We start from the raw sequence: 140696 nt of genomic DNA, 5'->3' as shown, positions 1-140696 counted from the left end.
CAATTAATAAAGAATTCATTTGCCCGCACCCGGGCGCCCAAAGCTCAATTTTCAATGCTGTAAAAGCCTGGAAAGCTGGTAGGGTGATTTGCTGGAAAAAAGTGTTCGCTTTCTCTGTCCAGGTAATCTGGCAGCTGGCTATGAAGAAGGAAGCTTTAGCGAGGGGGTGAAAAGTAAGGAAGATGGGACGGGACTAATTAGTCAGACGTTTGTACTATCCCGTATAGTTAATAATGTTAATCCTGCATGCACTCGAAGCTGCAAGGAAGAATGGAGTGAGGGCGCTCGAGTTTACGAGCGCGGCCGATATGCTTTCCGCTTTTTCGCTCGCTCAGCGCAGTTGTGATAGCTCGTGTTTTTTCACTCCTGAGTGAACTACCCCCGGCCTTCTTGCTGCGAGCGCAGGGGGTAGTTTTATCCGCGAGAGCGAAGAGTGGGGTTAGAGAAGGGGCAGATGAACGAATCCGCGTTTGGCCCCCTGTCAGCTCTTGTGCCCCGACGACCAGTCGACCAACAACCGATTGACACGAGCGATCGCACACCAACGCAGAGAGGAGTCCGCGCATACATGCGGGGACGACTAAACTCTTTCAGCATATTTCGCTTTGCATCGAATAATCGCGTCAATACACATAGATTCGAGCAGAGCAGATGAGATGTGAGAATCGCGTAGCGATTCCCGGACACAACGAAACGAGCAAGACCGAACGATCGTCGCTTCGCCTCCCCCTCTCGCACGGCCCTCAACCCCTTCGCCCGGCTAATCCATCCTGAATAGAGAGATTTTAATGTTTTTATATACGCCCATAGCACAATTGCTTCGGTATATATCCACTTGATGTCCCGAGCTCTTTTTATCACCCCCTCTCACCCCCTCCCGGCCATTCTGCCACCCTCTTCCCTCTTCCCACTCCCGCTTCATTTCTTTTTATTAAATCTACGAGTACCTGTGCTAACAAACACTTAACTCGGCTTAATACGAGATATATGAGAATACTTTGGTTTGACCGCTCGTTCTCGTGGTCAGTGTACATTACGTCGATGTGGAGAAAACCGAGTTTTTATAATCGACGGGACTTTTATCCATTTTGGATTATTTTTAAGGGCTTGCGTCTAATAATTATGAATGAAGGAACGAAAATTATGATCTTTTCTGTTTACTATTAAAATTGTATGAAATTGATGCGAAAATTGGTTTATGGAAATTTATTTCTCGTGGATGAATCACGATAAGGACGGTCCTGATAATTGGAAAATAAACATTCCAGGTATAAAGAATTTTCTCGGCAAGAATATTCGAATCTACGAAAATAGTTTATTTGGAAATACACTAAATTTGAAAATGCTCGGCTCCACTATAGTCGATCAAAGTGCTGGCCCATTTTTGAGTTTATTTGAGCGAAATTCATTGGGAACTACTCGCGATAGCAAAGCGCAGTTTCACACGTTCGAAAACTCGATCCTTTCAAAAGAAAAGAATTTTTGAAAGAAGTGAAATTGGTACCGTTATGGGACTTCGAATTTCGGTTATTGTAATGCGAAGAAAATATTCTTTTACTTATTCCAATGTCACGATTACTGATAGTATGAATTGGAGTTGTGGCTCGAAATGACTCGTGTAATCAAATTCAATCTTGTCCGGGAATAAACCGCACTGCAAACACGTACCTGTCGGTACGTACATGAACCACAAAATGGTGAAACAAACATTCACGTACGCGCGGAGCTATACCCTTAACAAAAGTTAATTATGAGTCAAATATTGGTCGAGAGAAGACCCTGAAAAATGTTCGTTACCACGTTCGATTTTAAATGAAAAATAGTTAAAAGAAAACTTTGACACAAATTTGGACACTGGACGATTTTTTTTTCATAAAAAACTGACGCGAGTAAACGTTACGATCCGTGATTCAATTTTTTTTCAATTTTCCTCACTTTTAGAGAAAATAAGAAATGAAATATGCCCAAAACTGTGATTAATTAAATCGAATACTGAAAACCACTGTTTTTCGTGTTGCTCGAGTTTCGCAATACCGATGACTCTTGAGCCACGCGTTTTGCTAGTCACGGAGGTTTCGGAGCAGCGGTTCAAAGTTTGAACGAAAAGATGGGCTGCGGGTGCGTTCGCGGTCGATTGAAAGACAATTCAAACTACTATAGAAACTCACCATCGTCTTTGGCGTGACCCAATATCTGATCGATGCTGTACACGTTCTTTTTTTGATTGCACGTCTTAGCCATCATGATCCAGGAGCAAGTCTCCGGTAGCGGTGGCGAAAAACGCCGCCAACAAAGTCGTGGCAATTCACTCAGTAATAATAAAGATGATAAATAAACAATGATGTTATTATTGTTGGATCACCGCAAGTGTCACGCGAACGTAGAACAGTTTGATGTCACGTGGAATAAAAAAGAGCTTCCACTCGAGAGTCCTGCCCGTGTGCATTAAAACGGGCTTTTAAAAAATAAGTTATAAATAAACAATCAAAGTTGCATCCAAGTGCTCGTCGTTTTCGTTCTCGTGGTGATCGTTGTCGTCGTTCGAATGCGTGAATCGACGGCGCAACACGAACTACCCGCCGTTTGACTCGGTACAGCCCTTAATATCGCGTGTACTTCAACCCCCACCCTCGAATCGGAGCCCCCACCGGTTCGAAAGACCGCCATATTAGCCGATCGGCCAATCCAGACGAGGCGGCTTTACGCAAGCCTCCCCCACTTGTCACGAGTTGAATGATGCCTGGGCGGGGAATATTTTACTCTTCCGCGTAAATCTCCTTTTTTTCATCCCTCCTCGGCTCTCCCTCCGCCACCTCGAATCATCCCTTTCTCCTTCTCTCTTTCGGTTGTGCTCTCCTTTCGTGCATTCCTCCCCGTCAAGCCCTGCTCCGGATATCACTTACTCTCTCCACCACCGAGATACGACATCCCTTATAATACGCGGTACACCCTCGGGTGCAACATCTTTCTTTTCTCTCTGTTTATCTCCCTTTTTCTCCGGCGTCTCTCGCCCTCATTCTGTCTCTCCCTTCGTCTCGCATGCTCGGTGTAACTCACTCGGCAACGCTCCACGTCCGGTGCTCTCTTTTTCTTCGTTCTTTCTTCCTCACCCTCTGCCCCTCGTTTTAACGTTTAAGCGGTCTCTATTACCACAGCGCACCTCGGAGGTGGAAAAGAGGACAATCCTCTCTTCCCTCGCGCTATCCCTTCGCCTGGCGCGTAAATATATCCGCGAATATGTAAATGATACGCTTATGTACACTGCGGCTAGAAATTTTCTATGCTGCTTCTTATTGCGTTAGTTTGGCAAACATTTTTTTAAACGTCAAGCTTCCACTGGTGGAGCTTTCATCGTCGCTTGTCTTCTCGCACTGCTCAAATTAAATGCTTCCAATTTTCGCTAAATAAAAAGTAATAGAAGGTTTGCGAAACGAGCAGTTTTTTCTTATCGAGCTTACTGCATCGTGGGAGGATTTGTGACGGGAAATTTTTGACGGTCGTGAGACGATTGCGGCGGATGAAGCATGCGTTTTCAGTGACGAAACGGTTGCGCAGCGCCGTTTTCACGAATTTGTGAAAACGAATTTCACGAATTTCTTTTAGATTGATTTAGCGAGGCTGACGCGAAGAACGTTTGAGCGAGAAGGGATTTTAAGGTGAAGAAAATTCGAACAGGTAGACAGCCTCGGAACTGAAACGTTCGAAATAATTATGAAAAACGAGACTCTCGAAGGGGGCAGAAAGCAACAATGGAAAAAGGAGAATAGCAACGTAACTTAAAACACAACCGAAATACGTTTTACGACAAATCCGTTAAAAGAGATCTGGAGCAAGACACTTTTGGCATTGAGAGAAAATAAAATCAGCTGGCGATTATCCGACCGAACTTATTCTAAGACAACGCCTTTCCAGCTCTCTATTTTTCTCGTCAAAATCTTCCGCGTGTACTTACATTTCTATTATACTCTCGTGAGCGCACGCATGACAAATTTGTAATCCGTTCACAGACGCCCAGCAGGAAACGCCGCCTCGCGTCTCCCCGACCCCCGTAGGACAAATAAAATAATCTCCGAGCGAGGACAATACGCAACGAGGATACGTCAGCTTAAAATTACAATTTGTCAGAAAACTTAACGCAAGTGGGAAAACCGGCAGCCATTTTTCCTCCGCGATCGACTCGGACCGGTCTCCTGCAAGTTCAGTCCCTCCGTTTCCGTCAGATATTCACGACAAAATCGATGAAATTAAGGTAGCTCATGCACGAAACGATTTTCTTATTGGTTATTGAGACAAACGTGTTTAAATATGAAGAAAAATACACAAAATACTTTCCATACAACGAATGAACGCTTCTTACGAAGTTTACGAAAAAGTACACAATAACGATGAGGTATGTGATGAAGGTTTGGGACAAAATTCGGGACGATTGCCTTGCTAGTAACAAAGACATATTAAAGATTGAACGAAATTGTTAATGAGCACTCGTATGACCTCACATTTGCTTATTTCGTCATTTTACGAATATGCTGTCTTTTTATGAATACTCTTTTCTCGCTCTAACGCGATTTTTCACATAAAAAACTATAGTGTTTTAGTCAGGGACGAATGAAATTTTGGGCTCAGTCAGTAATGGATCCCCGATAAACGAATGGCTTGTAATGTCATTCGCCAAAAGATAAGTTGAAAAAATGTATTTACGAATTAATAATTCTGACATTAATTTAAAGTGATCATATCCTTAATTAGGGAGTAAAAATCGATCGAATTTAGACACCAACAAAAAAATACGATTCTTCGGACATGGTGTAACTTGAAAAATATACGAAAATCTACCCTTTCAACAATGCAGATACAGAAATCGTTCTAATTCGTAAAAAAAAACGATGTTTCACTTTTAATGTCATTCTCGCCATGGGAAGTTGCGACAAAACCGGGGATTCGAATGCTCCACCGTTAACTTTTCCATCAGCACGTCGCTTAATGATAATCCACTTAACGCCACAGCAGAGAATCCGGAGTCCGTGTCAAAACCCCTCGAGGTCGTTATGCTCATAGATGCGAAAATCCGACGATAATTTACGACGCGCTCTTTCTCGCTCGGACGTTATCTCCCTCTCGTATTCTTTCCATCTTCCTCTTTGTCAACCTCGCGTTATTGGAGTCCGGTGTGCGTCACAAATTCGGCAATTGCCCGAATGTTCACATCCCGGCGCGTCACTCATTTCGCAGGAGCACTTTTCGGCTGGTACGTGTGCAGCCTCCTCGCTCACACTTTGTTCAACTACAACGGATTCGGTAATGGCCAATTTTACTTCGGATACGTATGTCGAGGACCGAAAGCCTCCCAACGATCAGCCGCTCTCGTGCACGGGAGCAATCATCATTTTTCCCTCGATTAACGCCCTCAACAAGTTTCTATCATCACCAAAATTTCTCCAACATTCGAATCCATGTTCCAAAACAAAGGATCGTCGATCATTTCCTCTGGCTGCATTCTTCGTGAATAATTATGAAGAGAGACGAATTCGCCGAGGGCGAGTGTGCGACGATAAATGGCCGAAATTAATCCTGGAAAAACTCTCGAGTTTTCCGCACACCCGGACGAGCTCGTCAAAAAAGAATATTCAAAGCGCACGTGTGCCCGGAAATTTATCCATATTAAAATATGAAATAGCACATATCGGGGTAATCGGCTTAACGATTCTCGTCGATCATTATCACATCGAACCGGAAACGATGAAACGCTATAAGCCGTTTTTCCCTCGATGAATTTATACTTTGTGCAAATTTGCATGTACGGGAGGCTCTGTACCGCCCACAATCACAAATCCATTCGGGGCTTTTCAACGAACACTCAATTGATGAATACCTGGGAAAAGGCGTGAGCGATGGAAATTATAATAGACTTCATACGCGCAGCAATCTCTGCTACCGACGAGCTGAATCATCCGTTGTACGAGTATTATTCGGCGTGATGGACTGCATGCAACGTATTTGTATAATAATAATCTTCATTATTATTCGATGTTCGATGATCCCATGACGATATGCGTTCTCCAAAATGGACATTATTTTACAGAAATTATATTCGCCGATTCGTTGATTCTTTTAACGGCAAAGAGCCCCTCTGTTGTTCGTTGAACAGCAAAATTCGCGCACTCATCGTTTTTGGGTAGAAAATAGGGTGAAACGAATTTGGCCAATTGAATTTTCATCCCGTGAATACATCCCGCAAAAACATAAGCGTGTTGATGCTGGACGCGTGGAAATGTGTTTCGGGTACCTTCGTAATATTTACAAACAAGAAAGGCACGGAGGAGCGGACATTTTTTCCGGTGCGGTCCTTAAGTAAGGTTAAGTAACTCCCAACAAATATCGAAACATTTGATTTTCGTCTTATTCGAAATGAGCTTAATTAAAGAGATTTCAACGGTCGAGGAGTGCCCCTGCTGAAATAAAATTGTCGAGGTGAACTGTCCGGGTGCGTGCCCGAGCGTAATTCCGATTTTTCATCGCGTTTACTTATCCGGATAGTGGCCAGTTTAATGTCGTCTGCGCAGAGGAATTTGTGTTTGAATATTCGAGGTGGCCAGTTAATTCCCCACTCGCCCGGCCTAATGCTGATTAGTCTGATCTCCCCCTGCTGGACATATCGTTTTTCGAGTTTGTAAAAGCGGAGGATTTGCCGTCTGTATAGAATCGGGGAAATCCCAACAGCAGATTCCCGGACGTTTTCGATTCTTCGATCATCGAGCCACGAACCTTCGATATAAACACTTCGTCAGCATCAAACACGATTGAATCAAGTTCGAAATATGTTTGCAGTGTACAACTTACAGAATTGAACGAGTTGTCAGGTGAGTGCGTGACAAAGCGGGCTCTTCGTTCCCAAGAAACCAAAATCAGCCCATCAAAATCCTCCGACAAAAAACCCGGAAGTTTTGGACAAAAAGTCGTGCTCAAAATCCCCAAGAATACGATTTAATCAAAGGAGAAAATAGACGGAAAAAGGGAAAAGAAAAGCGTTGTGAGGGGGTGACGGACCACGCGTGAATCGGTTCTCTCGTAGCTGCTTCGTTGACGTTATACCGATAAAATGGGTGACTATTAAATCTGATGAAAAGAGGAAAGAAAGAAAAGATTGGGGAAGCTTGGGTGAAAAAGCTGCCAAAAGCGAGGGAGAGCGAGGGCCGCGGGCAGAGGGAACGCGAGGGTTGATAGAACGGTGGTATCCCAAAGCCAGCCTCGGATAAGTGGGAAAGGATCTTTCGTTGTGGATGAAAAAGGAGAACGGAGAGTAAATGCTTCAAGTATGGGAGCGATGAGGATGAAAATAAAGTGAGTTGTCGCTGAGGGGTTGAAGAGGCGTAAGGGAAGTAGATACAATTCACAATGGGCTCGGCGAACCGATTTCAAGATCAAACGACCTTTTCGCTAGTGTGCGCTTCTGGATTGCTGATGCTATAGCTCATCGTATTGTATGTACCTGCTATGTAAAATAAGTTGCATGTACATGGGCATAAAACACCTCACATGGCACGTATTTTATGGAGACTTTTCTCGGTTTGTTATACCGAGTCGAGAGGCGGCATTCGATTCGAGCCGTGCGCCTGACCTTAAAAAATGCCTCAATTTGTGCGTTAACTCGTCAAAATAGTTCCATTCACCTCTGATGTTACGATTTTATGGTCGTCCTCATGGTTCAATCCACATTTACGATGAAAATTTCATTGATCTAGCAATTTTTTTGTGAATGTCAAGTGAATGAATTCCTTCGAGTAAACCATGATAAATGGAAAATGAAAAACCGTAGGAAATTTATTCAAAAAGCCATGAAAAATGATAAATCTATTATTTCGCGAATGTTTTTAGGATAGACGCGAATAACTCAGCATATCGAATTTTTCGGTTTTAGTTTCAAGGATATTTCAAGAGTACAAAAACATTCTTTTTATCTGAGAATTACTCATTCGTACATGCGCTTCATGCGCAAAATCTGATCGTCGAAATTTCTCATCTGCGTACAATGTGGGGATCGTAATTATTGTCTGCAACAGAACTACCGATTTTTTTTTTCATTTTCATGTATTTTTTTCCACACGAACTTATAAAAATCCAAAAAATTGCGAAATTCTATATTTTTAACAAGTTTGGGTTAAAAAAATGCTTCTGAAGAGGAAGAATATCATTTCAACGTGCTGTAAAAGTTGCTTAACGAATATTTATTTGAATCACAATTATCCAATTGACTGAACCGCAATCGGTCGAATGAACAGCTAAATCAGTTCATTTCAACGATATTTCGGTGCATGAACATGAACTCATGGAGCTGCGCTAATTCTTACTGCTCCGACCAATACCGTGGCCCAGCATCTACAATCTACTTCGTTTTATCGCAATAATATTTTGTCCTCTGGAGCAAGCTTGTATATTTTGGTTGAAATATACGAAATTAATTGCAGTCAAGAACGTTTTTTCTCTCCAGCCTACAAAACAGCACTCCTCCGAGTGCTGCAACAAAGTTTTTGGAATAAAACTGTTTTTTCTACCCTCGGAGCGTATGCTAAGGGACGCGACCACAAAAATGGTGTCAACTAATGTAATAGTTGTGTGCACGTCGAAAGAGTTAGGGAAAGATTGTAAAAACGATGAAAACCATTTAGAATGCCTTCGAAACGTCGACTAAGGAAGAAAATGAGAAATCAGTTTTCGCTCTGCTGCATGAGAGATTTGCATTTTCAGTGTCAACATTGATTCTGTTATCCGGATGAAAATATTCTTCGTACGAGATAAATTGTTAACGCGAGCTGCTCCGGGAATGCCCGGCCGAAAAATACAGCGGGCGGAGTATTCTAAAAACTGAAAAATGAAGATAATCGAGGTGCCGAAAAGAAAATGGAAAACAATCGAGGGGATATGAAGAGAGAGAGAAAGAGAGGGAGAAAAAAAGGAAGAGCGCGAATCCGAGATTGCGGAAAGTATCCGGAACACGAGCGCGAATTCGACATCACCGACAACGCGAACACCGGATGAGAAGAGAAAAAGAGAGCGAGAGAGCAGGGGATGAGAAAGTGGCACGCGAGGGTGGTGCAGGGTTAAAACGAACGCGCTCGTGGACGGCGTCGTCGACGTTATTGGGCCCCGAGGCCACGCCATTGTTGTGTCTGCGTGCTATCTCTAGCTTTGGATAGAACGATTGGATAGAGAAACTACGCATGAGGGATAAAATTTTTTTTTCCAAAATACGAGGGAGAAAAGTAATCGTAACAATTCATTTATTTATTACTTGAAAAGAAGCATGGGTCTTCCCCTCTCGACGCTTCGCACAGGTTCAAAGGCCTTTATTTAACTTTCACCGCCAGTGAGCAGGACCCAGTCTCACCATAAATATTTTGCAATTGGAATGCAATTGAAAAACGCTATTATTTCTACTGCGTACGAAATTCACGAGTTTTTCAATCTGAAAATAGAACCGAATGTTTGGCTCGTAAAAAAACACGATTTCATCGATAAAATTCAGCTTGCAGCGGTTCAAAAGAGAGACGATCTCTTTCGCGGCTGTCAGAGTTATATGAAAGTCTATGAAACATTCAGTCATCGGTTTAAATACCTGGCACATCCCTCCGCTATTTCATGAACGTTTGACGCAGTCACAACAAGTAAACTAGCTCGATGCGAATTCATCGAGAAAAAATAGTAATATTCCGAGTTTTTTGACTGAATTACACCGAAAAAAGGTACTTCAATGAAGATTCGATATTTTGATGGTTGACCCCTCCTCGATCGATATTCCACACTTGAAAAAAGAACAATTTCAATTCCAAATGCGACGAAGCTCGGATCAGAAGAGAAAAGAATAAAAATTTATCACTGTTTTTTCAAATATGCTGTGCTACGAATTGAAATTTTTCACTATTTTTGTTCGTTTAATAAAGTTAAATTTTGTAATTAAATGAAATAATAAAGTCAAGGTTTGAGAAAAAGCCTTTAAAAGGCACAAAAAAAGCCAATTTATTTAAACCAGTTTAAATACAACGAGAATGAACAAATTGAAAATAATTGGTCTGTATTATTATGTGATTCGACTCTTATGGACTTTTGAAGTCTCTTTTATCGAAGTCAGACCTCGAGCTCCGGATCGGCTGGCCAGACCGATCGCTGCCATGTCTGAATATAATTTCTTTGAAATCGTTGTTTAATTTGTAACAACGATTTATAATTGACGTGTTGATTATATTCTAAACGAATATTAACAAGAATTTTTTAACTTTTCGTTTCAACTAGAGAATGTTGGGTGTGCAATGAATCATATCTCGATGCGAACTAAACTCATGTATTTTCTTATTATCACTAAAACAAGAGTTTCTATTGTTATTCTCCCATTTCTTTATATACGTTTGATCGTGTTATTTTGGCAACGCTTCCTACGGAAAAAACTTCCAATGAATAGGTCGCTTCGTGTTTTTTCATGTGCAATGGAAATTTTGTTATCGGAAAGCATCGATGGAGCTGTTTTCAGCATCTGGAAACGCAGAATCGTAGACATTGAAAAATTCGTGGGGGAATGCTGACGGAGATAGCGAGGAAAGTCGAACAAGAACGAGGCGGATGAACGAAACGAAATGAGCGTGGTTGCTACGCCTATGCTAAATAAACTAACCCTCTCGGGCGGGGGTGGAAGAGGTCAGGGGGCGAGGGACGGAGGCGAAGAGAGAAAGAGATAAAGCGGTGTGTGCGATGCTGCTGGGATTTTATTAACTTCTGTACAACCGAAGCAGCAAAGGGGTCGGCAGGAGGAGGAGGAAGAGGGAGAGGAGTTGGGGTTGGAAACACCCGCGGGACCCCGTAGATAAATCCGTGCTGATGTGCGTGGTGTTTCATCCTCTTTTCGCCTCGTCGCTGGCTCTTTGTATACGTTGAGACGTGGCTCTCGGTGCTGTTTCGGGTGGTGGCGCGTTCCCGGGAAGCCGGTCGTCGTCCGCGATGTTGCTTGTGCGACCGCAATCCTTTCGACCCCGAAACGGAGTATTTTCTCCTCCCGCGGCTTTGCCACCCTCGGAGTCGAGGGTGCAAAGACGAAAGACGAAAGTCTGAGTTCCCGCAGTGTGTCCTGCCCTCCCGGCCGCTTTCTTTCCTCGGGCGGAAGGACGCTCTCCGCGTATCGTCGGGATCAACCGCCTCGCGCACCTCGTCCCGCGGACTGGCCCGGGCAGACTGCGAAGGAGGAGGAAGCGAGTCGCGTGTGTATACGTCGGAATACTCCTGCAGGCTTCGTCCGGCAAACAGGCCAAATAAAAGTATCGTAATCGTTGCCTTTGTCGCTCCGTTCATTTATTTTCTGTAAACGAGAGCGCGCTCGCGCATCCTCCGGAGAGTATGCGGATCGCTCGGTCAACGTAGCAGCACCGGCCCCGAACAAACTGCATTCCGCAATTCCTTTCCTCCCCGTACCAACCTCGCCTCCCCGCCGGTCGCTATACCTTAAGATGATGGATCAGTCGGTAATCACACCTCGAATTTTTGAAATTGAAACTCTTTGACATCGTTCGTCCGATTAAAATAATAAAAATGTCAGCGTACGCAGCACGATCGCAAAAATCCGATGACATTTTTATTTTTTCGATCAGACGAACGATGTGGAAAAATTTTCTTTTCAAAATTTGCAGCTATCTCTCTCACACTCACGGTTGTGATTACCAACTGATCCATCATCTTAAGGCATCCTCGCCGAGCGAGCGAAAAATCAACTAAAATATCGCCCCGCTCGTTGTGTCGAAAAAACAACGCGATCGAACGGACCCGAGGAAACGTCACAGGATCGGGCCGATCTGCCTCACACCCCGCGACCACTCGCTCTGCCCCTTTTGCACTCGCGGGAACGATCGCGAAATAACCACTCGCTCGCAACACGTACAGATAGAACGGGAGGCGACATGCCGCTCTTTATATGAGGGCGCATTCACGCGTGCCACTGTCAAGATCTCCCCCGAGCATTTTCTGCCACACACACGCGAGACTCGCCTCACTGTAAATCCCGGCGAACAAAAACCGTCTCAACATCGACGTGGATACGCTTACGTATGTATTTTTAAGGGAACGGAGTCAGAGTTGAAGAAGCACGCGGGGGACTGATTGCTCTCTCGCCTTCGCAGCATCCATGCAGGGTGTGCTTCTCCCCTGCTCTCTGAATAAAGGCTCGCTCGTAACGTTGTATCCTCTTGCCTCGCTGTGCACCAACCATCCGACCGGATTCGCGGTATCGTCCCTCCCATATTCCTGGCCAATTAATCCAGCGACGCTGCTTTAACGTTTCTCCACTTTTCGCATCCTTTTCTCAAATTCATCCAGCGTTTTTGCGAATTTAGCTCTTTTCATTTTCAAGTACCATCATAATCGCTCGTTCCAAGACCAAACGATGGAGCGCAGTTATCAACTTTGTTTGTGGGCTCGATAGCGTTCTGCTCAGAGTGGCTTGCGAACGCTCGCTCGATGAAAATTCTTCGCTCGTTCACGGCGCGCTAAATTTTGACAGACGTTTATCAATTATTTGGCTCCTTAATTCGGTTTTTCGTTATTACTTAGGTCAATTTATTTGTGCTAGAAATCGTCGATCACAGTGTTTAAGGAAGTTTATCTGCGGTGATCGAATTAACAAAGGGATTGCGATTTCAAAATTTCAATACGGGAACGAATTATTCAAAAATGTCCTGTCCAAATTTTCGGGCCCGAGGATTCCTTTGTTCGTAAGAAAACAATTGAATGACACATTGACAGCCATCGCACAAACTTCCAAAAATGATAGAAAAATATCTGAAAAATATGTTTACAGCTTCGTAAAATCCATTCAATACTTATAAAGTTCGCAATTAATGATTTTTTATCTCGAAAAATGGTGATTATTGGGAGGTTAACCCACACGTTACTTTCACGATGGCAACGTTGCAACCGCGCGCTTTTTGAAACCGGAAACTACGTTTTCCGATCCACGCAACTCACATTCGGGACTTTCAGTAAAATATGAAGGACGGGTGAGAAAATATTGATGTAATTGAGAAAAAATGGTTTTTTTTGACATTTCTGGCATGTTTTAATAATGCAAAACGTTGGAAAACTGATTATGACACGAACTCGCGTGAAAAATTCTGCCAATAACAAGGTCGCGGCGTTGCCTAACTCACCGGACCGACTACGCTAGTCGCAATAATTTTTCTTTTGACTAATTCGGTACCGGATGAACCGCTTGCTTGAGTAAATTCACAAAAATGTGTTTTTAAAAAAATAACAAATTGAATAATTTCGAAATCGTTTGTAATACGATTCCGTTTTGTTCGCATGAACTTTCGTTTTATGTTTCGCAGAAAATTGAGCCCACGTTCGTACCTACAAACGTTTAAATGGCGGGCCGTATAAATACGTGTGAGGAAACTACGAAAATCTCTCAATTTTCCATTTCCATCTGGTCGACGTTGGAGAAGCGAATACGAGAGAAGCAAAGCTGACACTAATTTCGCGCGTCTGCTCATTTCCCGCTTAAACTGCATACGAATTTGCGTCTGTGTATGTTTGAAGTTGGATCGCAGCGTTTCATTAATGCCGGTGATATATGGTAGTTATAATAGAATGTGATGAATCCAACATGCGTTCATACCCGAGTATTATAAACGCTCGTCGCACGACGAGAAGTTAATAAACTTGACTCAATACATAACTCGATGTGTCTTCATACGTTTCTATGCATGTACATTTAAGGGTTTAAATCCACATGGATAAAATTGAATGCACGAGTGTCATGTGAGCTGCTGAGAAATTGGAGTAGCGAAAAATGGAGGATTTTCATGGCGGATGTGTGCATTTCGACAGGATTTACCAGCAGGCGATTTCGTTATTTCGATTCAACTGCAGCGCTTTGAAAGAGCTCGGAATTCCAATTCCCAGAGGATCCGAGCCGAGTCCTTTTCCGCGACGAATATTCAAAGGAGCTAAAACAAAGAAGTCGAAAAGAGCAGCCAACGGGGGGAGAAGCCAAGAAAAAAAGTGGCGAATTCAAGTGACCAGCGCTCCCCCCGATTCCTGTGCCAATAGCCATCGTAAGCAAAAAATTTAGCTCGATGATAAAATTAGCCAGACATTAGGACGAGTGGGTGAAGGCGAGGGATGAAAAGTGGCGAGGTTATAGAATGGGAGACGGCCAATGGGGGATTAAGACCGCGGGACGATTATGGACTGTGAAAGGATGCGGAGCGCTCCGACGAGAGAGGCATCGAACAGTTATAAATCTACGTTCGTATATATGCGTTTATATTAAGAAGGATAGCAGCAAAAGTGGGAGGAGGAACGTGTCGGCGGGAAGGAAGAAGAAAGCTGTACGAGCCGGAGGGGGGAATCGCGTAAGCCTGGAAACGGACCGGGAGACAATGTGCTCGAATATATACATATATATAGAGATAAACAGAAGCATATGGAGTCAGGAGAAAAGTTACGAAAGGAGAAGATATAATTGAGCGATTTGCGAATCGATCAAGTGCGAGGGAGATGAAGAAAGATAAGAGAGAAGCGGATCGAGGGAAGGGCGAGAAGCCTATCTCTACCGCGATAAAGTATAATTATTTTCCGATAGAGTGGAAATTATTCGTGAATGAGAAGGGGGCTGGGGAACGACGAGTTATTGGCGATATTCCTACTTTTATTAAACGTCCTCCTCCCACGACTCTCGTACACCGCACTGTCGCGAGCGTCGAATCTTTTTGCTTTCTCTAATACCGTTCCTCGGTACGATTCCATTGGCTCGAACACTTCTCACGACGAGACACTTTTCGTCCATTCGTTTTAGTGTGTTGGTGATGACAGATTTGTAAGCTCTTTTACTATTACTGAAAAAATCGATGTTCGTTTGGAGGAAATTTATGAATTCGCAGTTACGTGGATTTGGACAAGCTGAGGAATGTTTTTCGGCGTGGTTTCAAGGATATTTCAAGAGTACGAAAACACTCTTTTGATGTGAGAAATACTAAGTTGTACGTGTGGTTTATGCCCGAAGTCCGATTGCCAAAGTTTCTCAGCTGCCTACAATGTGGAGACCGTGATTATTGTCTGCAACAAAAATTCTCATTCTTTTCCCATTTTCATATATTTTCCTTTCGTATGAACCTAGAAAAAGCCGAGAAAATTTCGAAATTCTATATTTTTAGTGAGTTTGAAAAAAAAACGCTTCTAAAGAAGAAGAATATCACTTCGACGTGCTGTAAATATAGAATTTCGCATTTCTTTCGGGTTTTTATACGTTCATATGGAAGGAAAATGTATGAAAATGGAAAAAAGATTTGGAATTATTGTTGCACACAATAATTACGATCTCCCCACTGTACGCAGCTGAGAAACTTTGACAATCGGACTTTGCGCATAAACCGCACGTACAGATTATCATTTCTCACATCAAAAGACTGTTTTTGCACTCTTGAAATATCCTTGAAACTATACCGAAAAGTTCGCTATACACGGAGAGACTTTTATAGCAAAAATTACTATGTTTTTATAGTAACGTCGGACCACATCGATATTATAATAATAATCGCTACAGAGTGTGTCAAATAATGCAAAAGTTTGGGAAACCATTACCACAGTTCATAGTAAATAACGCGCTGTACTATATCAAAAATAAACATCGAGCGAGTTTTGATCAAAAACATAGCAAATAATGAAATGATTTGATAAAAATTTATGAGATAACATAGTTTCGTATTTTCCCTTTTACCGCACTGAATTTTGCTCAACAACATAGCAAAATTCATGCGCCCGCCAATTATACGAGGCGTTGCTCCGTATAAACATGAAAATTAACCAGTGGCACATAGTAAAATATCAAGCAATTTGTCCAGTCCGATTCACCAATTTTTAACATTTCGCCAAAGACAACGATGCTGAAGTTTCCAACGTTGGAGCTCAACGAAATGATCTAAAAAACTGTCCAATAATTCCAGCAATTCTCCAAATTATTTCCAGTCGAATTTGTACTTTGTATTTTTTCAATCTACACAATTATGATTCGTGAAATAAAAAACTGATGGATAAATCATTTTATTTTCATTCATTTCGTTGGACTCCAACGTTGGAAACTTCAGCGTCGTCCAAAGACACGAGTGACATTCGGATATCGATACATCGTTGGATGTAAAAATGTCGCAGACCTAAATTTTGCCTGTCGTACATAGTAAAATTTGAGACACCTGCTTTCGGCATCAAAATTACTATATGCACTTTGGTGAAATGTAATGAAATGGCGATATAGAACAGGGCTGCTACAAAACATAGCAAATTTTTCTATCTATTCATCCGAAATATTCATATAAAAGTCTCTCCGTGTAGTGCGTATAGAAAAAAATCGATTTTTTTTGCCTTTCTAAAGCAGGACCCCCCTTCACCGCCCTGGAAAGCCAGGTGCATTCCATCGCGTGATAATCAACTCCGTTTGTAACAACAATTAATATCCGCTTTACACCCGGAAGAAGAAGCACTAAACAAACGAGCTCGCACAAACTATACACTCTCTCGTGCATTTTGTGTCCTCGTCCTCGATATGTTTCGCGTGAACTTCATTATTCCCGCCCTTAGACGCAAGTACTTCGCGTCACAAACATCCTTCCGCACGAGTCCCCGCCGTCTGCAGCGAGAATTCTCATTTTATCACTTCCTAGGGGATGAAGACTTTCATTGATTTCATGGCGACGTGTCGCAACGATATTTCTCATGGAAAAAAATGTTCACTCTTAATACAACGTCGACACAGATTTTATATTTAGATTTTCATATCGATATAAAAAAATAACTCGCTGCTGGCAACGACGCATTGATAATGATACTGCGATGCTATTCACAGACGAGGGGCACACGGTAACATCGTTAACTTCTCGATGAAACGCGACGTGACTTACGAATCACGAGCGCGTGGGACGATCGGTGAAGAGGGATAAAAGGACGCTCGTAGGAAACGCGCCGGCGGAGGGAGATGAAATGGAAAGGGGCGCAAAAGGTTATGAGATGGAGATACCGGAAATTTCCTATCCATTCTATGTAGATATGCTTTTACACGTTCTTTCGTATATACGTGTACATTCGTTGAGGAGATACAGTACGGACGTATTGTGTGTTGCATTGTCGAGGATCTGACAGCAGGGATGATAATAGCTTGGCATCTGCACGAAACTCGCTCCCTTCGACGAGAGTCTTTACCTTCGCACAAAATTAATATCACTAATTAAACCATCCACTGCTGCACCCAATTCGCTAAATACTACAAGATTTAAGGACAGATTTTGTGTGCTGAAAGAGATTTTCTCCTCGTGAATTAGCCTCTCGTCTGACTTGATCTTAAACTACGATAAACAATTCACGGGACCGTGAATTGCTAAGCTTTCAAAAACAATCCGTTCGATTCAAACTATTTCCAGCAGCAAACTCGATATGCTCTAATTTTTATTTTTTATCACACACTATTTTCAACCTCTTTTTTACCATCCGTTGCCGAGCTTGTAATTTTATAACGCGAAACTTCAACTTTATTCACTACCAACTGCTTTATCGGGTTTTATTATTTTATGGGGGAAGTTCGAAACTTCCTTCTGTTACAATGTCCGCAGACATGCAGTTCATTAGCCAATACCAAATGAAATTTCTGAAGTTATATTTTAATTTTGAAATTTTTCATTAGACACAATAATTCTCAATTTTACGTAGTCCTTCAGAGTGAAATCAAAATTATTATCGAATGTACGATATTTATTACGTAAGGTCATGCGCGAAACGATTTTCGGTAATTATGTAGTTTGGTTACTTTTCCGAAAATCAATGGAATTTTTTTTTCTTCTTCTCGAAGTTATCGATTGGACTATAGTAAGTGATATTTCGTCGGGGGAGGCTAACATTTTCCATAAAAACCATGAGTTATGGAGTTTTGAAGTTGTTGGAAAAATGCGGGGATTTGGCGTATATCAGGCTATTTAGGAGTTCACATTAGGACAGGTGGACACACACACACGCACACACACACACACACACACACACACACACACACACACACACACATACACATACACACACACACACACACACACACACACACACCAAAGTTGCTCTAAACCCGCCCAGCGAAACCACACCCACACATCGAAAGTTTTCTAAACCCACCCAACGATTCCACACACCCATCGAAAGTGTTCTGAACCAATACGACGATTTCGCACACACATCAAAAGTTGTTCCGGATACACATATGCGATGTTTATGCGAAATCGGTAGGTGTATTCAGAGCATTTTTGATGCTTGTGTGGTATTGCTGGGTGGGTTTAGAATACCTTTGATGTGTGTGTGTGTGCGTGCGTGCGTGCGTGCGTGCGTGCGTGCGTGCGTGCGTGCGTGCGTGCGTGCGTGCGTGCGTGCGTGCGTGCGTGCGTGCGTGCGCGTGTGTGTGTGTGTGTGTGTGTGTGTGTGCGCGTGCGTGCGCGTGTGTGTGTGTGTGTGTGTGTGCGTGCGTGCGTGCGCGCGCGTGTGTGTGTGCGCGCGCGCGCGCGCGCGCGCGCGTGTGTGTGTGTGTGTGTGTGTGTGTGTGTGTGTGTGTGTGTGTGTGTGTGTGTGTGTGTGCGTGCGTGCGTGCGTGCGTGTGTGCGTGTGTGTGTGTGTGTGTGTGTGTGTGTGTGTGTGTGTGTGTGTGTGTGTGTGTGTGTGTGTGTGTGTGTGTGTGTGTGTGTGCCCGCGCGCTCTGTCGTGTTGTGAACTCAAAAATATTCAAATATACCATATTTCATCATATTTTTCCAATAACTTCAAAACCTCAAACACATGGTTTTTATGGAAAATGTTAGCCTCCCCCGACGAAATATCATCAATGGTAACTAATCGAAGCCGTCCATGCTAAAAAAAAATTTCTTTCGTTGATTTTCGGAAAAGTAATCAAACTACATAATTACCCGATTTTCTAAAAAAGTCTTGAAATTCACACAGAATTTAAATGGGCAGTCGACTGACACGCATGTAAAAATTTAAGGGGTTCCTCTTGTTGTTTATTGAGATAAACGTGAAGAAAAATACGAAGTTTATGAAAAAGTACAAGATAACAATTGAGTACGTAATGAAATTTTGGGAAAAAATTCGAGACGATTGTCTAACTAGTAATAAAAACATATTACTACCTTAATTATTGAACAAAATTGGTAATGAGCACTCGTATAACCTCACATTTGCTTATTTCGGCATTTTGTTTCTTCTTGGCTAAAGTACAAGTTGAAAAAATGTATTTACAATTTCGAATTAATAACTCTGACATTAATTCAAAGTGATTATAACCTTAATTAGGGAGTAAAAATCGATCCAATTTAGACACCGATAAAATACGATCCTTTGGGCATGATCTCGCTTAAGGAGGGTGGCTACCGACGATACAATATTGCCATGCTAAACCATGTTAAATACATTAAAAATTTCAAAATGATAAGAATTTAATAAAATTTGGTGAACATATTCTTTAGGGCCAAATTTGACAATACAAATTTTTTAAGATTTTTCTTCTGTACAGTTATCGAGTAATTGATCACTAAAGTTCAAGTGTATGAGCATAGCGTTTCCATATATAGGGATGGTGCAGATTCGATAGAGGGCAGGTCGAAAGTACTCGTGGCGCCTCTAATGTCATAAATTATAAGCTTTTGGGGGTAGCACTTTCAATACTTTGATGGAAATATAATCATAATAATGTAATATATATATAATAATACAATAATGATAAAAGACCCCCAAAAGCTTTCACTTTTCATCACTAGTGGCGCGGTAGTCTACTTGCATCATCCCTATATAGGTATACATTCCGGACATAAGAAATCTGCTTTAATCCGTAATTACTCGATAACTAAGCAGAAGAAAATTTTGAAAAAAATTGTGTCTTCGCACTTGATGTTGAAGAACATTATCACCAAATTTGATCCATTTCTTATTAATTTGACGAACGTAGCCACCCTCCTTAAACAATTTTTTATAAAGATGAAACAATAAATTTTGAAAAGTATCGAATAATAAAATTCGGAGGTTCGGCGATGAATTCAAGGAATACACTGATTCAGAGGAAGCCTTGGTTTTATTTATCCATCAATAACGTCAAATAATCTCGATTTTCGTATTTCTCCAGCGTAAAATCCGTTACAACGACATTAACGGGGATTTTTCATTCACTGCGAATTTTCCACTCGCGTTTTTATCTTATTTCGATCATTGCGAAATATCATATCATAAAAATGGTAACTCGACGCGTAAAAAAGGTGAAGGAATAAGAACTCGTGGGCAGGGCAGCAGCAGCAGCAGCAGCAGAGGGTAGCAAACATAATAAGCGATATAACAAGAGTAAAATTTATTTGTGGCTTTGAGGTAACCCGCGGGATTCGTTTTACGAGAGAGAGAGAGAGAGAGAGAAGGGCTGGGAAGAGCGAAAGCCCCGTGGGGAGACCCCACTAAAAACTGTCAGGCTCAGGTCAACCTCGCCCAAGAATACCGCCCGCCGTGTGCCCTAATAGCACCCGCGGAAAACAAGTATCGATAACAGCTGTTAAACACCCTAAGTTTTACGAGCAATACAATGAACGAACCTCGTCAAAGGGGGAAAAAAAAACAGCAACGAAATCGCACGTTTTTTCATTTGTCTTTGTACATACGAGGAAAATGAGAGTGTCTGTGGATTTAACGGATTCATTAAAGCGTTCCGACCGCACCTTATTTCGTTCGTCCTCCACTCTCGGCATTGGCCCTTTATTTTTAATGGCATTTTGTAAAAAAAATCGACCCGAATCCTCGATCGGATATATGTTTTATTGGAAAGTACAAAGGAAATGAATCTGCTCCAAGGTTTTTCTGGCGTCGAGTCCAGTATCACTGGGAAAGCTCATATTTCATAACCGCGCAGCTCGAGAAGGAGATTAAGCGTAAAAATGCAAACGCTCATAATAAATTGTCCAATTTCAGTGTTTAAACTGCTGGTAGGACAATGAATATTCGTAAAAATAGTGATGATAAATATGAGAAGGCGAAAGGTCGAGGCGAATGAATTTTGCCGAGTCTCGCGCAGAGGCTAGCGCCTTAAAAAATGGCGAGACGCGCGAGCGAGTCGATGCGGCTGCTTTTCACAAGCATTTGCATACATTAGAACCGCCCAGATACACACAAATTTGTGCATATGGATGAGAGAAGAGTGTACATGAGAAGCGAGCGATAAAAGGCGCGGGATGAGATGGATACCGCGAGGGAGGAAGAGAGAGGCTGCGAGAGATTCGAGCTGATATTATCGGTAATGGCGCAATTAAGATAATAGCGGGTAATTCTGGGCGGAAAATTCAAGGGAGAAACGAGAGAGTGTGCACTGCGAACTGAGACTGCTAATGAAGGAAACAGTTAGTTTCAAACGGCCTCCAATAATTATGCTGTCGCGCAGCGGGGCTTTGCGGGAGGGGAAGAGGCAGAAGCCGAAGGGATGAAGTTGCACATAACCGTGCCGATATTACGGGCCCCTCTCCCCGACACAATGCGCGAAATTGTTCGCACTTCCCTTGACATTACTGTATGCATGCGACGCTCCGTAGTTCCTGGTGCTTCTCTTTTTCATTCCGCGCTTTCGCCATCGACCAAGAGTGTTCAAGGAGCTGCATACGATTCCCCGCGATTCGCGGCTTTCCCATTGGAAGATCTGGTGCGCGTTGGCTACCGACGAGTCTTTTATTTTACCTGAAAAACGTTCGCTCCAACGCTTTCGTAAATACTTGCAATATATCTCGGGGTCGTGCTGGGTGTCTTTCAAAGTCTGTTGAAACACGTTCAAACGATTTCCGGGTACTTCGCCCAGGAGTGTGCAACATTGCAAAGCGCGCCTCGAACCGAATTTTCGCAACGAATACTGATTTGAATAGAGCGAAAGCTCGATCGGTTTGAAACCGTCCAATCGTTCATTCGATTCCGGCCTTGCGAATTCGACACGAGAAATGGGTGCAGCATTTAAATTGTAATGGCGATATTATTCGCTTTTCGGAATGCCATTCATCTCGTAATGATTGGCGAGCCCGCCAGCAGGATTGCCAAGCTTTCCGCCTCGGCCGCGGTAATGGCAAAACTGTTAGAAACAAACTTGTAACGAGGTAGAAAGAGAGAGAAAGAGAACGAGCGAGAAACGAGCCTTTAGCGAATAATCAAAATGCTGAACGCTCCTGTCGAAACTGGAGAACGACGAGCAAGAGGAACTCGAAACCCGAGCGACAGACAGCCAAAGTTGGAGGAGGGAATGACGAGCATACGTGTAACCCACGTACACACACTCCTCCTCGTGTATCAATGTAAATACTCGCTAAAAGGAAGAGAGAGAGAGAGAGAGAGAGAGAGAGGCGTGGATACGCACACCAGAATCCACCGTAACCATGGATCTGGCATGACGGTTATTCGGCAGCTTGGAAGCTCCATTAACAGGTACGAGAGACGCGAACCGATCCAGCCAGCCACAGGCGTTCCCACCGACATCAATGTGTTAATATTGGTAGAGCTAATTTGATAGTTTAATCAATTTCCGTAAGTTCCTACGGCAGTTTAATAATCATGTCATCATTTTCAACGAGTACCACAATGGGGTTAATCTCGCTCGACGAGCTAATATTCCCTGGAATTAACAGAGTTTCAAATGCAGCCAGTCAACGTGTCACCATTTACTCCTTTGTCCACATCATCCACCCGCACGTTTTACTTTATACCTCAATAATGTACCTGCCTTTTACGTATATTTATTTATTCCCATATGCTTTACGTGTTTTATGTGTAATACGAAGCGTTTGCGTAGCTTTGGATTATTTTTTAATAAATTTAGGTCCGGCTGCTCTCAGCGCGGGTCTCGGCGATCCATTTTGACGGTGCGCCAATCTTATTGCGTGATTGAAAATGAGGGGGAACTTTTGTTGAGAATAACACGGTCCTCGTACCCGATAATGAGGTTCAACGGGATACTTTATTTTCGTTTTTTTATGCGGAATAGAATGGTACGAGCTTGAGTCGATTCCGGCGAATATTTGACGACGGAGAGCCTACGAATGAGGGGAAAAAAGATTTTTTTATATGGGAAGGAACGACTTCGAGAGAGCTTCGAAACATGGGAATGATTTTTGAGGTTTTTGGAGGAGTCCGGGGCACAGGAAGTGAGATAAAAATAGAAATTTATATCTCAACTTTTTGACATTTTCCACGAATGGGGATGTTTCCGTTATATGCTCAAACTACTCATTTTTTTATTCGGTTCTCTTATATTTTTGCTCTGAAGGAATAAACAAAGGAATTTTCCAATGACGAGCAGTGGGAATTTATTGAAAAATGTCTTTCTAGAATTCCATACTTTTTCGAAAGTTCCGTAATTTCATCATAATTTTTTGCAAGTTTGAGGAAAAATTTTAAAAAATTCTTGAGACACGAAATAGAAGACTTGAAAAATAGGTAAAATTTTCATTTCCACTAAAGCTTTGATGCATCGTACTCTGCTTCTTTAGAAAAACAGTCGAAAAGAAGTGAAAATTCCTACAAAATTTCTCCTCTTTTTCAAAATTCCTTCTCTTTCTTCACCCTTGAAATTTGTCAAGTGTTCATTTCGTTCCTGACATAAAAATGATACCAAACGACAAAAGTGTATAATAATAATAATTGCCTCAATTTTTTTTAAGTACCCCGCCTTTGCTAGGCCGCCCCCCACCACCAAGCGCTCCACTTGCTGAAACTGAGAGCCTCGTTTGTGCCAATGAGACGAACAGTGTCCACTAAAATAGGCGATAATGGCCGAAATAGTCGCTCCAAACGAATGCGAATTAAGGAAGTTATCGCGAATCTAATGGAAATCGAAAATTCCAACTTTTAAGACTTGACATTTTGAAATATGCTAGAAATATCGAGTTATCGAGAAATCAATGAACAAAAATCACATTTTTTAAGGGTTATACACAGGCCCTTATGACAGGTACCTACGTGATGATTTGAATTTAATGTAATAGGGCCCTCCCAACTTTGAAGAGCCAAAAACGAAAATAAGAAAGTAGAATGTTTTTAGAGACCAATGATGTCCCAAAAAAGCCTTGTTAACGTTGAAAATAACTTGGGAATGGAAAAAGAAAAAACACTTTTTGAAGTTAACGAGTAATAACGGCATAAACAGCGCAAGTTTCGACAATCCCATGAGCCAATCGGTTTAAGGAAGTTGAGGCATTAGAATGAAAATGATGTCACCGCTTTTAAGGAGGGTGGCTACCGACGATACAATATTGCCATGCTAAACCATGTTAAATACATTAAAAATTTAAAAATGATAAGAATTTAATAAAATTTGGTGAACATATTCTTTAGGGCCAAATTTGACAGTACAATTTTTTAAGATTTCTCTTCTGTACAGTTATCGAGTAATTGATCACTAAAGTTCAAGTGTATAAGCATAGCGTTTCCGGGCATAAGAAATCTGCTTTAATCCGTAATTACTCGATAACTAAGCATAAGAAAATTTTGAAAAAAATTGTGTCTTCGCACTTGATGTTGAAGAACATTATCACCAAATTTCATCAATTTCTTATCAATTTGACGAACGTAGCCACCCTCCTTAAACCGATTGCATCTTATAAAGTGAAGTGTAAAAAAAAATCAGTTAAATTTTCAGACAGTTTAGGAGCGTCGTTGCTGAAAAAAATCAATAACAATTTCGGCCAAATAACATGTAATCTTATGGAAGTCAAGACACATTCAGTGATATCTCCGTTAAAAATGATGCTAAAAATATGAAATTTTTTGGGCAACATGAGCAAGGCTTGCCGAATAATGTCAATTTTTTTCAGATTTATTAGGAGATTTGCTGAGATTATATTAACCCTACACCTCATGTGCCTTTTTTCATACCCTCAACCTCATGACCGGGGTTTGAACGCACCCCACTCTTTTTCTGCTTATAAATCCGGTCCTACGATGCTAAACTGACTTTATCCTACACCATTTTCTTCGTTTTTTTATAACGAAAAGAATGATGTACGATAAAACTAATTTCAATTGAATTTATATATTTAAAAATCCGTCGATAATCAGTCGATAATGTCGCTTGTTAGGACGGGAGCGTAGTTTGAAGTTCGCGTGGGGTGTGCTCACACCCCAGTCATGCGTTCTAGGGTTAATAATAATCTGCTTTCCGTGCAGTTTTTTGAGGCTGGGATCGTCACTGTTCGTGACTGAGCTTTCACCAGTTTTTCGTCTTTTTTTCCCCAACTTTTCTTTAAAGTGTATGCAACATTATCAAACTGTAAACTGGCCTAACTTTTGAAAGGTACAGGTCATCACTTTTGGGTTAAAAAAATGACTGTACAGCCTCAACTCCCTTAAAACATAGATATATGCATACGCATGTAAACAGAAGATGGCTGTTGTCACACTCTGCTTGACGATTTTACTACGAAAGTATTTAAACCGCTACCATAATATTAAAAATCGATCGATATTAAAAAATAAGTTTGACAAAATTTGAATAATTGGGAGAATAAATTTAAATAGTTTTTTTGATCATCAAGAGAGCAAAAACGTTCAGTTGCCTTCTTGAATCACAACAAGTATCGAAAGATCTTCCTCATTAAAAGTCACGAGTATCCGTTCCCGGAGCGCATATTCGTCACGCGTCCAAGTATCGCCGCGTCCTAGCCGAGTCCGGGGGGACGAGAGCGAGAAAAGAGCGCGACCGTATACGGGAAAAGGTCCACATAAAAGGAGACAAAGAGAAATAGAATCGTGGAAAGAATTTAGGAGAGTCATTATACGAGAGTATAAATGTGTGCGACTCGGTATAGCAGAGAGCGGAAGTGCCACGGTGCTGGCTGTTGCCGCGGTAGAGGTTCGAAGGATTGGCCAAAAAAGGGCTGCGGATTGGGAAAAGGGGGGGGGTGAAGAGCTGTGTGTGCCGAGAGGCAGCGCTTCGAGCCTCGCGTTCGCCACCGTGAATTAGAGATTTCGAGCGACCGTGTTCGCAGTTTTCGTTCGGGAGGCTGCCGCTGGCTTCTATCTCACTCACGAAAGCCCTCTCTACTCACCCTGTATGCAGATCCCCGGACGAGGCAGGCATATTAGGTTGAGGTACGCAGTTAGGCAATAACCGCTGTCAATAGAACCCTGCGCCTCGGCCTCCCTCTCTCTCGCTCTCTCTCCTCCTCCTCCTCCTCCCTTTCTCTTCCTCCTATACATCGAGACACCGGGACGATCTCTGTCTCGCTCTCGCTTGGGCTCTTGGAGTGGTAACCACTCGAAAATGCTACTCGCCAAATTAGGTAGGTTATATGGGCTTCGTTTCATTTGCGAGCAAACTTTAATAAACGCTAAAATTGCGTAAAAGAGCAAGGATTTCAGACGGACCGGGGGAGTCGGGGACGCGCCCGGGGAACACGGCCAAAGCCAATGGGAGAGGGAGCAAAATCCCAAGTGGTGCCAGAGTCCCGGCCGGTTAAAAACTAAAATAGAAGGGGCGCGCGATTCCCAGCGATCCGCATCGTATACATCGTACCTTCCGATTATATTGCCACTACAAGTCGCCAATTTCATTGAACTTTTCCTTTTATTCTACTGTTTCTACTGTTATGTACGGCTTTTTCTTCCCCTCTACCTCTATCACGGGGTTTTTTATTTTTTTACTTTTTTTCACTCGTTTCTCCTGATTCAATGTGTACCGGATTCTCTCCGAACGAATTTGAGCCTCTAGTTTTCACTCGCCGTATTAATCGTGACTTCTCCTTGTTCTTGCGTCAACCGTACACGCGATAAATTTATTTCGGCTTAACTCTTTTCTGGGCACCGAACTGTCACGGGCTTTTCTCAACAAAAAAATCACTGATTTAGAGTCACGAAATTTTTCTGGATTTTTGACATTTTTTTCTGGTTCTTTCTTCGATAACGGTTTTTTAATGTTTTTTTCACAAGTTCCGCAGTGAAAGTTGAAACGATTTTTTGGAACAAAATTTCTGGGTCGGCGATCATTGATCATTTTGTAATAAAAGTATTCAGAAAATAATCAAATTTTTCTCCAGTTTAAACGATCGTGAATACTCGAACTTTTAGAATAATTTAGTTTGCATTTTTCCGCGAGAAAGATTATATTTTTTGCAGGCAAAAATGAATACGTACTGGATAAATTTGCAGTCGTACGCACATGAAAAGTTATTGAATTTTTTCATTAGTTATGTCCAAGATTTCGCAAAAAAAATCGATCGTTATATTTCGTGGATATTCAAGAATACATACGTATTTCAGGCTTGTGAATCTTACCGTTGAAAATCGGCTGAAATATTTGAAAATATCCGATGAGAAATCATTCGGATTACACGACAAATGGATGAGTTACGTTCGTTTGGCTACGCTGCATTCAATGTATGTTCACATGTGACATCAGTTCGAGCTTTATTTGGTCATATTTTGTCGTTCGTTTGCTTCGCCACGTTTTTTCGTCAGCTTTTACAAAACGACCATTTTTATCTCGGTAAACTTTTTTGTCGTTCATTTTTTTTACATTTTTCTACACTGCAATATTACTTTGGACAGTAAACTCACTTTATAACCTATAAAATTTTTAAAGAAAACTGACAGGGTGACATCAACACTCAACAGCAGCGACAGTTGTTGCACCACGCTAGTCGAAATGAAATCTTCAAACGTTTTTTTATAATAAAATTGTATAAAAACGTTGGTTCTCTCTAACGATTATTATATATTTCTAAAATAATAAAATTTACAATTTTAAAGTTAGTTTCGTTTTTTGAAATTTTCGAAAAATATAGTTGGTGCAGTTGATTTTTCAAAATTGAGCTATTTTTATCGCACGTTTGAACAAACGAGAGCGATATAAGATTGTAATTTTGATGAATTCGCGTTACAAAATGCGATTGTCGAAGGGGGTAAAATAATCATAATTTGTGGCATAGACGAGGATTATTGGTAAACGAAGTACATTGTCAATGGGAAAATTTCGAAATGTGCAAATGACTCTCCGTAGTACGAATAATTTATGAATAATTAAGATAATTTTGATGAAATTATGTAAATTTTTACGTTTGATTTTCCTGCTTTGCGTTCAGCGCATCACGATTACCCTGTGAAATAGAATAATTCAACTTTGTCGGTAATGAAGAAAACGTAATTAAAAAAGGGCCCTACTTTATTGTCTGAGACGAATGAGATTTTTACACGTGAGTAGTTCTCAAAATAGACGCATTCGAGTCGTGCACTACGGTACGTACACAAAAAATAATTTCTCTCACAAGTATGGAAACGGATTTGACATCGAACACAAACGTCTCAAATACGATAATTTTTGTTAATTTTTTAGAATAAAAAGATTTAGCTGAAAAAGCTTTAGCTGCTTCTCAACTCTAGGTTCGTTTGTTTGATTCAACGATGAGTCTTGTGGCGTACGGAAGTAGTGACGAAAGTAGTGACGACGAGGTTAATCCTGAAGCGAAAGGTTCACAAAAGAATGTTGAAGATGAACTACAAAACAAATCTTCAAACGTAACTGTAGACTTTAGCAAAAGTTTCAACACTCTTATGAACTTGCCGGCACCGAAGAATCCACAAATTCCATCAGAAAACCATTCGAATGGTAACGCCGAAGTTACCAGTGGTACATTAGGTTTTGGTGCTTTACCGAAACCTAAAAATTTTCAAAATGAATACCAAAACGTTCCTGAAGATGATGACATCCCTCTGTTCAAGCCCAAACAAACCGTCGTTGAAGTACCAATGAAAAAAGACAGAACTCCTGCAAGGATTTCTATTCCTTCATTGTCAGAGGTAACAGAAAATTCTTTTGCTTACTCCCTCGCACATTGAATTAAAATTTCGTTGGAAACCAGTCAAATCATATTCATTCACCCCTTTTTAAATTTAATTGCTTAATTTATGAAAGAAATGCATTCTGACAAAAAAATTCATGATAATCGTCAAAAGTCAAAACCATATTACAAAATAAGCTTTATTCTTTGAATCCACTCCAACGAAAGAACAGCGTGTAAATTTCATTTTTCTTTGGGTTCACAGTTCAAAGACGTCGACGAGGATCTAGAGAACAGTAAACATCGACCTATAGCCTCAAAAGTATGTAAAAAGAATGACAAACCAATGAAAAAACAAAAACAACATTTCTATCTTTGTTTTAACTCATTTTGTTTTTATAGAAGGGTACTGGACTGTTTTCAATTCTTCCTCCACCAAAGAGTGAAGTAACAATAAAGAAGAACAATCTTATTCCACACGTGCTCACAAAAGCTGGAATCAATGCAGGGCCCAAAACAACAGTATCAAAAGTTCCTGTCTCAAAACCAGAAAAGCCCAGGGAGATCAAAATAGCTGAAAAACAAGTTCCTAGGCTATTGACAACGATGGATTACGACTCGAATTCCGAGGACGAGGAAGAAACTCATCAAGACTTCTTTTCACTCTCAAAACCGGTTAATTCACCAGAGATTCCAGTTCTGCCAAAAACGACCATTTTGATGAGCACTGTAAAAAACAATCTGAAAAATCCATCGACAGTCAATAACCACGAAACAGGGTTTCAAAGCACAGTCGAAAATTTGGACACAAGTAAATCTGTTACTACGCCGGAGAGCGATCAAGGACAAAATTCTACTCTGATTAGTACTGTCATGAATTTACCACGAGAGGAAATTTTACTAAAAAACAAAGCAGAAGTTGGCCCCAAATTACCAGTTCCAGAGCAGGAATTCAACGTCGATGCGGAGGGCAACGTTGCCTTTGACGAGAAGGCGATTGAATATCTTTGTGGCAAGCGCGGAGTGAAAAGAAAGAACAAGATGATAGAGGAGGCTAACATCATTGAGATCAACGGTGAAGACATAAAACCAGATGAAAGAGAATGGTTGGTTAAAGCAATGACAGAGGAACCTGTTCAGAGGCCTGTGTCGATGCAGGGAGCTGGACCCAGCAGTCAATCCAAGAAAAAACATCAAATCACTTACCTCGCGCATCAAGCCAAAGCCATGGAAGTCGAGCTCAAAAATACATGGTCCCAGAACCGTATGGCCAGAAAACAAACACAATCCAAATATGGATTTTAATTGGATCTTTCCTTAAGGCCCAAAAAGCATTGGATTTTTGCTTATTACTAAATTCTTCATATACAAAACTGTTGTAAATATTATTTGTTTTTTTGCAGAAAAAATATTTTCTTTATTATGAACGAAATATTTCGTTTTGTACTCCCAGGATTAATTTTTTTTGACAAGAACTCGTACTGAAACTCATCATGCCAACTGCATAGGAGAATAATGCAATTATATGAACGATGTGAAGAAATTTCCTGCCGATGTGTAGAAGAAAATTTTTTTATCATTTTGTCGTTTGCCACTGCACAGTAGCCCACAAATGTACAAAAATACATTTATTTCTTCAATTAAGATTGTACATAGTGAAAAATATATATTTTATGGAAACCCTAAGCAAAGACTACGAATTCATTTTTTCGAAAATTGTATGTTCAAGGTCTTTTAAATACAACTCTTTCTCCTCAAGTTTCATTCTCGCCTCCAACAAATTAGGAGGTAAATCACCATATTTTTCTAAAGTTTTATCTAGAGCTTTGGATTCTTCTAAAAGCTCTAGATAGGTCTCATATTTTTCCAAAAGTTTTTGTGGATACAAATCTGCAGGAACCTGCTGGTCCAAACTTTCCTGGAGTTTTTCAGCCGTCTGTCTGAAGTCATTCAATTTAGTGGCCAGAAAAATACGATTTGCATACTCTTCCTCGTTGTTGGCCCATTCGGTTTCTACAAATTTTTGCAAAGATTCTGTGCTCTCTCGGACCACAGCTTGTTTCTCCAGAACAACTCTGTGTCGTTCGCACAAATTGTCATAGCGGCTTTTGAGTTTTCTTTCCTCACACGCTCTTTTAGCAGTTTCCCTTTTTTTCTCTTCCATTTTCAGCTGCAACAAATTTTCATCCACTTCTGACAAACCCTCTGCTCGTAAAATCAGAGCAACTTTGTTCCATGCCTCCTGAATATTTTTTGACAAGGAATTGGGCATGATATCGAGAGTGCCTAATAATTCTGTAATTTCTTTGCTATAAACATCTTGCTCAGCTATCGTCTCGTTTAACGCTTTTTCAATCAGTGACAATTTCGCTGTGTTGTCATCCGGAATGACTGATCTGTCCCTTTTTTGATCGGACGATTGAGCAGAATACGTTGACGAACTGTCGATTGACCGGATCTCCGAACTTGCTATCGATGTAGCGTCGAACTTGGAACGTGAAATGTCATTTTTTTTGTTTACTTGTTGTTGAAAATGCGATGGTAATAAAAAGATTTGACGAAAATTGGATTTTAAACCAAAAATTTTTCGTAATTAATATTAATTGTGGAATCTTGGTTTTTGTTTCGTATGGGAAAAACAAAGCAATTAACAAGTTGTTTCTACGGTATTTTTATCTTTCTCCTCGGTGACTAGAAAAACAATGATTGTTTTACATTGGAAAGATGACTGATTTCGTAATAAAGTCAAAATAATACTTACATCTTGGGAAAAATCCATTCTTTTGGACTGAATTCTCCGAAAATTCAAATACAAAAAAAAATGTCAAATAATAACGGATAGAATGAAGCGAAAAGGGAATGAAGTATTGAGATGAAGGGATTGCGCGCGCACAATGCGCGCTCTTTTTTCTGTAGACTCTACCAGAAACTAGGTAGAGAATAAGAGGTTGGTTTCTTAGGTTGAACTTTTATTTCCCGTATTAAACGCTACGAGAAAGCGCCCTTACTACGAACTTCTCAAAATTATCACCCGCCTTCGAATGGATGGATGATTTCTCCCTACTCTTCTGACTCTGGTTTGTTTGTGGATACTGCGTTCTACGCGGTTCTCGTCCCTAGGTGCCTAAGGTGCTAATTTCTACTGCCATCTTCACACTCAAGTTTTGTTTTGAGAGCTTCGCGTCATCGTCGTTCGAAATCTTTTTTTTTTTCGTTGTCCAGTCGAATTTCAATTACGTGATAAACGAAGTCACGAGAGCGTTAGGAAATAGTTCTCATGTAGAGAAAAAAAGGGCCACTAGTTTAAAATACTTTCTATGATAATTAATCGATTTGAAATTTGTTCGATACGTTATGTCGATGTCAATAACGAATTTTTAAATTCATCCCAAGTTGATCTCTGTTCAGAGACTCGACTCCACACCGGCAATACACATTTTCGCGTATATTAAATTCGGCTGTATTCTTCTCGCACCTGGTCGCAAAGAGGGGGACAACATTCGAGCAGCTGCATTTCAGTTGAGAATTTGAAAGACGTGTTATAACGTGCAAACATGAGCGACCAACAAACAATTGATCTTGCTCAACCTGCAGAGGTAATTCAGATCTTATATTTATTTAATATTTAATTTTATTCAACACCTGTCATGATTCCGTTCCAAATTCTATTTACAATTCTCCAGAGACTCCATTTTACCGGTATGAAACAATTTCATGCAAACTTTCTGGTTATGTTTGTCATCATGATAATACAGTTCGACGTTACTGCGTTCCAAATCCCATTTTCCGATTTTTTTCCATGGTGCAAGCATTTTAAAAACGTATACATTCGTTTGTCATTTATTTTAGTTATCTCATAATGACGTTGAGAAACTCGAAGAAGCTAAGCTGAGAGCTAAATTCCCCAATACTGGTGGAAGACCGATTAGTGGACATTCTGCTTTTTTGCAAAAGAGGCTAGCCAAAGGGGTGAGTAATATAATTACAATTCTACTCACTTCCTTGTGATGAAGTATTTCCAATTGAAATTTTTGATAATCTTATGAGATTCTACAAAAGTTCAACTCGTCATCTATAACTTTGGATATTTGATCATTTACTCTGACAAAAAAATGCAAAATTTTTCCAACCATTTTATTACCAATAAATACTCAAATTATTTAATATCATATAATTTTATAGCAAAAATACTTTGATTCTGGTGATTATCAAATGGCCAAACAAAAGTCGGCAGCAAAACCAAAACCAACGGGAGTATTGCCAACAGGAGATGCGATACCAACTCCAGAGTCGGTGCCGCAGCGCAAAACGTCGATAATCCAACAGAAATTCAACACATCAAGTAGTTCGTAAGCGTAGTAGAGTGTTCTATGGCGTGCGATGTTCGGTGCAGAAGAAAAGGTTCGATGGATTATCTTTTTTCAAACCAGTTGAGCGAGTGTACTAGTGTTTGAGAAAAAAGGAGAGTCAAAAGTGACGTCAAGTTGTAGGAGTTTTTTTTAGATATTAAGTCTTTCATGCATAATGGGGGAGAAAAAAAAATATTACAATTCGGATTTGCCATTGATGAAATTCAACGAAAAATGGAAAGAAAAAAACAACCTCAATCTTTTGAATCTTTCATTCGCGGATGAGGGAAAATAATTTTTGTTACATACTGATGACGTAATATTGAGTACCATAAAAAAAATCGCATCGTCTTGAGCTTCGATTGTAGGCATTATTTCGTTCTTCGTTCAACTCTGTCAAAGTGTTCCGAAGAGCCATACCTTTTAGTGACCTTCGAGATCATTTGCTAATCGGTGCAAAGCACATGCTTATAACGACCTTGTCGTGATAATTGATTGAAACGAAGAACGGTGGAACAAACTCTAATATAAATAGATATAAAACAGTGAAGTATATTTTAATTCTATTGAAAAATGTGGTTCACACAGTGTCCAGATAATCTTATTTTTTATGTCAACCGTGAGAACTAACAAACCAATGAACTTTCAATTTCTATTATTTCCTCAAAGATGTAGAATAAATAATTTGGAAAAAACTGAACTCGAGAATCTTTTTCACTGTAGTTTTACAAACGGTGTGAACCAACAATGTTTATCCGTCTTGGACGTCGAGAATGCATGTGTACTCGAGAGTCTTCAATCGAATTTGAATAACCTTCAATTATTATTAATATACATAAATATATTTACGAACTCATCCAACTAATATATTTTTTAGTTCTAATTCAAAAACTCTAAATTAAAGATTACAAAAAAATAGAGCCTTTTTCTCTGTTTCATCATTCTCACCGATAGCCTTGCTAATGGAAATTCGATCTTATTTTTGTATTCGTTTTTGAATAATGAAAGACGGAGATAATGTAATTAGAAAATAAAGAGTACAATTATTGAACAAAAGTTACTTCAAGTTTATTGACTTTTGGTTGCTTTTTTATAAATTTTTTTTTCTACTCATTCTTTGGAAAGCATAAATTGCAGTTTTTGTTTATGGAGTCTTACGAAAATGTTGTTTATTCGTATATTTCTAGTACACAATAATTGGCATTCATTTCTACAGATAAATCAAAACAATTAATTCTTCCTTGGTACAGAATTCCAAAAAATGAACATTCAACAGAATCCCTCCCGAGATTGAAATCATCAGTTGTATATTACAAATGAAATAGTGAAAAGAAACTTGATCCGATTTGAATTATTCGTACATCTCGTCAATGAGATCCGCGTATTTGTTGACGATTATATTCCTCCGTACTTTTAACGTTGGTCCCAACTCGCCAGTTGGAAGCGAAAAATCGTGAGGCAATATCCGAAACTTTTGGACCTTTTGAGCATTGCTCGTTGCACGTGCATTCGTCCTATTTAAAGCTTCTTGAATTTCTGCATGAACCTGAAAAAAAAAAAGTAAAAAACATTTTTTTCCCCGAGGTTCCTCAAATGTGGTCATTTTTCTATCACATTCATGAAAATAATAATTTTATTCATAGGTTTAATCATTTGAACTAAAAATATGAGTTTTGCTTTTCGAAACGAGCCACTTTATGAATATCGTCGAAGATTTTCGGCTCTCAACTTGAACGTCAATTTGATGCAAAATTCTACTCACTGCCGGATCCCGGTTGTCTAAGATTTGCTTAACAGTCGTAGCACCAGATCCGATCGACGTGGCCCACGATCGTGTCGGTTCTGTTAAAGTGTCGAGGGGAGCTCCAGTATCCGGATCCATATCCGTCTGCAAGAAAAATTTTAAAAGCAAATTTTCGGAACTCCATCGAAAAACAAAACATTGTTCAAAAGATTTTCTTACTTTCAGCGTGACTAGAATTGTCAGGAATTTTCTCTTATCGCCGATCAACATCGCATTGCTCAACGTTGGTAATTCGCCCAGTAAAGTTTGTTCGATCGGTACCGGAGGAACGTTTTCACCTCCGGCTGTTATAATGAGCTCCTTTATGCGGCCTTTGGGTAAATATACACAATAAGCAATTGGAGACAAATATTTTTCCGTCAATTATTGTTGTTTCCGATTTTTTTTTAATTCACTATTTTTCTGAATTTACCAAATTTCTAATCAAATGTTTATGATTAACCTGTTATATGTAGGTAACCGCGATCATCGAGTCTTCCGAGATCTCCACTGTGCAGCCATCCAGCATCGTCCTTCGATTCCTTGGTTTTCTCGTGCTCGTTCAAATAGCCCATGAAAATGTGCCGTCCCGACATGCAGACTTCTCCCTCACCTGTGTCATCGGGATTATCCAGTTTCGTCGTAAAACCAGGCAAACTTGTTCCCACGCTGCCAAGTCTGTTGAAAAACGAACGACCATAAAAGGATGGGAGAAGAAAAAACAATCCTGGAAACGACCTCAATCATTTCGGTCAAAAAAGTCTCGCAGTCTCTGGAAGATTTTTCTGTTTCATAGAGATTTGATGGGTAAAGCTCTGTCGAATGAATCTTCTCGTGCACCATTTTTTTCTCCGTTATGCAAAAACAAAGAGAATCGTGCGTAGCTGAACGTCACTATTACAAAAGGGGAATGTTTTAGGCTGATGAGAAGGTTGAAGACGTTTTTCAGCCCCGTTAGGGATTGAATTTTCCAAAATGTAAGGGGGGGAGGTCAAGAGTCAATCCAATTTATCGAACAATTGATTATCAACCTGTAATTATCGTTAGTGTTGATCGAATGACCTCCGGTGCTTTCGGACATTCCATAAACCTCCATGAGTGGTATATCGAGGCTCATGAAATATTTTTGAATGTCCACACTGAGAGGAGCAGCCCCCGTGATGCATAATTTGCATCTGTCGAATCCAAGATTTGCTTTGACTTTGTTGAAAACGATAGCTTTTGCTAAGACGTATCCCCAACTTTTGTAATCGATTCCATTCATTTTGTTCATATGGTACTGCAGTCCTTGGGCCTTTGCCCACGTCGCTATCCATGTTTTTATTGCTCCGTTACTGCGTGCCACAGCCATCATTTTTTCGTAAATTTTTTCCCACACTCTTGGCACTCCTAAAAATGCTGTTGGTCGTGCCACTAGCAGGGTTTCGACTAAGGAGCCTTTCAATGCATTTTTATCTGCGAAATACACTGTCGCAGCCACCGCCATCGGCACCATTATATCAACGATCTGTAAACGAACGTTTTTTCCTTTTAAACTTTTTGTACCGAAAATTGTCCTTCGAATTTGTTCTTAATCGTTTAAATATTCGTTCCAATTTAAAATACTATACTTGAAAAAAAAATTGAAATTTTCTCGAACAAGTTTCACAATAATTTGACACCATTGAAAAATCTTTTTGAGATTCACACGTAAACGTTTAATTACACTGACCTGCGCTGCGATGTGCGACAATGGAAGATAACTAACGACTACTTCTTGCCCCTTGTGCAAACCAATCTTTTGACAAATTGCTCTGGCGTCGTGCACCAAATTGTCGTGACTGAGCATAACAGCTTTCGGGTTTCCGGTTGTCCCCGACTGTGAATTATCCTTTCTTCAGCTGCATATTTTCAAAAAATAATAATCAAGTTGAGGATATTTTTCTTACCGTATAAACTAGAGTACAACATTCATTGGCACCGATAGTTTTGAGAACAGCATTGAGTTGGGTGTCCGATTCGGCTTTGCCAATCTGTAGAATCTCTTCCCACTGCGAACGAAATTGGTTTTAGTAATAACGATATTTGAAAATAAAAATTGGTACTTTCGGTTGCTAAAAATAGATGCTGAAAAGTCTGTAACTCCGAAGGGAATTGGGTCGAAACTTTTTTCATAAATATTTTGACAGAGTTTCAAAACAGGTGAATCGATTGTTATTTTGGTGGGAAAATAACGCAGAAATTTCCATCTCAATTTTCCTGAATCGAAAAATTCGAATTAAACTTACACTGTAAACGTTTTTTTCCTTCGATTTCCCATCGATTTTCACGATGGCTTTTAAGTGAGTCAATTTATTTCTGATGCTCAAAATCTTATCTAATTGCTTATTGTCTTCGACAACGAGGATATTGGCTCTGCTATTTTCTGCGCAAAACTCACACGCCTCGGGCGAATTAGTCGTATAAATTCCAGTCGCAAATCCCCTGAAAATTGACAATTTTCGTAGCCATGATTGCGGTTCGTTTATTCGATTCAATATTTAAAAAAAAAAACATTTCAAATACAATGAAGGAAAATAAAAATCGACACGAATCATTGCGAAAAAAGAACTGAGAGAGAAATTCCTTCGTTTTTTACTTTACCCAGCATATATAGCAGCAATATCCGCGAAGAACCATTGCGGGCAGTTGAAACCAATAATACCAACGCTGTGATAACGCTCGAGGCCCAACTTCAAAAAAGCTTTCGCGACTATTCTCACCTCAGCTTCGTACTCCCTGGAAGTAATCACGGTTGTTTCGTTACTGGGATTCGGTACTATCGTACTCGTCGAAACGATGAAGTATATAAAAAACTAAAAATAAAACGTTCATCTAAGAATTTGACGATGATTTATCGAAAATAAATTTTTTTTTTAATTCCAATTGAAGAATTAATCGAAAAATATTTGAGCAACTTGAGCTGTTCTTTTCGACAAAATCGAAGCTCCCTACGTACTATCGGTTCGTTATTGTGTACTTAAGACTTTTTTCCAATAGCACTAGCCTCGTTTATATCGATTCGCTCAGAGCTCATTTTCTCATTAATTATTTAATCTTCCAATACGCTTATTTCGCAGTTATTCCATACGCATCCCTCTAGTTTGAGGCCAGAGCAACGTTCTTGCAACTGGACAAGCATTGGAATTGAAAAAATTTGGAAAATATCGTAAATTACGAAAATTACCGAAAATTCAATCGTCATCGAAGTAGAAAAAATCGAGATTGAGAAAATCAAACTAAAAATGACTTCCAAGTGAAAATTTTCGTGGCAAGGAACTGAAAAAAACTTTAACCTGATACTCGTTATGGGAAAATACAATCGTTTAGGTTCAACAGACCGGTAATGGGGCCACACGGTCACGCTGTACGAGTTTTATCACATTTTTATAAAAACGATGACGACTGGAAATACATAATCGACGAGATTACTTTTTTTTGTCAATTGTAATAATTATTATTCTAAGCAAACCGTTCAACTGGTGGCTCCGAACTCAATCTCTGCGGATTTCTAGTGCGAGTGAAAGACTGCGGAACGTACACTTTTGAATCCCCCGACTCGTACAAAGTCGCTTATCGGAGTGTCAGAAACCAACAGAATTCTTCGTTGGATCAAAAAATCGTAGGGAACATATAAAATTTGAAGACTCAAAAAAACTTTTATCGATTCAACGCCGCTTCCACTCGAGTTCAAAATCTTTGGTTGAGCTAATAAATTTAGTACGAAATCAGGCTGTTGAATTTTGACGAGTAAGAAAATCTCTCGTCACGTTTTATCAATGCTCGAAGTACGACACGATTCGGCATGAGATTGCTTATATATAAGTTTATGAGTAAGTCATTATAGTACAAACTTCCAAGTCCAAGTCTTGCTATTTCCGTCAACTCCTGGAGTCGATACCAGTGCAACTTGATCACCGTAACTTTTCACAGTCTTCATAAGAACGCCGGGGACTGACATGACCTCGTGCGCGCGATCGTTGTCGTCGAATTTTATACGAACCCTTCCGGAGGGTTCACACGTTGTGTCAACATCAGAAGGCAACACCTGATCCGGACCTTTGTGTTTGGATGTAAATATTTCATTATTTCTACGAGGTCGAAAAATTTCAGAGGATTTTGTCATTTCACTCGATTTTTCAAACGACAAAAATTTTATTAAATTATTAGAATTTGGCCTGTCAAAAATTGAGAAATTTTTACTCCCTTCCTGCCTCAAAAACTCTCAGACGTCAGACTGTGCACTCGGTAAACTTACCGTCCAAACCATCTTTGCTCGTTCCTGCATATTCTGGCGAAACGCCGAAATCTGCCATCTGGAAAACAAAGATTTTTCAAACTCGTTCGAAAATCTAAAACTTTATTTTGATTCGTCGTCTCAAGCTAATAATCGAAGTATGAGCCCGCAAGCTCAACGCAATGAGACTTCCTTACGCTTCTACTAGAACTGAAAAGTCGAAATAAGAATTTTGAAAATTTTGTTGTTCTCCGCAAATTTTCATTCTCGAGTTTCCTTAAACTTTTTTTACTTTTATCATTGACCAATGATTTTATAACGCTCGTGAAACACTAAAGTTCGAAAGCCACGAGCACCTCGTCTAAATTATTCCCTGAATTACCTATAATGCGAGCATCAACGTATTTCACTTACAACAAGCGACGTAAAAACCATTTCTCGAATAAGTACTTCAATCATGACTTTTCTCAACAGATCAAGACTCTTTTACGAAAAACTCGGATTAACATTTTCAATTACATCATTATTGGAAGGAATGGAGCTCTAAAATCACCAGATTCGGAAAAAAATGAAATCCGATAACCTCGAGTGCCGTCACACGTTCGATCTCGGGTTAGATTAACGAATAAGTGAAAAAAACGTTTTCCTAGTTTGCTGCTCATTAAAATTAAAACTAATGGAGCTATGCAAAGCAGGCGAGCAAGCAGTTAAGGTATTACTGGATGTCTAGCCCAACCGATAAATTGTACCTAATCGGAATTTCCGTACTTCGTGATGCAATAAAAATTTGAAAAAATTCAGCAACATTTGGAAAGTTATGAACTACAATTATCAACAATAATATTTCTCAAAAGTTATTAATAAATTGTTTAAATAAATAATTTTTTAACAATTTTACAGTAAACCCTTGTTTTTTTTACGAATCGAATGTGCGCATTTTTCTGAATGCTCATGATTTTTTTCAGAATTTTCGTGGATTTTTGAAATTCCCTTTTTTAAATTTTTTAAGTGGCTCTATTTCTACATTTTTGATCCAGTAACCTTGAGACTTTTCAAAACTGATGGTAAATATGTCTTCTAAAACATATCCAAAATTCAAATTTAAAAAAATTTTCTCAAAATTTTTTCAAGAAATTTCAATAATCCACGAAAATTCTGATAAAATTCATGAGCATTCGGAAAAATACACACATTTGATTCGTAAAAAAAAACAGTAGGTCACCGCAAAATTATTGAATAATTAAATGTTTAAACAATTTGTTATTAACTTTTGGCCAATATTATTATTGATAATTGTTGTTCATAGCTTTCCAAATGTTGTTGAATTTCTTCAGATTTTTATTGCATCACGAAGTACGGAAATTCCAATCAGATATAATTTTTAGTCGAGCTATCCATCCAGTTATATCTTAAATATTTGCGCTCAAGTTTCCAGCATTCAAACGAAAAATGAAGAACGTCTTTAAGGCTTAATACTTCCCAAATCTGTTTGATGAATTGATAGATAAACTATCTCCTGGCTGAAAAATATGGCGCTCGAAACTTCTGATTGCAATGAAGGGTTTTGCACACAGGAAGTATCCATCGATATCTACTATTGTGCAAACAACCGTCGTTGTAACTTCAAAAATGGCGACGATCAAAATTTTTGAAAAAAACCCGAATTTTTCCGGGTTTTTAGCTTATTTATTTCTCGTCTCAGCGCTCATTATCTCCGGATTGACATTCTCTACATTTCTTCTTTTGGATTCATTTGCATAGTTCCATGAGGTTCCATAAACAAAAAAAATGCGAAATTCGAGTAGAAAACTGTGCAATTAGTAGTACGATGGCACTCGCGGTTATCGGGTTATACTTTTTTCCAAAACGAAAATGTTCTGTTATCTTCTAGAACGGAAAATAGCGCGGAGAGTTACAGGGTAAACCGAGGCAAAGCGGGATAACTAAAAAATTGCGGTTTTGTTTTGTTTCTTTAATTTTTGCAGTTTTTTATATTTTTTCAGCGAAAGAAAAAAAATTCTTTCAAATGGAAAATAATAATACTTTCAAAAAAGAAGGAGTGAAGAAATTCAAAAAAAATAAAAATTCAAAAATTTTGAAGAAACTCCGAATTTTTCTTTTAACGACTGCTTCTTCAAATAAAAAGTCGTCAAAGTGCATTGAATCAAAATCGCTCAGATAAAAAAATTACTCTCAGTTTTAAGCGGCCCTTCGTTGTGCTCCAAATTTTAATTTCTTTTTTTCTAAAATTGCCAAAAATTACAGTCCATTTATCGGTGTTCGGGAGTAACAAATAGACGAAGCTTCTCAAACTTCTGAAAAGTACGATATTTCCTTCGTTATCCAGTTTTGCCCCGGTCTCCCCTATATAATGTCAAGTTCATGAAAACATCCAGTCGCTTACTTCGATAACTATCATTTTTGATGTCCCTTCATACGTTTCCTTCAATCGATTAACAATTCCTATTAAATGTAAATGAATTGATTCACACGATCCAGTTAGTTAATACAAATAATTCCACAAGTGATGAAATATTTGAGCTCAGAATTTTTGATTTTATATTCTGCTGTCAGAAAAATACGTCTTTCATCATAATCTATTTTTTCCATTAAACTGATCATTAAAAGCGCACTAGCGTACACCGAACAAAACGAAAACGGTACTTAAATACACAGTTTCAACGTTCGCAGCAGACTGAAGCTATAGGCACTTGAGAATTCGTTTACAAGTCTGCTGGGCATACATTTTTTCTGTAACAACATTGACCCGACGTTCGTGATTGGAGAGTCACGAGGAATATGCGTAAATGACGACAAATCTGATTTACAGCCGACAAGGAAAAACACTTCCGGTTTGGAGAGAAAAAATTTCATGAAATTTATAATGAATCTTAGTAAATAAAGTGCAACGTCCAAGAACATGAATCTTGCACTCGAAGGCTCAAACATTCTTATCAGATTTTATGCCTTTTACCTCTGTAAAGGGGGAAAATATTTCTGAAAAATGTTTCGTACCTCGATGTAGAAAATTGCGAATGGAAACAAGTCTGAATCTCGAAAAGTTGTAACGTAACTGAAAAGAAGATAACTCGAAGCGGTAATTGATAGTAAACGATCGATCCTCAATTCCCAGTCTCAAATTCTATCTCGGAAGTTTGTTTTTATATTATTTGCAAGCACATTTATCAGCGATGACTCATCTCGTTTTTAATGCACACTTACAGAACAATTATCCTTTGGACTGTGAAACGAGTTGCAACAACGGCATGCTATTCGTCCTCGTCGCGTTCTATCACGCAACCAAGATATCTTGATATTATTTTTCAAACGTCAAACGTACCTTCGAAAGGCCCGAATTGACTGAACATTCCTAGAACCGTTTACGTTTCGCTAGAGTCAAATTTAACATCACCATTTTCACCAAGTTTTCAATTTGTTGGTGCGCTTGCATAGCAACGAAACTAGCGGCGTAGAAAAAAGTTTGGAAACGAATACTCAAAACACTAGAAAACGAGAGATCGTGACTAGCGATCGCCGATCATCACCGCGCGTCAATCTATCGACCCCGAGAAACTGCACACCCTAAAACGCTGAGTGGACATCACGCCATCGGACGATCGGCAACATTCAACATCAAGGAAGGGTAATACCGATACCGGGTGGGGGGAAACGTCGAATAATTAAAAGTCATGACAATTACGAAGTCGACAGTCTTCGAGAAAATCCCGAACAACTATTGATCTCGAGGCGAATGAGTCTCGATGAACTTCCCTCTGGCTTCAGGCTTATCGATTGAGGAAACATGTGAAGAGCGAAAGAAAACAGCTCGAACTGACGAATCATTTGAAAATGTTGATCCATTTTATTTTCCCCCAAGCTTCAAATCTATAAATTTTGTTAATTTTTCTCAGAACGGCTCAAAAAATTTGAGCCTTTTACGGCTTTTTTTATACATTTTTTAATCGTGCTGCCCAGTTTTTTGTTGAATTCTTTGACCAGCTCAGAGGCAACTACTGTAATGCATGCTAGTCAAACGAGTGCTAAATTTTTAAAACGCTTTTAGACCAATTTTAACGCACTGATTAAACGCATTGTTAGTAGATATGCATTAAAGAATATTTTATTAATGTGGAAAAAAAATATTAAAACCAATAGTTTTATATTTTTCAAAGAATCATCTGTATTTTTTGACCGATTTTGTTTTGCACCAAGTCTCATTTTGTTCCTCAACTAATCCTCTACCAATTCACCGGATAGATTAAAAAAAAAATTCATTCCTTCAGAAATTATTAATGAAAAATTTTTTTTGCTTAATGAACAATTAGATGCGACAGAGAAACGATTAAGTTGAAAAAAAACTACATGGTGGATTTGTAGAGAATCAGTTAAGAAACAAAGTGAGACATGGTGCAATAAAATCGATCAAAAAATGCAGATAATTATTTGAAAAATACCAGTGAAAATTTGTCATCGTGGAGATTTGCAATTATCAGTTGACTATCGTTTTTAATATTTTTACATATCCATAAGATATACTGCGGTAAAAATTCACTAACAACACATTTAATCGGTACGTTGAACTTGGTTTTTTTTTGAACTTTTGAAAATTTAACACTCATTTTACTAGCATGCAGTACAGTAGTTACCTTAACATATAAAATTGTAATCCTCACTTTTCGGTAGAGACGCAATTATACCAAGTCGAAAAGGCCGTATAAACCGTGCGATTCTGCTGGAGGACGAAAAGAAAAATGAGTATTTACGAAAATTGAAAGCGAAAAATCATTGGATGGGACCGTTTAAAATTGGAGCGTACGTTTGATCGAAAAGCAATAAAGATACTGCCGTTTCCCGAAGCCTCGAGTGGCTTGATACTTTTTAAAGTTCTCGCAATCTCTGTTCAGTGCCATAATTTCTGCAATTTCATTTAATTGTAGTTCGCGATACGAGGCTCTCTTGATTATGCATCGTTAAATAATAACTGCGTTGGAGGATTTATAAATACATCGTAGATCCCGTAACTTAAGTTGCTATGAAGCAATATGATAAGTATTTTTATTTCACGAGCGAAAAAAACACTAAAATATGTTGGATCTCATGAAGTATGAAAATTGGTAAGAAGGCAAAGAGTCAGCAAAGTCTAGTTTTCTATAAATTAAAAAAGATTTCTGCACTCATAATTTCCATTTTTTACTTTCAATCGTTGGACCCCCCAAAACTAAACGTTCAAAGTCCCCATTCAAATACAACGTCAACGAATGTTGAGAATTTTTCAAAATTCTGAAAAAGTTTTCAAAGGGAACGAAAACGCTTGCAGAATTGTGCAGTCTAATAAGAAATTTTCAAATCCGGAGCTGCATCGTTTCGAAATATTTGGCGTAGTCGTACTTGTGACTTTAAAAAATGGTAGAAAACCATTTTTATGATTATATTTGAAAAATGGAACGAGAGCGACTGCGAATAGAAGGGAATCGAGACCGGAAAGATCAAGGCCCAAAAATGTCATCCCCATTCATATTTTCCATGAAAACAATTTATTCGGATGATTGTGATTTATTTGTTTCGCCTTCAATTTTGAGTTAGCGATAATCGTTATTATTATTGGTATTAATATGATAATAATTATTATTATCGTTATTACAATAACTTACACTTTGCCCATTTAGCATTCGATTCATAAATCATTTATACCGACTACTTCGACGTATCGTTTGTTTAACCGTATTATGCCGATGTGATTATACGAAATAATATAACAATAATAATAAATAGCAGACTCGACCGTGAAGTTTCGAAGATTTATTGTCGCGAATGTTTTTCTCTCGCATACGCCTCGCCGGTGTGCCGAATAACCGAAATCAATAAGAGAGCACTGAAGTTGGTTCAACCGAGGAGGAATCGTCGAATAATTCTTAAAATCACAAGTCAACGATGTACGATGAGAAATAATTTGCACCTCTTCCTTTAATCTGTAGCCTTTTTCTTTTTTTCCTACCTCTCTCTCAAACATGAAAAGGCACTTTCTTAGGATTATTCATTAAGTACTCTCGTTCCTCTAACAAATCGTGCGACATGTGTAAAAAAAAAAAAAGAAACTTTCTCACAGCGGCAAATTCTTGTTAGGCGTTTTTCTTCTCTCTCTCTCTCTCTCTTTCTCTCTTTCAAGTTTTCGTAACACTATCTTATCGTCTTTTTCTCAGATACAGCGAAGTTAGGACTCTAACCATACAAATTATGTACATGTTTCCTGGCAAAACGCTTATCATATATATTACATACATATATATGAACAAAAATATGCATTTGAACGCAAGTACGTGCATGTATTATGTGTGTATATATATATATATATAATATATATGCCATCAGATTTTTTACAGAAAGTATGAAAATGCATCGACGGATACGCTTCGCGATTGCTCAATGAATGAACTAATAATCATCGTCATTGGAGAATAATTTAATCCGCTGATTATATTCGCGATCTGGATGCCCGCCGATCGCAAACGCAACTTTATAATTATGCTTTCCTAATTATTTTCATCCCTATTCGTTATTTATACACTCGAAAGAGCACTTGTCATCTCTAAATCGGCTAATTTCCGGTAATTTTTTTTGGTCAATATTCAAAAGTGCAACTTTTTCGGAAATGGTGGTATTTTCAATGACAAGTCTAACGGTAGAGAAGGAAAAAAAAATTATCGCCATTTTTCGAAAAAGTTGCACGTCTAAATATTTAACGGTTTTTTTCTGCTGCGGTACGAGCATTATTTTGTTAACTTTAATAACAGAAAATACGAGATAAATTGAAGTCTCGAGCCGTTAACAAGCGCAGGAAGTATTTTCCATCGCATCGCACGACGTTGAAATTCACATCGAAGACACTGAAATTTCTTTTCAATCGAATAAATTTTTGCATTTATCAATTAAGAAAATTGGTCCTTCTCGAGCCTTAGGACAGGACAAAAGTAATATTTACTTGGAAAGTAGATTCGACGAGGAATAAAGAAATATTGGTTGTCTCACAACGATGTAAATTTCAATCACACTTTTTCATGAAATTCGTTTACTCAGTCTGGAAAAAAATCACGTTTTTCTATCTAATTCGCATTAATATTTCGATTTATATGTCCACAAAAATTGGCAACTTTTTGCGGACTTGATTGTCGCAGCCAGATACGACAACCCTCCTCCCCCCTTAATTTACAATAACCTCGGCTCAGCAAAGCGCTTTTTACAAGCAACATTTTTTGACTTATTTCAATAATTCGCACATTTTTTGTTTCATCATTTTAGAATTATCCGACGAAGTCGATTTTCATCGATAGTACGAAGAATTTAACAAAATTTTTGTTCGTCGTTTTTTTACTCTCCGGCTTTGCCGGAATGTTGAACGGAGACAAAAAATGTGGGATTTTTGTTGATGTCTCAACACTCGGACGTATTGGGGGCAAAATAAAAAAAAAATCCCCTTTTTTATGGTACTATCGAAAATATTCGTCTTGGAATTTATCAAGCGCACCGATGTATTCCAATAGTGCCAAAAAAAACTTTCATTTATATAATGAAACAGAAAAACGATAATGACCTGCCGAATCGAATAATCAATTCTCCCGTGGAATACAAAATTGTGTATCAATATCACAAATCATTAACCGTTATCGTCGCTCTTCACGCCTTTCTCAGCGCATTAATCGACAATTTTTATTTTCCCATTTTTATAATTGCCCAAGAATCATTCTAATTTTAGCCAGTCTTGAAGCAGGTACACGAGGAGTATGGACACTTCACCATTGCCATTACTATTCACTATTCGTGTGTATGTTTTGGTTATTTTCTCTCCCCCTCTCTCTCTTCCTCTTTCATTCTTTCATTCATTTTTATTTGCTTCATTTTCGATGTACCTATAAATATATCTCAATCGTCCTCGCGCTGTGCACACACAGTCATTTCAGCATGTTTTTTCCTCTCTCTCTCTCTCTCTCTCTTTCGTTTAGTTTTCTTCTCACTTTCCAAAATAGTAGTACTCCATTCGGCGCCTCTAATAAATGTTGATTATTTGTACATCTCCTCGATAAGATTCGAATATTTTTTGGCGATTACATTCCTTCGGACCTTGAGTGTTGGACCCAATTCTCCGGTTGGTACCGAAAAATCGTGGGGCAAAATTTGAAACTTTTGAACCTTCTGAGCATTGCTCGTCGCGTGATTGTTCGTTCTATTCAACGCTTCTTGGATCTCTTTGTAAATCTGAAAAGGAAATAAATTGAGTTTCAAAAAGTATCGTTTGCATTTCTTATATCATACGAACATTATTCACTAAGAAACGGATTTTACTTTCCTCCACAATGAAAAATGAATGAGCATATTTCGATATGGTCAAACTTTTAACAAGGAGACTCTAAGTATTTCTTCTTCAAAACAAATGTCTTTCTTCATGTCAGACTAAAAATCACATTGAAAAAAAATCGACAAGGCAAACCAACAATCGAAGATGGACTACGATAAACTCAATCCTTCACTTTCGAAACGAAAACGATATTTATTTGCAGAACGGACTGAACATTTTTTCAGATCTTAGTTCTAACGAATTTTCTTAATTATTGCTTACCGCTGCATCTCGAGTTTTTAAAACCTCCGTTACGGTCGTAGCTGTAGATCCGATCGATTTGGCCCACAATCTCGTAGCATCTGTCAACGTGTCTAGAGGTGCACCAGTATCCGGCTCCATGTCCGTCTTGAAATCAAAAGAAAAAAAAATGTAAAATCGGCTCTTTACTGCGAGGCTGTGATGAGGAAAAAAAATATTTCCCGTACCTTTAACGTGACCAGAATCGTGAGGAACTTTTTCGTGTCACCAATTAACATCGCGTTGCTTAACGCTGGTAATTCTGCCAATAAAATCTGTTCGATAGGAACTGGTGGTATGTTTTCACCACCGGCAGTTATGACGAGTTCCTTTATTCGTCCTAAAAAAGAAAAAAAAATCAGTCTTAAGAAACGTGTTTGAGTAACACAACTAAATGGAATTATGATTTTATGATCCTGTTCTTTTACCGGTCACGTAAAGAAATCCGGCAGGATCTATTCTTCCAAGATCGCCACTGTGCAGCCACCCGTTCTCGTCTTTCGCCTCTCTAGTTTTGTCCGGTGCATTCAAGTAACCCATAAATATGTGACGTCCTCTCATGCAAATTTCACCTTCACCCGTGCCATTGGAATTGTCTAATTTTGTAATAAAACCGCTTAAAACGGGACCGACACTTCCCAATCTGCAAAAGCATGAAATTAAATACCATCATCGATACAAAACGTTCAAGCAATTTTTCATTCGGTTTGGCGACTTTTTCATTTTCATTTCTTCTTTCAATTTACCTATATCTTTTGTTTATACTAAGTGTATGAGCTCCACTGCATTCAGACATTCCGTAAGCTTCCATAATTGGCATATCAAGACTCATGAAGTATCGTTTGATATCGGTACTAAGTGGGGCAGCAGCAGTTACGAAAATTTTACATCTATCGAGTCCGAGGGTTGCTTTGATTTTGTTGAAAACAAGCCACTTCGCTATGAGATAACCCCAATGTTTGTAATCAATTCCATTCATTTTGTTTATATTGTACAACAATCCCTGAGCCTTTGCCCACGTCGCTATCCACGTCTTGATTTTTCCATTGTTGCGCGCAACAATCATCATTTTCTCGTAAATTTTTTCCCACACTCTTGGAACACCCAAAAATGCTGTTGGCCTCGCAACTAATAAAGTGTCGACCAAGGATCCTTTCAGCGCATTTTTGTCAGCAAAGTAAACCGTGCCGGCGGCAATCATCGATGTGAAAATGTCTACGACCTGGAAATAAATTGAATCATGATTTGTGCGATTTACAGGAAGACGGAAAATATTAAAAAAGAAAATTAGAAAATGGAAATCCTTTCAGCGTATACAACAAAAACTAATTGCAGCGTATCTGCATCGAATTTTTCTTCGAATGTAATTCACTGTCCTTTATGAAAGAATTTCATAAAGGATGACATCTTTTCATGCCCATATTTACCTGCGCTGCGACGTGGGAAAGTGGTAAAAAGCTGATAACTGTTTCCCGTCCTTTAACAAACTCGACGGCTTCGAAAATTCCTTCTGTATCGTGCAACAAATTGTCGTGACTGAGCATTACGGCTTTTGGTTTTCCAACCGTTCCTGACTGAAAGTTCAATTGGATCATGAAAAAAAATGCATGATTTTTAGATTGACACTTCAAATGTACAGGGAAGATTAATATTTCGGAGAAAATAATGGTTTTTGGATTGAAAAATATAATTTACCGTATAAACCAAAGTGCAGCATTCATTAGCACCAATTGTTTTTAACACCGCATCGAGTTTATCGTCCGATTCAGCTCTTCCAATATCCAACAATTCGTCCCACTGTTAAATATCAATGAGTGAATCATCAACATTTTTCCGATGAAAATTTCCACCCAGAGATTCGAAATACGGAGATATTTCTTTCGAGATAAACTCATAAAAACTGTTTTTCCGCAACTCACACTGATAACGCCTTTTTCCGTTGGTATCCCATCGTACTGAACGATTGCTTTCAAGTGTGGCAGTTTGTGCCTTATTTCAAGTATTTTTTCCAACTGTTTGGCATCCTCGACAACCAAAATATTGGCTCTGCTACTTTCTGCACAAAACTGGCACGCCTGTGCTGAATTCGTGGTATAAATTCCTGCCGCGAATCCCCTAAAATCAATCATCTTCAACTCAATCATTTCCAATTATATTCCTTTTTAATTTTCAGTAAAAATTTTCAAGAATATCGATTTTATGAATAAAACAATCAACAAAATGCGAACGAAATTGAATTCAATTTATTTTATCGTCAAACCTACAAGGGTTGTTCAATAAAAATTAGTGCATTTGATTTTTTTGATATTTCAATATTTTACCCAGCGTATATAGCAGCAATGTCAGCGATGAACCACTGCGGACTATTGAAACCAAGAATACCGACACTGTGATAACGTTCCAGTCCCAATTTTAAAAATGCTCTAGCAACGGTCCTCACCTCGGTCTCGTATTCTCTGTAAGCATAAGCAAAGGTGTATCGGTAAGAAATTGAAATCTGACTTAAGGATTTAATGCAATTAGGTTTTCGATTGAAACGTTCATTCGCGTTCTCTTCGAAGCACCGAAAATTCTCATTTTCTGAAGAATTTTTGCAACCAGGCTCAACCAATATTTGTGTCCTATATTTAAAGTATTGGACCTCACTGATTTGATGATAAAAAGCAAGAGTGAGGAAGAATGGATCGACGAATTTACGAACTTGTAGGTCCACGTTTTTCTTCTTCCATCGGGGCCAGGTACGGACACAAGTGCAGGATGATCACCGTACTCTTTGGCGGTTTTCATCAAGAGACCAGGAACCGATATCACGTCGTGATTACGATCACACTTTTCATATTTTATTCTAACTCTCCCATTAGCCTCGGACGTCGAGTCAACGTTTGATGCCAAAACTTGGTTCGGACCTTAAAAACAAAAGAAAGAAATCGATTAAACGCACGGCGTAGTAAAATTGCTTACTGGACGCTTGATCTTTTTGCTGTACGAGAGCGTTAAAAATCAATTTCCACAATGCAGTGATTGATCGAGCATTTCGCGATAAGCCTTTTTGTCGCTCCGATATTTGCATTCTGTTTGTCATGTGAATTTACAATGTTAAACGAAGAATTTCAAATCTCGTTATCGAAGCCTGCAACGAATATGAAATTGCAAGCGCATTTAGTCAAAAGGTAAAAAAAATGTTATCCACTTGTAATCGTGGCAACAATTTTGCACAGATGATTTTCGCGATAAATTCATTGAAAAATTATTTTTAAGGAAAATGAAGTTTCGGGGTCTTACCTTCAAGCCCAGTTACGCTTGGGGTTGCATATTTCGGAGAAATTTCGGACGGAGCAACCTGAAATGAGCAAAAAGATCGAAACACAATTAGAATTGCAATCGCAAATTAATGGCTGGTAACAATGTGCCTCAATCGTTAAAAATCTAACTTTGAACCATGAAAACTGAAATAAATGATTAACTGTCAAACTGTAGTGATTTATGCCTCGATTTACAAACACATTCGTTCACTGTTTTTTCCAAAGGAACGCTAATCCCCAGTAAAAAAATTCTAATTGAAAAAAAACTCATTTGTTGGAAAACTTCATTATAGGAACGAATTTGAAAATCCGCAGCTTCGAATGCTAAGACGAATGAATTTGCTCACTCTGAAAAAAGCAATTTCTTGGTTCAACAAATGTGTTTCTCGGATCAAACGATTGTGGCGATCGAAATGAAATTCGTTAATTCAACAAAAATTGTTCTTAAAAATCTTTCTCAAAAATTTGCTAGCCAATTTTCATTTTTTGCTTGATTATTTGATGATGAAATGCCTCGCTCGTTTTCCATCGACGCATATATTTGCTGGCTCAAATGAGCATTGTTTCCTACGCCAGAAACATTATAGGATCGACACATTTTTCATCTCAGTGGATTTTGGCAGAAAAATCTCTCCGTCCATACACGTTCGATTTTTGTTTTCTCTATCAATATTCAATTCGAATTTGTCGCTTTAAATGTGAACTTGTAAAATACAAAATACAACAAGTAAAATACAAAACCGTCGCATTCCTGTGCTAAATTTGCATAGCAATAATTTTTTACTACGACTTTGATTTATTCCTTTAAACCGTTACAGAAAAGTTACTGAAGCAGAAACTTCGTGAATTTGCGTTCTTCCAGTGCTTTTAAAGTTTCTTGAAGGTGAACAAAACAAAAAGGTAATTTGGATTTTGAACCAAGCGACGAGGTTTTTTCGCCAAGATTTGTTATCCTTCATCTACGAATGAATGAACGAAAAAACGAAAAGTATCCAAGCTTTAAGTAAAACGTTGAATCTTCCGTCGATTTTTCCGCAATCAGAACGTAAACCATGCGTTAATACAACCGGTACACGGTAGTTCCGGAAGACTGACCTTGTCCTCTCGAGCGAATCCATTCAAGATTCCGTTCGACAGATGAGACTGCACCCCGGACATATTATCTATTGGGAAAAAAAAGAAAATACGAATAATTACAATATTTCAATCGATCGTAGTTCGAAGTCGATGTTTATGCGTAAATCGAGAGAGCTAGCGAGTAATGAAAACCTCGACGAATAATGACAGCGTAATTTCGCATTTACATTTAACTTTTATTCTGTTGCGGCGCGATACATACGCTTGTGAGTAAAAGGAAGCAAATCAATGTGCAAATTTGAGTTCTTCAAGGAATAAGAACGAAGACGATAATTGAAGTTTTTTCTACTTTTTTTTTTTTTTTTATATCTTTTTCTCGATTTTTCGGTCTGAGAAAATCGCAAGATCTCTGCCAATTTCAAAGATCGAAAATCCACCGTTTTCGTTGAGAATATTCACAGTCGGAAATGTCTGCCAAATCGTATGAAGGTCAACAGAGTTTGCTTGCAAAAAATTCGAATGCTGAATTGACATTGAAAGCAAAAGATGCTAAAAAGTCTGTTTTTTCATCACATCTCTTCTCAACGACACGATACGCCGCCCGAAAATAGTGAAGGTAGATGGGTAACGCGGCTACGTGATCTGTGCACCAACTATATTTTTCGAAAATTTCAAAAGATGGCACTAACTTTAAAATAATAATTTTATTATTTTAGAAATATATAATCGGTAGAGCGAACCAACATTTTTATACAATTTTATTATAAAAAAACGTTTGAAAATTTCATTTCGACTAGCGTGGTGCAACAACTGGCGCTGCTGTTGATGTCACCTCGTCAGTTTTCTTTACAAATTTTGTAAATTATGAAGCGAGTTTACTGTCCAAATATTGCAGTGGAGAAAAACGAAAAAAAAAAAAATGAACGATAAAAAAGTTTACTGGGATAAAAATGGTCGTTTTGTGAAAACTGACGAAAAAACGTGGCGAAGCAAACGAACGACAAAATATGACCGAAAGGTCGAACGGACGTCACTTGTGAACATGTATCGAGTGCAGCGTTGCCAAACGTAACCAATCCATTTGTCGTCTAATCCGAATGATTTCTCATCAGATATTTTTTAATATTTCAGACGATTCTCAACGGTAAAGTTCAAAAAGTAAATAAAATACGTATGTATTATTGAATATCCATGAAATACAACGATCGATTTTTATTGCGAAATCTTGAATATAACTAATAAAAAAATTCAATAATTTTTCATGTGTGCACGAGCTTTATGCGCTGGAGTGACGAGTCTCACAGAATAGTCGATATTCAATAATTCATTTGCTGCCAAACTACACGGTAACTAGCGTCCAGATTTTGCAAATTTATCCAGTACGTATTCATTTTTGCCTATAAAAAATATCCTCGGGTAATCTTCGGACGTTTCGAAAACACAATTATATCGACTGGACTATGAGTTGTGGAGCGATACAAGAAGCGTTGCTCGTGTCGTCATTGCGGTGACCTTGAATTTTTTTCTCACTCATTCCTCCAAGAGGTGTGAGCAATTCAATGATTTGCAAAATCTTCAAATCGTTGTATTTTGTAGTGCGAAACACGTTCATTCTTTCGAATTTCTAAAACTCTCGGAACTCTCAAAATAAAGATAAAAAACGAAAGAGAAAAGCGAGTCGTGAAATAGAAAGAGCCGGGGACAAAACGCGTGTTTTTTTTTTCACCTTATGGGACGCAGCGATTCGTTTACTCTTTCACTCTCATTCGTTGTCTTCTTTTTCCCCTTCAATATTCTTCGACTCGTAAAACTACGAAAAATTCTCAGGCAATTGTAATTTTAATTTTGAATGAAAATTGATGAATTCCCAGTTCACTTAGCGCCCGAATTTCAACGCTTCTTTTCCCACTCGACGAATACGGGAGCGAAAATGCGGCGATCTCAATGCTCGTGCCAGTGATTTCTGAACTCGGATCATAAATTGATAATAAGAACGCGAGTGTCAAGCTCGAGTGCGATAAGAGAATTGAGAGGTTGAGTAAAAAAAAAAGCGTTTTTTTCAAACACGTGCTCTCCGGACCGATAATTCAGTTGGAACGACCTTATTACCAAAGCCCTGTTTGCGCTGATGAACTGAAACAAAGCAAAACGGCAATGAGAGATTATCCGGAGCCGTGTCTCCTGCTCGTCCGAGAGTCAAAATACGAGAGCGGTTTGTGTAATTTTTCACATTTTGTTCAACGAAACGTGTTCGATTAAGATGAATGTAGTCAGGGAATATTTATAAAATAAATGTGGTTTTTTGGGGGTGATGTTCTTTTTTTTCTGCTGATTGCGGGTGTGTTTTTTTTCTGGCTTCGTTCGTGACTTTCTGAGAATGAGAAGAAAACTTTTCTGTATTCGTTGTATCCTGTTCAGTAAAGAAATAAATTAACGATTGGTTCGTGTTCAAGTGTCGGCATTACCATTGATTTAATAATACCAAGATCAAAAATAATCATTCGGACTGATTAACATCACTCATCAACCTCCTCCTGAATAACACAGGTAACCTTGTTTACTCAATCACACATTAATACAGCTACTGACATGAACATGTTCTGGCTTGAGAATTGTCTGTCGAGCCTTGAGGAGAGTTGATTTCGCTCGTCAGACATTTTTCTTAATATTCAATTAAAAGCCAACCCAATATTTTCGTCCAAGAACAGTCTGAGAATTTTGTTCGCTAATGGACTTATTGATTCCTTGTGCTTTCACATCTTTTCATAGTGCAATTCCGCGTTACTCAAGTAGTCTGGGTAATTTTCGCTCATAAACCTATACCGAGACTTTGTTTCGTTTATGAGCCGACTACTTGAGTGACCAAAATTGAGTCAACCGAATAAGTCAGCTAACTCATATGAAAATTGCTTTACACAAGCCTTTTCAGAGCGTTTATTCGATGACGCTGAAGTTTCCAACGTTGGAGTCCAACGAAATGATCGAAAAAAACTCTCCAATAATTCCAGTGATTCTCCTATTTTGTTCCCTGCCAAATTTCCGATTCGTAGTTTTTCAAACTGCACCAACGATTCGTGAAATAAAAAATTGGTGAATTACAAACGTTTTTTTCGTTCATTTCGTTGGACTCCAACGTTGGAAACTTCAGCGTCGTTTTATTCGCTTGTATAAACATTTAATTGACCTACAATTATAACGAATTTCTTAAGGAGTTTCGATACAGGCGATACAATGTTGCTATGCTAAACCATGCTAAAAACATAAAAAATTTCAAAAAGTTTAGAATTTTATAAAATTTGGTGAACATATTCTTTAGTGCCAAATTTGACAATACAAATTTTTTAAGATTTTTCTTCTACACAGTTATCGAGTAATTGATCACTAAAGTTTACGTGTATAAGCATAGCGTTTCCATATATATAGGTATACATTCCGGGCATAAGAAATCTGCTTTAATGCGTAATTACTCGATAACTAAGTAGAAGAAAATTTTGAAAAAATTTGTGTCTTCGCACTTGATGTTGAAGAACATTATCACCAAATTTGATCAATTTCTTAATATTTTGACTTTTGTACCGAAACTCCTTAACCACTTTCTTTATTCTAATCTTATCTTATCCTATCGTACCGTTATTCTATTTAATTCTGTATTTTTACCGAACCAGTTGTTTTCAAAAGCAACTCATTATTTTATATCTTCGGAACAGCGAATCGCTGGAGGCGACAATAACTTTCAAATATTCGTCTTAATCGTCGAACGATATTTTTTTCCTGCGCGCTCACCCCCAACTTTCGTGCGCGAACGAACGATTTATTCATGCATCGACACATCCGGATGTTCGTTCTTCGCTTGATCGTGAACGAAAATTTGGTGGCGCTAATCGAATAATTCCCATTGGAGTTCATCCTCTGAATAAATAATGCGAAAGATTTTCATTCGTTCGAATGAACGATTAATTATGAAATTAGTAGAATTCCTCGAACGCGAACGTCACGTGAGGCAGCCGAACTCGAATTTCGGATTTGATAATCAGTTTGGATAAATTGGGTGCGTGAAAGTAGAAGAAAATGATTGACGGTGTAAAGAAAGTGAATATTTGCACACTTTACGTGCAGTCGAAGACAGTTCCGAGTAAATATTTGTGGAAGTGTGCTGGCGTGCGATAAAATATTGTGTGGAAATGGTTTGTCGTAATAACGAATAATAAACATAAATAACGAACGATCATACAGGACCGCAAAAGTAGAGAATGTAATTGAATAGACAGCAATTGGACGATAGAAATAAATGCGAACTGGAAAAACGTGGACTCACGTGATCCCGACGTTCGAAGTTCAGCTAAGGGTCAAACGTACACGCGGCAGTATAAAGCAGCCACATGATAACTTAAACTATGTCAATCTACGAGAAATCGCGATTTTCTTTGCTCAGTAAACACGACAAACGACAATGCAGCAGCGTTGAACGACGGTTGCAAAAGTATCGGATAAATCTAGAAAAAGTATTGACTAAAGGTGACCCTATTTTTCTGCCGAGTCACGATGCTTATCGCGGATAAACGATTTCATTAATTTTTCAAACGAATTCAATAAAAATAATGATTAATTGGCTCGGATTGAGTGGTTAACTAATTACAATTGCCAATTAAATTACCATCGCTAATTTTACTTGCTTCTAATTTCTCATACATTTTCGATCTCTTTCGAATTTGATTATTTCTTTATTCAGATATTTGTCTACTTTGAATATTCCAAGGTCGAAGTTCCCTCGAATATACTTTGAGCTCGTAGACGAAGAAAAAATAAGAAGTTTGTTGATCTTAGACGCGGGAAGGTCACTAAAATATCATCGAAACACTTGAAAGTCTTTCCTGTTTGTTGTGCCCGCGTGCACATTGTACAACTTCTACATCAATATAGTTTTGAGTATAAGTGAAAAACGAGTTTTATTCGAGGCTCGTATATGAGAAAGAGGAAAAAAATTGAACAAGCTACATTTTTCAATCGATTTAAGTCATTGGAACTACCGTCCATCAAAATATACACACTCGTTCATCGTTTCGATATACTTTGACCTTGAGCCGGGTCCGCGCGAGAATATTTCTTTATAATTTCGTAAACATTATTCGTGTGTACGAGCGACGCTGCGGTTTCTCCAATGCAACTTAATTTCGAACCTTTTTGAATTTTATTGGCCAATGATAGCTTTCAACTCGGTCGGTCTAATTAACATGTCACGTAAATCACGTACCGACGAAGCCGCCACGTGAGCCCCAAAATAACAGTCCGAAGCGTTTATTTTATCAAAGAATAATTGTTGCGAATGAGCGTTCGACTGGATAAAACGAATGAAAAGAACTTTCGTTTCGACGATTATGAACGAAACGCGAGCCAGCTCCCATTTAAAGTAAACTTTAAGGACGTTGACGGAAATTTTGACGCGAAAACGAGTTTTTTCGGAATTGTTAAGCTGTCAATGAATGTTCGTTGGTCAATGAATTTATACGCTGTTTTCGAACGTTGAAACCGTACACTATTACGCGTGACTAAAAACCAATCGACAGGAGCTCGTCAACGCCGTTTTTCGGGGCTCAAAAAACACGATATGCGTAGCGTCATGACGGACTCGACTCCTGTCATGCGAGTAGTGATCGAGCACTTCGCTCGTTTCGTAGCGTTGCAGCAGGACCATTTCCACGAAGGCTTACTTCGTCATGAAAACTTTTCTTTTTCCATTGAAATATCAACAAAAATCGCGACTAAGTTGGCACTCGCACGAAACAAAAAATTCCATTTGAAATCGCTGCTGACCGAACATACCGAAAACCCATTTTACGACAATGATCCAGTTCAAAAATCCCTTTCACCTTTCTCTCATATTCGTCAACAATTTCTACATCGTACTTCACGAGGTTTAAGGTCGATCATGCCCGCCCGAAGGATCGGATTTTATGGGTGTCTAAATTGGATCGATTTTTACTTCCTCATTAAAGATACAATCACTTTAAATTAATGTCAGAGTTATCAATTCGAATTTGTAAATACACTTTTTCAATTTATCTTTTGGCGAATGAAATTACAAGCCATTAATTAATCTAGGATCCATCACTGACTGAACCCCAAATTTCATTCGTCCCCGTCGAAAATACTATCGTTTTTTACGTTAAAAATCGCGTTAGAGAGCCCAAAGGGAAAACAACGAATTGATAAAAAAATAAAAAAAAAAGTATTAATAAAAAGACAGATCATGAGAGGAATGAGTCGAGAAGAAAATGAGAAAATGTGAGGTTATACGAATGCTCATTACCAATTTCATTCAATCTTTAACGTAATATATCTTTGTTATTAGTAAGACAATCATCTCGAATTTTCTCCCAAACCTTCATTACATACTTCATTGTTATAAGAAGAACTCTTTAAAATTTGATGCGAGTGTCAGTCGACTACTCATTAAACTCTGTAGAAGTTCCAAGACTTTCTTAAGGAAATCGTTTCGTGCATGAACAACCTTAAGACAATAGCGAACAAAATTCAAGTTAAGAATGAGTCTGAAAGATTCGGGGCCGATTTTATATCACAATCAACGGTGAAAAGGTTTTTTTAGAAAAGAAAATGATAAAATTCCACTCAACGGTCAACTTTCGAATGAAAAACAGTCGAAAAAACAATCGGTCACTGTGCCTTTGAAGAATGTTATGTTTTTTTCAAAATTAGCTCAACTTGAGGCAGCACGAATTTCCACGATTCGTCATCCGAACTGACATTTTTTCTGCACCATCGATACAAAATCATGAGAAAAAAGTTGTGAAAAATAATCAAAGTGAAAATGAGAACTGAAGAAACGCGCAATGACAGAGGCCCGAGGGACACTCCTAAGGTTTCAGGTACACCCACGACGATGATACAACGATCCATATTTCGCGAGTTATTCGTACGATGGAAAAATAAAAAATAGCGTGTCCGATCGATCGAAGCGTTTATCCGATCCACCGATTATTCCTTTTCGCCTCTCTCGCTTAGTTCGACATTTATGGAGGCTTTTCCCGTTACCTTTGTACACCAGAATCACCATTGCAACTGTCTCGGAATCGCGTAAAACAACGTTTTATTCGCGTGTCAACGAGTACACACTACGTCTCGAACTGCAGTCCTGAGGTAGGCCGTGAGAAATCAATAGAGGCCCCTCGCGCGACTACCGCTGCAGCACTAACCGCTTACGTATAAACACGCACACGTGCGCAGAGGCAAACATTTTCGTGGCGGCAAAATTCGAGCCGGAAGTAGGCGACCCGAACGGTCGCACCGCCTGGAGACGAAAACTCCAACGAATCTAACCAAAATGTCAGCACCTTCGAGCCTCGGGAGTCGACCTCGAGAAATCATTTGGAAAATTTATATTTCCGATTGCCTATAATCCGGCTTTTTCTCAAGCTGTTTCGAACACTTGGCAATTCAAATTTTGATAAAAGTATTAAAAATTAAGTCCAGCATTTTTTTCCTTCGTCGTAAATATTCAACGATTCCTAGAAGCCTCGCTAGCTGCGTCGATCTGAACACGAAACGATTTTTCTTTTCATTTCAATATTTTCGGAATGTTTCAAGAATATGCTCGAGAAGAAAAAAATATCGCAGGTCTCGATTCGAAGTGCATTCACCTACCGGAAGGATAATTAAAATTGAAAATTTCTCTGCTCGAAGCTCGTCATTGATGAACGATTCCGTTTTATGCCGGGCAATAATTGGTTTAAATCATCAAAACAATTTTAACGATCGGTTAATTATGAAATTTCCAGTGACGTTGTCAGAGCTAATCGTCGCCGCTGCCAAATGTTTTCGGTAAAAAGCTACGTGCTCAAAGAATTATAACTTCTGCGGTCGGTTATTCGACACTCAGAAACTTGCATGATTATTTACATGTAAGATGTCGATGGAGCTGCGCGCAAAGATGACGCTGAAGTTTTCAACGTTGGAGTTGCAACGAAATGATCGAAAAAAACTCTCCAATAATTCCAGTAATTCTCCTATTTTGTTCCCTGCCAAATTTGCGATTCGTAGTTTTTCAAGCTGCACCAACTATTCGTGAAATAAAAAATTGGTGAATTACAAACGTTTTTTTCGTTCATTTCGTTGGGCTCCAACGTTGGAAACTTCAGCGTCGTCGCGCAAAGTGCGACGACGCAGCACATTTTCTGTACAGTAGAAGTTCCTTCATGCGAATAACGATAGGACCGATAACTGTGTCAGTGGGACACAATTCTAGTGCATGGAAACCATTAAAAGATTTCAATCCGTTTCATTAACTCAAGTATTTTTAAAGTCACGATAAAATATTACATTTTTTTCATAAAATCGAACAAATAAAAATAAGTGCACGCGAGCGTAGTGCTCGACAGTAACTTTCATAGGCAATAATGAGAAAATAATCGGTCGCTTCGTAATAGAGGACACGAACGAAAATTATTTGGAAAAAAAATCATCGAAAAAACGTACTTTCAAAAAGGTTGGAAATATCACGAAAATTTTTCGTACACAACGCATTAAGGGGTTTACCCTAATTAGAATTTTCAAAAAATCGTTTTTTTTTTTTATTGCTTTTTTCGAAGGTATACAAAGTTAAAAGTAAGATATTAAAATTTTTTAAAGATCTGAGCAGTCTAATTGCACTTTTGGGCGAGGTGCGTTTTTCTCAAAATTACGTTTTTGGACGGCTCGTTGATAAAATCTCCGAAACTACATTGAACCGATCCATTCCAAAATTTTACGTGTTCTTTATGATTTTAGCTATAGCGCGTGTCGTACGAATCATGAAATTTTGAGTGTAACTATTTTTTTTTGCAAAATCGATGAAAAAAACGTGTTTTTCGTAGTTTTTGGAAAAATGGCCGGCATTTTGTTATTTTTGAAAAAATAAAAAATCGTATGATATGCGCGTATGTACGAAAACTGAGTAAAATAAATATAAAAAAAATTTTTGTATATTTTAAGAGTCTATTTTTTAGGCCTAACACTTTATATCCATATTTATTATTATTTATACCGGTCAAAAAATTCGGGAAAATATTTTGTTTTGCCCGTCTAATTAGGGTAGACCCCTTAAAATTTAGACTAAATAAATTATTTCGAAAATCACGAAAATAAAATCGATAAAGACGATTTTATCGCTTGAAAAATGCGCACCATTTTTTATAGTCTCTAATAGAATTGTCACGTGATTTGACACTCGAACGCATTCGTTTTCTTCATTCCCGTTGTTGAGACGAAGAACGGAAACGGGAGAAAGATTTTATCTCCGGGCGAATTGATGCGATGCTCGGGCTCGATGTAAAAAATGTCATTTGCACTTTGAACGATGCAATACCAGAAAATCGAGAATAAAGTGAGATAAATGCAAAACAGAATACACGCACGCTCGATGAATGTTCTCTCTCAATTGCCTTCTGATTTTCCCTTCTGCAGCCGTTTTCCTCCTTGTGAACATTACGATTCTCATATTCGATGAAGATTTTAAACGCGTTTTTTATTTAAAAGAGAATGTAAAAAAAAATTTATAGAAATTGATGTAAACAAAAAAATATTCGTTTCTGAATGACATCCGAGTTCCCCCAATTATGTACAACTCCGAGTGCGAGCGACTAACTTGCTTTCCAGGAAAAAAAAAGTTTAGGGAATCCTCACTCGAAGCGTCGCCAGCCACAAAGCCGGAGGTTCCATTTGCGCGAATCTCCGATTTGAAGCTCGACATCGTGGGCCTCGTAAACGAAGACGCAGTCGTACGTCTCTGTGCGCGTACACTGCGTCCTTTTATCGGCGTTGACTCATCGCAGGACACTTTACTTCGGTTCAATGTTGAAAAATGAAAAATTCGTCATAAAACCTGTTTTATAACGTTCCATTCTAAATATTGTGGGGGGGGGGGGGGGAATGACAAGATGATTTTTTTTTACTCTCGACATTGAATCGCGTGGAAGAAAAGCTTGAAATTCCATCAAATTCTCCGAACCAGTTTACGAGAAGCGTCAAAATTTCACTGGAAAAACTTGCCACTCTTGCTCGGTTTTTTCCGAAGTTCAAATTTTTCAATTTCAAAAATTCAGTCCCATCAAAGTGTCAAAACTGTCATCGCGAGATTCCGATTCACCGGGTCGCGAAGCCGTCAAGATTTTCTATCGTAATTCCCTGAAAACATCTCAGCGTCAACGACCGACGAGACATTCGAATCCATCGAAAAAAAATAATCGAATACCGTTCTTCAGAGTGAGAGGCTCGCGCCAAGAGTGTCGCGTGTTCCCACCGATCACGTGACACGTATCGAGCCATCCAGCACAACAGATAGCAAATTCAGACGTGTGTATATACAATATGTAGTAACAGAAAAAACCGTATTGACAGTCAAGTAAAAAAGAAAAATCAGCAATACGGAGAATGACGTGAGATAGAGAGCTCAAGAAAGGAGGAAAGGAGCGAGAGCGAAGAAAACAGTCACGAAACCGCACGGACGTAAACGTTTCGAGCTGCTAAAAATGTGTAACGCACTCGGTCACGAACGAAATGTATTATAACTAAAGTGGATGTCTCAAATGACGCACATGTTACATCGAATTTTGAAGCAAAAAAAATGTATTCTAGTGTCTACACTCTTCATTGTTTTTGTAATCGATCTTTTATTTTTTCCTTAAAAATCGTCCAACATCAATTTTTCCCATGCCGGAACGAAATACTCGGGTATAAATGTGTTGAATTATTCCAAAGGTACACTGAGCGCATTTCTTGATTAACATACGCTCGATTCAATTCCATGCTTGTGAAAGAAAAAAAAATTCATAAATGAGCACGAACTTGTGTCGAGAATAACACGTGTTTGTGTAGAATTTCTAGAAACACGTCAAGAAAAAATCGAGTATTCCTAACGATGATGAGAATTAAAAAATCTTTACAAAAACATACTCGAGAATTGATAATACGACTCGGAAGTGCCTCTGTATGTTTCTGTGAATGCTCGTAAAAATCGTGTGATCTTCGTTTCGTCACGTATGATTTGAGGTTTTAACGGGCAGGCGGTAAGTCGACAGGTGTTTGTGTTCGTGGTACTCAGAAATGCAGTATTTTTAACGAGCATTTTTTTTTTGTAATAAAAAATTGTGTGGGTGTTGGGAGTTGATTCGAACCAGGCTACGCCGTGCACCACGAATGAATGACAAGCAAAATTTGCAACTCTTCTTCATGTGCAATTTTTATCATCAAAATCGAACTACTTTTGACAAAATAATAAGTTTCATTGGAAAAAAAACTGTCCCATTATTATTGTTATCTTGTTATTATTATCTGATTTTTATCTGTTTATTGTTTGCGCATAATAATTATAAACGGCCTTCGGATGTACGATGATTAGACAAATGTTTTTTCCGCGATAGTACCGTTTTCCATAACCAGAGGAAAACAAGCAATTCGCTAATAATCTAAAAGCATACGTCGAATGGTAAGCAAAATAATCAAGAAAGAATATGGCAAATACAATACCGGCGAGAGAGGAGAGAATTCCCACGAGTCAAAGGTACAATAAGTTTTGATGACAATTCCTTGCGAGGAACACATACACTTTTGGAAGAAAATTCGGCACGGACAATCGTTGAAAACGAAAATGAGTTTGAGTATTTAGTCCTCGGTCAATTTTTAACGGACAGTACGTGAAGCCAGGTATATAACCGTTATTAATCAACGGTAAATAACTCTAGAAAAAAGTACGATTGTACATTTGCTTTTTTCTTTGCATCATCGACACACGGTATGAACACGAAGCACAAAACACACGCGTTTTCTTGAGAATAACTCGAATATATATAATTTTGACGTGTGCTTATTTATATAAATAAATACAGCTGTAAATATTGTTACAACGTGAACACAAGCGCCACGTTTTGTTCATGCAGCCCGGGAGCGCGTTTTTTCACGTTCGCTTTAGACAAACGCTATTTTGTCACTGCTGGTTTAACCGTAACCGCAAGAGAGCACCACGCGTTTAAATTTAACAGCATCGTTTCTCTATTTTCTTCTTTCTTTCTCTTTCCCTCTTTCCTAACCGCCGGCTCAAAATCACGCCACCCGGTCTCCTCGCTGATCTCCACGTTTATTGGCTACGCCAACCGGTCAACTCCCCAACCCTTCCCACTCCGCTTGCCGCGTTTCCTCGTCAACCGACCCCACTCTTGTACCACGTGTACTCGCGGCACAGACGTACGCGCGGGTTCATGGCGGGTAAAGCCTCGCAGGGCCTCCTTGACTTCGCCGGATTAGTCGGTATACAGCAATCTCTTTTTTTCTCGAGTGGGAGTCGACACTCCACCCTTTCATGCTGGAAGAAAAATCTCCGTTTATATTTTTCACGAGTTATGAATATTGGAAATTAATCACCTAGACTTTGAATCCACTATTATTAACCCGCTTACGGCACACTGGTGCCAAATTGGCACCGGCGTTTTCTTTACTTAACGGTAACTTCTAGACCTTTCGCTTTCGGGAGATTTCTTTTGTTCGACAAACTCTACCGAAGGGTCCCCTAAATGCCTGTACCTATGCCGCGTCAGTGGCTTGTAAGCAGCCGGTTTGAGCGCACGTCAAACTTGCCGTAGTGCCTATCTGGCACCAGTGTGCCGTTGAGCGTTGCGCATTCGGTGTCTGAGTGAAATTTGTGTAGGCATTTTGTTCAACTCCAAGGGATATTTTCTATGCAAGTGAGTATGTTTTGAGCACAATTTGTAATATAAAAATTTTTTTTTCATATTATTAATGAAAAATTAAGATCGCGCGCGCCGACGCTTCAAAGCACGAGACAATCGATTGTATGATTATGTTTTACAAACAAAATACATATTAGATAATACAATCAACAAAATATAATATTTGAATTTGTATTTAATTTCTTTTTATTGAAATTCATTCAACTTTAATTTTTTAGGATGGCTGCGGAAGGTCGGAAGTACAATCTTCGCTCCATTCGAGCGGTTGTTCAGACGTTTTCTGAATCCGACGATGATCTCCGTGAAAACGTGGATTCTGACGATGAGGTATTTGTACCTTCAGATACTGGAGACAGAGATAGCGAGCAGTCAGATGACGAGGAAAATGAAGATGAAGGAAACAATGAGCAAGAGTCGGATTCCGATCTAGAGAAGGAGAGTGAGAGAGCAACAAAGAGAAAGCGTGTCTCCGAAGCAGCTGAGCGGATACGCAAACGTGGTCGGCCCCGAAAAAGTATACCTGCGAAGTGCGGAATAAAATGGTCAGAAATTGTACCTGTCCGGCACGGTAGGCGTTCCAGCGCTCATCAGACGTTCGAACCGTCCCCAGCCAACGCTGCTCTCGAAATTGACTCACCGTTAGATGCTTTTCAGATTTTATTTTCAAAAGAGATTATCGATATAATTGTACTACATACAAACGAAGAAATTGATCGGGAAGTCGCGCGTCTTAGAAAAGATAATCTAGTCGTTCAATCTTATCACTCGCACACGACAAGCGATGAAATTAACGCGTACATCGGTGTACTGATTTTTGGTGCGGTTTTTCATCAAAACAAACTGAGCTTGGATGATATATTTTCTGAGCATCATGGGTCAGGTTTCTGTCGCGCGGCATTTTCTGAGCACAGATTTCAATTTTTGAATTACATGGTGCGATTCGATGACAAATCTACGAGGGAAGAGCGACGGGCTCGTGATAAATTAGCTCCAATACGTGAGATTTGGGACATGTTCATAAAAAATTGTACCGATTCATATGAACCGTCAACCGATATTACGATTGACGAGCAACTCATCGGTTTCAGGGGCAGATGTTGTTTTAGAATTTACATGAAAAGTAAACCGGATAAATACGGCCTCAAAGTGCTCATGTGTAATGACGCTCAAACTTCTTACATGATTTCAGCCATTCCTTACGTAGGGAAAGTTACCCCTGAACGCGGTGATTCAGTTCCAACTTATTTCGTTCGAAAACTACTCGATTGTACTTCGATTCCAGGTACTTGGCGGCATATAACGATGGATAGGTGGTTCACTTCGGTTCCTCTTTTCGAAATGTTGCGCGAAAAATATCAGTTGCGAGCGGTAGGAACTATTCAAAAAAACAGGACCGAGATTCCTATACAAATGAAAACTTCTGGTAATGTTGGTACGTCGAAATTTGTTTACACACCAACTTTAACTTTGGTTGCTTACACGCCGAAAGCGAACAAAATTGTACTCGTATTATCGTCGATTCATCACGATGCTTCGATTAATCGAACGACAGGAAAACCCGAGATGATAATGTACTACAACGCTCACAAAGGAGGAATCGACACTTTTGACCAACACTGTCATACGTTTAACGTAGCGCGCAGAACTCGCAGGTGGCCGTTAAAATTTTTTTTTAACATGATTAATCAGGCGACGATCAATGCACAAATTTTGTACAATTTAAAAGTGAGCAATGAAAAACTCAGCCGTTCAAAGTTCCTCAAAAATTTAGCGTACGCTTTGATTACGCCACATGCGCAAATGCGATTAAATTCGCCTACCCTTCGAATTTCCGTCAAAAACATTATCTCGAAAGTTTTGAAAATAGATATACCTACGACAGATGTCCCAAATCTCTTCCGAGACGAAAGTCAAGGCAGGTGTGCCCTTTGCTCCAATGAAAAAACCGGAAAAACGCGTACGCGATGCGGAAAATGTATGCGTCGAATATGCGATGAACACCGTGCAGGTATTTGTACCTCTTGTGCTATTGGCGACGATTAGAATAGAATAAGAGACTGTAACGAATCGATTTGGTGATTAAAATTTACTAAAAACAATGATTTTTGCGTGAAAACGCACGAGAGTCGTTTATTTCTAAGTCGAAAAATCACGCACTTTCGACCTCCCTTAAAAAATACTAAAATCCTTTTTTTCTCTCAATGACCCTAACAGGCTTTTACTTTACTTCATACAGAATAACTACGATCAAGAATTTTGAAATTATCATGATTAGTTGAAAAATGGCACGCGAAAAACAAAACTAGTTTTTTTCGAAGAAATTTGTTTAGTTTTTTAAAAATTTCTATAATATAAAAATAATAAACATCAAAAACAATGTGCCTACCATATTTGCGATTAAATTCCCTGCAATTTGGCGTTAATTTGAATTAATTTGACCGAATCTGTCATGAGTTATAAGATTTTGAAAGTGCGCGGTGCCGATTTGGCACCAGTGTGCTTGGAGTGGATACAAAAATGAAGTGTGCCGTAAGCGGGTTAATATCAGTATTTTGTAATATTGTGTCACGCATTTTCATCTGACACACGAGGAAAACACACATATAAAGACCTTCCATCGATGTAAATCGTTAGAAAAAGAACATCGATCGAAGGTGAAATATATTGATCGTTATGTAAAAGGTTTATCGATGAATTACGTTAATAAATGTTTTTCAATATTTCTAATCACCAACTTTTTCTAATTCTCGAAAATAAAGTAAAGCAATAACAAATGCATTTTGTGATGCATGCAACAAAGCTCCCTTTCATTCCATCCATATGGAATTCACTCCAGTTATTTTACTCCATTTGTTTTATTAAAATTGCTTCCGAGCTGGTTTTAAATTTCAAAAATCTAATGTACGAATATGATAGTCATTTTCTTCGAGATAATTTTTCCGAGAGAAAATTAATAGTATTATTTAGATGAAATCGAAAGAAAATTTCATTTTGAGCAGATCGTAGAGTCTACGAAATTGAAAAAAAAAAAATTTTTTATGTTTTTTAAATTTGACAGCCCTGTCGTCTGCTGTATTTCTTTTTAGAAAAAATGATAATTTATAAATGGAAAATCGTGAATGTAATTTCCAATTTTTCAAATCTACAAGAATGCATTTTCGTGAAAAAATGGGTGTACGCATGCGCGTATCGAGTCTGCTTTATCGGCGCTGTGAGGCAGTGCGCTCCAATTGTTACGTGTCTTTCAGCCTGCGAAGGTTATGCGTCACTAGAAAATTCGATAATAAAAAAAAACGACGCAAAATTTTCGAGTGTTTTTACTACTCCTTGAAATCCATCTACGGAAGGAGAATATCGCGACAAAAATCGAAAATTAATGAAAAATGCCGGGAACTCCAATGGATGAGAGAAACGGTGGATTAGCGAAATTGCAAACGGAGAATACGGGAAATATACGCAACGAGGAGGAAGATGATGAGCTACGGGAGAGGCCAGGGCCAGAACCGGAAGCGCGGGAACTTACGGTAACGGACAGACTGAACAAAAGATTACTCGAGTCGTTGTTGCAACGAATGAATAATTCAGTCGGCGAGTTTGACAAGTTTATGGAAAAAAAAGAGGGCACAGAAGACCCTGAAGAATCCGAAGGCGATAGTAGTGAGTTTTAGAATCTAATAACATCGATAAAACGCGATAGTCCGTTGAGTTTCAATTATTTAGAGGTTATGCTAGTCGTACGAAAAAAAAAAAAAAATCGAAACAATGTTGCTGCATCGAGTGTTTGATTTGTGCAAGGAAATGAAACTTTGAAGATACTTACCAAGGTTCCAAAAACTCTGATGGAATATTGAAATCATACGCTCCGCGGAAATTTGAACCCTATCATCATGATGGAATTTTCCGACGACGAAAGCCAACGGGATCTAAACAATTTCGATTCCAACGACGATCATGGAAATCGTTCGGACGAAGCTAAGGAAGAATCGGATGCTGGAAAAGAGAATGGCGGCGAGGACCACGAAGAAACTAAAAAACGAATCGACCCTTCAACCTCCAAAAAAAGGATCGTTCGGAATCCGTTACCAAAATTAAATGCCGAACGCATTCAGGGACCCAAAGGTATTCAAACGATTGAAAAATCGTTCGAAGATTTCAAATTCCGTGGAAAAGGTCATGAAAGGAGCGATTTGAATGGTGTTATGAAAAGATTGGAATATTGGGCGCATCGACTCTTTCCAAAATATTGCTTCGATGATTTTATTGAGAAGATGGAAACTCTCGGCACCAAAAAGAATATTCAAGTTTTTCTTAAAAAATACAGACTCGGTATGATCGACGCGGATTATAGTGAAGTTTCAGCAAATGGCCAAGAAGATGATGTCGAAAGAGGAGTAGAAGTTATGGAGGCTGAACCCATCGACGATTTTGATAAAATAATTGCTGAGCAGATTGAAAAACAGAGGGCAATGGATAAGACTCTTGACGCTTCGCAACCATCTCAAAGAAATATCCTGGGCTCTGCGAGCACTCTTAAACCTTCTGAATTGAGCGACGAAATAAAAGCGAGGATCGAAGCTAACAAAAAACTTGCACTTGAAAGAAAAATGGCTCGAGCTAAACGGCTCGAAGAAGAGAAAGAAAGACAAAGACTGGAAGAAGTGCAGAAAGATTCTCAAACAGTTGTAACTCAAGCTCACATTGAACAAGAAGTCTCAATAAATAACCAAATGAATCACGAAGAGCCACCAAATGAAGCAAACACATACATTGAAACATCAGCAAACGAAAAGACAACAAATCTTAAAAATTCATTAAATAAAGAAGTCTGCATCGAAGCATCGCCAAACAATGAAGAAATTGAAACTCTCTCAAATGCCATAATGATAAATTCCAAAATATTGCCAGAAAACAACGAGACAAGTGCAGACCTGGAGGTGGTGGAAAAGAAACGATTGAAGTTGGACAATTCTCTAAAAGAATCCCACAACAATCGTTTAGAACTTTCAATGGAAGATAATGATAAGCTGCAATCCCTGGAACAAACTGATACCACGCAGTACCGAGACCAATCTGATGGAATGGGAACAATGATATTGGATTCCGAGACACCTATATCCTGCGTTGAGACCATTTCTACAGAGGTTCAAGAACAATCGGAAGATAGTTTGCCAGAATTAGAAGAAGCGATGCAATTTCCTATGGAACAAGAGAATCAAGAAACACCAGATAAACTGTACGGTAATTCATATCAAGTGAAACGAAATGGGAGAGAGAATGAAAACGATTCAGATCAATTACTCACCGAGGAAGAATTATTGAGAGCAATCGACGGGGCCATGGAAGAAATCATTGAAGACAGGAGCATTGTATTGTGATTGAACAAAAAAACTATTGAAGCGAATGCCCATGAAAAACAAAAGTTTTGGAGAAATTTGAAAATTGTAAAACCTACTGGGTTTGGCCAGAATCCTGTTCACGTGGTTAACAAATATTTTACTCAAAAAACCTACTAGAAATTCCAGAGCTATTGAAAAAGTGACAAAAAGTTTGCATTGTATTCTAATATTGTTATCAGCTCTGAACCTTAAATTGGAATAATATATATTCTCAGTAATCGTTTTGCTGTAATACCTTAAATTAAAGTTTGCGACAATGAGAAATTTTATACAAACACTCGTTTTAATGATAAATAAATGAAGATTTTTCACATTTCAGTATTTATGTTTTACGTTTTTGTGTGCTAATATACAGTACATTGTTTCCACGGATAAAAGCATCTCCGTACTTGTCTTTCAGTTGACCATTGACGTATTCTTCTGTCTGTTCCAACGCAATGTTCATGTAACCATCGAGACAAGCGAGAACACCTAGAAAAAATGAGTTTTGCTTTTCAACATAATTTAACTTGAAAATTCCGAACGTTAATAAAGATTTTTTTCTTACAAGAAAAATATCATTCAAGGAACGTTCAGATCTTTAGGTTGAAAAAAGTGAGGTTACTAACCTCTGTAATCAACGCCACTATTAAGCTTGACTACGACAGGTCTACCGTGGATTTGTGCAATAAATTGCGACAACGCTTCCTTTCGACTCATCTAAATAAACAGTAAGTATTTAAATTAATATTACAATTGCAAAAAAAGGCCGGTGTCATTGTCGTTTCGAGGTTAGTCGTCTATATACATATTCATTGAATGTAATGGTTAAACCACGAAATTTTAAAGCAAATTGAAATATTTTAAAAATGTATAATCTTGGAAAAATTTATAAAATATAAAACGAACCTCTATTTTTGTTTTTTACTTTTTTTTGTCTACACAAAAGCCAAATTACTCGCAACCCTGAGTCACAACTTGTTTGAGTGGAGAGTGGCGCCACGGCTGAAACGGCTGAAACATCGAATCACGTCAAAAATGTAGCACTTGTCGAGTTTCCACAACTTTAGCAATCGTCAGTATCATAACAAATAATTGCGACATTATAATCAAATTTTTGTATTTTGAAGACAAAATGAGTAAACGTGCTTGCGGTCTTGTTATATTCCGTCGTATTCAAGGACAAATTGAATATTTGCTAATGCAAACGTCCTATGGAAATCATCATTGGACACCACCAAAAGGTTATTAAAAAATCCACGTTTTCTTTTTCGTACATTTTTTTTTCGTGCAGTGATAACAATAAAAAGTTTTCTCTACCATAAGAAACAAGATTAAATTTTTATTGTTGCTAATGTCACTAGCTGTCGTTATAATCGTTAAACTACGACCTAACCTTCAAAATGAAATAATAACAGACAATTCTGTTAGAGAAGTTTCATATTGTTTATTCATTTAAATCTGTATGAGGAGCTACGTATTCAATGAAAGAAATTGGAACGATAACTATGATTGTTCAAAAAAAAACTTTAGGTCACGTCGATCCTGGCGAATCGGACATGGTAACGGCGCTTCGTGAAACCGAGGAAGAAGCAGGATTTGTGAAAGATGATTTGAAAATATTCGAAGACGCTAAACAAGAGCTAAATTACAATGTCAATGGAAAGCCTAAAATCGTTATTTATTGGCTCGCTGAGCTCATAAAAAAAGATAAAAATGCCAGGTTGTCGAGCGAGCATCAAGACTTCAAATGGCTGGGTATTGATGATGCTTGCAAAATGTCAGGATACGAAGATATGGAACGAGCTTTACGACATTTCGATCGATATATAGCTACGAAAAATAATCAATAATCATAATGTTACTCATTGTTATTCTTCCATTCCAGAAATTTCAGTTAATAATAAATATTTACTGAGCCTCTTAAGACACTGCAAAAATAAGAAATTATTTGTTTTATTTAAATCAACAGTTTTCAGTAATTTCTCAATCGCCCAAGGTAACAAATTTCTCATCAGAGTAAGCTTCAAATGAATGCATTATCGATTTAAAGACACTGTAATTGCTTACTATTTTCTTCTGGGAGCAGACATGGAACTTTAAAAAAAAATAACCTAAAAGATATTTTTCCGCTGTGGGCTGAAGGAACGATTTTCTATGGAATAGTTCGCTAGTGCAAAAGTCTCCAATCTTTCATCAATTTATGTTCGATGGGTAAAATTTACAATTGAAGTCACTGAAAAACACTGCTCTTTTGACACTTCAAAATTTCATACCATGAATTCGAATCCCGTTAAAACTTGAGTATCCGTCTCTGCGTGAAGATGTCGTTGCGGAGAGTGTACAGTGCTGCCGTTATGCGGAAATTTTCGAAAGTTGAGAGAAAAATGTTGATTCGCGCATGCGCGGGGATCGAACTGACGCAAAGCGGTAGGTACGTCAGCTGTTTTGTCCGCGGTCCATATAGCCATCGAGTGTTGGTGTTTGTTGATCGTCGTGAGGTTTGCTGCGCGTCTGTGCTGCTTCAGGTCCCTCTCTCTTTCTGCTCGGTTTCATCGCGTTTCCTTTGTTTGTGATATCGTAGTAGTTGCATTAAAATAATAAAAGGACGAATAAGCAACATTAAATTCGGGAGCGTTAAAAAGTTTAGTCAGCAACGGTGTGCAACAAGATATCGAGGGTTGCCAAGAGTCCGAGGGCAGGAAAACGTTCGAGATATACATATATATATATTGAATATACACATACAGCTCTTCATTTTGTGAGAGAACGCTTTTTGCTCGTGTAGCGTGTGCGTTGCTGTCGCGAGCTCGCCAGTGACAGTGAGAGCGAGAAAGACGGAAATTCCGACTGTATCGCAAGAAGAAAGACAGAAGTCACAAGCGCGAGAGTGAAAGAGAGAGAAAGAGGGAAGGGAAAAAAGGTCGGGAACGCAGAGAGACCCGTTGTGTCGTGAGGTGATCGTGTGAATAGGCGTCGAATCCTGTGTTTTCCCATACCTCGGTCCGTTATTTTTGTTTAATTATTTTCCAACCACGCACACGAAGTTTCGGTGAGAAAAACAGCGAATACGCGATATTGCGTTCGGTCAAATCAAGAAAACCAAAATAAAAGTTCGTAATAGTCAAATTTTCGCTTCTGCGACGAATCAATTATCCTTATTCTTGATCGAGTATTTTTGTGAGCGTTTTCTGTGAGCGTTTTTGTTCGGATATTCGTGAGTGTAACATTTGAGCGTTTCGAGACTAAACCATGGCACAACCAACGAGCAGCGCTCTGAGGGCACTCGCCCTCGAATACAAGAGCCTACAGGAAGAACCCGTCGAAGGCTTTCGCGTTAAACTCGTCAACGAGGACAACATGTTCGAGTGGGAAGTCGCGATCTTTGGGCCTCCCGATACTCTTTATCAGGGAGGATATTTCAAGGTTAGTTCCTTCTTAACAACCTTCCTCCCCCCCCCCCCCTCCTCCCCCCTCGTTCGGTCTTTATCTTTCACATCAAAACTCTGTAAACATCCTTGCACACTTTCGATTTGTTCACGATAAATATTTATTCCTGTTTTCTATCACTTTACGTTTCTCCGTGTACGTACATGTATGCAGTTTTTAACCTCTCTTTCTCTCCGTTTCTTTGTCCCTCCGAGAGAATCGATCCGTGAGCATTATTATTTTCATTTCTCCGAATCGAAAGGGCTCCCACAGTTTCAGCGGGAACTCTGCAATGGACTGGCTTCACTATTTATGTGACCTCGTTATTATAATTATTATTTTTTCCTATTTCCATGACTCTCATCACTCGTATTTCTCAATGATCTCCAACACGAGCTACGAAGGATATGTAAATGCATGTTTCGAAAATAATTCTTTCGTTCCCTCCACTCGAAACGTGATGACCGAAACTCTTTTATCCTCATTTTTTGTTCATCAATTTCGTATTTTTTCACATTTAGCTTCGAAGCATGCTCGCGTTCTCATAAATTTTTCTTTCATTCGAAAAGTTCGGGCTCGAAACTCACCGAAGAAAATCGATTCCGGAATCTTCAAAATGAAGGGAAAAAAATAATTTCGCTGCGAATTTCATCCAGCTATCGAAGAACGCTTCCCATCATGAATAAGTGAAAACTCTGTCCTCGGACTCAAACTACCCCTCGCGCATCCAATCTTCTTTATAAATTCACGAAAATAAGCGTAACGCCTTGTTCGTGACTTTTTCAACTGTCGCCACGATCGTCACACTCGGCGCGTGTCACCACCGTCGAACATTGTGTCTCCTTGGCCGATTGTCAAAGAAAAATAATCCTCGACTCGGAGAGCTTCGGAAATCTTAGGGAAATTAAATCCAGTTTAGTTATCGTGGTAGACTTGTTTTCTCATTTGACATTGCCGCTCGCTCCGAGCTCAGCTGATCTTAGAAGGCAACGTGTTTCGACCTCCCTCGTCCTTCGAACAGCAAGTCGTGGATTCGGCATGCGCCTCCTCAAAAAATAGAAGCGAAAATATTCGTTCGGTCGAGTTTCGTTGACATTTTTCTAAGCATCGCTCTTCAAATTGTTGTTTTTTCAACCAAACTTTTTTAGACCACAAAAAATTTGCTTTTTTTTTATAAAAATCGATAAAAATAAATTTGATAAAAATAAATATTGATAAAAATCTTAAAGACCAAGGAGGCTGGAGATTCTGCCGCGTATTTTCACATCTCGAATCGACGCACTCGAAGCGTCGAACACCAGAAACAGCAAATTTGTCATTTTCGACGAAATATTCCGCAACGAAGTGCAACGAGTTGTTGTAACTAAAAATTTTCTACACACGAGTGTCTCGTCACGCGTATGCAGCGCGACACTAGTTCGACGAAGCAAAAGTTCTAAAAGTAGTTTGTTCCACCCAGCAGGGCCAACGGATGCAGAGATATGATCACCGGCGAATTAATTTTGCGTCACAACGGGACCTCCGCCGAGGCTAGACGTTTGTCTGCGCGCGCCTGTCAACTGCGTTGCGAATAAATTCGCCAGAAACCGAAACTCCCCAAATATTCTTTGCGGGCTCGAGTCGAGGGACGGAAGAACATTTTTCGGGAAGCTTGAAAATCGCTGAATGAAATCGCGAGAAAAATCGGGCCGGTGCGAAGCGATGACATTTTTTTCACGACGCTGAAGTTTCCAACGTTGGAGTCCAACGAAGTGATCTAAAAAAACTCTCAAATAATTCCAGTAAATCTCCAATTTTCTTTCCTGCCGCATTTCCAATTCGTTATTTTTTAAGCCACATCAATAATTCGTGAAATGAAAAAATAATGAATTATAAATCTTTTTTTCGTTCATTTCGTTCAACTCCAACGTTGCAAACTTCAACGTCATTTTTTTTCACGCCTTTTGGCTCTGTCCAACTTTCCAACTCGGGGCTCCACCAGAAATCTAGAAACCGAGGAAATGCGATTCGTCACGAATTGGGGTGTGCTGGATCGGCGATGAAATTCGTGATTTTCTATTTCATTGTCAAAAAACTCTGATCGATTTTGACACTCGATTTTCAACGGGCCTGAACGTCTCTCGACTTATTTCTTCTCCAAAGCCATTTTCTTCACTTGTTTTCAATCCTTCTATCTCCTTTTTGTGTGGAAATGAAATAAAAATAATTCAGAGGATAAGGATCGATAGAAAATGAGGAAGCATCGGATCTGAATATCCACGAGTGTTAATAGGCGAATTTTCCCATCGTAGCATGAGCTTCGAATGCGTTCTAATGGCAATTAGCATTAATTTAATCGGCCATATGTGTCAGCGGGTTGTTCTCGTAGGTGTTTGTGCCTCGATCTTTGGCCCCTGGGCCGAGCCGAGATCAATCGACGAAAAGCCTGCACTCGAATCTCTCCAAATTTATTCCACTCTCGTCTCCCTGCTCTTCCGCGAGCTTTTTCATTAACATAAATAAAGGATGGTTATCGATCCGGAAGCCGAAGGTCCGGAGGGGATTGGATTATTCGATCTCGTTCCGAGGATTTTTTTCCATTTTCAGTTACGCTATCGCTGGATACTGAAAGAAAAAGAAACGTCAAATTCTTTGTTTATTTTTCCTAATGAATCTGCGCGGAAATAAATGTCTCATACTTTGTAAATTTCAAATTGCCAATGTTAATACTTATGTCCCATTTCTGGTACGACAGAAAAAAGTGCCCTTTCTCGAAATTCGATGTTCTTGGACAAAAATAAAAACTCATTACCATCCGCCCCTTAAATCAATTGTTAAATAATCTTGATAAATCGATTGTTAAATCAAATCAATAAATCACAGCTTCGTATGCTCCTTGCACTTGCTGCGAGATTCTCGTAGTCTTTTTTCGTGTCATTTGGTGACAGTTGTTCGATGTGATTGAGGAAAACGCCGGGTTAGATTGAATCTAAAGTAGAAAAGAATGAGAGAGATCTCCAACGCGGGGTAAGTACAATTCATACTTTTAATATGATTCGTTTGGTGCAGAAAGCATTTTCATCATTTATATTCTCGAAAAACATCGAGAAAGGTCGTGCAAGCAAAAAATATATCGAGAAAGCATGTATTCAAACATTTAATTCTGTCGTCAATTTATTTATTACAGAATAATGATGGGCTGGAGGTCCTGTTCAATTTCTCCTTAACGGAGGTTGAAATCTTGATGAAATTCAAGAAGTCATTCTGGCTGCCTTATTCCATTGGTCTATTACACTGATTAGCGAAATAAAACTTTGAAAGAAAGAAATAAAGGAAGCATCGCAAAATTACTTGTACTGTAACGATATTATATTCGTGAAAAGATGTCGTTGTAGCTGCGTTGATGAATAAAGTGAAAAAACATTTGTTTGTGAATTGATTCATCGTAAAAATGAGTGTCCGAAGATAGCACACGTTTTACGAAAAAAGAGAGAAAATTTATGGAGAATTTCTAGATAGTTATACAAAAAATTATTCTCCGTTCGAGCATTCGGAATTTTCACAATTATCCAGACTCATTGCAACCGCGACTAAAAAAATGGAATATTCCAAAAAAGTTGTTCTAGCAAGTTTCAACAAATATTTCTCAAGCGTTCGTGAATGTCGATTCACATCGCCACGAAATTGAGTCGCTAATGCATTTGCCTCAATCTTCAATCAGCCTCCCGCCTCGTTACGGAAAAAAACGGTTTTCAGCCCCGGATAAATTGCAGGGAGACGTTGAAATTGAAGTAATTCGTGTAACGCCATCAGTATAGCGACTAGGAAAAGACGGCAGAGAGAGAGAGAGAGAGAGAGAGAGAGAGAGAGAGAGAGAGAGAAACTGCAGATGGAAGCTCGTAAGTATATCGACCCACGTGGTGGGCGCACATGACTCCAGTGGGCATTTAAACGCTATTTTTGTCATGAACGTTCCGTGTCGTGTGTCGTCAAAGTATGAACGACTGTGAGAATGAGAAAAAAAAAGTAAACAGCGAGAGAAAGAGAGAAGGAGCGAGAACGAGAGAGAGAGAGAGAGAGAGAGAGAGAGAGAGAGAGAGAGAGAGAGAGAGAGAGAGAGAGAGAGAAATACGATGTCGGGGCCATCGATGATAAATTGTGTTCGCCGGGAATGCACGAGCTCTGAGGCGCTCGGAACACGAGCAACACGCCGCCGCTTTCTAAACCACTCTCCTCTGTTCTCCTCCTCGAGTGACTCTCGATTTTTGTAATATATTTTTATTGTATTTCATTCGATTTGATATTGTTTTATTATTATTATTATTATTTTTTCATTTATTTCATTATTTTTCTGAGCGAAGCTTCGAACACGAATTTACGTAATTCCAATAATTTCGTGCATTCGACGCACGTAAGGAGATTAGTGAAATTGCGATGGTAGCGCGATAATCCGGTCGGACGAACGTCTCCGATGCTTGCAGTCCCATCGAAGTGGGACACGATAATTTTTTTTCAAAGCAACCAGATGCAATATTCTCGAAAGTTTGAATAATCAATTGAGAAATTTCTCCTTTGAAAATACGCTTTTTACCATTAAATGATAATTTTATCGTGTTTTTTTTTATCTTCCGATAATTAACGACTTTACATAGGAAAAGCGAGTTTAGAAATGCCGATGCAGCTACGACGACCTTGTTCAAGATCGTTGAAAAAAAACAGCCGATTTAATCTACGTTTTTCACCTGAATTGCACCAATTCATTTATAATGCTCGAAACATTAATTAGGAATATGAATTGTTGAAAATTCACGACATGCATCGTCGCGTGTTGCCTTCGTCAAGCCACTCCAGGTATAAAATCCATGAAAACTCGAACCCCCCCCCCCCCCCCCCCCCCCTGCTCCCTCTCACTCTTTTGCCTCTCCTTGGATCGCCGCAATTTCGAGAGCAAGATCGCTCAACGAGATCGAAGCTGTGTGCTCGACTCGACGGCAGTGAACGCGCTCAGACGACCCCCCCTGGCATCGAGAAATCTTCCCACAGAGTTACAGAATGCTGAAACCGTAGCCTGGATTTCTCTGTAACCGAAAGAGAGTGCGAGGGAGAGGGAGAGACTTGGGTACATTTTGCCGCCCGCACTATTCAGAATTTCTATCCATCTGCCTCTCTTTGCCTCTCTCTTGCCCTATTCTTGTCCAGATTTGAGTAAAGATAGTTCTCTGCTTCATCCACTGCAACCTCAATTTCAAAGATTTCACAAATCCTCAAGATTCACTCTTTTTCCACACGATAATGGGAGTTGGTTTCAATTTTCAAAGGTTTTGATTTTAATTTTTTAAATTTTACGTCAAAAGACAGTAATTTCTTTATTGGATTCGTATTTTTGTTTCTTTTTATTTGAAAAACTTTATTTTTCTTGGATTAAAAATTTTTCTTTACAAATTCATTTGAATTTTACCAGTTCGATGTTTTTACATGGTAAGGGAAATTAAAAAATGGTCAAATGTGTTGACTCAAGATTCACTCTTTTTCCACACGAATAATGCGAGTTGGTTTCAATTTTCAAAGGTTTTGATTTTAATTTTTTAAATTTTACGTCAAAAGACAGTAATTTCTTTATTGGATTCGTATTTTTGTTTATTTTTATTTGAAAAACTTTATTTTTCTTGGATTAAAAATTTGTCTTTACAAATTCATTTGAATTTCACCACTTCGATGTTTTTACATGGGAAGGGAAATTAAAAAATGGTCAAATGTGTGGATACGAAAAACCATGGCTTCATGATGTCGAAGAAAAAGTGACAAAGGATTTTGAAAAACGTGAAAAATTGTTGAACTTGTGGAAAAGAAAAAGCTTCTCCGTCGCTATCAGGTTTTTGCAAGCCAAGCTAAATTGCTTCATACATTTTTCTGCAAAGAATAGAATAATCACAGCTCAATGTTGGGAAACAATTCGTTTCGCTGCGTTGGGAGTTTAAAGAAAAGTTTTCAGGGCTTTATCGTTATTATAAACTTGGGCATGAAAATTTGTTGAGATTTTAAATGAAACTGAAACCTTCTGGAAAAATTGACTGACGCAAGATCTTTTATCATGTTCGAATCGTACGAACTTCAGTACCAATTTCCATGCACGAATAAAGCAATCGATAAACTTGTGTTTTCCACTCCACGATTCCAAATACAATTTTACACTTCGTAGATTCTACGTTACGAAGTTATTCCAGGAAATAATTTACTCGCAATTGATTGTATAACCACCTCAGATCTGAAACATTGTGGAACTATTGAAACTCGAGAAAATCTAGGCATGTTTAAAGCCCGCTGTGAAGAGACTTTCCACCAGAATTTATTATCAGTATATTTTGCCATTCCAAGAGAGTCTTATCCGAGAAAAAAATTCAGCCATTTTGTGTGGTCCGATAACAATGGCTGATCCGAAAACAAAAGTTTCTCGAAACTTCAACAACCAACAATTATCAAGAAAATGTGAATAAGGAATGAGCCTTTTGAAAAAACGTGAGATAAACTTTTTTTTACTCGCCCATTTATTCTCAATAGCGTAAACAACTTCAACTTCGCCAAAGCAATTCTTTCGATGTAACTTCGTAATACATAAGGTATAAAAATTTCTACTCTCCTATCCGTTTCCCACTGATATAATTATGATACCGACGAAATAATATCCGCCAACGAGGTCACAACCGTTTACCTTGTATATTTATGAATAAAACGATTGAAACGTAAAGAAAAAAGAGCTCAAAGAAGTGACGATGCTGAAGTTTCCAACGTTGGAGCTCAACGAAATGATCTAAAAAACTGTCCAATAATTCCAGCAATTCTCCAATTTATTTCCAGTCGAATTTGTACTTTGTATTTTTTCAATCTACACAATTACGATTCGTGAAATAAAAAACTGATGGATAAATCATTTTATTTTCATTCATTTCGTTGGACTCCAACGTTGGAAACTTCAGCGTCGTAAAGAAGTGGGGCTATTTCGAGCCTCGTACGAGCTATTTTGAATGAAAACTTTTCACGGTTTTTCACTATCATTCAAAGAGACATAAAAAAAACGAGGGTAAACACTTGTGTACACAAATATTAGATATATAAACTTTGACACACGGTGGACAAACTACACGATAAATTCGAATCAATAACGCTTACGTGTCGCGTGCCAACGTGCCACCTTGTGCATTAATAAAGTCTCCCCAACATGCTTTCAGCTGCTTTATCTTTTTGACAGTCTCTTGCCACATAGTTCGAGGTTTCTTGTACCTCATCCCGCCGAATATTTCTTTCCACGTCACGACAGTTTGTCGTTGATTAATAACGCACTAGTTATTTTTCGAACCCCTTAAAAACTCTGTCTTCAGCTCGGTACGAATTAATCGAATGACGGAGGAGAGCTTGAAAGTTAGACGAGATGGAATTCTAGTCACGTAGTTCGAGGGGTCACGGATTCAATTCGCCGGCTCCTTTTCAGCCTACTTGGACTACAGCCTTCGTATAGACTGTGTCCTCGTAATCGAGTACAATGTTAATTGGGATTGAAAGATATTTTAATTTCGAAGTGAAAAGTCCTTTGCCATTTTTTCGTTGGGCTTACCGTTGCCGAGATATGAATGAAATGAGTCGCAGCCAATCGAGAGTCTGCCTGGGCCCCGCCCATTCCTTTTTAACGGCGCTCCGGATTGGTCGCTTCGAAACGATTCGGTATCTCAACAAGGGTGCATCGGAGCGAAAAATACCAAAGGACTTTGTGCTTCGAAATTTCATTTTCTAATCGAATCCTCGCAGCTCGAATCTCAATTTTTCATCCCTATGTAAAAATAGTACAATAAACAAAAGTTGCGACGATATTTCGATCCCACCATGTCGCACGAGTAACTCCAACGATTCTATGCGCAATGCTCACATATACGTGGCTACGAACGCGGACAAGCATCGGGATTGAAAGTAGGTTAATTCTCGTGGGCATCCTGAAGGATTCCCCGGATTGTTGAACCCACGATCCCGATCAATGTATGTGCCGTCCTCTCTAAACGTCGATGCACCAATTTGTTCGACGACGTCGTTTTTATGGGTCTCCAAAATTAAGGCTTTATGTATACACTTGCAACGGGCGAAAAAAAGTGATTTTCTTGATTTTTGTCCGACAACAAAATAAATGTTTATTGAAAAACTGTAAACGACATTCATTAGTGCATATGCTCATGTGCTTGTACAATTTTTTTCATCAAAAAGTTCCTCAAAATGGCGGAACTCCAGGTGTATTCCAGTAGCACCTTTTTTTGAGCATCAGTTGCGGTGGACATAACTAAAAAAACTGTTAATCTGATCCATACCAAATTTATATTTTTTATTTATTATAATAATAGCTTGGTTCTGAACGAAGGATTCGTAAAAATTTTGATTTAAGAAAAATGGCGACAGTTTTAACAAAAATTCATTTTTCGAGGTGCTAAATTTTCGGGTTTTGTGGTACAATTTTTTTTCCCAACAAAAATACGAAATCCTTCGTCCATAATAAATAAGTGGTATAAATTTCGTACGGATCGGATTAATAGTTTTTTGCTTCCTCATAGAGGAAGCTATGTGACGATGAAATTTTTTTTTTTCCAGTTTTCAATGTCAATGTGCTCAAAATGTCCAAAAACATCAAAAAATCGTGTCTAGAAAAAATCTCCGGATGTGTGTATGTTATGGCACTGCAAAATTCAAACGCTTATAACTCGAAAATGATTTGAGATACAGGGCTACCGTTTTGCATAGATGTTAATCTGAACAAGCTTTTCATTCTCTGATAATATTGTCAGAATTTGAAAAAAAAAATACGAATCCTACGACGTTTTGAAATTTTTTTAAAAAGGGTGTTGTCGCTCTAACTTCCGGAAATTTTAAGATCGATTACTAATTTTTTTTTTACAAATAGATTATTATAATGGGAAGGTTGGTATTGAATTTGGGAAATATCGGTTGAGCGGTTTAAATTTTATGATTTTTGGAATTTTACGAAAATATGAGTTTTTCGAAAAATCCGCTTTAATTTTTGGAAATTAATTTGGAAAAGTTAAAAATCGATAAATAAGTTAAAATTTTATTTAAAAAAAATGAAAAGTAACACATTGCTTTCTAAATATTTTAGAACAATGCTTAAAGCTTCCTCTATGAGAAAGCCAAATTGAAAAATATGAAGCACCTCATAGAGTAAGCTTGAGCACCGTGCATCTTGACCATCTTGAGGAAGCAATTTGCAAATTTCAATTTCCAGCATTTTTAGTAATTGTGTCTACTGCAAAGGTATTTTTCAAAAAATACGGTCCTGAGTTAATCGCGTTCAAAGATTCAAGTATTAAACGACTGCGCGCACCGTGCTTCATTCAAGAATATCTAATAAAAAAATTTTCGATTTTTCTGCCCATCACAAGTGCCTGATCTATAAAAAAATCGTTCGAATGCGTTCAATCACCAATTCATTATACTTTCAGGGTTTCTATTATAGTTTTTTAAATTTACTCAAAATCGTTTATGTGTAAACGAAAAAATCGTTTCGTACAGTGAAACATGGAAACGTTTTAAATATTAAAAAACTCTATTTTTTCGTGACGAGCCGAATTTTGATGTCGCAAGTGCAGAAATCGTTGCTCATGTAAACTTTTGGCTGAATTTTAATAAAAATGCCTTTCAATTCATTATCGCACGTTACGGCAACCGGGAATCAAAGATTTTTTGACAGTCGACTAGTCTGCAGTGTTTTCGAACCTCTTCTCTGGGAAGTCGCGTTCACGAGATGCTTCCTGTTCGTCCAAATTTTTCTAGCTTCTATCGTTAAGGTATTACTGGATGGATAGCCCAGCCGATAAATTGTACCTGATCGGAATTTCCGTAATTCGTGATGTAATAAAAATCTGAAAAAATTGAGCAACATTTGGCAAGTTATGAACTACAATTATCAATAATAATATTGCCCAAACGTTATTAATAAATTATTAAAATAAATATTTTTTTAACAATTTTACAGTAAACCCTTGTTTTTTTTACGAATCGAATGTGCGCATTTTTCTGAATGCTCATGATTTTTTTCAAAATTTTCGTGCATTTTTGAAATTCCCTTTTTTAAATTTTTTAAGTGGCTCTATTTGTAAATTTTTGATCCAGTAACCTTGAGACTTTTCAAAACTTATGGTAAATATGTCTTCTCAAACATATCCAAAATTCAAATTTTTAAAAATTTTTTTCAAAATTTTTTCAAGAAATTTCAAAAATCCACGAAAATTCTGAAAAAATTCATGAGCATTCGGAAAAATACACACATTTGATTCGTAAAAAAAAACAATAGGTCACCGCAAAGTTATTGAATAATTAATTGTTTAAACAATTTGTTATTAACTTTTTGGCAATATTATAATTGATAATTGTTGTTCATAGTTTTCCAAATGTTGTTGAATTTTTTCAGATTTTTATTGCGTCACCAACTACGGAAATTCCAATCAGATATAATTTTTGGTCGAGCTATCCATCCATTTATACTACCTTAATGTCCCCTCAAAATATTCGTTCGAACCTTACTTTTCGTCATCGTTGAGGAACTTAGATTTTTTTCATGCGTGAGGCAGTTTTTATCATACGGAACCGTTGTAAGTTCCCATGGGAATTTTCAAAGTTCAATTTCTTTAAAAAATCTTTGACAACGTGGCTCGACGTTTTTCCAGCCTCTTCGTGAGCTCTTTAATTTGATGCTGAATGAAAATCAGTCATCCGAAGAGTGTCTGGTTTCGTGAAAGGAACGAGCTGCGAGTATCGTACGAAAACCCATTTCCATGCTCACTGCAATGCAGTCTACGGCTGAGTGTTTGTTTCTATGATTTAGCTCTGAAATGCGAGTATTTTACAGATCGATTTGCAGCGTTGCGACGAGCGTGGCGATGCTGGAATCGAGGTTTTCCAGTACGTCGGGGGGGGCGTAGATCGATTGAGTTTTGTCTCCCTCCAAAGCTTTGTCTCTTTAAAAATACTCTCCGCTTCTTTCGCTTCTCTCAAAAGATAATTCTGCTTCTCTGAAAAATTAATCAACTCATTGAAGATGACATTAGGCAACGGAACGTCCGAGTGGTGGACGCTAAATTTTCTTAGTCGGAGGCACAGCAAAAGGCTTCTGTAGCTCGAACGAAGGAGACGAGACGCGAAATTTTGCTGAATAAACGCGTTGGGCTCACTTCCCTCAAACGTTCCATCCGCGTTGAGATCCAAAGAAGTTTCACATCGAGATTCATCCCCATTTTTCCACTCCTCGTGCCCATAAATCGCGACACTTTCCAATGAAATATTCATCCCGAAAGTTGACTGAAAATCCCAAGGAGCAACCTCGTGAAAATCGTCACGACCGAGTACTACTCGAAATAATAGAAATTTCGATTCAACAAATTTTGCACACAATTTTTTGCCCACCGATCCTCATCTCTGTTATTCCGTGCTGTAATATTTATTTTTCATTCCAGGCACACATGAAGTTTCCACCGGATTATCCGTACAGTCCACCGAGCATCCGCTTTATGACAAAAGTCTGGCACCCGAACGTGTACGAGGTGAGTGAACACGAGAATTATCGATTTTTCCCCCTCGCGAAACACCCCCGCTTGCTCCTTTTCTGTCTCTTCGTGGCTCTCTCGTTTCTCATGTAACTGTCGGTTCGCCTGCTACTCTTTTTTATTTTTTTCTTTCTTCATTTATCAATCGCTCTTCCCGAGAAGTTCAACTCACTTTATAATTAAAATTTATTGAAAATATCCCTCAAATATGCTCAATTGAGGGGAAACACTTCCAATGCACAATTTCCCATCGAGTGGTAGCTCTCATAGCTCGAACGAACGGAGCTCATAATCAGATAAATCCGTTTGTTTTTGAACCAGAAAAACTGTAATTCCTTTTGTTTCGTTGCTCTTTTTGATTCTGTTCACCGTTAACGATCTCAGACGGGGAAGAAGGGAGCAGAAGTTTGCCAATTATCTCAGTTTATTCGTCCGTCGATCTTTTCTCCTGGGATTGAACGTTCCATGTAAAAAATAACGTGTAACATTGCTTTTGTTTTTTTTTTGTTTTTTTTTTTCATCATAAAAACAGAATAATGGGAAGTGAGTTGGCGTTTCTGGGGAATAAAAATGCGAATTTTCGCGCGTGAAATAATGTTTGATGTTTGAAAAATAACGAAAGCCTGGTAGAAGCTCATGAAAAAAAGAGACTCTCGTAAAACAATGATAAAATCTTTGGATAACGGCTCGATCTCGTTACAAGGTATAAATGAAGGAAAAAAAGAAAGTCGCGTGCTCCCAGTGATTTATTCGTTTTTTTTTCTTTCTTTTTTTTTTAGTGATAATAGATCTGTCGTTACGGTGGAAAAGCAAAGCTGCTGCTCTATTATTTGGTGAATTAACTCAACCGGGGGGTTCCGCGGTGAAACTTATTATTCGGTTAAAATAAATATTGAAACCTGTGCCAATTTCGAGTGTCAGCGACGTGTATCGTTCGCGTTTGAATTCGGATGATTTATTCACTTTCTTCGGGTCCCGATAGCGAAGATATTGCCACGATTAAAGTCGAGCTTTTGCACGTTTTTGGCTGGGGAACACGTGGAAAAAGATTTTGGGTAAGTTTTTCCACCCTTCGAGAAATAAAATGTGGAGAAAATTGGGAACAGCAGCGATTAGTAAATCCGAAATTCGACAGTCAAATCCACATCGTCGAAAGCGTTGATAACTTATCACAAAATAAACTGCTGATTGTGCTTAACACGAGAAGAAGGAAAACGTCTGCAAACAGCGGAGTTATGGATTTCGCGTGAAATACTCTGTCGGTACTCGCACACACTTGGTGTTTGGTCTCGGGTTGGCCGAGAATCTCGTCGCCTTGCCCTACTTGCTAAGCTCCAGTTCCTCGCACACAAGCAACGTCGGGATGAGGTCACCTATTTTCCCTCGAAAATCCACTATCCGGAGAACTATTTGCCTCCGTATTTTCTGGGACGTTGTCCCTGGGAGCTACATTTTTTTTTTCCTCGAGGCAGTACTTCTCGTCGAAGGTTATTGATCGTAATAATTCTCAGCGAACGAAAATTGCACATCTCTGAAAAAATAGGTGCCTCGTACGAGTCCAAACGGAGGAACGTTTTTGTCGTGAATTAAAAAAAAAAACCAGAAGAATCATCGAAATCATCTCGTCGAGATAAAGTCGCGTTTTTTTCCGCGAGCCCCAAGTTCCTCGTTGACTTTTCGTACAAAATCCTCTCGCTGAAGTTTGCGGTGCGAATATTTTTCTCCTCGACGACGCAGATGAATATTCTCGATGTTTTCAACTCCGTTTTAACGAATATCATCGATAAATGCAATTGGTTATCTGTAAACCTTGAGCCCCGAGGTTGCATGACCATCATTCGTCAACTTTTGGATTCGACAATGGTATTTCCGACACTCTAACGCAGCACGAACCCGGAAGTCTCGTTCCTCTTACCCTTGACATTCTTTATTCATGTTGCTAGGTCTCCCAGTCCTTGCTTCGATGTTTCACCAGCTTTCGAGATCGATATCTCACCTGAGCGTTTACACAGGGCATTTAATTCTTCTGTGACAGATCGTTTTTGTAATATCGATCATTTTTTCATTTTCAGAACGGCGATTTGTGCATTTCCATTCTTCATCCGCCAGTAGATGATCCGCAGAGCGGTGAGCTCCCTTGCGAGAGGTGGAATCCAACACAGAATGTCAGGTAAGAATTAATCGACACGAATCAGCTGACAAAACTCGTTCTTATTTGTGCTTGCTCAATATTTTTTCTCCAATTATAAATCGAGCAGTTTTTTCGATTTATCGTCAGCTGCGATTCATTATCAGCACAAAAATAAGCGAGTTCGTTGAATTCATGAAGAATTTCAGAAGCAATTTATTTTTCATTCTATAATTTAATCGTTTTCTTGACAAAATCGGTATATTTCCTCGATTTTTTTGTCGTAGGACGATCCTCCTGTCAGTAATATCGCTACTGAACGAGCCCAACACATTCAGCCCGGCTAACGTCGATGCCTCGGTGATGTACCGACGTTGGCGCGATTCCAAGGGCCGAGACAAAGAGTATGAAAATATAATCAGGTGAGTGATTTACTTTCGTTAAGAGAGACACGTAATTTTATAACACTACGAGAAATATAGTTTTACGAGCCATCAAAGTAACTAACGCAAAGTTTTGGGTTCATTTTTAAAAGCCAACTATAAAAACGAGACCATTAAAACTAAAAACTTGAATGGGAATTTAGGCTTTGCAGTGGTTGTCTTTGAATCATTCATTTTTTGCCTCGGTTATTTTTTAAAGCTTAGAGAAAAAATTGAAGAAAATAGAGGCTGGAAAAGTCGAGTCTCGAACGAGCACGATAGAAAATATTTATTCATGCACCAATGCATCACTGAATTCTTCCGAGACGGTTAAGTACAAAAAAAGGAAAATTAGTGTATCGTAATGTTTTTTAAATACACTGATCATCGTTTTTTTTTAATGATGGTGAGACGAAAATAGAAAAGCAACGTTGCAAATAGACAAGCAAAGTCCCAGCTCTTACTTGACAGCCAAATAGACCATGGATAATTGAATTTTCTTGAACTTTTAGAAAGCAAGCACAAGCCGCTAAGAAAGAAGCTGAAAAGGAAGGAATCGTGGTGCCGATAACCCTGGAGGATTATTGCATAAAAACTCGAGCGAGGCCAGCGGAGCAGCAGCTCGACATGACCGATTTTTACGACGACGAGTACGAGCTGGACGACGACGAGGACGAACAATTGAGCGCGAGTGATTACGAGGACGGGGATGACAGTGGAAATGGCGAATCGTGATCCCTCACTTGAGGATTAATCAACGAGAACTAAATGATAAACGCCATTATCCAGTTCTGTATAGATTCATAAATTAACGAGCTTCTTAACCGGCCGCTCTCCTCTCTCTCTCTCTCTCTTTCTCGGTCTTTCGATCATCCATTTTCCTTTTGATAATGTTTATTTATGACTCGGTTTTTTTATCGTCGTGCGTACCGAGTCGTCGATATTGGTGCCGGAAATCCGTGAACGAACGAAGTCAGTAGCTCCCGTGATTTGCAATCTCTGATGTAGCTAAATGAATATATATATTTGCGTACACGCGTACATTTTGCATTGAGAATTTGCACTCGTTCGATAACGGTCAGACATGATTTCAGAATTAGAGAATTATCACATCAATTTACAATCCTTTGGGTACTAACGACGAAAATCGAAACGAATAGACGAAAAAAAAAAAAACAAGAATTTAAAAAGGAAATATCGGTGCGGTTCGGTTGTATTTATCGTTTTTTTAATTATCGGAATACTGAAAAAAATCAATCGGAAACGGAAAATCGTGACTCCCGTTGCTATTCACCGTTCGCGTATCCAATTTTTTTCATGGCGCATAGATCTTCATTTCGATTTACAACGAGCGACAGTCGCGATGGGAATTATTGTTTGTTTCTTTTTCGCTCAGGCTAACACGATCGATACATCGGTTGCCTTTCGCTTCTTCCTCCTCTCTCCCACTTCTCTTTGTCTCTACTTTTCTATTTTCCTGATAGAAATAATCGTGAATCTTGCATCGAAAAATAAGTGATTTGCCTCATTAATGTGGTTATATTACTCCTTTCATTTTTCTTTCGGCATATTTTTTTTCTCCATCTTCAATAATAATCTAAGTAGACGGGTTGACGTATTATTCGTATTTTATCGCAAGAATTTAAGTTTCGCAACGGATTACATTCGACTGAAACTCGTTGGAATGTCCAGTTTAGAAGCTCCTTAAATTTGAAACAACGCACTGATGCGAATATTTAAAATAAATATATAAATATATATATATATATACATATATATATAGATAAAAAACAAAACAAAAGAATACAAACAAACAAAACAAATCATAAATTTATTCGATAGAAGCACACGTGCTTTGTTTCGTCGTAACTGAAAGAAAAAAAAATACGAATAAGTTTTTATCGACAGTCCGGTTAACTGTCCCGTTTTCCAGGTCGTCTCTGAAGAAAGAATAAATAAACGAGGCAAATAATAAACAGCTTTCTTCTCCCCATATTTTTCAAAATTAAAGATCATACAGACACCGGCACGTTTACACGAATTAAACGCGTCTCAAATTACATGGATCTCCGTCATCTAGTTGAATTTTATTATACGCGATTATGATGCACCAAGTCGCTCTGTAATAAATTGACGAGAATAACGAATAAGCCGAAAAAGAAATGAAGAAATTTGAATACTTGCCGTTTGGTAAACTTATGGCGTATTGAGAATTAAAAACAAAAGTTAATGAATTTCGTATGTCTATTATTTATATAAATATATTATTATTATTATTATTATTATTATTATTATTATTATTATTATTAAATGAAAATACTAGGTTTGAGTCGGTGATAACGAGATTGCGGATTAATCACGAGTAACTATAATTTCCGGTTTCAATTATTGTTGATTATGCCAACGATCGATTGTTCCGGAAATCACTCCAATTCGCCTGTGCGTTACTTGGATTAGGAAAATCCGTTTTTTCCCTCCCCTCCTCCGCCCCATTGTTCCGATATTGTTTTTTTCCACTCGTAAAAAAGAAATTTACAAACGTTTCCAAATTATTTCGTTCTGCCTATTCGCGAATATTGAAAAATCAATTTATAAGGAAAATTGACGAGTGAAAAAAAACAATATTTAAATCAACCATTTTTGTAGTAGCTCAAGAGCTTCATTTTACGACTGTATCTCATACCTTTAGATGTCATATTAAAAAAAAAAAAAAAACCAAGACAAAGAATGTATCATTTTCATCGAAATTTTCTTTTTGAGTCTACTCCTATTTTTTTTAAATCTGTCCCGCACGCAATTCCGACTTAATCACGAATTTCACGACTTATTGCCAAGTTTCTTTCTTTCTTTCTTTGAATGTTAACTAACAGGTATCCACATAATTTTGCAAAAATCAGTGAGTTGATCTGCACAAAATCTTGCACTGGGATTCGATCGATTGTATTTGGAGTTTCGGGCTGGTCTTGGTTGCAGCATCGATTTTTTACCGGGATTTTCCAAATGCTGCAAAAAAAGTTCGTGCATCAACAGCTTTTTAGCTGGTTTTTCGATTGTGAAGCACTGAAAACGAATAAAACAGGAATTATTCATACGAAAAAAAAACGACTCACGTCAGAAATATTTCGTATATTTAGTTCCTTCATTTCCTTTTGGTTTGTACTTATCTATAAATTTTTCACGCAGTTATCAGACAGTAGCAGTCTTATCGGGTCTTATGTAATTTAACAACTAATGGGCGAATATAAGAAAATTTCAAAACATGATTTACAAATCGTTTTCTTTTGCTCTTAAATGGGACTATTTTTCCAATAGAACAAGATTAAATGCTCGGAAATATAGGGATGCTAATATTGTTGATAAAATTGTTCATCCTGTATTAAAAACGTTCAGGATAATCGCCAAATCTATGATTTGTGTAGAATCATTCAAATACCATTTTTTTTACAATTATGAAACAAAAAACCAATCTGAGAAAATGCGCAGTGCATGTCAGTTCATTTGAAATAATATTAAACAATTAATAGAGAAATAAAATATTTATTACAAAATATAATCTCCCTCCGTGTATTTGGACGGGTGATTGACCTATTTTATGACGACGAAAACTCATATTGATTTTCTGGAGAATCTGCAGCTCTCGAGGTATTCTGAAAACTGTCGCAAGGCTTGGGATAGCGGCCAAATCTCTTTGCAGCCAGGTGATCTTGTTCTCCTCCCCATAAAAAAAGGATCGAAAACTCTTTCTAACCAGTGAAGTGAAAATTCTGTCGAAGAATTATTTTTTATTGAATCGTAAAAAGGAACGAAAATATTTGAATGGAAAAATTGAAGGGAGATAAAATTTTATGGATTTCGGTATTTCGGAATACCAACGAGCAAATGATTCTTCGGGGTGCACGTTTCAGGAACGAGTTTCGCCAAATAAACCTCATATCCGAATTGTTCGGCTTGTAATTTTCTGTCAGTATCAATGATAGCCATGCACTCGTTGCCTTGAGCGGTTTTAGCATTTTTAACGTCGTGCGTCTGATCTGCGGAATGACCGAGTATGAGGTAATCCCTTTTGTTAATGTTTCTCCGAAAAATATCACTTCTGGGGTAGGTTATATGATGACAATCGTGAACGGAGCCGTAGCAGCAAGGACAGCTGACAAAAATTGCGTTTTTCCTAATGCAATGCTGTATGACAAGATCAGTTGCAACGCCACAAGCGTGCAGTGACATTCCAATGTCGAAGTAACCCTTGAAATAATCCAGATTGCATTGATAAAATTGAACGTTCGCCAGTTGCAATTTTATCACGCGTTCTTTCGATCGATTCAACGATTCTTCTTTATTTTCTAGCAGTATAACTGTGCACTGTGGCAATAGATGAGCTACGAGAATACCTAGGTGACCACTGCCCGAGCAAAAGTCAACGATAACGTCCTTCTTTCGAGCCAGTTTGAGCACAGGTTTACACAAGTTCTCAAGCTGCTCAAACTTCCGTTTCAATCGAGCTATCGGCAAAGCACCACCTTCGGGCGTAGCCTCGTGAGGAATTTTGCTCCAATCTAACTCCACTTCAACACCATAAGGCTCGATATTCAGTCCCCTATTTATTTTCAATTCGTCGATGAGGCGCAGCGAATTTTCAACGTCTTCTTGCCTCGTGTATATACGATTTCGTGGCTTGTAACGCTTCGGGTCGCTTTTGTACAAACTTTGCTTCTCAACGTCAGGAAGCACGTAACGAATATTCGAAATTTCCGAAGGTTCCAGGATTATACAGTTGAGACACTTGGCCATCGAAGCATCTTCCATCAATCTGTCGTACCATCTACACGTCAGAGGCAATAGCTGACGAATTTCTGAGCTCGTTATGAAATTGAAAAGTATGTGGAAACAAACGAATATTATTATGTCCGCGAGAGTCACGAAAGAGCCTTCGGCGTACAGGTGTTCCGGTACGACACCTTTCTCTTGACTCACCACACCGTTTGGAGCGAACTTCTTCGACATCGTATATTTATACACGTTGTGTAAACGTACCGGTTCACTCATGTGCGCCTCGAAACGGGCCATCGACACTGGCAATTCAATGTTCGACAATAAATCTTCGCTCAAATTTTTTAGAGTTGACAACAGATCGACTTCGCAGTATTTCGTCCAAACGCTTGTTTCCGATGGTGCCAGAAGGCAGGAATCCTTAAAACCCAATAAACAACGACAACTGTGCTCAGGGTATTGAGATATTGTGTTTTTCACCACTTGACGCAAGCTTGCGCACAAGCCTGCCACCACTGCGTCATCGTTTATAATGACATTTGGTAATTCGCAGGAACTTGCGTTAAATGGAACTTCCTCTTCGCTCACCAAACGATATTCGACGTCGCTTACGTCCACTGTATGACAACGGACATCTTTTGCGATATTTCTTCTTACGAACCTCACGTTCATCTCCGATTCACAATACCTCAATGTGAAAAGAGTCACGACCGTTTCGATCGGAGCTAAACATTTCTCGTTGTCGTTAATTGAGGAAATTTCTAAATAAATCTCGTTCTGCTTCCTCATGGTGTACCTTTTCCTTAATTCTTTTTCGTTTTTTTCAGTACTTTTTGAACAGACGATTTTCAGAGCTCCTTGTGTGCTATTTGTCAAACGCTGTTTCTCAATTGTTTCGCTACTTTTCGAATGATTCGTTTCCGAAGCACGCTTTCTCGCCAAAATACACTTATGCAGGACATCACCGAAAGAGCACACATCAAACCTTCGAATTTCCAGAATGATCTTTCTTCCAGCCAGGCCACTTTGTCACAACTGAAAAATGGAGTTTTTGGTTCCAGCTTATTTTCATTACAATTTTGTATAAATAGAACTCGAAAAAAATATTTCCTCAAATTCTAGAACTAAAGACGTAAGCTTATGTTATGAATTAGTACTTCTTAAGTTATCCAATTCAGAAAATTTCCTGAGATTCTGTGATATGAACTCAAATGTTTTGAATTGTCACTGCGCTTACTGCATTCTTTTTTTTTCATAGAATTTCTTAAAAGTTAATAATCTGTGAATGTTTGTTGAAAATCATATCAAGTTTATAGCTAATTGAAAGTTATTACTACCTTCTAGTGATCGTTTCCCCGTTTTTGCACTTCAATACTTCTTTGTATCTAGCATGAACGCAGACTCCGATACTTTCACTGGCTATTTCAAAGGCTGAACATGGATGACATTCAGTCAAAACCTCAAACTTTTCGTTGAGAGGGCAGGTTGCATTGCTATCAAAAGCTACGGCAAATGGTTTGCTGTTGGTACTGTCGGTCCAATGACTCTCGACGATAAGAACGAGTATCGTTAAACTGTAACAGCAAATCCTTGAAAATTAGAATTGAAAAACAGGAATCCAATGGAATGGAGAGTAACTAAGACGAAAACATGTTTCTTGGGCTAATTTCCAAAAATCTGCGATACCACTAGTTTTCAAGTTAGCGTAGGAGAACTGAACATTTTTTATACCGTCGGAATGATAGTACGATTTCCCATAAATATATAGATAAAGGATATTGGAAGAAAAAACAATTTTTCGTTGATGCTGTGTAACACGTGGGCTTAACCTCGAAATAAGAAAAGCACGATAACTGACCCTCCCAGCAGCGTGATACCAAACAACATACGTTTCTTCGTACACGATTCAATCATTTCGTTCGTTTCCCGGGATTATACTTGGAATTAGTGAAAAATCTCAAGTTAATCTCTCGAGGAATAGTAGAGAGACGAAGACACCGTCGATCGTCGACATGAAAATTTCTTCACAAGCAATGCATACTTGTCAAAAAAAGGTTGTCTCTGCTGTCGGCGCAATGAATGAAAGCGAAGGGGGAGGGGCATTTCACAAACTGCGCATGTGCATAATAAGTTAATATTGTATTGTTGTACGTTATTGAGTACATGCTGCTGCAGCGACGTAAACATACGTACACACACGTATATATGTTTGTATTATGTACAAAAATATATACATATAGGGCTATGCATGCATGATCGTGATAACAGAGAATGTATCGCGACGATTCTTCCTGGTGGGATAGTGAATACAGATGTAAGTCTATTTTCTGACCAGTCGGCGAGTGTTGATGGAGCCGAACGGTCGAAGAGTTGGTTGATCTCGCTACGGCCGGGAGAGGGGGGGTGGGGATCCGTTTGAAGTATTATAAGGTTTAAGTATTCAGTCCCTGTCGCCCATTAGAGGCAAGGGCCTGTGGCAGGCTATGGAAAAAACCAGCGGTAAGTGTCATTTACAATTATTTTTTGTCAAAAAGCATTTTCTATCAAAGATAAAATAATTATCGAACGCAGAGTGAAAATGTTAGGTATTAATGTAAAAGGTGCGAAAAAAAGGCGCGGATTAGCTACTTTAGAATGTCAAGCGAGTCTCGATACCTTCGAGCTGTCAAAATTATCCCTCTCATATATTGTGACGTTTGTATAACGAAATATGTGCGAGTAAAATATTTTTTGTCGAAAAATAAAATAAATAAATCGAAAAATAAAAATATATCGTATGGCGAAAATTCAAAAATGTACCACGTGATATAAAAACGCAAGGGAGACAGCTAGGAAGATGCAATAGTTACTTTCGTGATTGGCCGATGTTTGAGCCCAAAGTCAAACGTTAAACAGTCAAAATTATTTGAATGAAGACTTAAATACTCTTTTTTACAATATTTATACAATCTCCCCCAGTAAAATGATGAAAAATGTGAGGTTATGTTGCCTCTTTATTTACTCAGGACCCTGTCAACTCACGTTGATGCGGGGAAAAAAATTCTTTGCTTGTACAGTGAGACGAATAAAAAGACCAACATATGTATTCCATGCTGTACTAGAGACAGATAATCTAGCTGCTCCTACACACATGCATATACACACACATATATATTTCGCATTCTTAAAAATGTCAAAGACGAGTGCAAAGTCCGAAATTGGGCCAAGTATCTTGAGAAATTTTATTTTTGTTACATAATTGTACTTTGTTAAGAAAATATTAAATACATAAGTGATGAAAAATTATGAGTGATGTAGACGAATCTTTCCTACTGTAATAAAATTTTGCATGTATTAAAAAAATTTATTCATACACATAAATAATGAATTTAGGGATTGAAATTAAATTTTTTATTAAATGCTCTTATTTTTATTGAGAAAAAAATAATATTATTAATCCAAACTAGTGCATTCACTAGTTCAGTATGTAATCAGTTAAAATCCTTCATACATAATTGAACTTTTTGAGAAGTATCAAATTATTCTAATTGACATTTTTAATCAATTTAATATTTCATTCTTCGTATAGATGCTTTTTGGCTGAACCAATGCGGCGCACAACCAACGGCTAACTGAGCAATTATAGACCTTTTTAGAGGTGCAATTCAACACGGTTGAAAGGGACAATGATCTCTTCTGTGTTTCTAGTATACGCTTAGTGTTTTTCAATTACCTCAACAACATGGACGGCCCTTGCCTTCACCAATTCATCACTGCGCCGGTTAAGAATTGCCTTCAATTGCACCGCATTAAACAGTAAGGATATTCTATCCAATTGCATTTAAATGCAAATTTTATTTTGCCCTACGTTGCTGTTTTCGCTTTGAAATTCTTGATTTACATCCCTGACGTGCCTATCTTCAAATCATTCCAATACACCACTTCCAATTTAGTTCTTGTTATTAATTCTTCAGCCTTCATTTCTCCAGGTTTCAGAAACATTTAATTTTTCTTTTTGTCGCCCCGCTCTACTTTATGTGGCAAGAAATTAATAATCATTCTGTTATTGACTATCGCTTCCCTTTAAATTTTTTACTTTTTCATTATACAGTGTTATAAAAAAATTATTTATCTTCATCGATACAATTTGGCACAATTTGGTATTTTTCATTTTTTTATTTTTCAATACAACTCCAATTCGATTGCGCTTCAAAGATTCATATTTTTATCATTCAATCATTACCAAGTTCATCATCGATAATTAATTCAGCGTGTGGATCTCCCTTGATCTAATCGCCACACGATCGTGAAAATAATCAAAAGTATTACAGATATTGCGATGCTCATCAGAATGAAATTATCTTCATTGATAAAATCAAAGTTTTAAGTACTTTATACGCGATTCAAAGAGTCTTAAATGATGCATCGCTTTCATATTTGTCCAAAAATCGTTGCTTTTCCAGTTGCAAAGATTTCTTTAACGGGAAGTATGAATCGTACGCTCAAAATTCCGATGATTTGCAAACATGCACGAGTTTATCATTATGTGATAAGCGAGAAAAGAAGAGTTTACGAAAATGCTTGTGGAGTCGACACTGCGCGTCCATGAACTTCTAGCGTGATCTCCAATTTTTAACTATGAATGAAAGCTTTATCCGTGTTCTGACAGCACCGAATGAGAATAAAAAAAAGAAAAAGAAAACGAAGAAGTTTCTCGCTTCTTTTCGATCATCAAGGTCAGTATCAATGGAATTGCAACTTTCAGTAGCACCGAAATGAAACGTTCGAGTTTTTTCAATTTCGCGTTTCGTATTAAAACAACGAATGGAAGGCAATTTTAGTGATAAAAAAATGTTTGTAATCCTGAAAAAAATGTTTTACGAGAACAATTGCAGTCGGACAGCAAATTTTGTTTTCCTCCATCGCAAGCTCATTTTCCCAGCTCAAGTTTAAGTCTACAATGACCCAATTTACTTTTCCACGTGCTGAGACACTCCGTGAAATTGCTTTTCTTTATCTTGCGACAATTCGGGTCGCTTAAAAAAAGTGTGTAAGTTTAGTCGCTGCTTGTATTATTTTTTCGACTCGTGATTGTTTTTTCACTGAACAATTAGAACACGAAACGTGTGCTCGAGGTTAGCCCCAGGGACGTTCTCTTCAATTTTCATCAAATTTTGAAATTTTCATCATCGTGTTATTCAATACCAATTTTCATCGGACCCGGCTCGAAATCATTGGTAAAAATGAAATTCACAAACGAACGTTTTTCCACGAAATTCAATCGCGTTTCAATGTGTAAAGAATAATTTTATTAAAAATAACATAAAAAGCACTGTATTTTCGTAAAACCTATATAGTCGTTCCACTTCAATTTCCGAATTAAAAACTAATCGACGGAAAAAGTGAATTTAAAAAATCTAAAAAACCTCCCAAAAAACTCATCCATAACATCAAGTCTCGTACCGAGAATAATTTCACGAGAAAAACAATTCTTTCACTAAATTTAAAAACGCTTGACCGACCTTCGGTCGAGCGTGCGTCAAGAGTCTCCCGATTGTATTTCCTTTTTTCATTTTGCACGTTGAACTCTCTGTCACATTGTCCCTCGACTGGTCAGTTGTATTGAATATGCATGCACATTGAGAAAAAAACAGTCATTGAAACAACGAAATGTGGCATTATGGGGTTCCGGTGAAAAATGTAATCATCGCAAGGTTAAATATGATTAAGCGAATAATATAGTTTCAGATCAAACTGCAGATTCATTCTCTCCAAAAACATCGCCGTTAAATGAAGATAGCTCTTCCAATAACATCAATTTTTATTGAATCAACAATTATTTTTTCTCAGTGCATATAAAAGTTTAGTAATTTTTTAAGTCAAGTAATTTTTTTTCCAATATATCAACTTTGCTCTTTTCCCACGTCGAGGGAAAAAATGTTTATCAAGGGATCATTAATATTGTTAATGTCATGAGGCAATAATTCACCCTACAGTTGCATAACCGATACCACACTCGTATACACAAACTTTATGTAATGAAAAGCCATACGATCGAGCTGTCCACGATTCTTGGGTTCGTACGACGCGTGCTTTCACGTATACAGCTTCAACATATTGACCATTTTCTGTATGTATCTGTGAAAACCGCACGGCCATGTATCCGTTCGCCCTTCAATCGCATACTGTTTTTTAATATGCTTTGTACATAGTACATAATTGTATTACTCGCGGTTATAAAGCTGATATTAATCGCGTCATATCGTTTCTAATTTTATCGATACTGGCACGCTGAAGTCTGAGAAATTTGCTTTTCTCCTTTCCCTCACAAAAACACAATGAGGCCGATGAAAAGCTTTCTTTCGTGTCGCTTATTTTCAAAGGCTTTGTCACCACGCATTAATAGGGAATGAAAAACAAAAAAAAAAAAATAAAAAATAAATCGAATCTAGCGAATGACACGATTTTATTGAATTTTGTGAAATCTCATTTTTTCAGACGCTTTTTTCTTTTACGAGTGGGACTTTCTGTCAGCAGCAATTTTCATAATTTCTCGTTATCTTGGAATATTTAAAAGCGAATGAAAATTGATGTGTTTCATGAGTTTATAAATAATAACGTAATTTGTTGCTCATTTTTCGTGAAGATAAAACAGCTCGCGGAGTCTCGTGCAATTAAAATAGAGTGCGCCGAATAATCGCGGTAATATTTGCGATAACGGGAGTCGCCGATGAAAATGAGAGTTTTCGTAGCAACGAGAAAAGCGTTGAGGTTCAGTTCACTAATCGCTTCGAAGTGAGTAGTTGACCGCAAAGTGATCCTGATTATTAAGTTTTTTTTTCTTCAGGAGTCATCACTCGGTAATAGTTGAAAGAAAAATTGCACGCGGCAAGTAAATTGCCGCTTTGTATGAGCAAATAAAATAATGACACGATTTGGAAAAAGAATCCGAAATATTGGACTGCATAAAGTTGTACGAGAAAATCGATTCGTAACGAAACCTCCCGAGTCCTCCTTCCCACACGTACCGTCGTAATTATCGTTCGGCTTATTTTTTCAACGCGAAGAAGAAAAATCGATCATAGCCAATGTGGACGATAGCCAAGCTTCAATGTTGCAGAGTCAAGTGGATGAATCCACGTGCCAGCACGAACGAAGCTTACGTTCCGACGTACATCGAGCATGTGGCGAACGTTATAACACACGGAATATGGGTTGTGCCTTCTTTGTTGGGAGGCCTTGAACTTGTCAAGCGTTCTCTAACGTGGACCCAACTTGTCTCAGCCTGGGTCTATGGCACTTCGCTTCTTCTCGTTTTTGCCGTATCGACCTTTTTTCACAGCGTACACTATTGCAATCACACGTACGTTCAATCGATATCGTATAATAACAAATTTACTTTATAACCCTGGCAATGAGGGTGTCGTTAAGGTTTATGAATAATGCAAACGTTGGAATTTTAGGTATTTTTTGTTTGTTTGTTTGTTTTATAAATAAAAATTGGTTGGATGGATTTACGTAAAACCTTGTGGAGATCTTTTACATACTCGAAAGTACTGGAAAAAAAATGTAGAAAAACATTTTTCTATGGTACATTTTTGTACAGTGGTGTGTTGAAAATGGCACCCCGGAGAGAGTTTTTATCCCAGCGACTCGATTCAGATTGCATTTTGTCGAAAAAACGTCATGCTGAAGCATGACGTAGCCGTTTTTTGATAACTTTTATTTTTTCTCTTTTATAAACAATTTTCTACTGAAAAAACCACAAAAATTGGGACTTTTTCTTCAAACGGTCGCCATTTTATTTCTAAACAATACTTTGGAAATTCCCTACGTCATGCGACAGCTAATAGCGCATATTTTAAGAATCTTTTCGGTTTTTTGTCCCGAGATGTTCCGTTTTTGAGATTTGCTGTCAAATGCTGCCTAATCAAGGGGCGCCATTTTCAACACACCATTTTACAAAAAAATACCATGAAAAAGATTAGAAGAAACATTTTTCCCAGTACTTTTGAGAATGTAAAAGATTTGTACGAGGTTTTATTTAAATCCATCGAACCAATTTTTATTAATAAAAAAAGCAAAAAAAACCGAAAATTCCAACGTTTGCACTGTTCATAGCCCTTAAGACATGGTGTAATCTACCGAATTCTCTTTTTTCATTTTTCATCAGGCAGATCGCAATTCGTTTGAAATTTTTTAATTGAAAATCTACGTGAGAGTTTGCATTTCACTGAAAATTTGAATTTCTTTGAACATTGTGTAGTTTGAAAAATTGGAGAGTAAAAGTGACTCGAATTCCTGAAACAAATTTAAAGTTTCAAAGTTACATTTTATTCCAAAAGTTTTTCGCGCGTTTTTATCACAAATTAATTTTATTCAAAACTAAACCCAAATACTTGATAATTTTGAATTATTAATAACAATTAATTGAAAACCGCTTGAAACAAATGCAATGACGAATTTTGTTTTTATTCACAGGCAATTGAAAGACGTTCTTCATCGTTGTGATCGAGCAATGATTTATGTATTCATCGCTGCCACGTACTTTCCATGGTTGATGGTCGAGGACTTTCCTGACAACAAGTGGCTCTCGCTCATGCGATACATCGTCTGGATAATGGCGACGTTGGGTATTCTCTATCAACAAGTTTTTCACGAACGTTACAAAATGCTCGAAACGATATTTTACTTGGTGATGGGCATCGGACCCAGTATCGCCGTGATCAGTGTCGTGAGTACCTCATTCTTCTCCATCATTCATTTCTAATTCGCTCTTTTTAATAATGGAAAAAAATGAACATCAATTTTTCCACTGGCCTTTCATATTTTCTTTATTGTATGGACGTTTTTTTTTTTCATTTCGAATCCTAATAAAACTTCAATATCAAAAGATGCATGTGCAATTATTGTCTCTGCAAATTCAATCTTTTTTTTTGCAATATTTTTTTTTTGGTAAATATTTAGAAGTGCAACTTTTCCGAAAAATCGCCGTAGGATGTTTTTTCCTTTTCTAACAGTTAATAGACATGTCCAATGATGATAATCAGTTGGGGGACCTTGAAATTTTTTCATGCAAATAACTTTTTTTAGCAACAAATCAGACATCAAATTTAAACAATTTTTTTTTTTCACAATTCTCATTTGGATCGAGAAAAAAGATGAATAAGATAATAAATTATTTATTGATTCATAAATGAAAAGCTCAAATGCATATTCGTTCAGATAAAAATTTTATTGAAAGAAAAGAAAAGAGAATCGGTTGGGCTATGAAAATGTCGAAAGTGCGAAAATATTTTTAGAACAAGTTCGACAATATTGGAGAATTGAAGACTGGAGGATTGATCTACATAGTCGGTCTGGTGTTCTTCAAATCGGATGGTCGTATTCCATGCGCCCACGCGATATGGCATCTCTTCGTGGCAGGAGGTGCTGGACTTCATTATTATGCGATATTGCGCCACCTTTATCCATCCTCGATGGAGCAAATCGATGGATCGTTGGGTGGTCCAGCGTTAACGGATATTCTGGGCTCGCACGTTGAGCTATAGAAAACATTGGAGCTTTAGATCTTTGACGAGTGCGATTACTATCGCGATTACATGGATGGATGATAATTATTTTGTCCCTATGCGTAACGAAAAGTGACGCTCTATGAGAGATGATCACATTTCATAGTTCGATAAAACCACCGGTTCGAGTAATTCTTCTTCAGTTTTTTAAAAATATAATCTACGTAATTGGTGACGGAAAATGAAAGAACGTAATTTAGAAAAGTTAGCAATCATTTTGAGGGTAATCAAACGCGTTTGTAACATATATTTTCATAAAGGAAAAGTTAGCGTAATTATAACGAGACGGCTTAGCTTTAAGTGACAAGTTTCCAATGGATTCGATGAAATTCATATCTTCCTTAGATCACGAGTAATAAAATCCTCGGTTTTCATGATTAACGAAAGATTTCATGGATGGAAAGCAACGAAAAATATTTTCGTTGGTCAAGATTTTTTAATTTTGCGAATTAATAAATCAGCGTTGAATTTTTGGCTCCCAGAATTGGCTCCATAGCCTGATACTTCAAAGAAACGAAAAAAAAAAAAACAACGATTCGTTGCATTCCATCAATGGAAATCGGGATTCTGTGGATTTGGGGAAACAAAGTCAGCAGACGAAACGAGCAGAAGACAATTACCATTAATTAGAGTCAAATGTTAGCTTTAAACTTCTGTTCTGTCACTTATACAAACTGACTGAATATATCGTGAGGTTTAAAGAAGCTGTAACGACGAATTTCCATGGGGTAAACGAGAGAAATAGGAAAATTATCGACTAGCAACGGTATCATTAATTGTATCTGATGTGGTGATTGACAAGTCGATAGGGAAAAGGGAAAAACAAAAGACTGGAGTGATTGACGAAGGGATAATGAAATGGATGACCACGTAGAATACAAATGGTTAAACTTATGCTTATCACATGTTCAATTGAGCCAAAAATGAAACATTAACTTTTAAGAACATTAATAATGATAATAAAAATACGATATTTCTGTAGAACAAATGATGACAAGATGAAAATGTATGAAGATACAAATTGTAGTTACGTAATGACGATTTTAATCTTAGATCAAGAGTGAAGTATAGAACCGAGTCAAACTGTATTTTATTATAGGACAATAGAACTTTGTAATACATGGGACAACGATCTTTCGATGAGAAAAGAAATTCTCATGAACGTTCATCTGTCAGATGTACCGAATTTTTCCTTTCGTTAATACTTACACTTAAGAATGAAAATATTTGATATTGTATATCCTGAGGATGTGTAGGTTATTTATTAATTTTTGATTTTTCAAATACTGTTATCTCCAGACGAAATGTCGATTTATTCGACATTCATGTCGCTCCAATTTTTCCATATGGAAAAAACATTGCGTTCTTTCCCTCAAACTCGGAACAGGGATGGGTCAAATTAAATTTGAAGTCACTGTTTCTCCTGATTGTACAATTATTTTTTCATATTAGTCGATTTTGCCAGAAAATTTGCCAAGCATGAGAGGAGGTGATATAACATTTTCGATCATCTCTGTTACCGAGTAGCCTGTGATTGCACGTTTACAATATGTGCCAAGACCTTCGTCTCGAATTTAGTGGTTGCTTTGTCGTTTTAGTTGGTTTCTTTGAAGAAAAGCATTACGTATCGATCGTGCGTCTGCGTCGTCAGTTGCAGGCGCGTGGATGCGACAGAGCCAAATGACAAAAATTTTACAAGTTTTTGGTGTCAAAGCTACTTCGTTGTAATCATAGATATTTTTTCTTTTTGTACATCGAACATTGACGACTATCCATGTCTTTACGTTGGATAATTTAATGAATTAACGCTGATAAAATCAAAAGGATGAACAATTAGAAATTTTGGTCTAAAGAAATTTTTTTCTTTGGCAGATCTTTCGACTGTGCGATTATTGTCGTACGGACCCACTTTGTCAAACAACGATTTTCCTGTTTTTTTGTAGCTTTAATTTTGTTAGTAGGGAGAAATTTTTTATTTTTTATCATTATTTTGCATGCCAACGGTATGAAAAAATGTATACAATGCAATTTTGGTATGTAAAAGCTTCTGCGTGAAAAAAATTGATGACGAATACAAATGTTTATCCGTTAAAAATTTTCGAAGAGGTTTTCGAGTTCATTAGTGCGTAGATTTTGAATGATGTACAGATTGTTAAATAGATGCAAATCAAATTGAGTTGAAATGTCTCGTGAAGCTTGAGCAAATGTCCGGATAGTTTTTATTTTTGTTCTTTGTCTACGTAAACATGACAAATGAGAATTCAAATGTGACTTGAAAAATAATTCGATTCGAAAATAATCATCGATTAAAACTCGACATGAAATTTCGTATTTCTGAAACGTTGCTTCAATTTTTATGAATTTGTTAAAAAATAATAGAAAATTGACGTGGAAGGTTGGCAAAACTTTCTGAAATTAGATAAAACGATAAAGAGAATTCCTCATCTTATCGCAAAGTCGATTTGGCGCAGAGCTCGTTGTTCACAATTGGCCAAAAGTGGCATATTCAAGGTATATTGAGTGACTAGGAATTAGTTGAAAATCTAAATACGTGTGTACGTAAAAAAACTGTGGCAAATGAGAAGCGTTGGGTGCTCGAAGTCTCTGGAGCGATATGATTTGAATTTGAATTGTGTAGCGAAGATAGATTGGTATAGTTATTTTAGAATAATAATCAAAAAGGATGTAGATTTAGGAACGTATTTGATAAACGCTAGAAGCTCATTCGATCGATGAGTGAGAACTTTGTGTCAAGAATGGATTTTCAAAAATTGTACTGCCGGAAATTCCCTTTTCTTTTTCAAATAAAATGGAAAATTTATGACGAAGATACGAATGATTTATGAAAGTAATTTTCCTGTTTGCGATACGAGGCTGGAGTTTCCCTGCTGGTACTTGAAGGTCGAAATATATTTGTAATAAATTGATAAACTCTGGGTGAGAAAATACGAAGATAAGAAAGAGCATTGACCACGCGAAATACCAGTTTCCATGGCAACGACACAGAGCTCCAAACGTAAACACAAAACATTGAAAATGTCTGATGACAGTCGATGTCAGAGTCTCGTGATGCTCGGACGTGTGATCGTCCGATTAAAAAAATGACGCCGAGACAAAAAATACCGCACGCGGTACAGCGTTATTTATTTTTTGTTAATAAACTTCAAGATTTTTAATTCACCGACAAAGTTACCAGCTCAAAGTTCACAGCTTTATAACATCGAAAATACTCAACGCACTTGATCGATTTCAATGTGCATGAATTCAAACTCAACCAAATTCTCAAGTGTGCCAGAAATTCACTGTTTTTTCTCGTAAAAATGGACAAAAGTGCGATTGACGAAGGGGCTGTCTCGTTGTCGAATGGGTTGAGGAACAAATTGCCACCTTGGCTCGTAGAAATGTCCGAGTAAGTGTCAACATAACTTCCACCTGAATTTCTTTGAAAAAAAAAACACTTGTTCCTTCAATTTGAAGAAAAAATTTGCATTTTTTTAAAGAAATGTCCGGAAGTTGAATCGACGAGATGAATACAGTTCGCTGCCCGTTCAGACGTTCAATTTGAACGACAGTTTGTCAGAAAATTCGTACAATTCGTGTAGCGAAATCAGTAAAAAAGAGGAGGGAAGCGATAATTCGTAAGTTTATTTAGTTCATGAGTTCACCATTCAAAATATTTATCGTAAATGAACGATTTTTCTGTTGAAAACATAGATCAATCTTCAAACTTGGTAAATTGAAGGGCATCGACGACGATTTGGTATCAAAAACATTTGCCAAAAATCCTCCATCCTTGAACGATGAACGAGCAAACGTTTCGAATGAGTTCAGCCATGAAATACCAGAAATGAAAACAGAATTGCTCATAAGGGGCTGTGGACTCGAAGACCCAGGAAAAGGAGATCGTCGCCTCGGCCTCGGCCCAGTCGAGTACTATCCTCAATCGCGAATAAAATGGGACGAAAATAATACGAAAAGTAAGACAAAAACTCGCAGAATGAAATCGTCCGAATGGCGACCCTTCAAAATGATCGATTCCCGGGATATCTTGACCGACGAATCACGCTTGGAAAGAGAACGAAGGGAAAGAAGAGCCTCCCTGTGGGAAATGAAGTACGATCAAAGCAACGAAATATCTGTCGAACCGATTCGGAATAATTTCAATGGAAAAACATCAGAAAAACTCGAAGACGTTGTTCCCATAGGTAGGAAAATTCAGATTTAATTCAAAATATGAGACGAACAAGTGACTTTTCGCTCCATTTTTTCCAGTGATTAATAATCGTCCACTTTTGTAATAAAATTATTTCTGATCATTGCAGGTGTCGTCAGAAGAAAACTCGACTACTTGGCTGGAGTTGTACCTCGTGAAAAAATTCCAGGAGTCGATGACGAATTGAGAGAAGGTTTAGGAAATCTGATCCTCGAGGGATCACGGATAAATCCCATGGAAAAATCTCGTTCGAATAATAATAGGAATGGAAAAAGTGCCAACAAAACATTGACCCCTAGTAAGCAGCTGTATCACTACGAGCGCTATCCGCCAAAAGGTAGGCAAGTGTGATCCGAGTCAAATTCGATGTAACACCCTGTCACAAAATCCATTAAATAAAGATATTTTTTCAACGGAATATTTCCTTATCCATTTTGCAATATTTGAATAAATCTGCACTCGAATATCTGCGAATATTTTCCAATGTAGAATATTCAAGTGGTCGACCATGAAAAAAGGTAAAAAATGAAAAAAATGTGAATGATCGTAAAGAGGGGTAACGAAAACAACTGTTCTGGGGTCTTTTTAGATAGTGGTCATTACAAGGAATTTATTGTCCCTGAATTGCCGAGGGGCAGACAATTGACCCTTGATATTTTGAGCACTTGGGGCGACAAACATTTCGTTGGATTGAGTGGCATTGAAATTTTCTCTGCCACTGGCGAACCCACAATTGTCAGTGAAGTAAGTTTTTTTACGTTTTTCATAATTCCATTCTGTATTTAAAAATTCTTCAACAATTTGTTTTTTTGATTTATCATTGCTTTCAATAATCCCTTCAGTGGACCTGTTTTCATGGGCTTTAAAAAGTCAAAAAAATCGATTGTTTTCGGGAATGTTTTTGGATTGACGGAAATAACTCAGCATAGCGAACTTTTCGGTATGGTTTCAAGGATATTTCAAGAGTACAAAAACATTTGTACAAGGTTTATGCGCAAAGTCTGGTTGTCAAAGTTTTTCAGCTGCGTACAATGTGGAGATCGTAATTATTGCCTGCAACAAAAATTCTAATTTTTTTCCATTTTCATATATTTTCCTTCCATATGAACTTATAAAAACTTGGAAAAATTTCGAAACTCTACATTCTTAGCGAGTTTGAAAAAAACCCTACTAAAGAAATTCGCAATTTTTTAGGTTTTTATAGAGTCTCATGGAAGGAAAATATATGAAAATGGAAAAAAAAATTTGAATTTTTTGTTGCAGACAATAATTTCGTTCTCCACATTGTACGCAGCTGAGAAACTTTGACAACCGGACTTGTCACATAAACCATGTACAAATTAGTATTTCTTACTTTAAAAAAATGTTTTTGTACTTTTTAAATATCTTTGAAACTGTACCGAAAAGTTCACTAGGGTGAGTTATTTTACATTCTCGAAAACAATAGATTTTTTTTTACTTTTTAAAGCAGGACCCCCCCCCCCCCCCTTTTAATATGATAATAAACTGGTCATATTCTTTATGAATTTAGTCCAAATGGTTGGAAATAATATTTGAAGAAATCTTAACTCTCATCATACTCTTGAATTATTATTCCCTCAGATACACGCAGATTTCGAAAAATCAAAAGATATTTCGGAGTACATAAACGACGAGAGAAGAGTTGGAAACCTAATTAACGGTGTGAATCGTACGAGAGACGATTTAAATATGTGGCTCGTTCCGTTCACCGAGGGAAATCATCATTACGTTCACATGACCTTTCGCGATCTAGTCAACGTGGCTCTAATTAGAATATGGGTAAAGTATCGATTTTACAGGCTGATTAAAAAGTTTCATTATTTTACGGTTCAATGCACACGAGCGACGTACGCTTTTTATTGACCCGAATAGACTCAAGTGCTATCGTGTATTCAGGGCTCATGTAGAATATAAAAATTCGTGGAAATTCACGTTCACGTGTTAATGCTTCAATTGTCATTTCAATGCTCCATATTAAAACCGGTCCAAAGACTGAAAGCTTCGTGCACTTGAGCAAATTCGTGGAACGTTTTGATGCAATTGTTCTTTCGATTATAATTATTCGATTTCGTTTGTTTTTCCTCGACAAAACATTCATCAGTAGATCGATGGAAATACTATTTTTTTAATTTGTAAGTCGAACATATTCTGGAAACATAAAATCAAAAAAAACGTGAATCGAATTAAATTGAATTGATTTTTTTGGTGCAGTTATTCTTTCGTAAACAGTAGTAAAAATATTCAATTTCGTTTTTGTTTTTCGGAAAATTTTGATGAAAAATCATATTATTTTAAACAGATTGTCTAAAAAAAAATGTTGACTCAAAAGGTTCTTTTACTGGATTCAATCGATCAAGGGAGCTCGGTCACGAAAGCCTACGCCCCAGAATAAAATTATTTTTCGATCCCCCTCAAACCAAATGAACTTTTTGCTTACAACAATACTTTCTAATAAACGTGAATGATGTGGTTTCTTGGGTTATTTTCGCCTCCTCAAAATTATTCTTTTTGCACACTTTTGGTGAAAAATACTGCTTTTTTGGTAAACCAACATTTGACGAATCGTTTGGATTTCATATTGTTTTAGAATTACAATAAATCGAGGATTCATTCTTACCAAGGTGCCAAGCATGTCTTGCTCATACTCGACGACGTTTTGATATTTGACGGGGAGATAGCTCGAGCCTCTGGTGATATAATTGGCAGCATCGATACATTTGGTGACGTGAGTGCAGAATTTTAGCCATTCGTTTTTTTGTAATCAAGAAAAACAGTGAAAAAAGGGGTTTTTATTGCAGACCATACTGTTTACGACCGACGAACAGATTCTCGAATCGATATCCGAAAACGATGAATCTTTTTTGTCGACGGATGAGAAATTTGGAAGTTCGACGGAAAGAGAAATCGAAAGACCCATCACAGGAGCTACGGATATCAGTGTGAGTGTTTCTTCACGCAAATTCAATTTTTTGAACAAAAGTTAACGATTGAAAGAAAATAAAAAGATTTTTCTCTTCAGAGCCTGCAACACTGAATAAATTACATTTTAGAAGATTAAAATGCACAAGAAATTGATGGTTTTTTGGTGCAGAATGTAAAGAACCCCTTAAAAGATTTCGTTTCAATCGAATCACGTCCTTAAATCTATCGTCGTACTCTCTGCTTTTTTTTTCTTGCAAAATATTCTCACAATCGTATTTTTTCTCGACAGAACCGATTTGCGGATGACGACAATCCTACCTCGGATGATAAGCTGAGCGAAACGAGCGCGAGTGAAAAAAATACAATGTCGATTGCCTGTAAGGAGATAAAACTCGTATTTTTATCGAACTGGGGAAATAACGGCATGATCGGTGAGCGTGAATAAAATGGCAATGAATTGTCGTAGGCGATAAGGCTATTTACTTAATTATTGATTGATCGAAAAGGTCTCAATGGCATTGAAATTATCAACGACGAATACGTTCCTGTGAGCTTGTCTCGAGCTCATTTGGAGTGCAATCAAAGCAATGATAATATAATGCGACTCGTGGACGGAAACTACTTGACCACGGATCATAATTACATGTGGTCGATCAATTATGGAATGGATAGAAAAGTTCAATTGACAATCAGCTTCAACGTCGAGACTTATCTTACCGGGATAAGATTTTGGAACTACAATAGTTCCATGGATCTGTCATTTTGTGGGGTGAAATATGAAAATTATTCATTTTATTTTCCGATTACGAATTTCGAGGGTTTTTATACTTTTTTTTCCCATGTTTGATCATCAATTGATTGGTGTTTCATTTTCTTACAATCCACTCCATTTAATATTCGATTTTTACATGATTTTTTGTGGACTATTGTGAAAACAGTTTTTTGAATTTCCAGGTGAAGCAAGTGCTCGTTGAATTGGATGGCAAACCCCTGTTCGACAAGGATTTCGGAGGCTTTACACTGAGGAGAGCTCCAGGCCACTGTCAATACGATTTTTCTCAGGAAATTAGCTTCATCAATAGGCCCGCAGAGTATTCTTCAGGTGCAGCTGTTTCGAGTCCTCGAGAAAATAAATTATTTGCTGGTCAGTTGACAAAATGTTTGGGCACGAAATTTTAACGGTACGACTAAAGTGACTGTGTTTTCAAAGGGCCTGTTATTTTTACAGAAGATGCAGATTCAACGAACATCGATTACGAAGCTCCTGCAATGCCTCAGGGTTTTGTATATCAAATAATAATATTCTCGACGTGGGGAGATCCTTATTACGTGGGTCTTAACGGTATTGAAATTTTCGATTCGGATGGGAAACAAATTGAGTTGACGAAAGACAGTGAGTCCATTTGAGCTTCCATTGAAACCGTCACGAATGCCAAGTTACTCAATCAGCATCATTTACACAGACATAGCAGCTCATCCTGAAAGTGTAAACGTGATCGAAGGGATAGAGAACGATATTCGTACACCAGAAAAACTTATCGATGGCATAAACAATTGCGACGACGGACAGCATGCTTGGCTCGCCCCAATTTTACCTGGAGAAGTAAGTAATCTCTGGACCCGAATCTATGATCATTAGTGATCGTAAAATTCATCGAATTTTTTCTATTTCTCTAGACGAACCGAATTTACTTGATTTTTGATACTCCTGTGAGGGTGTCGGCGATAAAATTATGGAATTACATGAAAACGGGGCAGAGGAGAGTGAAAGAATTTGGTGTAAGTTGAATTAATTTAATGAACAGCAGATTCAATTTTCGTTTTTCATTAAAAAAAAAATTAACTCGATCATACTTTTAATTGCAATAAACAATCCTCCCAATGTTCTGATTATTTTGAGCGTTTGCACGCGGGGAAGTTTATAGATCCATAAAAAATATTCAGAAACCTAAAATTATCAGATTTTCTAAAAATTATGGGCTATTTTCGGCTCAAGGAATTTGCCCGCTTTACAAATATTCGTGGTTGTTGTAAACTGTTGAAAAACACTGTACAGATGAGCAGCAAATGAAAGAGTCTTTTTCTCTAGATTTTGGTGGACGATCTTCTGGTGTACAACGGAATTCTCGACGTGAATTGTCCTCATGGCATCGTTTACTTCAACAACGAAAATAACAATACGCATAAACAAGAATGTGGATCACAGTGGTGAGTAATTAAAATTTTCAATATCCATGTGCCATCGAAAAAACTTAATAACTTCCATCGTTGAACGAATTTTTTAGCTCGAATCAGGACATTCGGTTATTGAATATGGAACGGAGCGCAACATCAGCCGGCGACTTTACTCCTGATCCGTATTTACGCCCCCACACTTCTCTGCCACGTCAATCGAATTATCATCGTTCTGCATGAGACATCAGGGCTCATAGCTTTTAATTTCTTATCGGTTTAGCGTCTGTGTCGTAAAGAATTTTTTATTGTGTACAATAAAAGTGGAAAAATGAAGAAAAACGAGTGAGTCGTGTCGATCAGTTTCATTTTCGGTAATTTATCATTTGATTGAAATTGTTACAAAGCGTGTGGATCAACCTACGCGGGACGGTGGCTGATTCATTTTCGTTTCACTGTGGAAAAATGTCCTTTTTGAAAATTCGAGGTGTGAGAAACGGGAACACAAAAAATTAATGACCAAACAAAATTTCATGATTTTTATTGTGGGCTTAGTCAGAGGACGATCATTTTCATGACTTCCTGAACTTTTCCACGCGCTTTATGTTTCATTTCAACTTCTTTTTCAATGATGACAAAATCAATAATTTGAATAAAGCAACTACAAAATACACGCGCGGTGTTGCACGTGCCAGTAACATAATTCGTGTGACATTGACGAATTAGTAGTAACTTGGTTACTAATCGACTTTCGTCGATGCATGATCCTTGATATTGGTCCAGCAACGGGACGAGTACGTGACGATTGTCAATTCCGTCGTCCGCGCTGTCGTAATCAGTCGCATTGTTCGGACAAGTTATTGCAAAGCAACATAATTCTCTATTGGCGTTCCCCATTGTTTTTGATCCCTCGTATTCTTCCTTTTTCTAAATGATTTTATGGATTGTTCTCCAGCGAGGCGTGACATGAATTTTACCAAGGAAATGTCATTGGAAAATAACGTCTCGAGGAAACGCTGCAACGCTTATGTACTGAGAAAACAATCGGCGATTTGTATAGTTGAAATTGTATGTCACTAAACAATATGAAAACAGACAAAAGACTCGTGATACGATAATTCGTTCAAAGGCTCGGAACATATTAAAAATCTTGTTATCCAAGCCCATCACGATTTATAAATTCACTTTCGCGACTGCAACGTTCACTGTACATCCGAGTTTCGTTTTTCACTGATTCGTTGATTTGAAAACCCGGAAGAATGTCGCTCCAGCGGTACGTTTCGTCGTGTATTTTACTGATCGTTTCAACGAGTGCGATTCCTCTTGTCAAGGATACCATTATTGGATCGCTCAACAAGCGGTTTCGTCGAGAAGATGGATCGTCGATGGCCTACCGTCTCTCCGAAGCCGTTATTCCCACCAAGTATACCATTCGGCTCGAGCTTGACATGGCTTCGGGCAATTTTAAATTCAACGGTGAAACCGATATTGAGATACAAGTGCGACAGCAGACGTCAACGATCATTCTACACGCTAAGAAGCTCATCTTCGAGTCCAAATACACGAAACTACTCCGCGCGGACGGTTCTCGTGTGAAGGTGAGAATAAGCTCTTACTACGACAGGGGCTTGGAAATTTACAAATTAATCCTGAACGGAGGCTATCTCCCGATCGGCAGTTATTTGTTGAAACTGAAATATACCGGATCTATAAATAACGAGAAGAAAGGACTGTACCGAAGTTCGTACACGAACTCTCGAGGTGAAAAAGTGTAAGTAGCCATGACAATTTATTTTGCTTCCTCATCGAGGAAGCTTTGTGCTTTGTGAAATTTTTTTTTTTCCGGTTTTCAGTGTCAGTGTGCTCAAAATTTTCCAAAACTTCGAAAAATCATATCTGGAAAAAATGTCCGGATGTGTGCATGTTATGGCACTGCAAAATTCAAACGCTTGTAACTCGAAAACGATTTGAAATACAGGGCTACCGTTTTGCACAGATGTTAAACTATACAAGCTTTTCATTATCTGATAATTTTGTCAGAATTTGAAAAAAAATACGAATCTGACGGGGTTTTGAAATTTTCATAAAAATCGTGTCGACGCTCTAACTTTCGAAAATTTAGAGATTTATTAATAATTTTTTTTTTATAAATAGACTATCGTAATAGGACGGTTGGTAATGAATTTGGGGAATATCGGTTGAGCGGTTTAAATTTTATGACATTTTGAATTTTACGAAAATATGAGTTTTTTAAAAAATCGTCTAACTGCTTTAATTTTTGGAAAATTTGTAAGATATTGTGCTTTCTAAGTCTGTACTTTCTCTATACTTTCCAGCAAAGTTCTCGGAATTATTTATTTTCAGTGTAAATAGAAAAACGATGGAAATTGAAAGTTGCAAACTGTTTTTTCTGATGGCTCGTCATTCAGTTTTTTTTATGGATTTAAACAAAGAGATAAATTAAAATTTGTAAAAGAAGGTAGAGAAAACACATTATTTCCTTGTATACAAAAAAATGCTGCAAATTGAAATTTGCAAATTGCTTCCTCAAGATGGTCAAGATGCACGATGCTCAAAGCTTACTCTATGAGGAAGCCAAAATGATAAATATAGCCCCTCATAGAGGAAGCTTTGAGCATCGTGCATCTTGACCATCTTGAGGAAGCAATTTGCAAATTTCAATTTGTAGCATTTTTTTGAAATATTGCTCTCGATCGAGACGAGTTACTTGACACGACGATCGGTATCTTCATTCTAATTCTATAATCTTAACTAATATTATAAATGCGAAAGTGTGTTTGTTTGTTTGTCTGCTTGTCCTTCCCCACGCCCTAACCAAGCAACCAATCTACTTGATTTTTGGCATGGGGTTAGTTGAAAAGACGGAGAGTAACATAGGCTACTTTTGGTCCTGGAAAAAAAATCAAATTTCCACGGGAGATTTACAGGAATATTCGTAAAATTGTCATTTCTTCACGTCCTATCAAACGAACCAAACGACTTGATTTTTTGTATTGAAATAGTTTAAAAGACGGAGAGTGACATTGGCGACATTTGGTCATGGAATAACGTCAAGTTCCTAACGGAGATTTACGGGAATATTTGTATTTTTACGGTGAAAAATAATTCTCCTTCCTTTATTACTCCTGGCAAAGTTTTTCAAATTAACATGCGCGAGCGAGATAAAAGCAAGTTCTCATGTACACAGTACATGGTTTGTTTTTTCGAGTCACTCATAAAAAATAGTCACGTTCGTATTATCTTATTCGGCTGTTGACGAAGCGGAAACAAAAAGCCTTTTTGCTTGGAACTTGAGTTATAATATAAACTCAAAGATTCACAAGAGACTCACACTGAAAGTGCCCACTGAACGTATTTATAATCGAGCAATTTGTTTACAAATTCGAAAAGTTCGTTTGCGAGAGAAAGATTGTAAGAAAACTCAACCTTTCAGATGGTTTGCGCTAACCCAATTCGAACCTACTTACGCAAGGTGGGCGTTTCCTTGCTTCGATGAACCCTCGTTCAAAGCAACATTCAAAATCATCATTAAGCACTCGTCGAAACACACGGCAGTTTCGAACATGCCAGCTATGAGCACAAAGATTCCCTACGATCAATCGATATGTATTACTGAATTTGGAGAAACACAGAAAATGTCGACATATCTCGTAGCTTTTGTAGTTTCAGACTTCAAGCTTCTCACCAATGATGACGGATCATTTAGAGTTTTTGCTAACGCGAATAAAATTCATCTCGGGAGATTCGCTCAGAGCACAGGCCCTGCGCTACTCGGGGAGTTGGAAGATTACACGAAAATCGATTATAAATTACCAAAAATTGATAATTTTGCGATACCGTCGTTCTCCAACTATGGCATGGAGAACTGGGGCCTCGTTACATTCAGGTAAACATAACAGCGAAACAATTTTTTTATCATAGGAAGCGCCTAAATCCCACTGGGCCTTTCATTTTTTTTCATCCGACAAATCCCCTACAAATGGCGGCCACTTCAACTTCATGAGTAAGGAGAAATCGATCAATCTCGAGTAAAGATACACGGCCCGTCTGACCCACTTTTAGAGGGTTTTCTTATTTCATCTGGTTTGTCAAAACACTCAGAATTAACGATACAATTTATATAATGAACGAATAAAAAAAATCGATACAAGATCGGTTGGAGGTGTTTTGACTCAATAATCGTTTACACAAGCCTTGTGCAAAGCAATATGAATACTATTGGTTAGTATCGCCATTTTAACACAATTTTCAGATACTTCGAGTAGTAGGCTCATAAGTGAAAGAAGTCTCAGTATAGACTTGAGAGCATGACTTGACCAAACTACTTGAGTATTGAAAGAATTAGTCCAGTAGCGAGACAACCTCCGCATAGGCTTTGGACGAAAGAAACTCACTCGACTAAGAAAGTTCAGAAATGTATGACGAGTGAAAGAAGTTGTCAATAAAGACTCGTCTCGTCGTATGCTCACGGTGCCAGAAATAATCAATCATTTCGATAGTTAGATACAGATATTTTAGTATATTCACAAAGTTACCTTGATTAGTCGAGCAGAATTAGATAATTTTCATATTCTGACGATATTTTACTGAGATTGGCAACCTTTGAAATCAATTATGAATCCAAGAAATTAGGAACAAGAATTTTGTTTTTTTTTTTCGTTTCATGACCATTGAGGAGTTTCGGTAGAGAAGTATAAATATTAAGAAATTGATCAAATTTGGTGATAATGTTCTTCAATATCAAGTTCGAAAACACAAATTTTTAAAAAATTTTCTTCTACTTACGCATTAAAGCAGATTTCTTATGCCCGGAATGTATACCTATGTATAGGGAAACGCTATGCTTATACACGTGAACTTTAGTGATCAAAATCTTAAAAAATTTGTATTGTCAAATTTGGCACTAAAGAATATGTTCACCAAATTTTATAAAATTCTGAACTTATTGAAATTTTTTATGTTTTTAGCATGGTTTAGCATGGCAGCATTGTATCGCCTGTACCGAAACTCCTCAATACAGAAAGCTCTTCTTCCGAGTTTAACAAAACAGACTCAAAATCAACAAGAAGAGAAAACTTACTAAAACAAAATTAATATCCATTTTTTTTTGTTTTTTTTTTTGCATATTATCAATCTAAAAATTTGGTAACCACATTCACTTTCTTCAAACACTCACTCTGTTTAAATTTTGATTTTTAATTTGGAAAATTTGGTCCAAACTGCCAATCTTATTTTTTCTTTCGTTTGCCATTAAAAGGGAGGAAGTATTATTGTATGACGAAAAACACACGACCACGCAGAGCAAGCAAGAGATCGTAAGACTTATGTCACACGAATACGCGCACCAATGGTTCGGAAACCTTGTCACCCCATCGTGGTGGTCCTACATTTGGCTTAACGAAGGTTTCGCACGGTACTTCGAATGGTGGATCACTGATCGAGTATTGAATGAAATTTTTGACAAGAGAACGAGTTATCTCCTGAAATGCTCTCCCCGTTTCGATCTTGATAGGATCATTCGTTATTTTTTTAATTCTTAGGTTGAGTCCTCGTGGCGTATGATGGAGCAATTTGTGACAGAAGAACTTCAGAAAGAAGCTTTCGTTGCTGACGATAAAGAGTCTCAGCATGCAATGGATTTTACGGCTAATAAAGTACTCGAGCCTCGAAAGGTTTTCGACGAAATAACATACGATAAATGTAAATATTCTGACAATAGATTCAACGTCGTCGGCTCGCTGCGCGACTGTGCTTTTCCAATGACCAAATTTTTTACTTTTCACTTACCTCAGCTGCCTGTGTTATTCGCATGTTTTCTCACGTACTCACACCAACCGTATTCCAAAGTGGATTGCAGAACTACTTAATGCACAAGTACGTTGATTATTTTTTTGATAGATGTCACCGCGAGGAGACATAAAATTATAATTCTAATTCTATTCTAATATAATAAATTGTAATTCTAATCCTAATTCTTCAATTCGCTCCTTCTAATTAAACTTTTGATTTTTAAGGAGCTATGATACGGTGACGTCTGCTGACCTGATAAGAGAATTAGTAACCGTTGCTGGGAAAGACATCGAGTTCCTGGATAAGGCTTTGCTTTCTTGGATCACACGGCCAGGCTACCCAGTCGTCACGGTCATGCGAAATCATTCGGCTGGCACCGCCGCAATATCTCAGAAACGATTTTTAACAAATCCTTTGGCAGTTCGAACGGGCAAGTGGTTTGTCCCAATCAACGTCGTTTCCGAAGAGGAACCGAATCGTTTTTCGGACACTAAACCAACTCATTGGCTCCTCGACGATGCTCAATCGCTGAGACTCTCCGGATTGAAAAACGACAAGTGGATCATCCTGAACAGTCAGCAAACTGGTTAGTGTGTTGCAAATCACGAATGATACACGGCCTGCGAGAGACTGTAATAGAAAAATGTGCTTACAATTAGGTTATTATCGTGTTAACTATGATGCTGAAAACTGGAAGTTGATCATCGACTACCTGCAGAATCCCAACAGCATGAAGAATATTCACGTGTTGAATCGAGCTCAGCTGTTGGATGATTCCTTCCATCTCGCTGCGGCTGTCGAACTTCCCAATTATTCAGTTTTCTTCAACATGACGAAGTACCTCCAGCACGAAGAGGACTTAATTCCATGGTGTGCTGCCCATCGTGCCTTGGCCTTCCTTAACAAAGTTCTGGCGAACTCCAAATGTTATGATCTCTTCAAGGTAAATGTCTCCGGATGACTTCAAGAGGATTTCAAAGATTCTTTCGGTAATTACTTACGGCTGTTGAAAATGAAAATTCAATTTGTCTCATCCTTGCTAGCTTTACGTTCAACGACTGACGGCAAACCTCGAAGAAAAATTGGGCTACACCGAAAACGCCAATGAAGATTACGACGCGAAGATGAGCAGATTGAACTTGGTCCGATTGGCGTGTGCAGTAGGTTCTGCCAAGTGTTTGGCTGCCACTCACAAAATGCTTCTCGAGCACGTAGGCGGTATCAAAAAGTCAGTGATCCCAGAATATTCGAAATATGAAATATTCTCAGTGTCTCATCTTCGTACCGTCTTTTCAATTTTTCCTCCTCATTGTTTGATCCTTCCAAAGGATCTCGGTTGATCTACAATCGGTGGTGCTCTGCGCCGGAATGCGATCAGCGAGCAGACAGCAGTGGGAAATGGTTTACAATTACACTACCAAGTTACCCGAGGACACGGACGAGCATTCAATATCCTTTGCCGCGCTCGGCTGTCATTCGGATCCAGTTGTTCTCGAGATGTATCTAGAGAAAGCTTTGATCACAGCATCCGACAGTATCAGAAATTACGTTGCGAAAGCCTTGTACAACGGTGACATGCCTGGCGTCGATATCGACGTATTTTTCGACTTCATGGAAGACCATTTAGAGACAATTTACAAACGGTAAGTCAAGTTTCGCGTTCTTTCGAACCCAAACACGATCCTCGATAATTCTGGGTATCCTGACGCCTGAAAATCTTTTTTTAGTTCCTTTTTGGAGAACGGTACGAACCTGATTTTCATTCACTCTATAGAGATTGCAAGCAGGATGACGACACGCGAACAGATCAAACGGGTTTGTCATTCAGTACATTGTCACGAGCGATATTTTTTTTTGGAAAATACCATTTTATTCTTTGCTTACATTCAACGCTTCTGTTTTGACAGCTGCAACATTTGATCGCCGAGTTGCGCAGGCACTATCATCTATTGGCAGTCTACGTACATGACCATGCCGAAGCTAAAGCCGACGGTAACGTCAGGTGGGTGGAAAACCATGAGACGGACGTAACTACGTTCTTGGCTGCGCAACATTTGATCACAGAATAAAACTGGCGGAGAACATTGTAGATACGCGTATATTATAAGTATTGGTTTGAAAGTGTTTTTTTATTTCAATTTTCGATTTGCAATTTCAATAAGTTATTTTGCTTTTGCGAGTAATCTACTTTTAGTTATTATCGGGTTTAATATTTCCATGATCGAAATAATTATTACCATTTTTTAAATTACATTAGGATTAGTACCACGGAAATGAATAATTAACAATGTTACGTGTTGAACATTTAAAAAATAATAAATAATTCATAGTTTCAAACATTTTTTGTGGGAGACATTTTTTAAAATGATTTATTTTCATGACACAGTCGTTGCGATTTATACATTTACCAATAGAAACGTTCTGATAGAGTTGATATACGGTAGTTGTGCAACCGAAATTAAATTTATCTTTCAAAACGTAGAAATGTTACGGGGCTTGAATTTTTGGGTATAAATGAGTTTTGGTACAGACGTTTCTGATGGAATCTTGATGGCCAGCAAGTAGCCATCAGACGTTCAAGTATCGCGATCGGTAAAGACGTTTTTCCATGGTCATTAATGAAACCGTGTCCTTTTGTCCGACCTGGTCCAACCCTAAGATCGATTCGCCGACTGTGAGACTGACACTGAGAAAAGAAACTCCGTCAACAGTTTTGTGGTCGGTGATAAAGTAGATGCACGGTTTTCCTACCGACTCGTTTGATAAGTTGAGAAAAAGGAGAGTTTCCCACAATTCTGTGATTAAGCGAGACTTTCCCAATTCTCGACCTATCAAGAAGGTCAGCCCATGAAATTGTGTGTCTGCTTTTGGTTGTGATAGATCACACCCTTAGCACACGAGGGAGGAACGAAGAAATAGAGGAGAAAAAGAAACGACGAATATATAAAGCTCACTTGGGATTTTAGGGGTTCGTGCAATGGCAAAGGAAAGTATTCGTGGTGTTGTACAGAATCTCTTTTATTGCTACAATAAATCAATTCTTCGTACATATCGTAAAAAAGTACTTTATATAGACTCGTAATCGTGTGTGTTTGTAGCTTCACTTCGTGTCACAATACGTGGAAAATTGATTTACAGGCTTCGCACAAAAGTAGTGCTTTTCGTACTCATCGTACGAGACATTCGATCCAAGTCCCTATGCCGATGTAACCAAATTAATATTTCTTGGCCTCTTAATATTCGAGGCACAGGAGATCGAAGTTTCTCTTGCTTCTTTCATTCTTTATTTTACTTTAAAACCCGCATGTCTCGAGCGCTCATTATTATTTATGGCGTTGGTAATTAAGCTTTTCTTTGTTTTTCCATCCGTTTTCAATGGTTCTTACAGCTCCATTTGTTTCGTTCGAAAAAATGGTCTGATTCGAGAATCAAAGGGAGATCGATGAAGTTTTCAAGTTGGTAAGATTGCGATCGCTGAGCAAAGGCTTTGGTTGCACTCTTGTTCGATCGATTCGAAGACGACGCTGTGACGATCCTATAAAAAGACTCGAGATATATTTTTTCTCCACTTTGGAGGATTATTAGATGAGATTGAGACGAACAAAAGAAAGAAATAATTAAAGAAAAGGTTGAGAGTGAAAAGAACGTTAAGGTAGATAAAAAATTCGCTATATTTTTACTCCCCAATTAAGGATATAATTACTTTAAATTAATGTCAGAGTTATCAATTCGAAATTTTAAATACATTTTTTCAACTTATCTTTTGGCGAATGAAAAACAAGAAAAATACTATAGTTTTTTATGTAAAAATCGCTTTAGAAAGGGCAATGAGTAAACACCAAGGGAAATGGATCAAGAAAAAAGTGTTGATAAAAAGACAGAAGGCCATGACAAGAACGGCCTGAGCCAAGAAGAAACAAAATTCTGAAACAAGCAAATGTGAGGTTACGAGTGCTCATTACCAATTTATTTCCTTTCAAAGACAATCGTTTCAAATTTTATTCCAAACTTTCATTATACACTTCATTGTTGATGTATACTTTTTCATAAACTCCGTAAGAAGCGTTCATTCGTTATGTGGAAAAATAAACGATTTTTTACGCATAGTCCCTGAAACCCTGTCTATTTTTCTTCATCTTTAAAGACGTTTATCTAAAAGACCAATGAGACGAACCCTTCAAATTTGATATGCGTGTCAGCCAACTACTCATCGAAGCTCTGTGTAAATTTCAGGAGTTTCTTAAGAAAAGCGTTTCGTGCATGAACTACCTTAAGAGTTTCCTTCGATGATGTTTCATCACAGATCTGTCGGAGAACTCATTCGTAGTTTTTCGTTTTATGCGTTACGCTATCATTTGCTCGATGGTCACATTTATATCTTTCTATACAAAAATCGTTGCTGGAAAATCGAATTTAAGGGAAGGTTGCATATAGATGTATATAAAAGTGAGTATCCACGAGAGAAATAAAAATTGACAAGCGTAAAAAGTGCTCCTTCGAGGAGGCGAGGAGGGACGAATAAGAAAGTATCCGCAGCGAGTACAGTTATATACGTGAGATAGCACTACACGAGAAAAAGATATCGACGTTTTACTTGCGTGTGTATATAAAAATAGATATACACATTAGGAGGCTTGCATAAAAGTAAGAGCAAGATCGGATATTCACGAGAGAAAGAATCGACGTTGTGAAGTGGTAGCGAAGCAAGTTAAATAAAATGGAATCTGGAATTTTTAATCCGCGGTTTTGTTCGTCCCAACGTTTCCTCTTTTCCGCGTATTTTTCCAGAATATTCACGGTGAATTTTTATTTTTTCAAATCTTATTTCAATCACGGGAAAAAAGAAACGAAATAAATTGATGCATAACGAGTGAGGAAACACTGCGGTGAAAAATTTATGATTTTTATCAAGTTTCCAACGCTTTCCACGTCGTTCAATTTTTTTATTAATTTTTTTTCTCCGAGCCACTGCTACACACGCTTATTTCACGTAACGATAATTCCCGGGCAGCGACTCACGTAACTCGTAATCCAGACGATAAATATTTATTTGTGAGTTAATAGGACGTCGACATCTGTTAGAGAAAAAGGGGGTTCCCCGTGATTTCGAATTATCGACTATTAGAGCCTTCGCACAGATTTACTACGATTCGGTAGTGTGAAAGTGAGATAATATGCGCTGGCAAAAGGGAGGGAATGGATCTCTTCGGTCCGTCCTCCCCCCTTTGTTCTTTGCTCTTATCTCCACTCCGAAACTCTCCTAAAGGGGGAAAGAAGAGGGAAAAAAATGGAGAGCGTCTCGAACGAAGGATTTTCTGTGGGGGGGGAGCGAAAATTACGTGGGCCAATCGGTCTAATCGCGATTTAGTGGACGATAAAAAAGCCGTGTTCTCTTGCTTCGTATCGCAATTCTCCATCATCCCTCCCCGCGCCGATACGCACATTTCGTTATCATATTTCATCTTGATCACGTTTCATTTGCTGTTATTAATAAGCTTGGAAAATAAAAGTGATTCGAGGCAGTTTTACGGGAGCGATTATTTTCGAAACGGACGGAGAACTTGGGCAGAATCTCATTTTTTAAGCGTTTCCAATTCTCTCAAAGTTTCACAAAAATCCCTATTTCGAAATCTCGTCCCAAGAGTGCGTAAATGAGCCTCGGATATGACGAAACAAAAATGAGCATCGCCGTCAGTTATTCGGATACTTTTGAGCTCGGGAACGACGCCTGAGCCAATGAAACAAAACTAAAAAGGAGTAAACAAAAGTATCGAAACTTCATCGAGCTTCATTCTCGCTTCCACAAAAGTCTCGGTCGCCTCGTAACAGTTGCAAGTTCAACGGAGACAAGCGGATTCTAAGCCCAAAAGAGCAGGGGCACGATTTCGCGCAATATATAATAATTTCTGGTTAGGATCTCTTGCGCCGAGGAGGCGAGCGCGATAGAAGAGTCCCTCAGCGCCTGTAGTAGCCGTTTGTGGGAATGATGAGAATTTTAGTTGCGAGATGAAGCCGTTAGAAGGTTGGATGGAAGCGGAAAATCGCGTGGCACAAAAACGACATATATATTGGAGGCAGCCCGGGAAGGAGAGCTGTTAAGCAAGATGTCGGACTTAAGTGAGTTACGCGACGTTTCTTCCTTCCAGGACGAGAGCTCGAGCGCCGAATTCTCGACAAACTTTTTTTCATCCCTTCCTTCCCCGTGTCTCGGTCTCTCGTTCCCTCTTATTTACTGTTATTTCTTAGCGCAGGACATTTTCGCGGATCCACGGAACGCTCTCTGTCGAGGGGTCCCTACAAAAAATACGCGTATACATATAAAGATAGAGAAACGTGTTAACGTCCCTCGACGGTAAGACCGTGTGTAGCATCAAGTTGTTCAGGGAACAGCTCTGTTGGGGAAAGCAACGTAACTCTGTCTCACCTTATACCCCTTGTGGATTTAACGCCTGGGAGGAAGAAAGAAACAAAAAAATAAACGCTAAAAAAGGGAATAAACGAAAGTAGCAAACGAGCTTAAGAAAGTATAAACGTGAAATGGTTGTTTTGTTAGAACGAGGGACACAAAAAACTACTTACTTCCTTCAGCGCTCCTTGCAGAATTTCCAGATTTTTATCAAATTATCGATCAAATGCTTCTTTTCAATTCAGTCATCTTCAAACTAGCGAGCAATTTCGAAAATAACTTAAAATATTTTGAGCCAATCATAATTTTAAAGATTTTTAAAAACATTTCTCATTTCGAATAGTTTAAATTTTATTGAATTTTTAAGTTTTTGGGTAATAGGTCAACTATTGGCAACTTCGTTACCGTCGTATTTATCGTTTTTCCTGTAAAAAATCGCTCGTTTAAAATTACGGTTAGAAAAAGAATAATTATTACTTATGTCGTTTCATCCCCGGTTCATTCATCCATTTCTTTGTCGATCGTGAATTTTCCGTTGACGATTAATGTGGTGATGATGATTCGACGTTCTCTTCTTTGAATTTACAAGTTTTATCACTCGACTATAAACGATTTTGGAAGCCTTTTTATTTCAATAGTCAGGGGATTTCATGTTTTCACTTGAGAAAGTAATACAGCACTTGAGTTTTGAAATATGGTTGGCAATGAAAAAACAAATTTATTAAAAATTTCATTTTTTTATTTTTTCATTTGAAAAAAAAGAAGTGAAAAAAGAATTTGAAGATTCGGAGTATGAGGCGATTAACGCAAATCTATTCATCAGCAAATTTGTTAATAATAATAATAACACGATTCGGCATGATATAATAAACGAAAATTGTTTTGGAAAATTTTTATAAATTCCGCTCTTCGTCGTTGCCGGATAGAAATGAAATGAAAAAAAATTTTTCGAAAATTTCTTCTGTTAGATGCTTGACAGCGAACGAATAAAACCAAAGAAACGGATAACGGCGTTGAGTTTTAATGATATGTGTTTTTCGAGAAAAAACGATTGAAAATTAAATTTTTGTTTATCGAATTTATTTCAATTCCATCAATATTTTTATACACATTAAAAATGAATCATTTTGTTCAATTTTTTCATCTCGGAAGTTTAAAGATTTGATTATGAAATATCGAATGATGCTTTTTAACAGCAATTTTAGTTACAATAAAAATAAAAATATTTACAATGATAAAGCGTACGATAAACGAAAATTGTTTCGGAAAATTTTCATAAATTCCATCCTGTATCGTTTGATGTAACGCGGGCAGAGCGAGGAGTCATATCCCAAGTGGTATCAGCTTTGATGATCGTGCCAAAATGGGTTTTTGATGCTGGAGCTACGATACTTCAGCAAATACGATTTTTCTCGAGTTGTTCCCCTTGGTCTTGCTCATCCTTTATTTATACTCTTAATAATCGATTCAACTCTCCAGAAAGTAAAAATTTTCATCGAGCTACTTTTCCATAAATAAAAATCTACCGTTGAATAAAAAAGCGCAATGCATTATAGTCGTGCATACAAAATGATTCATTTTGTCTCACGAGAATCAAGAAAATTTAAGCGTCCCATGTACCTCGAGGTTGACCTGAATTGAGGTCGTCCTTAAAACACTTTTTCCAGTTCAATCAATAACAAATTCCTGCATAAAAACGCTCGAACCGAGTAACACACTTGGAATCATTGGATAAGATCTAAAATCGATCATTTCAACAATCCCCAATTTCTCATTAAACAATAAAAATAACATGTAATCCGAACTCAACTGAAAAGCCCAATTTCGTGTTAATTACTCAAGAAATTCGTTTGGCAAATTCGCCTAATTGAGTAAATAGCGAACTATCGTGGAAACGTTTCCCCAACCGCTGTCCACAATAAACACGCCTCAGTGCACGAGAAAGCATATTGGTGATTAGGACAAACAATAAATAACAATTATTTTCTAATCATAGTGCGTTTGCAGGCTCCGCGGAGCAACGTGAACGAGCATCGAATGTAAATGCTTGTTATTTGCGACACTACGCCCACCTTAATTTATAACCGCATGAAATAAGTGTTTGGAATGGAGTGTGTGGTGTGCCATTTGCGATGAGTGCAGAAAAGCATGGCCACAGAGAGCGAAGATCATCGCCCCCGGCATTGGAATGACTGGAGCACATATCAGTCAGTTTTTAGAAGGGCTACGATATATCATAAACGGGAATAAAACGTTACGCGAGGGGATACGACGCCAGCTGGACCATCGATCTTACTGGGCTTAACTACGGACGACCCTATTCTGCAACGCTCCGCTGTATATAGATTTATATAACAGAAAACCCATTCATATGTCCTGCAGGACGAAGGGCGAGATGTGTGCTGGACCCAATAAGGATCTTCTCTCCTGCCAAGCGTTATACGATATTTCCGGTTGTTTTCAAAATTCCCATATTCATGTAAAACCTCACGCGTAACTTTGAACCACTTAATTTTATCGCACATTGTCCAATGTTATTGCGAATGAGCAATCGTCCATGGGGATTGACGGGATGGACATTGGACTGGGTCGGAAAATGGGATCGATGCTGATCAGGTTTTCCGGGGGACGAGCCAAGGGCTTGCGGGCATTCTGTACTTTGAACTCGCAGCTTTTCGTTTCCTCCTGTTTTTTTAGCTCCGAATGATTTTTATTGAAATCGGGTGAATCGTGGTGAAAGTGAGTGGACGAATTCACTGGACCGGGAAGTCGGGCGGGGCATCGACTTGAGTCCGCCGGCAGCGAATTTTCATTCCGCTTACCCGGTTTACCGCGCAGCTCTTTCTGCTAGCAACGCTCTTTGTTATGTTCTCTTTCCAGAGCTAAAAAACTCTTTTTTCTTGTTTATACAGAAGATGGCGAACGTGAAAGGGAAACTCTTAATATTAAGCCTCTCATGGACACATTCTCGTATTTTCCCACGGAAATATTTCGCTCTCTGGAACTCTCTTGCCATTGTTCTGACACTGGAGCGTTATCCCGGATGATGTATGTTTCATGGAGAAATAAGAGATGGTGAAAATTAGGATAATCCGCGCTAAAAGGGGTGCTTCCATTTCGGGAAACAAACAAGGCTTTTTTCATGTACTCGTTTTCCTAAATGGCCCAAGAAAGAATGCTAGGGAAAACGGATTTTCTCACTCTCCCTTCGACGACTGTTCCTTCAGTCGGTAATGATATTTTTCTTGAATCTCAGCTCAAATAATTTAAAATTAATATTACCCGAACGAAAATGTAGCGAAGCGTGTTTTTATCTGAATAATTGGAGGATAAAATATTCAGAAAGTTGATTTTCTGAAAGCTCGTACCAGGAGGTTCAATAGTACCCGGCGAAATCGTCAAACAGGACACGAGGCAGAATTTGCCAGTCGCCCTGAGGCTCGAATAATCGAAGTAGAAACGGTGTGGTCTCGATCGGACTCGCATGACAAACTTGCAAGTTTAATTCGTGGCGGAGTTTGAATAAACGTTCATTGAATATGGACTCGGCGCATACGTACGTGACTAAAGTAGAAAGGGAGGAAATTCAAAATGCGAACTAGTGTAATGGAGACGTAAATAGGATATTTCAGGGTGATTGGGAAACAGGACAAAGTTCGGAGAGTCCCTCGAACGTGCCAGGGGTCAAAAAACAATTGATTGATTCTCGACGTTGGGAAGCGACTAACGTAGGGAAATACTCGGAAAGCTAAATATTTAATTAAGCTCGAGCAACTACACTCAATTGTCAAAAATTACCTTTGGTTACCTCGCGCATCAACTTGTGACGTTTGTTAGCGGACGTTTTATCCAATTTTCGTACCAACGAACATGGGAACTACGTCCAATCAATTTTCGATTAGACGTTTATTAGTTTCTATGAAATCTGTAACTTTCTATAGAGACTGAGAAAAGTTTGTGATTGACTGTCAAGCTCGAGATATTGTTAGTTCGATTTTTTTCCTTTAGACGCAGTTTCCTCGTCGAAAGAAAATTTCATAAAACTAAGGGGAATATTATTAGTGTGAAAAAAAGATTGGACGCAAAAGAGCTTCTGTATGGCCCAGGGATAGCAGACTAATCGGTAAGAACTTGTTTTAAAACGCGTTTTTCTCGAAACCATGTTTTTTGACCTCGTTTATACAGCATAACCCTGTCAAATTTTGTCCAATCGACTTCGTCATTCAAAGAGGATTCTCTTCAGAAAACTTATCGCTATGGTCGCATCGTAGAGTTTTCTTTTAAATTGATTACTTTTTTTTTTTATTAACAATTTATTGAAAAAATTTTCTGTAAAATTCGATTTTTTTTAAATTATTAAATTTCCTGCGATGCTGCGAAAGCTATACTATTATAATTTAATAATCTTTTTGAATTTATGATTTCAGATGCTCAGACGCCATTTTGCGACCGCTCCTCTGCTTAATAAAATGTACTAAATATAAATAAAAAAATTCCTCGTATATTTCATTACTTCAATAATTAATACACAAAATTTCCAATAATTTGATCGAGCCGTTTTTCGAAAAAAGCCCAAAAAATACCACATTTTTGAGCTTGTCACACTGATGTTTTCCCTTAAGATGATGGATCAGTCGGTAATCACGCCTCGAATTTTTGAAATTGAAACTCTTTGACATCGTTCGTCCGATTAAAATAATAAAAATGTCATCGTACGCAGCACAAAAATCCGATGACATTTTTATTTTTTCGATCAGACGAACGATGTGGAAAAATTTCCTTTTCAAAATTTGCAGCTATCTCTCTCGCACTCACGGTTGTGATTACCGACTGATCCATCATCGGCTGTTTTAGAAAATGACAAAGAAATTGAATTTGTCGTTGAAGAGACCTCGAGCAGTCGGTTTCCCATTGAAAATCCTTGAAACGATTGAAAGTAACAAATAAAGGGACTCGCAAAGGTTTGATCAAATGTCCTCCGTCTGAATAAAATAGAAGACACTTTTTTCTGGTATTTGATCGGGTTTCGACGGAGAGCAAAAAGATAAGCGGAATCCGCACTAAATTGAGAGAGATCGATAGGTAGAAACGTGTTTATTGAGCGACCGCAGGCTTATATATACCGAGCGCATGTGAATATACGTGGTACGTGATTTCAACGAGGTTTGCTTAGATGGGGAGTGTACATACACTCGGAGATTATTACCAAATTACACGGGATTATCCGAGAACGTTTGAGAGCCGGAGTGTGGAGGAAGGCGAGAATAATCGTGAGTGTTCGTGATTTCGAAGGCTCTGGACATGCTCTCGGCATGCCAGGTTTCGTTGCTAGTCTCCCGACGCGAGCATTGAAAATCGACGGATGATCATTATATTAATGGAATATTCTCGGGATCTCGCATTCGAATCAAACTGAAATTTTCTGTCGAGAAAACTACGATGGAATTTCAATCTTGTGATCAAACTCATCAACATTCGTGAATTCATTGCGAACGAAACGTTTCGATTCAACACTTTTTTGTTTGCTCCTTTTTTATCCGCGGAAAAAATGTCTTTTGTCTTCACGCCGGAAGACAGCCGGACGGGAGGGGTGCGACGAGCTCCCCTGGGGAAATTCTGGGCCGGCGAACCATGGAGGAAAACTAGCTCTCGTGGTAGTTAACCAAAGAAATTGATGCAACGCGAAAGTGCATAGTATCGCTCGACTCGTAAGACAGAGCGTAGCGGGGGACGTAAAGAACGGTTGAAACTTTCAAAAGGTGTTCCCGCGGAGTCGCCGGCGAGGCTCGAGGGCGAGACAGCTCGGGATCACTGTCCAACATGAATCTCGTATTTCAAAGGAAGAGAAAGAAGCGAGAAAGTGAGAAGAGCTTCGAGTACCAATTTCTAGGGACTCAATAACGGTAGCGGATCATAAAAACAATGTGAAGTCGTTTTCCATCGTTTTTGAAAGTCAATGTTACGAAAATCGCCCCTTAAAATGAGCGAAGAACACTGTAATTCAAAATAAAAGCGAATGTTTGTGGGGAAATTTTTAAATTCGACAAAAGCTTAGAACGAAGGGTTTTTTCGAAGCGAGTCATTTGTGGCAACTTTTCTGGAGCTCCAAAGAGAGTGAAGATCAGAAAACAGAAAACATTATCTAGTATTTTTTGAAAAAAACTCGAAAGAAAATCTCGAAACACCGTTTTTGGTAAATTTTCAGCATAATTTCGATAGCTGTTCAAAATTCGATCTAATTATGTCGAGCCTGAGAAAATTTTTGCATTTTTGCCGAAAGCCTTTTCGGAATTATCCGGATCCCGAAATATCTTACAAACTGAATTATGCAGACTTCCCAATCAAATTGATTCGGCGTCGATGTGGGTAAAATGAGGTCCAAATAGTCGAGCCATCCAACAATATTTCTCGCTCATTCTCCACTGATCGCAGAACCGGACTTCTGCTTCTGTATAACTCGTATAACGTAGCGGTCATAAGTCGCGGTGAAAGCGTACATGACTCGCGTACCGAGGGGAAGAGCATCAGCAAGACTTCCTTCCCTTACATATCTGCACACGGTGTGCATTCCGCTGCGTCACGAGCCCACCTAGCCGCCGGCACTACTTAATATTGCAACGTATTACTCGCCAGTAGCAGCAGGGTGCTTCTTTCGAGTTACGTATAGATATCTCCATGGGAATGTAAAGGCGAATATACGAGAGTGGCTAAAATCGTACACACGACTGTGCATCGGGTTTGGCTCGTGGAGGCTCTCTTTTCTACTCGCAGCACGAAATCTCCAAGTTTTATATATCCAGTGTGGCGAGAGCGAGATAAAAGGTTTTCTCGTTCTCGCCGAACGTGAAACCGAGCCACGGAAATACGAATTTTTTCTCGAGAGAATGCTCGGGTTTAATTATTAATAGTTATTAGCCAAGTTCCTTGATAGTTTTATATAAAATTTAGTTGTGAGAAACCAATGATTTTGATTGTTTGATAGTATTTTTTTTAAGCTTTTGATGTTGAGAAGATTTAATTGTTTCATTGTCCATTAAACATTTTTTTTTTAATTTCGTTATTTAGTTGTGAGAAGTCAATAATTTTGATGGTTTGTTTGTATATTTTTTTGAAGCTTTTGATGTTTAGTTAAGCAGAATTAATATTTTTAATTATTCATTTAAAAAATATGTTGTTGTTCAGTTGTGAGAAACCAATAATTTTGATTATTTGTTTATATTTCGCATTTGACAATGACGGTTTTCATATAGAAACTTGGAAATTAGAGAAAAAAAAATGGTGGATCGTTTGGATTGTTCGATCTGTACTGGGCTCACGGTTGTTTTGATCGATTGAGTGATTTTCGCGTTCAAAATTCTTTTATCTTTTTCGTGATATTGGCTTGAGAATTTGAGAGGGTTTGAAAGAATTTGAGAGGAAAGTGCGAAAGCCTGGAGTAATCTCGATTACATATTACTGGCAATTAGTGCAGGGATTATTTACGAGTGGGAGCAAAAAGTGGGTTCTGCAAAGTTTTTTATTCGGGAGTTTCGCCAAAATAATGGGGATCATAAGTCTTGAAAAATTAGCGAACGAGTCAAGATCCGGTCACCGCAACACTCGGACCGTTCGATTTTCACGTTACTCACGCTTATTTAGTATTTTTCAAAACGCATGCAAAAAATACGGCGAAAATACTTTTTTGATCCGAAGCTTTAACTGTTCATTGGAGCCGTAAATAATCGCCTGAATTCGGGGCGCACAAGACGAAAGTATTTCTCCCTTTTTTGCTCACGAGGCTCAGTCCCTCTGTACTATATTCTCGGAATTTTTCTTTCTCATCCCTCTGTAATACGAAACCACCGTTCTCCCTCTCGCCCTGTTCTCCCCGCAGCTTTTACCCTCATTCTCCGGTCCGGAGAGTTTGTGGCGAGTGGTTAATTGGCCGGTGGTCTGTCGGGGGTTGTTCCTCGGGTGCTCTTGGACGTGTTAGTCCTGAGTAATGCGTTGGTCTCTACGGGAATGGTACAGGGCAAAAAGGAGAGAAGGGCGGGGGTGGTCGCTTCATGGGCCGAGTATCGGTAAGAGAGTCATGCGGAGGGAGAGGAAAATTCAAGGGAATGGGAAAATGGTGGTTGGTGTGGTAGAGAAGACCAACACCCTCGATGGGCTCTTTCGGCCGGTGAAGATCCGAATATATGACTGGGGCAGCCCGCTTTTCGATCGGGGATTATCATTCACTGACCTTGCGCAGGGCCTTTCTCATTTACGTTATTATTCTCATCGTTCGAGGAAGTAAATAATTTAAACTGTATCGCTCCCTGTAGCTTGAGCGGACATTACGCTTCGCTTCGACGATTAAAGATGCAAAAATAATCGGTCGAAGAGTTTTACTTTTTTCTCTATATCTTATAGAATATTTTATGGGAATTACGAAAATCGTCGTTTTTTTGCAGTTTCCTCAATATCAATATTTTATAATACCATAACAATATTTTACGAAGCATTTTCGCGGTTTCCTACTTGAGCGTGTTAAATTAATCGGTAGTTGTTACGACCCGTGCATCCCATCGACGAGATATAGATACGAGAAGCTTTTGATTCGAGCTCGATTATGGAAACCCTCCGCTATGTTCCCTACCTGAAATTTCCTCTCCCACAGTTTCGGTGCTCCTCGCTTTGTGCACGAGTAAGCTGCTGCTGGGTGGTGAATCAAAGTGGCTTTTGACACACTGGCTGAATGGAAACGATAGCGACAGTAGATAAGCCCCCTATTTACGTGCATGCATGCTAGAAATTAGACGATACAGTTATTGGCCACTCGCGCTTTACTGTTTTCGTGCTGCGTCTACTGAAAACGAACGGTATCGAGGCGTTGCCGTTTTTCCTTCTTTTCGACGCTCAATCCTTGCGTTTTTATCATCGATGATGGGTGAAAATATCGAAATTTTTTTCATTGGATATTCTTCCAAATGTCTGAAGAATATTCTCACCAAATTTCATAAAGATCACAAGATTTCATAAAATCTGATCCACACCAAATTTGCACCACATATTTATTATCGTAATAGTTAGGGTCAGTTATTGTAACAAAAAACCGAAAATTTATCACCTCAAAAAATGATTTTTTTTGTTAAAACTGTTGCCATTTTTTTCGAAATCAAAACTTTTACAAATTCATTGTTCAAGTCCAAGCTATTATTATAATAAATAAGTGGAATAAATTTGGTATGGATCGGATCAATAGTTTTTTAGCCATCTTCACCGCAAATGATGCTCGAAAAAAGGTGCTACTGGAATACAGCTGGAGTTGCGCCATTTTGAGAAAATTTTGATGAAAAAAATTGCACGAGTACATGAACATGTGCACTGATGAATGTCGTTCACAGTTTTTCAATAAACATTCATTTTCTTGTCGAAAAAAAATCAAGAAAATGACGTTTCTCACCCACTGCATGTGTATTCAAAGCCTTAAGAGTTTTGGAAACTAAAGGCAATAAAAACTCCGCAGTTCGTGGCTTTTCTGAAACGTCGATATCCGTTGATTTTCAAAGCCCCTGGAGATTGCCATGTTTTTGATTTTCTCAATAGAAATGAGAAAGCAGTTTCTGCGCTCGAAATAAATTTTGCCAATGACTGTGTGCCTTATCCAAAGTATTCTTCCACCAGAGAGAAATCTCTTTCCGCTTTTGTCTCTCTTGCTATCTCTGTCAGACGCACTCTTTTGCTATATTAAGCGAATGAATCCTCGAGGAAAGCTAGCAGATCCTATTTTATCTTCCAGGACAATCCTCATTGGTATTAGGTCGACGGTTTCTATGGATGGCAGGACTATTATAGGATACAACTATACAGTCCGAAGATCCCTGTATATTATTACGTCGCCAAATGAATTTTTCTTGTATATAGATATATCGCATCTTGTATGCAGACTCCAATTCTCCTACGCGTTTTCTTATATTTATCTCATTTTTTTCTATAGTCCTCATTCGTGACACAGAACTCGTTATAAACGGCGTCTTTCATATAAAACCTTTACGTGCTCGAGCTTCGAATTGATACTTATCGCGTTGTTTCGCATCGATTTGCAATTGCGATGTTTTCAGGGCCTCCGGCCTTTTTATCGTGATCGCTCTGTTAAATTATTCGAATTTTCGTGCTCCAAATGACGTTTTGGGCTTAATAATTCACAGGCTATAAACAAAAACTTCAAAATTGGGCGATTTAATCTCGATAATTAACCAGCGAATAAGGGAGATAATCTTTTTCAAATTACCGAAACGTTTCAGTCGATAAATACGTGAAACTTCGTTGTGACTTTTTCGCAATTATCGATCAACCGCTTTATTCGTAAACTATGAAAAAATGCCAAACTAATAGTGAAAAAGTGAACAAAATACTGGGCAAATGAAAATACGTTTTTTCATCTGAAATATCGGCATTGCAAGTGCCGTAACTTGCCCCGAATACAACGACGTGCCATTGAGCTAGTATGGAAAATCAAGAAATGTTTTTCTCCATTATCATCCCGTACGATAAATTGGTGAACTGGGGGAAATGTCAAAGAAGCGAACCGTCAAAGTGGTGCTGGTAATACAGAATCACTGATGTGTATTTATTCGTCGTGCACATTGCGCTGCTTTTGACGAGAGCTGAAATATAAAAAAGTAAAAGTAAAGTAAAATAGGAAATATTGGAAAAGCGTGAAAGAGAGAAGCCTCTTCATTTCTACCAACCACTCCGAACGAATTGTAGATTCCAGGCAACGCGCCCCTATTTCGGATGATCCTGAGTGATCGAACGTTTCGGGAAACCGGCGAGCACTTTTCCAAAGCAGATACAATTCATTCGTGTTTCCAAAAGTTTTATTTGTTTATTTTGAAGCATCGATAGTGGCATGTGAGTCTACATTCAGGCCTGAGGCAGGTTTTTGTATCCTGCTGTTACGAAAACGTTGTTAAATCAGAATTGAATTATCTAGGAGAAAAAAAACAGGATTATTTTTGAAAAATATACTCTTTTCGTATCAACGGAGCAGAAGTTCACCAGCAGTTGTGAGTTGCGATTTATTATTGATAGGAGAGTGCCTCCGGACTCTGCGTTGCTTTGCAGGGTCGAGATAGGCATGGGAGGTTCGACGGTCGGAAGCATTGCTGAAACGAGATCAACGGAAAGGGAAAAAGAGAGAGAGAGAGAGCGAGAGAGAGAATGAGTTTTTTTATTTATTTTATTTTTTTGAAAAGGAGTGGGCGGAAAAGGGTGAATAAAATAAAATGAAATGAAGGAAGAGACGTCGAAAGAAGGGGTTGAAAAAAAGTAAAATCGATCGTGTACGCCGTTGGGTGGAAAGAAAATGGAGTCGATCGCCTCTCCTAGTTCACTCAGCTCCATTCGCCTTGGGACAGACCAAAGAGACTCGCTCTCTTTTTTCGTCCTTCCTCTCACACTCGTACGCATCTCGATCTCTTCCCCTTTTTCCTGCACCCCCGCGAGTCCACTAGTTCTTCTCGATTTTCCCGTGTCGTCTCTCTCATCGCCAAGATCCGCCGTGGGAATGAGAGAAGATCGGTCTCGGCTACTACATGTATGTCACGTCTGGGTTCTGGATTACATTTATACACCCTTCCCCCTCCCTCAGCCTCGTTCACCCTCCACATGCGCTTCGGCACAGCGTACCATCGGGAAAGGGGGTGCGAGCCCATGGGGCCGATGCGCCAATACGTGCCTATAATCTTCCAGCTACTTCTGACTTCGTTCTTTCATCCCTCGGATATACCTTCATGGCCTCAACCGTTTTCCTCTTTTCACCTGTTTTTTTTCTACCCCCTTTCTACGCTTTTTCGAAAACCACTCTTGCCTCCTTCTTCCTCTTCTTCTTCTTCTTCTTCTAGTTCATTCACTCGACGTTTACTTTTGCTCGAGATCCCTGTCCGGACGCGATTCGACCTCGGCGTGATGAGCAGCGCACATTCCCAGGACCCGAGTTCACCCTTTCGAAGGAGATTTCAAGATAGCAGGGGAGTTGAAAACGCAGCGAGTACCAGAAATGATGAGAAACGAGAGTGCGCAACCGTCGGTCATTCCTAAATCAGCTTCTCCGTATAACTTTCCCGTGATTGCGTTTTCACCGACTTCCACTTTCGCTCGACTTTTGTGATGCTTTTATATCACACTTCCGACCGTCCGATCATCTGCGTTGGCCAGCTTTTTGCCCTACACGTACGCGTTCCGCGTTACGTGCCAGGATCTCCCGCCAGTAGATATCTCCGCTCGTTCTCCACTGTCTCTCGCTTGTACAACGCTTTCGCGTGCCCCATTCCCATCACTCTCGCACGTTTCGCTTGGTAAGTCGATCGGCAACTCCCTTGGGACATTTCATCCCTGTACGAAACGTCGATCGTTCAACGTTTCAGAGTATTTAACATAGTATTTGAAAAACTCATCAAATATGAAGCAGCCTGGGAATGATTCGTCGAGGGAATGCCGCTAGTTTTTACAACTTTGTTTTACATTCGATTCTTTCGAAGTAGAAAGCTCCAGAATTTTGATCTAACTCGCGAATGTGTTTGCACACAAATATGGGGGAAATAAATGCAAAATTTCGTTTACATCGTCCGATGACCGAAAGACGAATCCAAATATCTGAATCTTCTCACCTGACGTCACAAGAAAAGAATTAATTATTGCTATTTATACAAAATTCATACATTTATAATCATTAATCAAATCACAAAAAATCCGCCATCACCGGAAATTGATGAAGAATTATTGACCAAATTGTCACCGTTTACGAGCAAGACTGTTCTTTACCAATTCGGTTTTAAACAATAAAACGGAACTGGACCGCGGATTGCTTTTCAAAACCAATCCGCGGTCATCACCAGCCATTGAAATATGCATTCAATCATACGTAAATTGTATTACGAAACCGTTGAACGAATTGAGAAGAAAAGAAGTATAAAAATTGGAATAAGTATCTTTCGAATTTATTTTTTGATTTATCTTTATTGTATTTTTCTATTTTCTTTTTATTTTGTTTTGTTATCTATTTATTTTCATCTATCTATCTATTTATCTATTTTATTTTATTTATCTAAAGAATAACATCTTTTGAAATATCAATTTGTTTGGAAATAAAAATTCGATATTTTTTTTTTTATTTCGATCTCAAGAAATCGATCACGAAATAATTACTTTGATACTCATCACTTCGTATTTTTTTACAAGTTAGTCGACGACTACATCCAATTTCAAGCAAACCTGTGTGTCGACTGTTTTTTATTCTCAGTTCCGTGTTCACGTCAACGGAAACGGACGAAATAAAAAGATTCGAGGGCGAGCGATTTCGCCGAATTGACGTAATGATTAAAATAATTTTATTTTTATTGAATACAACGAATGACATTATATTTGATTTTAAACAAACCGATAAAATAATGGAATAAAGAAGGCAATTATTTTTGAGGGTGTTATAAAATATAAGTACAAAAATAATGATGCTCGATTGACTGCAATCCTTTTAGCGAAAACTCTTATGATTTTTCGCAAAAGTTTTATTCCCAGTGGCATAAAAGAGCCTGACACAAAAGTCGAAAAGATTTCGCTCGAAGTTTGACCATTTTTGTCAATTAATTTGCCCCGTAAACGAGATTCATAACGTTTCTTGTTGAATTTATTTTGTTCACTTGATTCATTCTCTGCGCCTCCGGCTTATTCGCAACTGTATTAACAATATTTTCTTGATTGTGTTCTGGTAGGAGAGCGGCGACAAACTCCTCGGAGTGTTTGTCGTCACTCTCAGCTTTCACAGCTGCGGGTAAAACTCACTGGGAAACTTGAAAAGATAAGTTTGCGTACACGAGCAAGGGGGGCGAGAGAGAAACTGCGGGTTGAGGCTGTATACAGAAGAGCAGCGGAGATGCGAGAGGAAAAGCGTTGAGAGAGACGAACTCGTACCTCTCCTCTCTCCTGTACCGCTATAGCAACTACAGTGGATAAGTCCAAGTGGCAAAAGTTTTTGGATTATCTGGAGTGCGCACACCTTCTCTGTGCCCCATCGTGGCTCTGTATATGCGAAAGCAGCCGGAATTCACGGCACATTATATTTTATACCTGTATACAAATGCACGTACACAATATCTCGTGCAATTTTCGCCCGTCTTTTTCCTCCTCTCTCTCTCTCTCTTTATCTCATTCTCCTCTTTATCGGGCTAGAAATGTTCGACGAAAATATGTCGTATCGGAAAAAAAGTGGGTCGTCCATTGCTCTCGCTACACTCGGAACAACTTTTCTCTTGATAAAGAGAAAAATTGTCACTTTGCTTTCTCTCCCGATGTGAATGCGGAGGCACGAGGTTCATCTTTGTCTTCGTTAGTCATTGTTTTTTAATTTTTTTTATTTCCGCTTGTAACGACACATTCGTTTCATATAATCGAAATATTTTTAAATCATCGGGTCTCCGGATCGAACGGTGCAAATTAATCTGCTTTTATTGAAGAATTGGACGGATGGCAGAATGCGTAATATTGTTGGAATTTGTTTGCAACGATCAGCGGAGGAATTGAATAGACGAAATGACGAGAATAACCCTGGCACGCTGGTTTTCATGTTAAATTTATACAGACATGTATAGTTGATGATGTTTTAATAAGTTGCAATTGTTTCGTGATAACGATAGGATGCATTGGTCGTTAAAATTCAAAGGAAGAAGCAGTCGAACAGCGAACAACGATTGTCTGCGTTAGGAGAGATTGGGTGGATGTAACAACCCCGAGAACTGTACAGAGAGTATCGAGAGAGCAGTACCGGGCTGCCGATAGCCGCCAGCTGTTTCCTATTGTGTAGCTAATTACGTCAGGGATCCCGGGACCGCAGAGCCTTCCCGTGATCCGCACACGTATATACTAGTAGAGGAAAATTAACTAATCTACGGATAAAAGAAACTCCCGTCGTTGCCAGCCAAATTCGTGGTTTTAACTCGGTTGCATATAAATCCCATAATATACACGTCGATTATATTGTACACGTTGAATTATCTTTCACTGTTTGAAATTCATAAATCAATGGATTCGGACGAATCGAGATTGCGAATCTGCTTTCTCATTAGTCGATGCAACGATGAGAAATATATTGGGAAAACTAATACGAACAATTGTTGTGTGGAATTTCGACGAATCCGTTGATGCTAGTGATTAAGGTAGCTATGCACGAAACGATTTTTTAAGAAAGTCTTGAAATTTAGACAGAGCTTAAATGCGTAGTTGACTGACACGCATATCAAATTTTATAGGATTCGTCTTATTGGTTGTCGACATAAATGTCATTTATTCGAAGAAAAGTATTTGAAGATGATATTTGAAGAAAAGTTTATGAAAAACGTACACAATAACAATAAAACATATAACGAAGGTCTGGGAAATAATTCGAGAGGATTGTCTTACTAGTAATAAAGATATGTTACCTTCAGGAGGGTGGCTAGGGACGATACAATGTTGCCATGCTAAACCATGTAAAATACATTAAAAATTTCAAAATGATAAGAATTTAATAAAATTTGGTGAACATATTCTTTAGAGTTAAATTTGACAATACAAATTTTTTAAGATTTTTCTTCTGTACAGTTATCGAGTAATTGATCACTAAAGTTCACGTGTATAAGCATAGCGTTTCCATATATATAGGTATACATTCCGGGCATAAGAAATCTGCTTTAATGCGTAATTACTCGATAACTAAGCAGAAGAAAATTTTGAAAAAAATGGTGTCTTCGCACTTGATGTTGAAGAACATTATCACCAAATTTGATCAATTTCTTATCAATTTGACGAACGTAGCCACCCTCCTTAAATATTGAACGAAATTGATAAAATGAGCAGTCGTAACCTCGCGTTTGCTTATTTTGGCAATAATCTTGTGTTTTTTTTTTAATACTTTTTCCTTGATCCATTTTCCTTTGCGCTTTCTAAAGCAATGTTTTACATAAAAAGCTACAGTATTTTGGGGAGGGGCGAATATAATTTGGGGTTTCATTCGCCAAAAGATAAGTTGAAAAAATTTATTTACAATTTCGAATTAATAACTTTGACATTAATTTAAAACGATTGTATTGTAAAATGATTAATTAGGAAGTAAAAATCGATCTAACTTATACACACCAATAAAATACGATCCTTCGGGCATGATTTACCCTCAAAACATTCCCACGCAATGGGAGAAAAAACGGAAACAGTTTTCGATTCTGTACCCGTCGCCGTGTTTTGTGCTCCATTATGGAGCGTTGGAACTAAGCAAAATTCACGCACGAATTTTTTTTGCCTAATAAAACTGATTTAAAGCCGAAGCTTCGATGATCTTACTATTTTGCTCGCATATTATGTACGATTTCGAGTGTCCGCAATACATATATACATGTATATAAAGAGCGTGAATAAAAAAGGGTGAAACTAGTGGAAGAGAATTTTCGGATTTCGTGAAAAAGGGATCGAGCTTTGATAAGCTCAGTGCGAATCAAGTAGCTGGTTGAAGCTGCTGCTGCTGCTGCTGCTGTTGGGAATTATTCAAGAGCTCAATTATCAGCTTATTGTCGGTCTAGCTGGCACTGGTCGGCACAGTGCGAGGTCGTGAGAGGCTCGCAGATGGTCTAAAAAAAAAAAAAGTAAAATGGAGCGACGTTTGAAAAAATAAAATAAAAAACCGACCGTGAACTTTCGCATCGGTACCAAAAGAGCAACGAGCTGTTTAAAAAGAGAAGGCGACCAAGATACCGTGCCTCTGGGACACGAGTCGTTCGCTCTATGAGAGGTTCAACCCTCAGGGATAAAAAAAATCTCTGGATTATACTGCCTGGAGAGGATTGAACAGTGAATTCAACCGGATCCGTTGGTTTTTCATCGACACTATTTTCCAAGCGATGTCATTAGACCTTCATTGAAAAGCGTCAAAAATTATCAATGAATTTGAATGTTCGTCAAT

General features: G+C 38.3%; 16 protein-coding genes across 23 annotated transcripts in view; 9 read left to right on the top strand and 7 right to left on the bottom strand.

Annotated features, from left to right (window-relative positions):
* Positions 1-2554, bottom strand: part of LOC122414915 (retinal homeobox protein Rx1-like) — a 16723-nt gene extending 14169 nt beyond the window's left edge. The window contains exon 1 of the mRNA XM_043426583.1: positions 2169-2554. Within this exon, the coding sequence (XP_043282518.1) occupies positions 2169-2244 (76 nt within the window). The 5' untranslated portion in view covers positions 2245-2554. The remainder of the gene's footprint in view (positions 1-2168) is intronic.
* Positions 2555-28303: 25749 nt separating this feature from the next.
* Positions 28304-30515, top strand: LOC122415401 (proline-rich protein PRCC). The gene is made up of 3 exons (XM_043427511.1): positions 28304-28848; positions 29095-29151; positions 29232-30515. Exons 1-3 carry the CDS (start codon positions 28453-28455, stop codon positions 30132-30134), a joined length of 1356 nt encoding a protein of 451 aa, XP_043283446.1. The 5' UTR covers positions 28304-28452; the 3' UTR covers positions 30135-30515.
* On the bottom strand, positions 30443-31819 carry LOC122415402 (uncharacterized). Its single transcript, XM_043427512.1, has 2 exons — positions 31591-31819; positions 30443-31317 (listed from the first exon to the last, which is right to left on the bottom strand). The coding sequence occupies exons 1-2, from the start codon at positions 31606-31608 to the stop codon at positions 30523-30525; spliced, it is 813 nt and encodes a 270-aa protein (XP_043283447.1). The 5' UTR covers positions 31609-31819; the 3' UTR covers positions 30443-30522.
* Positions 31820-31962: 143 nt separating this feature from the next.
* Positions 31963-34234, top strand: endos (alpha-endosulfine). The gene is made up of 3 exons (XM_043427513.1): positions 31963-32425; positions 32679-32798; positions 33012-34234. Exons 1-3 carry the CDS (start codon positions 32384-32386, stop codon positions 33180-33182), a joined length of 333 nt encoding a protein of 110 aa, XP_043283448.1. The 5' UTR covers positions 31963-32383; the 3' UTR covers positions 33183-34234.
* On the bottom strand, positions 34225-44583 carry LOC122415400 (long-chain-fatty-acid--CoA ligase ACSBG2-like). Of its 5 annotated transcripts, none has more exons than XM_043427510.1 (12): positions 43890-44583; positions 39238-39295; positions 38834-39038; positions 37584-37718; positions 37229-37424; positions 36890-36991; positions 36673-36819; positions 35993-36468; positions 35425-35639; positions 35142-35293; positions 34941-35066; positions 34225-34724 (listed from the first exon to the last, which is right to left on the bottom strand). In XM_043427510.1, exons 2-12 carry the CDS (start codon positions 39293-39295, stop codon positions 34530-34532), a joined length of 2007 nt encoding a protein of 668 aa, XP_043283445.1. In that variant the 5' UTR covers positions 43890-44583; the 3' UTR covers positions 34225-34529. The 5 variants fall into 5 exon arrangements, with proteins under 5 accessions (XP_043283445.1, XP_043283439.1, XP_043283440.1 ...); XM_043427504.1 differs by lacking the exon at positions 43890-44583 and adding an exon at positions 42439-42784; XM_043427505.1 differs by lacking the exon at positions 43890-44583 and adding an exon at positions 42557-42784.
* Positions 44584-44731: 148 nt separating this feature from the next.
* LOC122415398 (very long-chain-fatty-acid--CoA ligase bubblegum-like) lies at positions 44732-64210 on the bottom strand. 2 transcript variants are annotated; one of them, XM_043427502.1, is made up of 13 exons: positions 63742-64210; positions 52243-52310; positions 51128-51185; positions 50547-50751; positions 50167-50301; positions 49765-49960; positions 49541-49642; positions 49273-49419; positions 48592-49067; positions 48274-48488; positions 48034-48185; positions 47828-47953; positions 44732-47466 (listed from the first exon to the last, which is right to left on the bottom strand). In XM_043427502.1, the coding sequence occupies exons 2-13, from the start codon at positions 52303-52305 to the stop codon at positions 47272-47274; spliced, it is 2070 nt and encodes a 689-aa protein (XP_043283437.1). In that variant the 5' UTR covers positions 52306-52310; positions 63742-64210; the 3' UTR covers positions 44732-47271. The 2 variants fall into 2 exon arrangements, with proteins under 2 accessions (XP_043283437.1, XP_043283436.1); XM_043427501.1 differs by lacking the exon at positions 63742-64210 and adding an exon at positions 59275-59400.
* A 266-nt stretch (positions 64211-64476) lies between these two features.
* LOC122415238 (uncharacterized) lies at positions 64477-70672 on the top strand. The gene is made up of 4 exons (XM_043427222.1): positions 64477-64952; positions 65177-66999; positions 68382-68615; positions 68814-70672. Exons 2-4 carry the CDS (start codon positions 65178-65180, stop codon positions 70331-70333), a joined length of 3576 nt encoding a protein of 1191 aa, XP_043283157.1. The 5' UTR covers positions 64477-64952; position 65177; the 3' UTR covers positions 70334-70672.
* LOC122415084 (uncharacterized) lies at positions 68183-68848 on the top strand. Its single transcript, XM_043426916.1, has one exon. The coding sequence runs from the start codon at positions 68342-68344 to the stop codon at positions 68624-68626; it is 285 nt and encodes a 94-aa protein (XP_043282851.1). The 5' UTR covers positions 68183-68341; the 3' UTR covers positions 68627-68848.
* LOC122415086 (U6 snRNA-associated Sm-like protein LSm6) lies at positions 70619-71365 on the bottom strand. Its single transcript, XM_043426917.1, has 3 exons — positions 71243-71365; positions 70963-71053; positions 70619-70825 (listed from the first exon to the last, which is right to left on the bottom strand). Exons 2-3 carry the CDS (start codon positions 71051-71053, stop codon positions 70677-70679), a joined length of 240 nt encoding a protein of 79 aa, XP_043282852.1. The 5' UTR covers positions 71243-71365; the 3' UTR covers positions 70619-70676.
* Positions 71366-71441: 76 nt separating this feature from the next.
* Apf (purine phosphoribosyltransferase family protein Apf) lies at positions 71442-72260 on the top strand. The gene is made up of 2 exons (XM_043426915.1): positions 71442-71577; positions 71867-72260. Exons 1-2 carry the CDS (start codon positions 71469-71471, stop codon positions 72184-72186), a joined length of 429 nt encoding a protein of 142 aa, XP_043282850.1. The 5' UTR covers positions 71442-71468; the 3' UTR covers positions 72187-72260.
* A 539-nt stretch (positions 72261-72799) lies between these two features.
* On the top strand, positions 72800-90116 carry LOC122415081 (ubiquitin-conjugating enzyme E2 R2). The gene is made up of 5 exons (XM_043426913.1): positions 72800-73759; positions 85243-85329; positions 87405-87502; positions 87748-87882; positions 88395-90116. Exons 1-5 carry the CDS (start codon positions 73586-73588, stop codon positions 88615-88617), a joined length of 717 nt encoding a protein of 238 aa, XP_043282848.1. The 5' UTR covers positions 72800-73585; the 3' UTR covers positions 88618-90116.
* An 877-nt stretch (positions 90117-90993) lies between these two features.
* LOC122415079 (glutathione S-transferase C-terminal domain-containing protein homolog) lies at positions 90994-93438 on the bottom strand. The gene has a single exon (XM_043426910.1). It carries the CDS (start codon positions 93436-93438, stop codon positions 91726-91728), a length of 1713 nt encoding a protein of 570 aa, XP_043282845.1. The 3' UTR covers positions 90994-91725.
* Positions 93439-93521: 83 nt separating this feature from the next.
* On the bottom strand, positions 93522-94706 carry JTBR (jumping translocation breakpoint protein JTBR). Its single transcript, XM_043426914.1, has 3 exons — positions 94508-94706; positions 93987-94223; positions 93522-93684 (listed from the first exon to the last, which is right to left on the bottom strand). The coding sequence occupies exons 1-3, from the start codon at positions 94561-94563 to the stop codon at positions 93522-93524; spliced, it is 456 nt and encodes a 151-aa protein (XP_043282849.1). The 5' UTR covers positions 94564-94706.
* Positions 94707-94991: 285 nt separating this feature from the next.
* LOC122415080 (monocyte to macrophage differentiation factor 2) lies at positions 94992-105028 on the top strand. Of its 2 annotated transcripts, XM_043426911.1 has the most exons (6): positions 94992-95148; positions 96218-96444; positions 97092-97364; positions 99749-99991; positions 101110-101362; positions 101931-105028. In XM_043426911.1, the coding sequence occupies exons 3-6, from the start codon at positions 97267-97269 to the stop codon at positions 102177-102179; spliced, it is 843 nt and encodes a 280-aa protein (XP_043282846.1). In that variant the 5' UTR covers positions 94992-95148; positions 96218-96444; positions 97092-97266; the 3' UTR covers positions 102180-105028. The 2 variants fall into 2 exon arrangements, with proteins under 2 accessions (XP_043282846.1, XP_043282847.1); XM_043426912.1 differs by lacking the exon at positions 97092-97364.
* Positions 105029-105160: 132 nt separating this feature from the next.
* On the top strand, positions 105161-111870 carry LOC122415077 (katanin-interacting protein-like). Its single transcript, XM_043426906.1, has 16 exons — positions 105161-105609; positions 105701-105838; positions 105915-106405; positions 106523-106750; positions 107003-107157; positions 108016-108213; positions 109022-109159; positions 109233-109373; positions 109646-109787; positions 109863-110125; positions 110311-110500; positions 110585-110749; positions 110820-110959; positions 111034-111135; positions 111446-111564; positions 111642-111870. Exons 1-16 carry the CDS (start codon positions 105521-105523, stop codon positions 111769-111771), a joined length of 2829 nt encoding a protein of 942 aa, XP_043282841.1. The 5' UTR covers positions 105161-105520; the 3' UTR covers positions 111772-111870.
* Positions 111871-112695: 825 nt separating this feature from the next.
* LOC122415078 (aminopeptidase N-like) lies at positions 112696-119637 on the top strand. 2 transcript variants are annotated; one of them, XM_043426907.1, is made up of 11 exons: positions 112697-113299; positions 114983-115435; positions 116807-116990; positions 117090-117249; positions 117342-117423; positions 117564-117925; positions 117999-118282; positions 118383-118567; positions 118668-118982; positions 119067-119154; positions 119247-119636. In XM_043426907.1, the coding sequence occupies exons 1-11, from the start codon at positions 112788-112790 to the stop codon at positions 119406-119408; spliced, it is 2787 nt and encodes a 928-aa protein (XP_043282842.1). In that variant the 5' UTR covers positions 112697-112787; the 3' UTR covers positions 119409-119636. The 2 variants fall into 2 exon arrangements, with proteins under 2 accessions (XP_043282843.1, XP_043282842.1); XM_043426908.1 differs by lacking the exons at positions 114983-115435; positions 116807-116990 and having other exon boundaries at positions 112696-113126; positions 119247-119637.
* The last annotated feature ends 21059 nt before the right edge of the window (positions 119638-140696 follow it).

This window comes from Venturia canescens, chromosome 8, assembly GCF_019457755.1.
Source record: "Venturia canescens isolate UGA chromosome 8, ASM1945775v1, whole genome shotgun sequence".
Taxonomy (NCBI): Eukaryota; Metazoa; Arthropoda; class Insecta; order Hymenoptera; family Ichneumonidae; genus Venturia; species Venturia canescens.
This window is presented reverse-complemented; position numbering and strand designations above follow the sequence as displayed.

Excerpts from the sequence above, each read along its gene's own strand:
- LOC122415079 (XM_043426910.1), bottom strand. The coding sequence starts at position 93,438 with ATGAGGAAGCAGAACGAGATTTATTTAGAAATTTCCTCAATTAACGAC.
- LOC122415077 (XM_043426906.1), top strand. The coding sequence starts at position 105,521 with ATGGACAAAAGTGCGATTGACGAAGGGGCTGTCTCGTTGTCGAATGGG. Across the intron at positions 110,501-110,584 it reads AGAAAATAAATTATTTGCTG|AAGATGCAGATTCAACGAAC; the intron begins GTCAGTTGACAA and ends TTATTTTTACAG. Across the intron at positions 111,565-111,641 it reads CAAGAATGTGGATCACAGTG|CTCGAATCAGGACATTCGGT; the intron begins GTGAGTAATTAA and ends CGAATTTTTTAG.
- LOC122415400 (XM_043427503.1), bottom strand. Across the intron at positions 39,039-39,237 it reads GAGCAAAGATGGTTTGGACG|GTCCGGATCAGGTGTTGCCT; the intron begins GTAAGTTTACCG and ends CCAAACACAAAG. Across the intron at positions 36,469-36,672 it reads TGTCGCACATCGCAGCGCAG|ATCGTTGATATAATGGTGCC; the intron begins GTCAGTGTAATT and ends GTTCGTTTACAG.
- LOC122415081 (XM_043426913.1), top strand. The coding sequence starts at position 73,586 with ATGGCACAACCAACGAGCAGCGCTCTGAGGGCACTCGCCCTCGAATAC. Across the intron at positions 73,760-85,242 it reads ATCAGGGAGGATATTTCAAG|GCACACATGAAGTTTCCACC; the intron begins GTTAGTTCCTTC and ends TTTTCATTCCAG. Across the intron at positions 85,330-87,404 it reads GGCACCCGAACGTGTACGAG|AACGGCGATTTGTGCATTTC; the intron begins GTGAGTGAACAC and ends TTTCATTTTCAG.
- LOC122415080 (XM_043426911.1), top strand. The coding sequence starts at position 97,267 with ATGAATGAAAGCTTTATCCGTGTTCTGACAGCACCGAATGAGAATAAA. Across the intron at positions 99,992-101,109 it reads GTACACTATTGCAATCACAC|GCAATTGAAAGACGTTCTTC; the intron begins GTACGTTCAATC and ends TTTTATTCACAG. Across the intron at positions 101,363-101,930 it reads GTATCGCCGTGATCAGTGTC|AACAAGTTCGACAATATTGG; the intron begins GTGAGTACCTCA and ends AAATATTTTTAG.
- JTBR (XM_043426914.1), bottom strand. The coding sequence starts at position 94,563 with ATGATTGAATCGTGTACGAAGAAACGTATGTTGTTTGGTATCACGCTG. Across the intron at positions 94,224-94,507 it reads GGTATCACGCTGCTGGGAGG|TTTAACGATACTCGTTCTTA; the intron begins GTCAGTTATCGT and ends TTGCTGTTACAG. Across the intron at positions 93,685-93,986 it reads GGGGAAACGATCACTAGAAG|TTGTGACAAAGTGGCCTGGC; the intron begins GTAGTAATAACT and ends TCCATTTTTCAG.
- endos (XM_043427513.1), top strand. The coding sequence starts at position 32,384 with ATGAGCGACCAACAAACAATTGATCTTGCTCAACCTGCAGAG. Across the intron at positions 32,426-32,678 it reads ATCTTGCTCAACCTGCAGAG|TTATCTCATAATGACGTTGA; the intron begins GTAATTCAGATC and ends CATTTATTTTAG. Across the intron at positions 32,799-33,011 it reads AAAAGAGGCTAGCCAAAGGG|CAAAAATACTTTGATTCTGG; the intron begins GTGAGTAATATA and ends ATAATTTTATAG.
- LOC122415401 (XM_043427511.1), top strand. The coding sequence starts at position 28,453 with ATGAGTCTTGTGGCGTACGGAAGTAGTGACGAAAGTAGTGACGACGAG. Across the intron at positions 28,849-29,094 it reads CTATTCCTTCATTGTCAGAG|TTCAAAGACGTCGACGAGGA; the intron begins GTAACAGAAAAT and ends TTGGGTTCACAG. Across the intron at positions 29,152-29,231 it reads ATCGACCTATAGCCTCAAAA|AAGGGTACTGGACTGTTTTC; the intron begins GTATGTAAAAAG and ends TTGTTTTTATAG.
- LOC122415398 (XM_043427501.1), bottom strand. The coding sequence starts at position 59,296 with ATGGTGATTCTGGTGTACAAAG. Across the intron at positions 49,420-49,540 it reads GCTGCACTTTGGTTTATACG|TCAGGAACGGTTGGAAAACC; the intron begins GTAAATTATATT and ends TTGAACTTTCAG. Across the intron at positions 47,954-48,033 it reads CGATTCTGGTCACGTTAAAG|ACGGACATGGAGCCGGATAC; the intron begins GTACGGGAAATA and ends TTTGATTTCAAG.
- Apf (XM_043426915.1), top strand. The coding sequence starts at position 71,469 with ATGAGTAAACGTGCTTGCGGTCTTGTTATATTCCGTCGTATTCAAGGA. Across the intron at positions 71,578-71,866 it reads TCATTGGACACCACCAAAAG|GTCACGTCGATCCTGGCGAA; the intron begins GTTATTAAAAAA and ends AAAAAACTTTAG.
- LOC122415238 (XM_043427222.1), top strand. The coding sequence starts at position 65,178 with ATGGCTGCGGAAGGTCGGAAGTACAATCTTCGCTCCATTCGAGCGGTT. Across the intron at positions 67,000-68,381 it reads TTGTGCTATTGGCGACGATT|CGAAATTGCAAACGGAGAAT; the intron begins AGAATAGAATAA and ends ACGGTGGATTAG. Across the intron at positions 68,616-68,813 it reads AGAATCCGAAGGCGATAGTA|ATACGCTCCGCGGAAATTTG; the intron begins GTGAGTTTTAGA and ends AATATTGAAATC.
- LOC122415084 (XM_043426916.1), top strand. The coding sequence starts at position 68,342 with ATGCCGGGAACTCCAATGGATGAGAGAAACGGTGGATTAGCGAAATTG.
- LOC122415086 (XM_043426917.1), bottom strand. The coding sequence starts at position 71,053 with ATGAGTCGAAAGGAAGCGTTGTCGCAATTTATTGCACAAATCCACGGT. Across the intron at positions 70,826-70,962 it reads TAGTGGCGTTGATTACAGAG|GTGTTCTCGCTTGTCTCGAT; the intron begins GTTAGTAACCTC and ends CATTTTTTCTAG.
- LOC122415078 (XM_043426907.1), top strand. The coding sequence starts at position 112,788 with ATGTCGCTCCAGCGGTACGTTTCGTCGTGTATTTTACTGATCGTTTCA. Across the intron at positions 113,300-114,982 it reads AACTCTCGAGGTGAAAAAGT|ATGGTTTGCGCTAACCCAAT; the intron begins GTAAGTAGCCAT and ends TCAACCTTTCAG. Across the intron at positions 116,991-117,089 it reads AATGGTGGATCACTGATCGA|GTTGAGTCCTCGTGGCGTAT; the intron begins GTATTGAATGAA and ends TTTAATTCTTAG.